At 35.3% G+C, this 144,179-nt stretch overlaps 5 protein-coding genes, 2 long non-coding RNA genes and 4 pseudogenes across 10 annotated transcripts; 6 read left to right on the top strand and 5 right to left on the bottom strand.

Moving 5' to 3' along the window:
* Window positions 1–38,664: 38,664 nt before the first annotated feature.
* Window positions 38,665–42,237, top strand: LOC146938254 (uncharacterized). The gene is made up of 4 exons (XM_085757830.1): window positions 38,665–40,224; window positions 40,318–40,988; window positions 41,091–41,382; window positions 41,467–42,237. Exons 1-4 carry the CDS (start codon window positions 39,547–39,549, stop codon window positions 42,007–42,009), a joined length of 2,184 nt encoding a protein of 727 aa, XP_085613956.1. The 5' UTR covers window positions 38,665–39,546; the 3' UTR covers window positions 42,010–42,237.
* Window positions 42,238–42,512: 275 nt separating this feature from the next.
* Window positions 42,513–42,863, bottom strand: LOC146938253 (uncharacterized). The gene has a single exon (XM_085749603.1). The coding sequence runs from the start codon at window positions 42,861–42,863 to the stop codon at window positions 42,513–42,515; it is 351 nt and encodes a 116-aa protein (XP_085605729.1).
* A 2,713-nt stretch (window positions 42,864–45,576) lies between these two features.
* LOC146938252 (GDP-L-galactose phosphorylase 1-like) lies at window positions 45,577–49,182 on the top strand. Its single transcript, XM_085752233.1, has 7 exons — window positions 45,577–46,237; window positions 46,351–46,460; window positions 46,842–46,901; window positions 47,031–47,273; window positions 47,542–47,727; window positions 47,864–48,112; window positions 48,566–49,182. Exons 1-7 carry the CDS (start codon window positions 46,129–46,131, stop codon window positions 48,893–48,895), a joined length of 1,287 nt encoding a protein of 428 aa, XP_085608359.1. The 5' UTR covers window positions 45,577–46,128; the 3' UTR covers window positions 48,896–49,182.
* A 9,534-nt stretch (window positions 49,183–58,716) lies between these two features.
* On the top strand, window positions 58,717–62,630 carry LOC146938251 (uncharacterized). The gene is made up of 3 exons (XR_015033358.1): window positions 58,717–59,103; window positions 59,704–59,844; window positions 62,277–62,630. It is a non-coding gene; the product is annotated as an uncharacterized LOC146938251 (long non-coding RNA).
* Window positions 62,631–64,148: 1,518 nt separating this feature from the next.
* Window positions 64,149–75,390, bottom strand: LOC146938250 (uncharacterized; annotated as a pseudogene).
* A 2,872-nt stretch (window positions 75,391–78,262) lies between these two features.
* On the top strand, window positions 78,263–83,616 carry LOC146938249 (Pentatricopeptide repeat (PPR) superfamily protein). Of its 2 annotated transcripts, none has more exons than XM_085752229.1 (2): window positions 78,263–82,460; window positions 83,184–83,616. In XM_085752229.1, the coding sequence occupies exon 1, from the start codon at window positions 78,472–78,474 to the stop codon at window positions 82,066–82,068; it is 3,597 nt and encodes a 1,198-aa protein (XP_085608355.1). In that variant the 5' UTR covers window positions 78,263–78,471; the 3' UTR covers window positions 82,069–82,460; window positions 83,184–83,616. The 2 variants fall into 2 exon arrangements, with proteins under 2 accessions (XP_085608355.1, XP_085608356.1); XM_085752230.1 differs by having other exon boundaries at window positions 78,277–82,829; window positions 83,184–83,540.
* A 1,848-nt stretch (window positions 83,617–85,464) lies between these two features.
* Window positions 85,465–93,311, top strand: LOC146938248 (putative F-box/FBD/LRR-repeat protein At1g78760). 2 transcript variants are annotated; one of them, XM_085752232.1, is made up of 4 exons: window positions 85,465–85,645; window positions 86,203–87,225; window positions 87,505–87,807; window positions 92,907–93,311. In XM_085752232.1, the coding sequence occupies exons 2-3, from the start codon at window positions 86,215–86,217 to the stop codon at window positions 87,802–87,804; spliced, it is 1,311 nt and encodes a 436-aa protein (XP_085608358.1). In that variant the 5' UTR covers window positions 85,465–85,645; window positions 86,203–86,214; the 3' UTR covers window positions 87,805–87,807; window positions 92,907–93,311. The 2 variants fall into 2 exon arrangements, with proteins under 2 accessions (XP_085608358.1, XP_085608357.1); XM_085752231.1 differs by lacking the exon at window positions 92,907–93,311 and having other exon boundaries at window positions 87,505–88,095.
* LOC146938247 (uncharacterized) lies at window positions 89,904–93,311 on the top strand (annotated as a pseudogene). Its single transcript, XR_015031222.1, has 4 exons — window positions 89,904–90,069; window positions 90,722–91,826; window positions 92,099–92,404; window positions 92,907–93,311. The product of XR_015031222.1 is annotated as an uncharacterized LOC146938247 (transcript).
* A 7,693-nt stretch (window positions 93,312–101,004) lies between these two features.
* Window positions 101,005–102,030, bottom strand: LOC146938246 (agamous-like MADS-box protein AGL62 pseudogene; annotated as a pseudogene).
* Window positions 102,031–104,784: 2,754 nt separating this feature from the next.
* LOC146938245 (uncharacterized) lies at window positions 104,785–114,280 on the bottom strand. The gene is made up of 2 exons (XR_015031218.1): window positions 113,582–114,280; window positions 104,785–105,069 (listed from the first exon to the last, which is right to left on the bottom strand). It is a non-coding gene; the product is annotated as an uncharacterized LOC146938245 (long non-coding RNA).
* A 25,326-nt stretch (window positions 114,281–139,606) lies between these two features.
* Window positions 139,607–140,569, bottom strand: LOC146938244 (agamous-like MADS-box protein AGL62 pseudogene; annotated as a pseudogene).
* Window positions 140,570–144,179: the final 3,610 nt, after the last annotated feature.

Here is a 144,179-nt window from a genome sequence, read left to right as displayed (position 1 = left end):
GAACGAGGTATGGACACTATGAGTATTTTGTGATGCCATTTGGAGTGCCTAATGCGCCAGGTGTTTTCATGGAATATATGAATAGAATATTTCATCCTTTTCTGGACCGTTTTGTGGTGGTGTTTATAGATGATATTTTGGTGTATTCGAAGTCTGAAGAGGAGCATGCCGAGCATTTGAGGATTGTGTTGGGATTTTGGAAGGAGAAGAAGTTGTTTGCTAAGTTGTCGAAGTGTGAGTTTTGGTTGCGGGAAGTGAGTTTCCTTGGTCATGTGATTTCTAAAGGTGGTATTGTGGTGGATCCGTCGAAGATTGATGCAGTGTTGCAGTGGGAATCACCTAAGTCTGTTTTTCAAGTTAGAAGTTTTCTTGGATTGGCAGGTTATTATCGGAGGTTCATTGAGGGATTCTCTAAGTTGGCGTTGCCCTTGACGCAGTTGACTCGGAAAGGACAAGCTTATGTTTGGGATACTAGGTGTGAGAAGAGTTTCCAAGAGTTGAAGAAGAGGTTGACTTCAGCTCCAGTGTTGATTTACCGAATCTGAAGGAACCGTTTGTTGTGTATTGTGATGCTTCTAAGATGGGTCTTGGTGGTGTGCTTATGCAGAATCGTCAGGTTGAGGCTTATGCTTCGAGGCAGTTGAAAGTGCATGAGAAGAATTATCCGACTCACGATTTGGAATTAGCAGCTGTTGTGTATGTGTTGAAGATTTGGAGGCATTATCTGTATGGTTCTAAGTTTGAGTTGTTCAGTGATCATAAGAGTTTAAAGTACTTGTTTGACCAGAAGGAGTTGAATATGAGGCAGAGGAGATGGTTAGAGTATCTTAAGGATTTTGATTTTCAGTTGAGTTACCATCCTGGGAAGGCGAATGTTGTTGCTGATGCTTTGAGTAGGAAGTCGTTGCATATGTCTGCTTTAATGGTGAAAGAGTTGGAGTTGATTGAGCAGTTTCGAGATTTGAGTTTGGTTAGTGAGTTGACACCGGATGGTGTGAGGTTGGGAATGTTGAAGCTGACGAGTAATATATTGGAAGAAATTAAGAATGGTCAGAAGGAAGATTTGGAACTTGTAGATCGTGTGGTGTTGGTTAACCAAGGTAAAGGTAGGGATTTCAGGTTGGATGAGAACGGTGTTTTGATATTTCGTGATCGTGTTTGTGTACCAAGTGTTCTTGAGCTTAAGAGAAAGATTTTGGAAGAAGGTCACAGAAGTAGTTTGAGTATTCACCCAGGAGCGACTAAGATGTATCAAGATTTGAAGAGGTTGTTTTAGTGGCCTGGAATGAAGAAGGATATTGCAGAGTTTGTGTATGCTTGTTTGGTTTGTCAGAAGTCTAAGATTGAACATCAGAAGCCGTCAGGTTTGATGCAACCGTTGTTTATGCCAGAGTGGAAGTGGGATAGTATATCGATGGACTTTGTTAGAGCGTTGCCGAAGACTGTTAAGGGTTTTGACTCTATTTGGGTGATTGTTGATCGGTTGACAAAGTCGGCACATTTTGTTCCTATTAAGACCGGTATGTCTGTGGCGAAGTTGGCTGAGATCTACATTGAGCAGATTGTCAGATTGCATGGTATTCCTTCTAGTATTGTGTCGGATCGGGATCCGAGGTTTACTTCTAAGTTTTGGGAAAGTTTGCAAGATGCTTTGGGAACTAAGTTGAGGTTGAGTTCCGCTTATCATCCTCAGACTGATGGTCAGACGGAGAGGACTATTCAGAGTTTGGAAGATCTGTTGAGAGCTTGTGTGTTAGAGCAAGGTGTCAGTTGGATTGAATGTTTATCGTTGATTGAGTTTACTTACAACAACAGTTTTCATTCTAGTATCGGAATGGCACCGTATGAAGCTTTGTATGGTAGGAGGTGTAGGACTCCTTTGTGTTGGTATGAGTCAGGAGAAAGTGCTTTGTTAGGACCGGATGTTGTGCAAGAGACGACCGAAAAGGTTAAGATGATTCAAGAGAAGGTGAGAGCATCTCAGAGTAGGCAGAAGAGTTATCATGATAAGAGGAGGAAAGACCTTGAGTTTCAGGTTGGTGATCATGTGTTTCTAAGAGTGAATCCTGTAACCGGAGTTGGTCGTGCTTTGAAGTGTCGGAAGTTGACTCCTCGTTTTGTTGGACCCTTTGAGATTGTTGAGAAGGTAGGGGTTGTAGCGTATCGGATTGCGTTACCGCCATCTTTGTCGAATCTTCATGATGTGTTTCATGTGTCTCAGTTGAGGAAGTATGTGTATGATGCGTCTCATGTGATTCAAGTGGATGATTTGGAAGTAAGGGATAATCTGACCGTTGAGACTTGGCCGGTTAGGATTGAGGATGGTGAAGTGAAACGCTTGCGTGGCAAGGAGATCGTTTTGGTTAAACTGATTTGGGTTGGACCGACCGGTGAAAGTGCCACTTGGGAATCGGAGAGTAGGATGAGGGTTGCGTACCCGGAGTTGTTTCCTTCAGGTAATTTTCGAGGGCGAAAATTCTCTTTAGTGGGGGAGAGTTGTAACAGCCCGATTTTCGCTAGTTTTATTTTATTATTTATTGATGTGTGTTATATGTGCTCTTATGTGATTGTTTGCCTCCGTGTGTTTTTGGTTGGGAATTGTAGAATTCGGTGTAGAAGGGTATTTTAGTCATTTTGGACTTAGGGGCATTTTGGTCATATTGAGTGTAGGGGTAATTTTGTAATTTTGGATGAGGATTAATTTTAGTGTTTATTAAGAGTATTATTTTACCAAGTTACTAGAGAGGGTGTAGTAATTATTTTAATTACCATTAAGTGACCGTTAGTGTTATAATTCACCATTAAGTGAGTAGTGACATTTTGGGTGTTAGAATAGAAATGGGTTAGGCCCATTAAGGTTTGAGAGATAAGCCTAATTGAGTAGAGCATGTATATAAACTCTAGTTGTTGGTGAAACTAGGTTTTACAAACATTATTCATTTCATTTCATTTGGGAAGAGAAGAGATAGAGACTAGAGACAACAACAACAAGGGTTAGAAGGCAAAGAGGGGATTCATCATCTAGGAGCTAAATTGAAGCTTGGGTTAGAGAATCTTGGTGTTAGAGGTAAGAGGGTTAGATTTCAACCATAATTCACATCTTTTCTCTTTACCCATTTTTGTGAAATTGTTGAATTGAACCTAATTGCTTTCAAATTCGTGTTCATGTTTTGATGCAATGTTTGAGTATGTAATTTAAATGTTAATTGAGTTGTTAGTGATGAAATTACATGCTTAAGTGGTGGTTATATGTATACCTTGCATTTTTGTCCAAAAATGGTGATATGAGATGTTGTTGTGATGAATTGTTGGTGAATTCATGATGTTTAGCTGATGTTGTTGTTGATGATTAAAACCTTGGGTAATCATAATTGTGGAGTTTGATATGAACCTGTGTTGTTTTTGAAGTTTGATGAAAAATGGGTCAAATGATGATTTTTGTTGTAAGGATGTTTTGATGCAAGTTTCACATGATTTTGAGTGTCTTTTCATGTTTAGAAATGTTTAAACAAACTTTGGGATCAAATTTGAGCTTTGGGAAGTCAAAATTGGGGTTTTGGGGTGAAAAAGTGAGTTTTTCTCGTAACAGGACTGTCCCAACTCGCCACAGCGAGTGGGAGGCGAGTTGGAGGCGAGCAGGAGGTGCTTTCGGTGAGCTTACTCGCCTCGCGAGTAGATTTACTCGCCACGGCGATCTGCACAGTGGCAGCATCCCCTGTTTCGCGTTCTTGCGCCTTTTTCCCTCGTTTCTGTTTTGAATTGGCTTTCGGTGTAAACATGAAAGCTGTAGATAATTTTGTTAGCTTTCCAATGGCTTTGGTTTGACTTGAAAATGATTCTTGGTTTTTGAGTTATGAGGAAAATACTCCGAGGAGGTCTTCGAGAAAATTTTACGAAAAATCCGCATAACTATTTCTAAATCGACCCAAACCCTTTGGATTGTTTCCAAACTTCAAACGTATGTTTTATGAGTTCAATTAAGGTGTTTAGTAGTATTTAAACTATGAGGTGAGGGATTTAACTTGTTTTGCTTAGAAAATGGAAAATTTCTTGAAAAGTGTTTCGGTGAGACGAACGTTGTGATTTTTATGAATTCATCGTATTTGGCCGATGAAATGCTTATGTAACCTCTACTGCACATATGTGTGACTTGTGAGGATACATGGCATAGGCAATTGAGCTCGTTTACTTGGTTTTGGCTTAGGTGCTCAATTATTTTCAATGTTGTGATTTTTGGAGACGAACTTGGTATAAAATGATTTTTTGAGAGCCAATTGCTTATGAACCCTTTATGAATAGATTAATATGATTATGAGATGATGTATGAATGGTTTTTGAGTGACGAATATGATTTTTGTGATCATATATTGTATTTGTTCCTTTATTTGGATTGTAAGGAATTATGTGGAAATGTGACAACTATATGTTGATTTATGTGGAGATGATTAATGATGTATGTATATGTCAAGTGGTGGTTAATTGTTGTCGGTGCATATATACTAATTGAATGGTGATGAACATGTTTATGTTATGTTATTTGTTGAACATGTTAAATGTTGATTGTTGGTGGTGTATATATGTGACAACTATATGTTGCTTGAATTATGGATGTTGTGGTGATTGTATATATGTTAACTTGGTGGTGAATTGTTGATGATTGCATATATACAAATATTTGTGATGGTGAGGTGATTATTGTTTTTGTGAACATTTGCATTTGTAGTTGAGTCATATGTTCATGCATTCATGACTGATGGTGGTGGATTTTATATCCAAGACTGATGGTGGTGGATTTTATTGTTGGAACAAAATGTGTTTAACAATGAACCTTAAAGAGTTTTGATGATAACAAGGTATTAAAAATTGTAAATTGGACTAGCTAATATTTGTTCAAGTGTACAGGACCATAATTATAAAGTTACATCATCATTGGTTCTGAATGAGCAAATAAAGAGCAAAGGAAACAACAAAAATTTGAAGCTTGGACGCTCCTGAAGGCAACTTGTTACTGAAGAGAAAAAGCGCTCCTGAAGTTAAGTCGCTTCTGAAGTAAGGATAGTGCTCCTGAAGACAAGAAGTCCAGAAGTCATATCATCAGAAGCTGCATCATCAGAAGCTGCAGAAGTCATATCATCAGAAGCTGCATCATCAGAAGCTGCCTCATCAGAAGCTATTTCGCCAGAAGCTGAATCTCAACTGGATTTGCAAAAGATTCAAGAATTGAAGAATTATCAATGCAAAAGCTGTCTATTGGATTCGAAAACACAAACAAAGGATTAGTGGAATTTTGCAACGGTCATTTCAAAGGTGTTTGAAGGCTTGTGCTTGCAATTTGGACGAAAGCGTTGACATTGTACTTTGTACGAATTGTACAACCACGTTCTCCACTACTCTGTTTTGTGTCCACGCTACAAGACAAGAAAACAGCTCCAGAATACGGTTACGCCTGCATAGATGTTCCTTTGGATAAGGAATGGATTTCAAATTTGTTCTTCATAGGACAACAACCAAATCAGGCAAAAGATCATTGGTGAAAGATCAAGCTTCAACAACGACTCTTTGGTGTGCTGGCAATTTCACAACGTCTCTTTCACACCTCTATATAAAGGAGTGAAGACCTAGAGATTTGGTAATGCATGAACGCTGAACGAAAGACTCATAACATTTTTACAAGTATCAAACCTCTGCTGAAATTGTTCTGCATTCACTTAGAATTTCTTTGTCTTATAGTCATATCTTAGAAATTCTTAAGTCCATTGAGTCTGTATCTGATTTGTAATGTGAGCACCTCTGGTTGTATATCAAGTGTTCAACCTTAAACAATTTTCTGTGTAATTTTGTTTAGTTAGGAAGTCTCTTGCTTGTGTGCTTGAGCTAAGGAAGTCTCTTGCTTGTGTGCTTGAGCAAAGGAAGTATCTTGCTTGTGTGCTTGAGCAATTGTAATCAGATATTACTCTTAGTGAAATCTCCTTGGAAGTGCAAGGGGGACTGGACTACTTCCGGATTGTGGAAGGAACCAGTATAATTGCTTTGTGTCGTTCTTCTTCTCTCTCTCTGTTTTTTCCGCTGCATTTAGATTCTGATCATCACTTCAGAAGCTGTCTCACTTAGCTTCTGATCAGTGTATTCAGTTGTTTAGGAGAAACGAAGAATTTTTCAAAACACAATTCAACCCCCCCTTCTTGTGTTTTTCTCACCTTCAATTGGTATCTAGAGCCTTGGTCTGTTGTGTAACACTTAACCATGCAACAGTCAAAGATCTGAGAAAAACATGACTACTCCTCCTCCTAATGGTTCTGGTTCTAGTGATACTAGCTATAAAAATGTCTCACATGATTATAGTGATAGTAAGAAAACCAGTGTTGGAAAAGTTCCAAAGTTCAATGGAGATGCTGAAGAGTTCTCTTGGTGGAAGACCAATTTTTACAGTTACATCATGAGCCTAGATGAAGAATTATGGGATATTCTGGAAGATGGTGTTGGTGATTTAGTCCTTGATGAAGAAGGAGCTGCTGTGGATAGAAAGAAACATACTCCAGAACTGAGGAAACTCTACAAGAAGCATCATATTATCAGAGGAGCTCTTGTCACTGCCATACCCAAAGCGGAGTACATGAAAATGAGTGACAAATCCACTGCTAAAGCTATGTTTGCTTCTCTCTGTTCAAATTATGAAGGGAGCAAGAAGGTCAAAGAAGCAAAGGCTCTTCTGCTTGTACATCAGTATGAGTTATTCAAGATGAAGGATGATGAAACTATTGAGGAGATGTACTCAAGGTTTCAAACCTTAGTTTCTGGGCTACAGATTCTAAAGAAGAGCTATGTTGCTTCTGATCATGTAAGCAAGATTCTCAGAAGCTTACCTGCCAGATGGAGACCGAAGGTGACTGCCATTGAGGAAGCTAAAGATTTAAACACTTTAAGTGTCGAAGATCTTGTTAGTTCTCTCAAAGTTCATGAGTTAAGTCTTAATGAACATGAGTCTACTAAGAAGATTAAATCAATAGCTCTTCCATCCAAAGGCAAGTCATCAAAAGCTCTCAGAGTGGTTGAATCTGAAGAGGAAGAACAGTCAAGTTCAGATTCTGAACCAGATGCTGCTGAAATGGCCATGCTCTCAAACAGACTTCAATATCTGGCCAAGAAGAACAGAAAGTTTCTCGCCAAAAGGGGTAACTCCAGAAGCTCAAGGAAAGAAGATCAAAAGGGATGCTTCAACTGTAAGAAGCCTGGACACTTCATTGCTGAATGCCCTGATCTTCAAAGAGAAAAGTCAAAGGACAAATCAAAGAGGTCTACATTCAAACCAAGCAAATTCAAGAAGCAGATTAAGCAGAGTTTAATGGCAACCTGGGATGATTTGGGTAGTGAATCTGGATCTGATAAAGAGGAAGCTGATGAAGATGCAAAGGTAGCTGTTGGGTTGGTAGCAACAGCAACTTCAGAAGCTGGATCAGATTCAGACTCAGAAGATGAAAACGAGGTATATTCCAAAATTCCCAGAGATGAACTTGTTGAGTCACTTAAAGAACTTCTTACACATTTTGAAGTAAGAACCAATGAGTTGAAGGATTTAAAAGAAAAATATGCTGATTTGGTACAACAGCAAAAATCAACTCTATTGGATCTGAAAGCTTCTGAACAAGGACTTAGGGGTTTTGACTTCATGTGTAAAACATATGAAGATCAGCTCAGGTTCTTATGTCAGAAGCTACAAGAAAAGTGTAATGAAAAACCTTTAAGTAATCATGAAATTGCTCTTGAAGATTTCATTATATCTGGCATTGACAGAAGCAGAGTAGCTTCTATGATTTATAGCATTTACAAGAACAATGGCAGAGGAATTGGTTTTCCAGAGGTGAAACTTGAGAAAACCAATCTAAAGTCTTGTTGTGAATGCATCAAGGAAGGTCTGAAAACATTCTTTGTACCAGAAGGGGCTGAGTTGGAAACTGTTGTTCAATCAGAACCTGAAGCTTCTAGTTCTAAGGCTAAGGTTATTTCAAAGCCAAAGAACTCTAAGTCAAAGGCTATGGTCAAATCTGATTCCAAGACTTCAAAGGTTAGGATCCTCAAAAGATCAGAACCTATTCCTCAGAGTCTGGTGAAACCAAAATCTGGGGTTCTGAAGTCTAAGTTTCAGAAGAAGACAGTTACTGCTTCTGAAGTACCAAAACCTAAGGTGATGGTTAATCAGAAGCAACCCAACTCACAGCACAAGGTACAAGAAGTGAAGAGTAAAGCCTTAAGTACTAACCTTCCAGGACCCATAGAACAATGGGTACCTAAAACTAAAAATGTCAATGATGCAGGTATGTCTAAGAGCAGTGCCAAAGCAAAGATCATGGTACCTAGACAGCGGTTGCTCAAGACACATGACAGGAGACAAGTCCATGTTCCTCAGCCTAACAATGAAAGAGGGAGGAAATGTGAAATTTGGAGGCAACCAGTCAGGCAAGATCATAGGTACAGGAACTATTGGTAATTCCTCTACCTCAATTAATAATGTATGGTTGGTAGATGGTCTTGAACATAACCTTTTGAGCATTAGTCAATTTTGTGATAATGGTTATGATGTGCTTTTTGAAAAACCCAACTGTACAGTAATCAACAAGGAAGACAAATCCATTGTGTTCAAGGGAAAGAGAGTTGACAATGTCTATAAAATCAATTTTTCTGAACTGGCTGATCAGAAGGTGATTTGCCTACTATCAGTGAATGATAAGAAATGGATGTGGCACAGAAGGTTGGGACATGCTAACTGGAGGTTAATCTCTAAGCTTAGTAAGTTACAACTTGTGAAAGGGCTACCAGACATTGACTATCATTCAGATGCACTCTGTGGTGCATGTCAGAGAGGGAAAATTGTGAAATCATCTTTTAAAACCAAAGACATTGTTTCAACCTCAAGACCTTTAGAATTACTCCATATTGATTTATTTGGACCAGTGAGTACTGCATCCTTATATGGAAGTAGATATGGATTAGTCATTGTTGATGATTACAGCAGATGGACTTGGGTGAAATTCATAAAGAGTAAAGATGTTGCGTGTGATGTATTCAGTAGCTTCTGCACTCAAATTCAATCTGAAAAAGAATCAAAAATTTTGAAAATCAGAAGTGATCATGGTGGAGAATTTGAAAATGAGCCATTTGAAGCTTTTTGTGAAAAACATGGAATTTTCCATGAATTCTCTTCTCCTAGAACACCACAACAAAATGGGGTTGTAGAGAGAAAGAATAGAACTTTACAAGAAATGGCCAGAACCATGATTCATGAAAACAATTTACCAAAACATTTTTGGGCAGAAGCAGTGAATACAGCATGCTATGTTCAAAACAGGATCTATATTAGACCTATTTTGGAGAAAACAGCATATGAACTCTTTAAAGGAAGAAAACCCAATATCTCTTACTTTCATCAATTTGGATGTACATGTTACATTCTGAACAACAAGCTCTACCTAAAGAAATTTGATGCCAAGGCCCAAAGAGGAATCTTTTTAGGTTACTCTGAAAGGTCAAAGGCATACAGAGTGTATAATTCAGAAACACTTTGTGTTGAAGAATCTATGCACGTTAAATTTGATGACAAGGAGCTTGAAGTTAAAACTTCAAAGCAAGGTGAAAGTTCTGCAGAGATACAGGTTCCTGAAGATACTCCAGAACCTGATCAGATAGCTGAATCTGAAGATAGTCCAGAAGCTGAACCCACATCAGAAGCGCAAGATGAAACAGCTTCTGATGAAGCACAAGATGGCTCACATCAAGAAGATCCTCCCAGAAACACTTTCAAACACAAGTCTTCACATCCTGAGGAGCTAATCATTGGAAACAAAGATAGTCCAAGAAGAACAAGATCACATTTCAGACAAGAAGAGTCAATGATTGGACTAATCTCAATGATTGAACCTACAACAGTTGATGAAGCACTTTCAGATGATGGATGGATCCTAGCTATGCAAGAAGAGTTGAATCAATTTCAAAGAAATGATGTGTGGGATCTGGTACCCAAACCTCAGCACAAGAACATTATTGGAACAAAATGGGTATTCAGAAACAAGCTGAATGAGCAAGGTGAAGTAACAAGAAACAAAGCCAGGCTTGTTGCACAAGGGTATAGTCAACAAGAAGGCATTGATTACACTGAAACGTTTGCTCCAGTTGCAAGATTGGAAGCAATCAGGTTACTTCTTTCCTATGCAGTTAATCATGGCATAATATTATATCAAATGGATGTCAAGAGTGCATTTCTAAATGGTGTCATAGAAGAAGAAGTGTATGTCAAACAACCTCCTGGATTTGAGGATATTAAATATCCTGACCATGTTTTTAAACTGAAGAAATCATTATATGGCTTGAAACAAGCTCCCAGAGCTTGGTATGATAGACTAAGTAATTTCTTAATCAAAAATGATTTTAAAATAGGACAGGTTAATACTACACTCTTCAGAAGGACCCTTGAGAAAGATATTCTTGTTGTGCAAATATATGTTGATGATATAATATTTGGTTCTACTAATGCATCTCTTTGCAAGGAATTTTCTGAGTTAATGCAGGATGAATTTGAAATGAGCATGATGGGAGAGCTGAAGTTCTTCCTGGGCATTCAAATCAATCAATGCAAAGATGGAGTCTATGTTCATCAATCAAAGTACACAAAGGAGCTTCTGAAGAAGTTCAAACTTGAAGATTGTAAAGTGATGAACACTCCAATGCACCCTACGTGCAACTTAAGCAAAGAAGATGAAGGAGCTAAAGTAGATCAGAAGCTGTATAGAGGTATGATTGGTTCTTTGTTATACCTCACTGCATCTAGGCCAGATATTTTATTCAGTGTATGCTTGTGTGCAAGATTCCAATCAGATCCTAGAGAATCTCATATGACTGCTGTCAAGAGAATCTTCAGGTATTTGAAGGGAACAACTAATCTTGGACTCCTTTATAGGAAATCCTTAGATTATAAGCTAATTGGATTCTGTGATGCTGATTATGCTGGTGATAGGATTGAAAGAAAGTCAACCAGTGGCAACTGTCAATTTCTGGGTGATAATCTTATATCCTGGGCTAGCAAAAGACAAACAACTATTGCTATGTCTACAGCAGAAGCAGAATACATTTCAGCTGCAAGTTGTTGTACACAACTACTTTGGATGAAACATCAGTTGGAAGATTATCAGATAACTGCTAACAGTATTCCCATTTATTGTGATAATACTGCTGCTATTTGTTTGTCTAAAAATCCAATTTTGCATTCAAGAGCTAAGCACATTGAAATCAAACACCATTTTATCAGAGATTATGTTCAAAAAGGAATTTTAGATATACAATTCATTGATACTGAAAATCAATGGGCTGATATATTTACTAAGCCTTTAACTGTTGAAAGATTTGATTTTATAAAGAAAAATTTGAACATGCACTTTGTATCTGATTAAATGCTTGCTTGCTCCTGAATAGGGTTTTAGGTTCTGAAGTTAGTTCAGAAGCGGTAGTCCATCAGAAGCTCTTTATTGAGGTTCTGAGGAAAACTCGCTTCTGATGATGATGTCAGCATCTGAAGTCCAGAAGCTGGATTTGTTGCTTCTGAATAGTTGAATTAGTGGAAACGTTGGAAGTTACCTTTTAAAAAGTAACTTCTGGCGCACTAACTTGGTAGTTACTCTGTGAACTTCTTATGTGGCCTGTATGTGTTGGTGTATAACTAAAAGGGCAATGATGATTTAATAGCTTTGAAAGTACTTTTCACGCGCCCCCAATTTTGTCATTAATGTTATGTTTGTTTGTCTCTTTTGAATTGCAATCGTTTTACTTTTAACACTTTGACAATTCACACACTACTCACTCACAACAAACACATTTGCTCTCAAACCTCTTGCGAAGTAAGCGCATTCTCTCAACCTTAGAACCCTAAAATCTTCATCTTCTTCAAATCTTCGTCAATCATCAAATGGCATCATCAAGCTCAAAAGTTTCAGAATCTACATCAAACAAGCAAAGCGTATCAGAATCTGGGTCCATCTACAAAGAAAAGACCATGGATATTCCATGGAAATCCTTAATCGTCCAAGTAGAATCGCCAGTGGACTTCACTTCACTCAAGAAGTACGAAGTGGACATGGAAGGCTATGTAGAAACTCAGAAACTGTCTGGATACTTCAACATGCTAAATGGGCCAACGTATGTGAACTTGGTCAAAGATTTCTGGTTAAGGGCTGAAATCGTCAATAGAAAGCCTGTGAAGGCAGCAGATAAACCAGCTGGGTCGAAGAAAGGAAAGAAGGAGATTGAGTTGAATCCCACTTCCTTCAGTAGCCTTGAGATAAGGTCTGAAGTGATGGGTATTCCCGTAATCATCACAGAGGAGATAATTGCTAAAGCTTGTAGAATGGATGCAGAAGGAAGATTTCAAGAAATAGTTAAAAAGGATGATGTCCTGCTGCAAAACTACTACAACACTCTTCTGGGTGGTAACAAAGATGCTAAGCCTTCTGAAATGGAGATTCACAACAGAATGTTGGTGAAATTCAGTAACGATTGCTTCTTTCAAAGAGCAGGTGGGTCTGATCAACCCAACAACCAACAGAAGCTAGCAATCTATTTCATGACCAATCTGGAAAAGATAAACTTCCCAAGATATGTATTGGATCATCTCTGCTGGGCTATTAATGAAGGCACAGTCAAAGGAAGGAAACAAGTGCCCTATGGAAGATTGCTCTCTGAGATCTTTTATCAAGGGAGAGTGCTGGATTTATTGAGAAGAACAAGGGATGCTTCTGATAAATGCTTCGAAGTTTCTACTGCAGAAAAGACTATCAGTAGCAAGACTTTGCATTCAATGCACTTTTTCAAGACAGCTCCTAAAGATGAGAAGTGGTTGGAGATGACCACAGAAGAATCTGAGATTATCAGGGACTTTCCTTCCTTAGTTAAGGAAAGTAATCCTGAACACTTAGCTAGATTAGTAGCTAAGTACGTCTTGGAGGATGATGCAAGTTCTCAGGAGGAAGCTGCTCTTGCTAAAGGGAAAGGCAAGAAGGCCAAGGCAGTTGATGTGTCAGAAGCTGCTGTTTCTGATGCACCTAAAGGGAAGAGGGCCAGAACTAGTTCAGAATCTGATGCTGCTCCTACTAAAGGAAAGAGGGCCAGAACTAGTACTGAGTCAGAAGCTGCTATTGCTAAATCTGAAAAGCAAAAAGTTGCTAAGTATGAAGCTAAACCTGTTTCTATCAAGGATAAAGGAAAGATGCAGAAGGTTGGTGCTGCTTCTATTCCTCAGAAAAGAAGAAAAGGTAAGGCAGATTTAGTAATCACTGAAGAGCAGCTGCAGGAAGCTCTTGAAGAAATAGAGAAAGAAGAGGCTGATCCCAAGCTAAAGAAGAAGAAGGCTCCCCTTCAACTTGTGAGTCCTATGGTTGAGATGACTCCAATAAGGAAAAGGATGGCAGATGAACGTGTTTCTGATCTTATATCAGATAAAAAGGAACTAAAAGCACAATACATTCATCAAAGAGATGAAAAGCTCAAGGCTCTGGGTATGGAAGATTGTGATAGGTACTTCAAAGAGAAATTGGCTGAAGTAAGAGCCATTGCTGGTAAGTCTACTGAAGACAACGAGGAAGAAGAAATGATGATTATGATGGAGGATGCTCCAGAAGATGGAACTTCAGAAGTAGTTCCTCAAGCTGCTGGTCCACAGAAGATCACTTCTGAAGCTGGCCCTGCAGTTGAGGTAATCCAGATTCCAGTCACCTCTACCCCCATTTCACCCCTTTCACCACAAGCAACTGAGCAAGAAGAAGACACTTCTGTCTTAGACAATCTTGCTCTCCACTACTCAGGTGAGTTACCTATAGACAAATCTACCTCAGAAAAAGCCTCTGAAACAACTCCAGAAGCAGCTGCTTCTGAAAATGTTGTTTCAGAAAACCCCCATCAACACACACCTGAACCACATAAACCCACAACACCCCCACAATCACCAATAGCTACCATTGACCCCCAACTCAACACTCAAACATCAACTTCACCACAACAACCACCAACTGAAATTGAACACTCCCCAGAACCAACTCCTATGGATGTTGACATCTCTCAAGTCAATGTTCAAGCCTCAACCTCTACCACACACATTGCTTCTGACCAGCCTTCATCTTCAAACATACAAACACACTTTACCATTCCAGTTCCTAACCCTGTTCAAGATTTGGAAATCAGTGATTCTGATCTTGAAACCCTTGAACAACCACCCACAAACATCCTGGAATCTGGATATATTAATTCTGAGCTTCTGACAATCCTTAGTCAATTGCATAATCTGGTGGATCAAAGAAGGACAATTGATCTCACAAGTGCATATGAAGACTCCTGGGCATCTCTGCAGAACCGGGCAACCTAAATGCATCAGAGTCAAGCAGGCTTCAGTCAGAAGGCTAATGGAGCATTTGAATCAGAGTCTCAGAGTAAGAAGTTCTACACTGCTCCTGGCAAACCAGGCTTTCTTCTTAGAAACGGATTACTTAACCAGAGAATCAAGGTTGTGTAAGCTTCTGAAGAAACAGATGGCACAGCAGCAGCAAGAAGCTAGAGAAAGGGAACAAGCTCTTCTCCAGAGGCAACAACAGCTTGAAGAACTGTTGCAAAAGAAAATTGAAGAAATGGAGGAGATGAAGAAACAACAACAAACCAACCCTTAGTTGCACACCTTTGTGTTATTTTTGTTTGTTGTTTGTTTTCAAATTCTTAGTCCTTGCTTCTGAAACCATCTTGTTTTATTTTTATGCTTCTGAATGCTTACTGCTTCTGACTGCTTAGCTGCTTCTGATAATTGGATATTCATGTTCATATATTTTGGTCTGTTTTATTTAATTTCTTGTATACTCTCTTTTGTTTGAGTTTTTCTCAAATCTTTTTGTCTTTTATGTTTTTTTATCTTTTTTTGATAATGACAAAAGGGGTATATGTGACAAGTATTTAAAGGCTCTGAGCCCCATTAATGGCATTTGAAATTTTTGAAAAACTTCTATCATTTTTTTTACCTTATTGGTATAAGCTATGAACGAACGAAGAAGTATCAAAATTCAAGTAAAATTAATTGAACCATTCTTCTTATCTATAAGTTAATTCTTTCAATGATTCATTTTTTTTTAAAAGCTCTGATAATTTTTTTTGTGCGAAAAATGAATTTAATTAACCTGGATAGAACTTAGGGGGAGCTTACAAACCTCACCTTAAAGACTATCAGACTCAGGGGGAGTTTGAGCTTACAAACCTCAGACTCTGAGCTTACAAACCTCAGAACCCCAAAGTCAACTTGTTAATTAGATTAACAACAATTGATCAATTTTAAATACTTTTGTTTGTCATCATCAAAAAGGGGGAGATTGTTGGAACAAAATGTGTTTAACAATGAACCTTAAAGAGTTTTGATGATAACAAGGTATTAAAAATTGTAAATTGGACTAGCTAATATTTGTTCAAGTGTACAGGACCATAATTATAAAGTTACATCATCATTGGTTCTGAATGAGCAAATAAAGAGCAAAGGAAACAACAAAAATTTGAAGCTTGGACGCTCCTGAAGGCAACTTGTTACTGAAGAGAAAAATCGCTCCTGAAGTTAAGTCGCTTCTGAAGTAAGGATAGTGCTCCTGAAGACAAGAAGTCCAGAAGCCATATCATCAGAAGCTGCATCATCAGAAGCTGCAGAAGTCATATCATCAGAAGCTGCATCATCAGAAGCTGCCTCATCAGAAGCTATTTCGCCAGAAGCTGAATCTCAACTGGATTTGCAAAAGATTCAAGAATTGAAGAATTATCAATGCAAAAGCTGTCTATTGGATTCGAAAACACAAACAAAGGATTAGTGGAATTTTGCAACGGTCATTTCAAAGGTGTTTGAAGGCTTGTGCTTGCAATTTGGACGAAAGCGTTGACATTGTACTTTGTACGAATTGTACAACCACGTTCTCCACTACTCTGTTTTGTGTCCACGCTACAAGACAAGAAAACAGCTCCAGAATACGGTTACGCCTGCATAGATGTTCCTTTGGATAAGGAATGGATTTCAAATTTGTTCTTCATAGGACAACAACCAAATCAGGCAAAAGATCATTGGTGAAAGATCAAGCTTCAACAACGACTCTTTGGTGTGCTGGCAATTTCACAACGTCTCTTTCACACCTCTATATAAAGGAGTGAAGACCTAGAGATTTGGTAATGCATGAACGCTGAACGAAAGACTCATAACATTTTTACAAGTACCAAACCTCTGCTGAAATTGTTCTGCATTCACTTAGAATTTCTTTGTCTTATAGTCATATCTTAGAAATTCTTAAGTCCATTGAGTCTGTATCTGATTTGTATTGTGAGCACCTCTGATTGTATATCAAGTGTTCAACCTTAAACAATTTTCTGTGTAATTTTGTTTAGTTAGGAAGTCTCTTGCTTGTGTGCTTGAGCTAAGGAAGTCTCTTGCTTGTGTGCTTGAGCAAAGGAAGTCTCTTGCTTGTGTGCTTAAGCAATTGTAATCAGATATTACTCTTAGTGAAATCTCCTTGGAAGTGCAAGGGGGACTGGACTACTTCCGGATTGTGGAAGGAACCAGTATAATTGCTTTGTGTCGTTCTTCTTCTCTCTCTCTGTTTTTTCCGCTGCATTTAGATTCTGATCATCACTTCAGAAGCTGTCTCACTTAGCTTCTGATCAGTGTATTCAGTTGTTTAGGAGAAACGAAGAATTTTTCAAAACACAATTCAACCCCCCCCTTCTTGTGTTTTTCTCACCTTCATTTATATCCAAGACTGATGGTGGCGGATTTTATATCCAATTGAGGTGAGTACGATGTTTTTGTTGCATCGAAGGTGACGACCTTGAGGTGTTTTGGTACCACATGCATCTAGAGAAGAGTCTAGAACATTGCATGCATTTGAATAGTTGATGATTTGTGTCATAATTGAATATATGACTTGGTGAATTGTGTGTTGGTGAAATTTGGTGAATGTTGTGATTGTGTGGATTGATGTATAAGTACATTGGTGGATTTTGTGGATGGTTGTGAATAATTGATTTATGCTCTAATTGCATGTCTTATTTGTTTGTACTTATACACTTGGTGAATCTATTTGATGATAATTGATTGGATGATAATGATGAGGTGGGAATTGTATATGTATATACATAAGATGTGGTGATTTCTTTGATGATGATGATTGATTGCTTGTAACTTGAAATGATGAATTGTACTTATTAAATTAAGCATGTTGAATTGAGTAATGAGGTAAGTGATGTGATCATTGATTGATGTTGATAAATGATGAGCTTTTGTTGATGACTTGATTAGAGGTTGAATATGCATGTTATGCTATGATAATAATGTGATAGCTTGAAACGTAAGTGATGGGCGATAATAATAATCATGTGATGCTAGTATTCTAGGAGGGAGGGTTATGTATATGTGATACGTGTATGATACACTTGTGGAGATGAACTTGGAATGATAATATGCATGTGTTGTGATTACTTATGAATATATGTATGGATTGTTATTCTTGAATATATTCTTTCATTTCCAATGTTCATGATAAATGTTTTTCGTGGATTATCATGATGTAATGCTAACCCTCAGTGGTCTGTGGTGGACCGCCTACCTTTCTGTATGGACGGGTAGACGGCGTGCAGGATGCTTAGTTGTTTGCTTGATGATGTCGAGGAGTGGAGTTCCTCTTTTATATGCAAGCGTCTAGATTAGGGCTCTGATCTAGGGTAGTTCTTGCATGTTGATTTTTTTATTTTTGGACCATGTATTTTGGAGTTGAGATGTTATTTGTTATTTGAGATTTGGAGAATACAATTGTATTTGAGATTTGGAGATGTTTTATGATTTTTAAGTATGTCCGCTGCTATGTTGTGTAACATGATCTTTATGCATGTATGTATTGTGGTTTATTCGGAGACGTAGCATCTATTTCTAGAATATGTCTGATGTATTCGCGTGTTTTACCGCTTATTAGAAAAAGGGTGTTACATCTCCAGCATGAAAGAAGTAGAAGTTAATAGAGATCATGAGAAGCACAGACTTTACATATCAGACTCCCTTTTCTATTTGGATGCTTCATCAATTATCACTGCAAATGACGTGAAGATTTGAATCTGAATTAGTTAACAAAGTTGCAAGTGCACACTGATGCTCCAATTCTTGAGAAGCTGAAACATGATTCTGAACAAGAGCAGAAAATTAAGAAGCTTGAGAAGGAACTCTTTGAGCAGAAGCTAATGTATGAGAATCTCAAGAGGAATATGGCTATTCAGAAAGAAGAATTTTTAGCCAGATAAGAAGCTCAAGCCAGAGGTTATAATGAGCTAAAGGAAGCTATGCAGAAGCAATCAGAAGATATGACAAATATGATGAGAGAAATGATGGAGATGATTATGAACCAAGCCAACCCTTAGAATGCACACATTTTATCTTGTTTCTAATTCACTTTTGATGTTTCTTATATTTTGCTTCTGAACAATGTTTCTTTCCTTGACTGCTCTGTTATATTGCGATGTGCTTCTAACAATCTTTGGAATATTCTTGTTTATCCATATTACTGCACTTTAGAATTATCTCATGTTTTTCTTACTTCCCTATTTTGATCTTTATTTTTATACTTTTTGTTGATGACAAAAGGGGGAGTAGATATAGTATTTATTTAGGCTCTGAGCCCCACTAATTTAATTCAAAATAAAATTGAATTAGGAGAACCTACTTTTCATCTCTTAGTCTTTAACTTCATGTGAGATTATTCCGAGTGTTATTATGTTTTTAAAGATGAATTTAATTAACTTGAATAGAACTCAGGGGGAGCTTACAACCCTCATCTTAAGAGCCATTGGACTTATGAGGAGCTTACAAACCTCAGACCCTAAAAGTCAACTTGTTAATTAGATTAACAACAATTAAACTTTTTAATACAAGTGTTTGTCATCATCAAAAAGGGGGAGATTGTTGGAACAAAATGTGTTTGACAATACCACTTGGAGTTTTGATGATAACAAGTTATTACAAAATATCAATTGGATATGCTAATATTTGTTCAAGTGTGCAGGACCATAGACAAAAATTTAAGTGTCTTTATATCAAGAATAGGTTTTGAAAGAACAAATGAGTGCAATGGAATCTACAAAAAGGAAGCTTGTGTTACAAGATAGAGTCTGAAGAAAATAGCATCTGAAGACATCATAAGCAGTTCATCTGAAGCTGCTCATTAGAAGCTGTTTACCAGAAGCTGAAGATCATTAGAACCTGAAGACTGGAATATTCAAAGTTGTTAAATGTTGTTATTCTCAAGCATATGATTGCAGAAGGAATGGAAGCCTGGAGCAACGGCTAATTCAGAGGAATTTGAAGGCATTGGATGCTTATCCACGGAAGAACGCAAGAAAAGGACAATAGTACAATTGTACAACCACTAATTCACTACTCCACTCTCCATGTCTGCTATAGTACAACATAACAACTATATCAACGTTGGTTTCTCTCTATTCTTGGAAGGGATTTGAAATTGTCCCTTCACATGACAATAACCAAATCAAACAACAAATTATTGGTGATTTGATCAAGTTTCAGCAACGACTCTTTAGTGATGTCCTGGAAATTTCCAACATATCTTTCACACCTCTATATAAAGAAGTGAAGACCTGCTGTTTGGACACTAAAGACTCTTACAACAATTTACTTGTGCCAAACCTTTGCTAAAATTGTTTTCACATCATAGTTCACTTAGAATTTCTTAACAACTTCCATATCTTAGAAATTCTAAAGTCTTAAGAGTATGTATCTGATTTGTATTGTGAACACCACTGATTGTATATCAAGTGTTCAACCTCAAACAATTTTCTTTGTAATTCTGTTTGAATAGAAGTATCTTGCTTTTGTGCTTGAGCATAGGAAGTCTCTTGCCGTTGTGCTTAAGCATAGGAAACCTCTGGCAGTTGTGCTTGAGTAGTTTGAAGTCTCTTGCTTTGGTGCTTGAGCAATTGTATTCAGATATTGATTTTACTGAACTCTCCTTGGAAGTGCAAGGAGGAGTGGACTACTTCCGAATTGTGGAAGGAACCACTATAATTGTTTTGTGTCTTTCATCTCTCTCTCTCTCTCTCTCTCTTAACTTAACCGCTGCACTTAGATTCTGAACATTGCATCAGAACCTGAACTCTATCAACTTCAGATCAGTGAATTCAGTTTTAGGACAAGAAAAAGAAAACACAATTCAACCCCCCCCCCCCCCCCCCCCCCTTTGTGTTTTTCTAACCTTCACTAGCTTCCATAGGATCGAAACCAGAAAGAACGAAGGTACAAAATGCTAGTGTGAGTTGGGTTTTCGTAACTGTGTTTTGGAAGTACGTAAAAACAAAGCAGCCCAAGGGTTCTATTTATATACCACTTTTGCGCACAGTAACTTATGATGCACTGTGTTTTTGAATTACGTGTACCATACAGTGTACCAAATTATAAATGAATCTCATCCATTTACTATTCTCTCATCTAGTGGTCCTTATATGTGTGACCATATAAGTTTTCGTAATGTTGACAATCATTTTAAATCATTCATTTAATATTATAAATAATGAGCAGTATTAATCAACACATCATGACTACCTAATTGATGAGAGTGTCATGCGATCAGACATAATATTCTTTTATAATTATTCTTTTACCCTTATATCTAGAATAGATAATGTTTGAACAACAACTAAGCACTCAACTCCACATCTAAGGCCTAAAGTGGGTTCAGGTCAAAGAGTGATATACATCACTAACACTTTGGGAATAACTTATGACACATACATAACACACTATGTAATATTTTTATGGAGGATCCATCTAATATAATATTACTCCTAATATTTATATCTATGTGAAAACTTGACTTCTCATATCCATGATCCGTGAAATATGGTCATCAGTCTACTCACATATTAAATCTTGACTACACATACTTTAAGAATAGTATCCTTGTGCTTAACGGGGTCTCATGGTTAAGTCATACTTAATGTTCAATTAAACGTCCTAGATATTCTATTAAGCTTATTACTTGAAAAACAAAGATAATGAAGAAATGCCTTAGGCTTAATTGGTCCAATGGTCCCCTAACTTATTTCCCGTTTTCATTTTGGTCCCATAACTTGAAAAATCAACACTTTCGTCCCTCAACTTTCTCTCCGTTATTCAAAGAAGTCTTTGGCTGTTAACTTTAACCCTAAATGTCTACGGTGGACCAACCTTAAGAGTGGTCCACCATAGATCCTACTAATTTTTTTGATTTAAACTGTTTGATCTTTTTGTTTTTAAAGAGGATCATTAGATTACGCATGTCTATTATATCTTACGATGTACCACCAACACCTAATTTTTTTTCCCTTTCTTCATCTTCTTCCCTCCACCTTTTCTTCACCATCATCATCATATATTCATACATTCATCAAAACAACCCAGGAAAAAAACTCAAAGATACACATCTCTCAATTTCACTATACAATAAAATTTCCAATTCGACTTTCCAATTTTTTACTTTCCATTAGATTCATAACCACTACCACAAGATTACACCACCGCCACCCTCAACGGCACCATCACACCGAATCATAACCTAGAACCACCGCCACCATCATCCTCCTCATCACCACCACAACCACCAGCAAATGGATCCAAAACCTAACCCTCTCCTTTGATTGATCTTCTAAGAATCTCCCTGCTTTCGAATTTAAATCCATTCTTTCCGTTCATGTTTTTAATTCTCTCATCCTCATCACTTCCAAAATGCATCACAGGGAACCTAATTGTGTCCATGTTCAACCATTTCGTCCCGAACCCGATTCTTCCTCTTTTGTTACGGCTGTTGGTGATGTTCATGGATAATTGCATGCTGGTGGTGGCGATGAGACAGTGGTGGTGGTTATGGCGCTGATACGGCGTATCGATGATGTGGTGGCAAACGGGTTTGACAGAAGAGGGAGTTGGGTGCTGCGACGGTCTGGTCGGAGATGGCGGCGACAGATACGTGGTGTTGGGGTAGTAGTAGAGGCAGAAATGGTGCTGGTTGTAAGTTTTGATGTACCGTCGATAGTTGGTGGTGCACGTAGTGGTGAGAGGGGGATGGGTTTGACGGAAGAGGGACGCGGTTGCTGGGTTTCCCTTTCTTTTTGCTTTTCATTTGTTTTTGTGATGTTGATTAGTGAAGGTGATGATGGTTTGAAGATTGTGCGAATGAAAATGGTGGTGAATATGTGTGGTGTAGGTGGTTGCTACTGATTTTCGGATAAAATCTGTATGATTTTTAAGAAATAGGAATAAATGATTGAATAAGAGTAGTAGAAGAAGAAGGATTTGAGTTTATTATTTATTAAAAAAATGAATTTGTGTTTTTTAATTTGGATTTTTTGGATTTAAAGATGAAAATATGAAGATAATGATGAAAATGAAGAGGGAATAAGATGAAGAAAAGGAAAGAAAAATTAGGTGTTAGTGGTACATCGTAAGATATAATAGACATGCGTAATATAATGGTTCACTTTAAAAACAAAAAGATCAAACAGTTTAAATCTAAAAATTTAATAGGATCTATGGTTGACCATTTTTAAGATTGGTTCATCAATGACGTTTGGGGTTAAAGTTAACAGCCAAGGACTTTTTTTAATAACTGGGCAAAAGTTGAGGGACAAAAGTGTTGATTTTTCGAGTTATGGGACCAAAATGAAAACTGGAAATTAGTTAGGGGACCATTGGATCAATTAAGTCAATGCCTTATTATTATTATTATTATTATTATTATTATTATTATTATTATTAAATAATTCGATACAAGCACCAAGTTCCAATAAAATTATTGACATCTATGGTTCACAGCAACATAATCATAAATAGATAATCTACGATCATATATTTGTTAGATGTGATTTTTTTAATACCCCTATTTAACGCGGCCCCAACACCCCTATTTATAACAAAATGTGGTAGCTTCAATGGCCATGCATGTTTGCCACATGTCATGAGTTAGTAAACGTCTTTGACACTACATGGATTTCTGGCTTTGTTTCAATGTGTGTAAGTTTTAATTATAACAGTTCTTATCATCGATAACATCTCTTGTTCTTCAAGGCTTGCTGTTTTTATTAGGCTTATTTGATCCATTGATCCTCTAAATAATTTCAAGTTTTCATTTGGTCCCAATTAATAAAACTCACATTTTAGTCCCTCATTTTTTCCTATGTTTGCCAAATAAATCCCCGACTGTTAAGTTTAACCCCCAAATGTCTATAGTGGACCGACATTATAGATAGTCCATGATAGACCTTATTAATTTTTTCAATTTTAACCCTTTGATCTTTTTTTGAGAAAGATGACCATTGGATTATGCATGTCTATTTTATCTTACGGTGAGTCAACAACAACTAATTAATTTTTTCTTTATTCATCTTCTTCCATCAACTTCATCATCTTCATATCATCTTCACCAACATTCTTACAAAAATCCTTAAAAAAAAATTTAAAAAAAAATCATAATCAATTAAACACCATCAACAAAAACATTCATCATTATATCTTATAAAACTCAGAAAATTAGCAACTTCAAAATCTTAAATAAAAATTAATTGGACTTTAATCTCCTAGGTATCATTTTTTTTAATCCAGCCATCCTCTTTCTAATGCAACAAAATAAACATGTGCATTAAATGGGATTTTAACTGAGACACTGGCAATGGTGGCAGTTGATGCTTCCATTGATGAAGTACCACTCAACTTTCTCATTTTAGCAACAGCTTCTTCCTCATAAGGAAAGCTTATCCGTGAGAAGACACTAGCCTCCGATCCGCAGCTGCGACGGCCGCTGCTTCCGCTGTTGTAGCATGTGCTGTCTTAGACAAGGATTTTGTCACTGGTTCTGATGATTTTCTGTTTGGTGGTGATGACGGCGGTGATGGTGGCGTTTGTGCTCGTAGTCGCGATCCTGGTGACAGTCGTGGTGGTCATACTCACGATCTCTGTCATCGCGTTCAGGTTCAGAGTGGTGATCTGATTTTCTTTTGGCTGGACGCGGTGGTTCAACTTCACGGTGAGTTGAATCCGAGGACAGCCGTTCTGAACGGTGACGGTGTTGATGATGATCACTTCCTGAAGACGGCAGAATTGATTTCTGCAACAAAATAGAAAAGCCCATTTAATTTGAAAAATGATTAAAAAAATGATATGTGGATTAATTAGAAAATCCCATCTAATGCAACAAAATAGACATGGTTTGTTATTCTTTCAAGTTGAAGAAAGAAATTGGAATGAACCATTAAAAAGACTTGCATAATTTAATGGTAGTATTCCCTTTAAAAAGATCAAACGGTTTAAATTAAAAAGTTTAAAAAGATCTACGGTGGACCACTCTTAAGGTTGGTCCACCATAGATATTTGGGGTTAAACTTAACCGATAGGACTTAGTTGGCAAACGGAGAAAAAAGTGAGGGACTAAAACGTGAGTTTTCTTAATTGTATGACCAAAATAAAAACTTGAAATTATTTAGAGGACAATGGATCAAATAAGTCTTTTTTTATGTGCTAAATCCACAAATCTTATCCTACACCTCACATGCACTTAACTACTCCTTTTATTTTTATTTATTAATGAAAATATAACTATATTTATCACGCCATCATCCCTAAAGTGGTGTGATTATCAATGCAAATCACCAAATCGTTTCTGCAAAGAAATTGTTAAATTATTTATCTATCAAATGAAAGATAATGTGATATTATGATGCTAAGATAATATTATGCTAACCTGCATAATGTCTCGCTCCTCATGAAATGGATATTTACATGTCACTTTGAGCAAGGTTGTAATCTGCTTGTTGTTTTAGTCTTGGAAACCTGCATCCCATATATGCTCTTAGCTTTATTAACAGAAGCATGAAAGACCATTAAATATTGATTTCGGCATATGACACAAAAATCAATTCATATTTATTTATATAATGAATATTTTTTTTTGAAAGAGAAGATTTTTCTAACCTGATTAATCAAAGAAATCACACTTGTTGAGATAAAATGATATTTTTGGAGAGTAACCCAAAAAACACATTGTAGATGACAAAATAAATAAAAATTGATCCTTAACATGTTAGATCGAGCTGATATTTTGATCATCAATCTAGATGAGAGTAATCACATGTTGTAAATCACAACATAGATTGCAGATCAAAATATCACTATCACAATGACAAAGAAAATATGTAGACACAAAAAATGAATTGTGATGAGAAGTGAGTTGTAAATTTAAACCAAACTAAGGGTCGTAATTGGGTAGTTATATATGTAATGAACTTAAAGGATAAAAAAAAAGTTTCATCCAGATTTGACAGTAGAATTTCAAAACACAAGAATAGAGTGGGTGTTGTGTGTGTGTGTGTAAATAGAGAGAGAGAGAGAGAGAGAGAGAGAGAGAGAGAGAGAGGGAGAGAGAGAGAGAGAGAAGTGGGTTATGAAAAATGGTTGGTGACTTGATATGATGCTGATATCGATCAATAAATTGATACTTCAAAAAGAATCATATTAAATGGTAAGAATATGCCTTTGTAACCTTAAGGGACCGTTTGATCGTCATGATAGGATAGAAGCAGGATATGATATAAAGCTGGATAGAGATAGGATATGATAATGACATGATAAATATTAATCCTATCATGTGCTTGATGCGCACATGATAACAAACATGATATCATTATAATTAAATGAAAAATTGCTCTCATAATTAATTAAATATTATAAAAATGGAATGTTATTAATTATAATAGAAAATACATGCTATCATTATTTTAAAAATGACAATATTTTAAAAATGGAAGAATATCAGGATAATAAATAAGAAATGATCTTCTAATCCCATTAGAATAATTTCTAACTCAGCATATACTTAGGATAGAAATTACAAAGGAAAGTCAGGATAGGATAGGAAAATGGTTTATTTTATCCTATCCCTTTGATGCATCAAACATGAGATTTAAGCAGGATATGATTAATGTATCATATCATGTCTCCCTATCCTGACCATCAAACACACCTTAAGAGATAAAGATCAAATATCACAAAAAAAAAATTGTAAAATTGTTTGACTTTATACCCTCAAGGGAAAGAGTTCAAACTTCATATGAGGCAACTAAAAAATGTTGTTAATGCCATTTTTTTTTTTACAAAGTTAATGACATTGATATTATAGTAATTTTTCTTTCCACAGTAGTTAAATTTAAAATTATTTATTATTTTAGCATTGTTGACTAGTTAGTTGAATACATTAATTATTATAGGATTGTGTAATCGTATTTTTAACAATTAAAATTCTTTACTATTTTATTATTTCAACTTTTTACTATTATAATATTTTTGAATAATTAAATTTTTTCAACCTAACTTCTTTTTAAATCAAAATAGTATTGTTCGTGCATTTTTTTATTGATTTTTTTAATATTGATTGTAGAAAAAGTTCATTTTTTTTCAAATGTAGAAAAAGTATCTTTTTTTTTACAACAGAAAAAGTACAAGTCTCAAAACATTCAGATAAAACACCGAAAAACCACCCCTCAAAAAAATGGTGAACTGGAATTTATCAATCAATTGTTCAACATTTATTTCCCTACCAATGAACACCACGTGCTATTTTGACCCTCTATCTATATGGAAATACGTTCTTTTAACCCTCTGACTTTAAGGAAATATGTTCGTTAGCCCCCATATCTTTACAAAATATTGTGATTATGGCCTCTTGGTTTGGGACACGTGATGTCCACTAAGCAGTTTTGCAACGTTTTGTAAATTTGTGGGGTAAAATTGTTATTCTTTGTTAGGGGACCAAAATCACAACTTTTTAAAAGTTAAAGGGTTAAAAATACATTTAATCCTTTTTTTTTTGTACAACATTTAAGCCTTTTTCTTTTCAATTTAAAAAATACAAAAAATTATTATCGATTTTTAAGGCTTTGATTATCACTTTTTTTTAAGGAGAATGTGGAGTCCATTTCTTTTACTATCAAATTAAGAAAAATGAGAAGTTGTATATGGGCTTATATTTAGGGGCAATATTTTCTTTCAAAGAGTGCTTATCATTATGGATGGATAGTGTATTATAATATTGTTGACTAATTGGTAAATGATATGCAACATTTAACGAAGGAGTTTCGAGAATTTGGGCATGCAATTAATGAATAACATAGGAAACATACTTAGGTTTTAATGCAACATTGGTAATACACAAATACATTAATGTCATTGCATTGGTAAAGTATAATCTGTATTTAAGAGAGAAGTATAGGTCGTACACAATTACTGCATAACCAGCCATTAATGTATAACTTTAAGAGAGAAAAAAAAACTTAGTTTCAATTAAACATTGGTGATCTATATTGACATTTAAGCGATGTTAATAAGTCGTGCGCACATTAACTACACAACATTGAAAAATACATTCCTTCAAAAAAAGCGTTGAAAAATACATTAATTTTAATGCAATCTTAATAATAGAGAGATACATTAATGTCATTTCATTGATAATTGATAAATTAAGAGAAAGGTCTCACCTGCACATGCAACTAATGCATAACATTGAAAAACTCGTAGACTTTTATGCAACCCTGATAACATACACATACATAAATGTCATTGCATTGATAAATGACAAACAATATTTAAGAGAGATTTATAGGGAATCAACACACTTATTTAATGTAATTTATGGCAGATGACCATTCACCTAAGCGATGAATAGAGAGAAAATGATATTTTAGTGGGATTAGGATTTATGAACACTCATAGGTGTTTGGGCCTTAAAATTGTAGGGTTTGGGCCTTATCTGCAGGATCCAGAATAACGCGTATAACAAAAAGGCCATAAAAAATTTGTATACTTTTTTATAAAAAAAATGCTCTAGATATTTCTTGACTCGGTAAAAGCTGACATGTCGCGTTTTTTGTTTGTTTTTTTCCATGGTGGATATTATTAAAATTAAAATGTTGCAAGCAATTATTATTGGAATTAAAATTAAAAGAAAATTACAAAAATGGGATACTCCTCGCGTGACTCATTCCATTCCAGAATATAAACCCAAATCAAATTGGGATTAGCGTTAAGTCCTTACACCAAAACTCACTCTCATCTCAATTGAACTGATAATGTTAACTGAAGAATACGAAACGTTCTCCAAAGGGAAAATCGAAAGAAAAAATTAAGAAGACGGATGCGAAGATGGGGGTTGCAAAGAGTTTCGATTCAAAGAAGTTGCTGAGTGACACAATGCAGGAAAGTAATGGAGGGAAGAGCATAATGGGTGATGGAACAATGCTGAATCAAGGACAGAACATGGGTACAGTGAAGATGCTTGACAAGTTTGTCTCAAAGTAAGTTTTTTTTAGGGTTTTGAAATAAATATAGTTGTTGGCACTGTTAAATGTTGTATTTATGGTTTAAGGTTATTTCTTTATTCTTTTTGTCTTTGTCTTTTAGGGTATCCATGGACCACATGCTACAAATTAGATTCCACCACAAAGGTTACTTCACATGTGACCCTATAATTGAGTGTAAAAGAGGTGAAGTGTATGAGTTGGAAGGTGGTGTAAACATAGATTAGATTACACTAATTGATTTTTATAAACTTGTCCAAAAGCGACCAGGGTACTCAGCTGACTATAAACTTTGGTATAGATTTCCTGAGAAAGAGTTGATGGATCGTCTTAAGTTGCTCAAGACTGATAAGGATGTCATTAGGTTCATTAATGAATTCACAGGATTAGAGTAGGTTGATATATACATAGAGAATACATCATCAAGTTATTCGATACCTATTGAAGATCTAGAAGTAAATGGTGAGGTTGGTGTTGAGTTAGATGAAGAGGTTGCATCTGATGATGATTATGAATGTTTTGATGATGGATGTGTTGGAGGGATAGACGAAGGACTTGTTGGAGGGATAGATGAAGAAACTGCATTTGATAATGTTTCAATTGATGACAGTGATTATGATGAGGAATGGCGATGGACTAATATTTTGCCTGATGAAACTGTGAATCCTATTGTTGAGAAAATTAACAATACTGCTAAAGTTTTAGGTATTATGGATGCTCCCCAAAGCTCAAAAAATCCTAATCCCACAACAATATCTGACTTTGAAGATGAAGATGATGATTCTTCAGATCTAGATAACCAGGTTTCAAGTGAATAGGAAGGTGGTAAGAAGATTTATCCAAAGTTCAAGTTAGATTATACTAGTGTTAGGTTTAAGTTAACCTAAACTTTTAGCACTGCTGATTTATTTAAGGTTGTTGTTAAGGAGTATGCTTTGCACTACAGGAAAAAAAATTCAAGAAGAATGAAAGTAAAAGAATTGTTGTGAACTGTACGAAAGAATGTCCTTTCCATTTGAGGGCTAGTAAGTATTCAAGGAAAAAGTATTGGCAAGTTGTGAGTTACAATGTTGCGCAAGAATGTTATAGTACTGGAAAAAATAGACAATGCAAGAAAAAGTTGGTTGATGTAAAGTTTGTAACAATCATGATGCATACACCTAATATGAAATTAAGATATGAAATTAAGTGCTTTGCAAGAGGAGTGCAGAACTAGGTGGGGTGTTATGTTATGAAAATTTCAGGTTTATAGGGTTAAAGTGAAGGCTTTGTAGATGATATGTGGTGTTTCTATTGAGCAGTACAAACACTTTAAGATTTATGCAGCTGAACTGCAGAGAAGTAATCCAAATAGTACAGTGGTTATTAAGAGTAAGGTTGGAGTTGATGGACCTGCCTTTGAGAGGATGTATGTGTGCTTCTATGCTTGCAAAAGAGCTTTTTCCACTACTTGCAGCCCTTTAATGGGTCTGGATGGTTGTTTTTTTGAAACATACTTTTGTAAAAAAATTGTTGAAATTGTACATTAATACTTACATACCTCTAATGTTTATTATGACAATGCGTATTCTAATATACATGTTTTTTGAAAGGTACTTATGGAGGACAACTACTTTCAGTTGTGGGAAAGGATGGCAACAACAGATGATGATATAGCATTTGCTATTGTTTAAGCAGAAACAAAAGAATCATGGGTCTGGTTCACTAATATCTCAATGGATGATTTAAACAGCATTCAGTATAGGAAATGGTATTTCCTATCAGACCAACAAAAGGTAATTTTACATGACTCTAGTTATGTTAAGTGACTGTGCTATTGGCTTGTGTTATGTTGAGTAACTGTTGAGGTAATTTATGACTATTGTTGAGTGACCTTTTTAGGGATTAGTTACTACAATTGATGGTCTGTATGAAAATGTTTAGCATAGGTTTTGTGTCAAACATCTATATGGAAACTGGAGAAAAAGGTACCCGTGTGATGACTTGACGGAAGCATTTTGGTGTGCAGCCAGGGCAAATACAGTGACTGAGTTCACCAAGGCAATGAACAAACTGAAGAAGATGAGTGAACCTGAATGGAAAGAATTATCTGAGTATCCACCTGGTATGTGGTCTAGGGAAGGTTATAGCACTCACACATATTGTGATTTACAAGTGAAAAACATGTGTGAGACATTCAATAGTACAATTTTAGAATATATGGACAAACCAATTATTTCACAAGTTGAGGGACTGAAATTTTACATGACAAATAGGATTGTGAAGCTTAGAGATTACATGGTTAGGTACGAAGGTGATATATGTCCTATGATTGAAAAGAGATTGAATTTCGATAAAAAAATATGGTGACGGTTGGTATCCAACTTAGTCTGGTGATAAGGACCATTCCATATTTGGAGTCTCTAATGGAACATATGCTAATGTTGTTAACCTGAAAAGAGAAAAAAAAAACATGTGCTTATAGGAAGTGGGAACTTACTGGTATACCATGTTGTCATGCAATTTCATGTATGTGGCTTAACAACCAAAATCCAAATGAGTATGTTGTGAATTAGTACATATTAGTAACATTTAATTGATAACATTTAATTGATAGCTGATAACATTTTATGTCTATGTTAAATTATAGGATTGTGTAACATTTAATTGATAGATGATTGCATTATAACAATGCGCATTGATACTTGTAGGAAAACAACTTTTCTTGATACATATAACAATCTCATACTGCCTAACAATGGACCTAAGTTGTGGCCTATAGTGGATTCTGAACCACTTGTCCCACCAAATGTTAAAAGAGCACCTAGGAGACCTAAAAAACTGAGGAAAAAGAGTAATGATGAACCCAAATCATCAACAAGGATGAAAAGAGACCAACATACTGTGAGGTGCAGTAGGTGTGGTATCGTGGGTCACAACCTAACAAGTTGTAAGGGGAAGACTGCAGCAGATAGGATGCTTGCAAAAGGTGGAAATAAGGTAATGAACTAACTTTTTTGTTGTATGTTTATTTCAACATTGTTAAATGTATGGTGATCTGATTTTGTGTTTAATAAGATAACACACAAATGAAGCATCCTGGTTAGACAACTGGCACCTAAGCAGACACCAAAACTGGCACCAAAGCAAGCACCAAAACTGTCACCAAAGCTGGCACAAAATCTAGCACCAAATCAAGCACCAAAGCAAGCTCTAAAACTGTGCAAGTCGGAAATGCTTGATTTGTCCAACCTGTGCAATCTCAGACTACTCAACCTGTGCAATCAAATCTAACTAATGTTGTGAATGCTGGAACACCCCCCCCCCCCCCCCCGGTGCAAGTTGTGTCTGTTATTGCTCAATCACCAATGAGAACTGGTAGAAAGAGGAAAATGGACTCAACAATCTGTCAACAAGCCTTAGTAACCTAGGATATGCTTATGCTTATGTAATCAGCCATCTTTTTTGTTGAATTTCAAAGCACATATAATACTTAAGACTCCTTATTTTGTGTTGTGTTAAGTTGGTTGCAAAATGCTTATGCTGCAAGCAATTATAGCTACAAGCACTTATTTTATTTTGTGTTAATATGGTTGTAATATACTTTAGCTGCAAGCACTTTAGCTGCAAGCCTTTAATTTGTGGTGTCTTAATCTGATTGTAAAACAGTCATGTTGCAATCACTTATTTGGGAAGCACTTATTATGCAACCAACTTTATTACTCTATTTTGAATTGTCTTTATAGTTGTAAGCACTTATTTGTGTTGTCTTTCAAAGATTTAGATTGCAACACATATATGATTTGTATTGCAAAACATAGTTAGGAATCAACACAAATAGATTTTCATTTATTTGTTGGTCTAATGCCATACAATACATAAATGAGTTGATATTACAACAAATATAATGACAATGAATCAACACAAACTAAACCTCAAACTACTTGAATAATATCACAAGAAGACATAAAATAACAATAATCCCTGACACATACAACCTGCTGGAACAAAATGTGTTTAACATTACATTTTTGAGTTTTGATGATAACAAGGTATTAAAAATTGTCAATTGGATATGCTAATATTTTTTCAAGTGTGCAGGACCATAAACAAAAATTTGAGTGTCTTTAATTCAAGCATAGGTTCTGGAAGAACAAATGAGAGCAATGAATTCTACAAAAAGGAATCTTGTGTTGCAAGGAAGCATCTGAAGAAAAGAGGTTATGAAGACAAGAGGTTCTGAAGATCACCAGAAGATGACATCATCAGAGGTTCTGAAGATCATCAGAAGCTGCAAAACTGGAAGCTTCAGATTTTGTCAAATGTTGTTACTATCATGCCTATGTACGCAGAAGGAATGGAAGCCTGGAGCAACGGCTAATTCAAAGGAATATGAAGGCATTAGATGCTTATCCACTGAAGAGCGCAGGAAAAAGGAAAATAGTACAATTGTACAACCACTATCTCCACTACTCTGTTTTGTGTCTGTAATAGTACAAGACAACAGTTGTGACTACGCTGGTATTCCTCTATACTTGGAATGGGTTTGAAATTGTTCCTTCATAAGACAATAACCAAATCAAGCAATAGATCATTGGTGATTTGATCAACCTTCTACAACGACTCTAATTTGATGTGATGGCATATTTCCAACGTCTTTTTCATACCTCTATATAAAGGAGTGAAGACCTGAAGAATGGCAAGACTCTTACAACAATTTTACAAGTGTCAAAACTTTGCTGAAATTGTTTCAAATCAAAGTTCACTTAGAATTTCTTTTCAACTTTCATATCTTAGAAATTCTAGAGTTTTAAGAGTCTGTATCTGATTTGTATTGTGAACAACACTGATTGTATATCAATTGTTCAATCTCAAACATTTTCTTTGTAATTCTGTTTGATTAGAAGTCTCTTGCAGTTGTGCTTGAGCATAGGAAATCTCTTGCACTTGTGCTTGAGTAGTTTGAAGTCTCTTGCTATTTTGAGAAGTGAGCAGTTGTAATCAGATATTGATTTTAGTGAACTCTCCTTGGAAGTGCAAGGGGGACAGGACTACTTCCGGTTTGTAGAAGGAACCTGTATAATTGCTCTGTGTCTTTCTTCTCTCTCTTTCTCTTTACTTATCCGCTGCAACTAGACTCTGATTATCACTTCAGAAGCTGCTATCAGGTTCTGAACAGTGAATTCAGTTTTAGGAGAAAGAAAAAGAAACCACAATTCAACCCCCCTTCTTGTGTTTTCTCACCTTCACAACCTTGGGACTAAAAATTTTTCCCTCTTAATCAACTCATCATTTTTCTTCAACATGGCCCAAATAATTTTTTTTGCCTTTCTAGAAGTTCGGGATCATACCAGTTAAAAAATTTACATTTTCTTGAGTACCCATTGTATTTTCCACACCCGAAAAATCTTCTCCTACTTATCATATGTCCATGAAGTAACCAATGGAGAATCAACTACACTGTAGCATACAATGTTACCTTTCCAATTTTCAGAAGAAGATGAAGCTCTATAATCACTGGGTCGAGCCATCAGTCACGAAATAGTGAGAAAACGGTTTGAATCGAGTAAAAACAGGAAAATCGAGTGAAAAGGAGGATGAATCCATAAGAATGGAGGAATCCGTGAAAAGGAGAAAAATCAATTGAATCTAGTGAAGGAAGATGAATGAAGATTTGTGTGTCAAGAAGAAAAATGGTGTTTGAGAAGAAGAAGGATGAACCAGATTTATGAGTGAAGAAGGAGGATGCAGATTTGTGTGGGAAGAAGAATGATGAAGGAGAAATGGTTATGGAGTGGGAAGAGGGATTGATTTATGGGGAAGAAGAAAAGAAGTGTTGTACAACGGTCAAGTGAGGGAGATATTTTTAATTTTTTTCATTCTAAAATCCATGTGGGTAGTCTATGTGCCAAAAAAAAACGCGACATGTCAGTTTTGACGGAGTCAAAATCAAGGACTTTGGAGGTTAAGGTGGGATATATTTGGGAAAGTAAGCTAACAAACACTTTGGAGTTAGTTCCTAAGAATTCCTTATTTGAAATGCTTTAAAAAACTTTGTCATCCAAACCTATAACTTCATTCACAAATTGTGTCACAACCATTGTTATGAGGTACTAGCATTATTGGAGCCAGTTCAAAGAACTGCTTATTTTCTTTTTTTAAGAGACTAACTTTTGTTTTTGTCTTTTTTTTTTGTAGACCATCATTTTGATGTTTATCTACATATTTTCATTCATTTTTTTATTGATAACCAAGTGTTACTAGTATCCCACCCCAAACTTAAGATGTTGTAAATTCCAAAGAGCAACCTCAAACTTAATTTCTAACCATGACAAGCATTTCACGAACCTTTCTAACTCCAAAAAGAAAATCAAACAGATATAATATATAAGGTTCATAACTTGTGACATGATGTAAAGTCACATAAAAGTAACCAATAAAAAATTAATGCATGGAGGCTCAAAGTGGTTTCACAAAGGATGTATAATGACAATCAGTGTGACTTGAAAAAGGCTCTAATTACCAAAATTAATGCCTCGTGTGTATGACAATACAATCCAATATGGAACACTCATTATGAAAGAAAAAAGTAGAAACAAATTGGAATATATATTTGGCTCAAAATCTCGCCGGTTATGCTATACAAGATTGTAGTGGTGACTTTTCCTGAGTATCTTCCGCAACAAGCTCCAAAAGTTATCATGCTCTTAAACTTCACAAGTAAGCTAGCCCTCTGCTGCTGACATAGTTTGGAACAATTCTCCAATACTAAAACAATTTTTTTTGGTTTTTGAAAGGGGAATTCTATGCAATTCATGTAAAAAAAACAACGCACCTAGTCGTGAGTTAGCAACAGTAAAAGAAAACAAATTATGAGATGGAGTGGCTATGTAAAATAAATGACTGAAATTAAAATTACTGAAAATAAAAATATGGGTTGCCTCCCATTCAGCACTTGTTTAGCGTCTCGAGCTTGACGTGTTTGTCTAAGTTGAGCTTGGGAACCCCAAACCTTCAAGTTCCATGTCTCCCTCTCTTCCTCTTCTGGCTCTTCCTTGTAATCTGACCATCCATAGTCTTCTTCTTCTTGGAATATTCTACTAGAGCTTTGAATTTCTCCCAATTGTTAGAAACCTTCACAACCTTGCTGTAACCATATGATGGTGGAGTCAACCTTGTAGCATTTGATAGTAACCATTGGATCTTATGAACACCTCCTTCTTCTCCAAGTCAACCAAAGTTTTAGCAGTTTCCTTGAATGACATTCCTAGAATCAGTGGACAGTCTTTCTATCCTTTATCATGTGCAACAATAACATCGATTTCGAATTGAAATCCATCAATGTCAATCATCATGTTTCTAACTATACCAACAAGTTTTATTTTCCTGTCATCTACAAGACCAACATTCATAAAACAAATGTTAGTCCTCCGATCCGGTTAAAGGTGGATAGCGGCATCAGATTGCCACTTGCCCCCGGATCACACAAAGCTTCTTCCACAAAAATGCCCCCTACAGTAACAAGGACATTAAAACATCCAGTATCAGTAGCAGGGACATTAAAAATGTCCCCTGCATTTAAAGGTTGTTTATTTTATAAATTTTAATTAAATTACTTTAAGAAATTTTGTCTAAGTTTCTGTTATGAATTATTATTAGCATAAAAAATAGTCTTATTTTTCTAAAAGAAAAATAAAAATAGACGTAATGTCTTCGATCAAAAACCGGGGCGTTATAGAAAACAATCAGTAATGTGTGTCATAATTTAAGAAACTAAATGAGAAACCCTATTTATCCCTAATGATAACATGTGCGGAAAGATAACATGGTTATAATTTGACCTAGTTATAATTACGGCGTTACCGAAAGGAAGATTTAGAAATTACAAAGTTTCATACCTGAGTTCATTAGCTATAAATGATAAATAGGCAATTGGAATTGTCATGAACAAAGTAAATTTGGGTTGGCATGCCTACTAATACCCTACAGGCCAATCTTCAAGATTACCGATACATTTTCTCAGTTGAAAAAGCATTAAGAACAGGCAAGGACGGATTAAATCGGACACAATAAAAAAATCATAACTGAATATAAACTTTTAATTGAATACATAAGACATTTTCCTTGCTTTTCTACACTCTTCACAAATTTTTCATCTTTGATGCGTCCTTGGAAGTTGGGACATAATTTTTCCAAGTTGTCTGGACTTCAATATCTTCAATGTGCTCCACCTTCATGCTTTCCTAACTTCCATAAGGTATCTTCTAATCGGATTTACCCAATGACCTACACCAAAAGGACGAAGACACCTTATATAGCTATTTGGTTAAGGAATTACAAGACACACAATGGCTTTCAGAAAATATTACAGACTTCTTCCCAAAACCATGAATAACCCACTCTAAATCTTTTAGAAAATCCTAAAATAAACGATAAAATAAAAGACTCAATAAAACACTAAAATACATGTTATGACGAGGAGTTATCAGTTAAGCCATGAGAATAGGAGTATCCGTTGATTTAAAAAATGTTTATGATTCCCAAAAGGGGTCATAGGTTATATTAGTTTAGCTTGCCTTTATAGTCTTGATTTGCATAGCAACATCAAAGGACCTGGGATTGAAATTTCTATCTATAGTGATGGAAACCACAAGCATATGTTTTGATCATTGTTAAAACCTTTTTCTTTTTCTTTCTGAAATGAAACCAAATCTAAAACTCCAATTTTTTTAAGTGATAAAATTGTGTAATTGTGAGCTTATCATCCACTATCGAAGACAATGTGGGTGAACATCTATAAATTTGTGTGTTCCTCTTTCTCTTCCATTATATCCTTGATTTTCAGATTAATTGATTCAAATCCAAGATTTACGAAAATTGTTAAGAAAACATATTTTCTTTGAAGAAGGTTCATAAACCAATTGAATCTTTATCAAAGGTTCAATATTTTTTAAAGGGGTTCCGAAATTCTTTGTTCACAAATATATCTTTGAATCAACTTTACAATTTGATTAGTTTCATTGTTTTTGACAAAGTTTGGTAATTTAATTTATCTAGTTCAAAGTTAATTTTGGTGTATTAATTAAATCTAGCAATTAATTTGTTGATTATTTCATTCAAACAAGTTAGTTGAATATTTGTGTTCCTCATTATCTCAACTATTATATTTTGCAATCCTTTACGGTAATTTTATATGATATCTCTATACGCATATTCTTACAAATGACTTTCATAATTATTATTTTTTAGGCTAAAGTGTACTTTTAGCCCCCTAACTTTCAAAACCTTGCGATTTTGGCCCCCCAAGAAAAAAAATATCAATTTTGGCCATCTATGTTTTCCCCCTTTTGCACTATTCGTCCAAATGTCCAATTTTGACCGGGTCAACGCTGATTTGTCACCTCATTAATCGCGCTGGCAGTCCACATGTGTATATACAGGTTTTTTATTTATTTTAATTGCCACGCGTGTATTAGCTGAATTAAAAAAAAAAGAAAAAGCGAAAATATAAAAGGCTTGGCACGTGAGAGATTAAGACAGATTTTCAGATTCTAGGGTTAACTTTGGGCTGCGATTTTAACCCCCTAAAATCCCTAAAATCAATCTCTCTTCCTTAACCCATTTTTCTTCCAAATCGAACCTTTAATCTCATTCAAAACGTTACCAAGTTTGCATTTGTTACAAAAGTAGAAATCCAGAAAGGAAGGGCTTCTATTTTCTGCGAAAATGCGGTGGGCTGAAGGTGAAAACGCGAATAGAAATGGAAAGCGAGTGAGTTCGGAGAAGACAACAGCAACGAGGGCGATGACTTGTACTCCTGCAACAACACGAGTAGGAAACGTGGGAAATGGGATGAATGGTGATAGCTCTGCATCAAAGTAAGTGACCCTTTGTATGTTTGTGTTTGTTTTTGTTTGTTTTATGTCTGAAAAGCACATGGCTGTTGTTTTGTTGTGAATAAAATAGGGTTGGTGGGTGTATTGAATATTGTGTTTAATTTTGAAAAACGAAAACCCCTAAAATGGAAAAAGTTAAAGTTAAAATCCTTTGTATGTGTCAAACCGTATAAGAATCTTGTTTATGGGGATGTTTAACTGTATATCCCGTATTTATACTGTATATAAATACCGTAGTTGTACAGTATTAATATACAGTATAAATACAGTATGATTATTGTATGAAAATTCAGTATTTTATAACAGTTGTAATACGAGTTTTTTACTGATTTGCTAAGAATTATGCAATTATTATAGGACTAGGGAGGACCACTACTTGAAGATAAGGTTTCACTACAAGGGTTACTTCACTTGTGACCCTTTGATAGAGTATAAGAGGGGTGAAATACATGAATTTGGGGGTGAGTTGAACACTGATGTGGTGAACTTAAAGGATCTTGACAATCTGATCAAAGAAATTGGGGTGGTAGGAGAGTACAAGTTGTGGTATGTCTGTCCAGGGTTTAATGTATGTGATGGTCTTAGGTTGTTGAAAACTGATAGGGATATCATTAGGTTCATAAATGACCATGAGAATGCAGTAGAAGCTGATTTCTATGTTGAGGCAAAAGATGTGGAAGTTATTGATGACAGGTATGATAGTGATGTGGAAGTGGTGGGTGTAGTTGACAAAGGTAAGCAACCAGCTGAGTCTGAAGGGAATGAATCAGATCCTGATTATAGTGGCGATGAGGATGGAGAAATTCCAGATTATGAGTTAGAAGATGAAAAAGGAGGGAGTAGTGATGATTGTGCATCTGTTGATGATAGTGACTATGATGAAGACTGGGAATGGACAAGTGTTCTGCCTAATGAAACTGTGAACCCAACCCCTGCTGCACAGTCAATTAATCAAGCTTTAGTTGGTGTTGAGGCATCTAGGAACTCTGAAGGGACTGGGTTGGAAGACTTTGAAGATGAAGACTCTGATGTTCTAGAGAGTCCTGATTCATCTGATGAAAAAGAGAGATCCAGAAGGAAGAAAGTGAATAGGTTTAAATTGGGAACAAACAATGAACCTGTTGTGTTTGAAGAGGGTCAGATATTTGCAAATGCTGAGTTAATCAAAACTGCTGTGAGGGAGTATGCTTTGCAGAACAAGAACAATGTGTACCTCAAAAGAAATGAGCCAAAAAGAATTATAGTAAAGTGCATGAAAGATTGTCCATACCATATCAGATTCAGTAGGGTACCTCCTCAAACTCATTATGTGTTGTCTAGTTTAAATTCTGCTCACAATTGCTTTCCCACTTCCAAGATCAGACTTTTAACCACAACCTTGTTGGCAAAAAAGTTTGTTCCTGTACTAAAGCATACACCTTCTATGACCCTTAAGGCTCTGAAAGAGGAGTGTAAGACTAGGTGGAATGTGATCAAGAGTTCTTTCCAGGTTTACAGGGCTAAGATAAAGGCTTTAGAGATGATTCATGGTGCTAGTGACTTGCAATATGCACATCTAAGGAACTATGCTGAGGAGTTGCTCAGAAGCAATCCTGGGAGTAGTGTCAAGATCAAAACCAAACCTGGAGCTGGGGGGTTGATTTTCCAGAGGATGTATGTGTGTTTCAATGCTTGCAAGAGGGCCTTTGTTACTAGTTGTAGGCCATTGATAGGACTTGATGGATGTTTCCTTAAAGGGAGGTATGGTGGACATTTGTTATCAGCTGTTGGTAAGGATGGTAACAATCAAATGATCCCCATAGCTTTTGCTGTTGTGGAAGCTGAAACCAAGGAAGTCTGGGATTGGTTTATGGATCTGTTGCTTTCAGACTTGAATGGAGTACAACCCAACTTCCACCACAGATGGTCTTTCATATCAGACCAACAAAAGGTATTATTTTGCTTTTTTATTACAGATTTATTATGTTTTTTTAATTTACATATTTACATATTTACATGTTTGATTTTTATTTGCTTTTTGAAGGGACTGGTGAATACCATAGCTGCTATCAGTGAGCATGTTGAACACAGGCTATGTGTCAGGCACCTATATGGAAACTGGAGGAAGAGGCATGCTGGAGAACACTTGAAAGCAGCTTTGTGGAAAGCAGCTAGGTCCAACACTATGCCAGAGTTTAACAAAGCAATGGAGCAACTGAAGTTGTTAAGTGTGGCAGCATGGGAGGAAATGAGCCAGTATGCTCCAGGTATGTGGTCTAGGGCTGGGTATAGCACTCATACTAACTGTGATTTGCAAGTTAACAATATGTGTGAGGCTTTTAACTTTGCAATCATAGAATTAAGAGATCTCCCAATTATATCACTTGTTGAGGGGTTGAAGTTTTATATCTCAAATAGGATAGTTAAGTTGAGGGATTATATGTTAAGATATCAAGGGGATATCTGTCCAATGATCAAGAAAATTGTGGAAAAGGCTAAGAAAGATGCAGTTGGGTGGAGTCCACACTGGTGTGGTGATAGGGATTATTCCCTATTTTCTGTCACTGATGGCATTGACACTTATGTTGTCAATCTCATTGAAAGAACATGTGCATGTAGAAAGTGGGATTTGACTGGGATACCTTGTTGTCATGTGATTGCTGCAATTTACTACAATCAAGCTAATCCTGAGGATTATGTGGCACACTGGTATAGGTTAGTGATCATTAACTAATCTCTGATTTTATATTTCCATTTTAAATTTAGATGTAAATTTAATGGTTTGTTTGTTTGTTTATTTGTTTCTGGACATGATAGAAAACAAACATTTCTAGACACTTATAACAATATCATCCTTCCATCTAATGGCCCAAAACTTTGGCCACAAGTAGACACTCCTCCAATACTGCCACCTTACATGAGGAGGGCACCAGGGAGGCCTAAGAAGGCTAGAAGGAAGGAGAATGATGAACCTAAATCAACTAGTAGGAAAGGCAAGAGAAATCAAGAAACTGTGAGGTGCAAAAGGTGCAAAAAACTTGGTCATAATATAAGGACATGTGGGGGAAAGACAGGTGCTGATAGAAGTATTCCACCTGGAGGGAACAAGGTACTGTTATATAATGTAAATATATATACTTAACTATTATGTCATTCAAATTTTTGATTAACACTGTTATGTCATTTAATGTAGGATAACCATGAAATGCAACACCCTGAGTCATCAACTGCACTGGCTACAACAACCAATGCTGCACCAACTGCTGAGGCTACTAACACAACTGATGCACAGGCTACCATAATCAATGTTGCATCAACTGCTGAAGCAACAAACACAACTGGTGCACAGGCTACTACTCAACAAGCTCCCACAACCACTGTGACAAAGAAAACAAGCAAACCAAGAAAGAAAAAGGCAAAGACTGCTGCTGTCAATGTTACACCAACAACTGCACTAGCTGCTACAAATGGTACACCAACAAATGCACCAGCTGCTACAAATGGTACACCAACAAATGCACCACCTGCTACAACTTCTGCTCTCAATGCATCAAATGCTGGACCTTCTGCTTCTGTCAGCAATGCAACAAATACATCTGGAACTATGAGAGGTGGCAAACATATTGTTGGTGAGGCTGCTTTGTTTGTGCCTACGAAGTCTAGAACCACTGGTGTGAAGAGGTCAACTGATGAAGTTGGAAATGTTGGAACTCAACAGTCAGTGAACAAGACTTGAGCTAGGAGGATATTGCTGAGACATGATGTTACCTATTTGATGTTTGGATTGTGTTATTTTGTTTGCTTATTGTAATGTCAAGTACTCTTAACATTTTGTTGCTTATGTTAGGTTAAGTGCTCTTAAAGTACTCTTAATTAACTTTTGGATATGCACTCTTAATTTTCTTTTGGATATGTACTCTTGATTTAAGTACTCTAAAGAGTATCTTTTGGTAATGTACTATGAATTAAGCACAATTATTCCTATGTAATGCTAAGTACTTGTTTGCCAATTATTCCTATCTTTTGGTAATCTTTTGATCTTATGTCATTATCTTTTGGTAACTCTTTTCTTTTAATCTTTTGGTACTTGTTTCACAATGAACTATGACAAGATTCTATCAAAATATCAAATCAAACTCATGCTAATTTCATTTAATTTCTTAATCCATACATTACATAAACCATTCCAGTGAAGCTTAAAACACAACTAAACCTTACATTACAGAACTTATCCATAACTTAACAAAGCTTCATGAAAATCACAAAGAGACTAAGCAACAACAACACCCCTAAAATCACAACCATCAAAACAAGCATTTTCTCCTTATTCTTCAGTGCATCATTCTTCTTTAACAAGCCTCTAATAATCTTCTTCTGCCTCTCAGGAACTTCTGGATCGTACCATCTAAAAAAACTACACTTCCTTCTTTGAAAATACTTTCCACATCCATGGAACCTCCTCCCTGGGTTTTCATCAGTCCAAGCTGTTACTAGAGGGGAGTCAACGCCACAGTAACAGACCAAATTCGATTTTCGCAACCTTGATGACCCACTCACGGTTGAAGATGATGAATAGTATCCTCCACCCATTTTTGTTTCTGCAGAAACACGAAAAAGAAACAAAACGAATGGAGAAGAAGAAGAAACGAAATGAAGAAGAAAGTGTGAGGAACAAAATCCAGGGACTGGATCGAAAGAAGAAAGGAAGAAGAAAGTGTGAAGAACAATGGAGATTGGGATAAAAATTGGGGGTTTTTAAACCCTAATTTGTTACCGTTGCAAATTCTCACGTGCCAACGTTTTTCCTTTTTTTTTTTTTTTTAATTCAAGAAAATCTGGCGTGGCATTTAAAAAAAAAAAAATTGTAAATACACACATGGCGTGCCACTCAGCGTTGACCCGGTCAAAATTGGACATTTGGACGAATAGTGCAAAAGGGGGAAAACATAGATGGCCAAAATTGATATTTTTTTTCTTGGGGGGCCAAAATCGCAAGGTTTTGAAAGTTAGGGGGCTAAAAGTACACTTTAGCCTATTTTTTACAAGAATTTTCATAAAAACTTATTCTTTTGAATTCTAATTAACGTGGAGTATATATCCACCCCTTCTAGATATGATTCATGCCTTCTAAGTGATCAACCACAAACTCTAAACTCGTTCTGTGTAGGGATTGAATGGATCGCATAAACATTTGAATAAATCATACATGAACATGAATATAGAAATATCAAAATTTGATTCCTTATATACACCATCTTATAAACAAAAATACAGTAATATTTATAATTGTTTGATAGATGAGTAAAGTTTAACCAATAACTGTTTCTTCCAATAATCAATTTGAGTTCTTCCAAACAATTAGTTGTAGCAACCCATAATAGAAATATTTAAATATTTTCTTTGTTAGTTTTCTCCAACCGTTCTAAATTCTATTTTCCCTAATAAAATAAATATTATTTTTTTACTAATTAACACTTAAAATTTAAATTAAAAAATAAATAAGAAAATGTAAGGGTGGTCCTAAAAAGGAAAGGCTTTCCAAGATCCACATATTCCTTCATATGCGATCCTATGAAAAAAGACACATACCAAGTTTTTTCTGAACAAAAAGACACACAACAAGTTAACAAACAACAAAGACTAAATCAATTCCTTAAAAAAAAAAAAAAAGACTAAATCAATCATCTTTATGAAGGAAAAAAAAAACTCAATCACTTTCTTCTAAAAGAAGAAACAAACTTTCTTCAAATAGAAGAAACAAACGCTCAATCACAACCACAATCACATTCAAATCCAAATATCCACCCTTTAGTGCCACAAATCAAAAACACCCTCTCTCTGACACGTATTTTATTTTGGGATTTACCTTTTCTATTTCTCACCAACCCTAATTTATTTCGAAAATGTCATTAAAGTTTTTTGGATTATAGATTTCAAAACGTGTTTTCTCCCTATTTTTAGGTGGAGAATGAGTTTTTCACTTATTTAAATTATACAATCCGAGCACAATCAGTAGTTTAGATTTGGTAATCCAAAACATTATATGGATAGGGCGCGTTCATTGTTTTTTACGAATTATAAAATCCAAATACCTCATATATCAGAATTGCAATAGCATAAAAACTGAGTCTATTTGCAACCGTGATAGCCAATTTAAAAATCATATTAACCATCATAACCCTTATTCTTACGTCATTGTTAGTTGTTTATGAGTCTGTTCATTGCTACTTGATCGAATTGCTCCAAAACTTGCACAAAAGATCATACAAAAAAAATTAAGGACCAAGACTGTCGTAGAAGGAACTTCTTACGGAGATGTCACCCCTCAAAATTCAAAATTATATCGTATAGACCTATTTCATATTCTCACAAAAATTCGAAAAAACTTGCATTGCCTTTATTTAATTTTTAGATTTTTTTCGTTATATTTTTTATTTTACTTGGCAGGTTATATATTTTTACTTTATTTTTATTGTTCTTAAAAGCAAAATTTATAAATATTGAAATGAGAGAATATAAAACTTACTTTTTTCTTCTAGTTTAGTGAATGCATATTGTTACTTATTTTATTTTATAAATTTAGATCAATCATAGCATTTAAGGTTTAATATGTTTTTTATCCCTATAAATATATTAATTTTTCGTTTTAGTCCTTTTAAAATATTCTTCAACTTTTAGTTCCTATAAAATTTTCAATCATCACTGTTAGTCTATATTTTTAAGCCAACTCATGTGTAACCTTTGTATTTTTTTAATGATATTGTGCAGAAATGTGTAGAATATTGTAAAAATATCCGAAAAAATAATTTTTTTTTTTAACAAAATATGATTTTTAACCGCCAAAGATATAAAAATTCATATTTGATTCATTTTTTTGTTAAAATGTTCAAAAAAAATTAGAAGAGATTCTTATTTGTTAAAATGTTCAAAAAAATTTAGAAGAGATTCTTATAATAATATACATTTTTCAGCAACATTTTATTTAAAAATATTTTTAATCAATGTTAAAAGTTGATTTATTTATAACAACTCTGGTTGTCCGGTCTCAAACCGATTTCTCAAGGTTAAAGAGAGAAACTCTCAACTAAGTGACTTCTTGCACACCGACATTAATTTTTTTTTGTTGAAGGGATGACATTCATTTATAACAAGTATAACGACTACAATCTACAAACATATTTAATCCTAAAATTTATAGAATTATAAAATTATAAAATAAAAAGTTTGTTCCTTCAAAAAAAAATTATAAAATAAAACCCCTATTCTCCTCCTCATATATATCCTCCACCAAAACAAAACAAACATCACCAACCCTTCACTCCAAAAAATCATCCCTTCTCTCACACCCAATTCCCAATCTTGCTTCTCTTCTCCACAAAGCTCCCAAATTTCCTCTCTTTTCACCGTTTCTTGAACTGGGTCGAACCCCTTTTCGTGTGTAGAACATTCTTGTGGGGTGTTTCAAACCCGAAAGGGTGTTGAAGAATTGTAAATCATCACGGCTATTCAAAGGGTTTCACGGTTTCTTTCTCATGCCCGTCGTTGTTCACGACGTAAGGGTTGTGTGATTGAGACCAACCCTTCACCACACGGCGGGCGTGGTGCTCTTCCTTCTGAAGGTGGTAGCCCTTCTGATCTCCTCTTTCTTGCTGGTGGTGGTGTTCTTCTTTTTCTCTTTTAGGTTTTAGTTCTTTAGGTTTTTAGATTAACTCGATTAAATTAAGATCTCGTAAAAAAAATTAGTTTTTGTTCTTGTTTCTCAATTGTTTCTCAAGTGGGTTGGTAGCTTTTGTTTTTAGTAGTTTTTGTTGTTGTTTTGATTTTGGTGAGAGTTTTATTGTGAGAGAGTGAGAAGATGTTGAGTATTAAGAGGGTTCCTACGGTTGTTTCGAATTATCAAAAGGATGAGGATGCTCCTGTTAATGGTTGTGGACGAAATTGTCTCAAGAGTTGTTGTATTCAAGGTAGTGTTTTTTTGTTTGTGATTTGATTTTTAAGGTTTTGTGTTTGTTTTTGTTTTTGAATTATGGATGATGATGATGTTTTTTTGTTGTTGTTGTGTTTTTTTGGTTAATAGAGGCGAAGCTTCCTTTGTATGGTTACAAAAGGGGTGAGGCAAAGGACTTGTCTCCCATTGCATGCAAGGAACGCCCTGTGGCTTTCTTGGACTCGATTATTCTTGGACAGGTAGTTATCGAATTTTTATGGTCACCTATGAAGTATAGACGGCAAACACGACACTGACACTGACACGTATACATCAGTCATAATTTAAGAAAATAGAGATGATTAAATTTAATTATTTATGTATCTTTGTCATGTACGTTTTAGAAACTTGAGTATGGACACCGAACATAACACTGACGTTGACACATACAGCTATGGTATTTTAAGAAAATAGAGATGATTGAATGTACTTATATTTATCTTTGTCATGTTGGCGTTAGAAACTGGCATATTCAATTTGAAGTGCCGATATATCATTGATGGTTATGAACAAGTTTTGATTATTTATTTATTGGTGTCTGTTATGTTATGTTTTTGAGTTTTGAATTTTTTATGGTGTAGTGGGAGGATCGCATGCAGAGAGGACTGTTCCGTTACGATGTTACTGCCTGTGAAACCAAGGTCTGAATCTCTCTCTATTTGAAATTATTGTTATTGTTGTTATATTTTCTTCTGATTTTGTTTTCGTTTATATTATAATTACTAGTGGACTTGGTCTCATGTATGTGTGGTTTTTTTTGTTGGTGGTAGGTGATTCCGGGTGAGTATGGTTTCATTGCTCAGCTGAACGAGGGTCGTCACCTCAAGAAGAGACCAACTGAATTCCAAGTTGACAAGGTTCTCCAGCCCTTTGATGAAACCAAATTCAATTTCACTAAAGTTGGACAAGAAGAGATCCTATTCCAATTTGAGGCTAGCTGTGATGGGGAAGCCCAATTCTTTCCCGACGCGCCAATTGATGTTGAGAATTCTCCAAGCTTTGTTGCCATCAATGTATGTTTATCGGATTTTTTTTCTTTGTATGATCTTTTTGTCGTTTAGTGCATGGTTTTAAATTGCAGTATTTATTCGGTTATATTCTGATACTTCATATTGGGGCAAATGCGACCATAGTTTATGTCGCGATGCGGTTGTAAGACCTCCAAAACCCTTACATTGCGGCTGCAATTTGCGGTTGCGTACTGTAATTTAAAACAATGCTTGATGGTTCAGTTGAATAGGTTTTTATATGATGCTTTTTGTTTATTTACTCGATTAACAGGTTAGTCCTATCGAATATGGGCATGTGCTTCTGATTCCTCGAATTTTCGAGTGTTTGCCCCAAAGGATCGATCACGCGAATTTTTCGCTTGCACTTCACATGGCAGCTGAAGCAGGAAATCCATATTTCCGATTGGGTTACAACAGCTTGGGGGCTTTCGCCACTATTAATCATCTTCACTTCCAGGTATCTTAACCAAACAAATTAAGAATCAATTAAATGACCACCTTATTGTTTACATTGATTATTGGTTTATTGCATTCCTTATCTAGTGTTCCAACAATGAATGAAAACGTGATTTTCTGATTTTTGACAAATTCAGGCATATTATTTGGCTCTGCCTTTTCCAATTGAGAAGGCTTCTACTAAGAAGATTGCCAAATTAAATGGTGGTGTGAAAATATCTAAATTGTTGAACTATCCCGTCAGAGGTCTTGTCTTTGAGGGTGGTCATGCACTGGATGATTTAGCAAACACCGTTTCTGAAGCCTGTATCTGCCTTCAACACAACAACATACCTTACAATGTTCTTATTTCTGACTGCGGGAGGCGAGTTTTTCTCTTACCACAGGTAAATTAGTTTTTCAGTCTATCATAAGCAAAATTTTAATATTTGGCCGCCTCTTACAATCCTTGATAATCCGAAATTTTTTAATTTGTGGGGCCTCTTAAATCGTAATCCTTGATAATCTAGTCAAATGCGGCCTCAAACACAACCTTAGTGGCACTAGTGTTATCAATATTCGCGGAAAATAGCGGTTTGTTCAAACTCTGCCACACAATAGTACTATAACCGTTATTTGACAACCATTTGTACTACATAGTTTATTGTAGAACAATAGTGATTTATTTAAATTCCACCATGATATAGCACTTTCCTGCTTCTATATCCAGTATTTAACAACACTGGATGTCATGGTTCATATTGCCTCAGACTATCTTATAACCCTCTTTAGTTGCTTGAAATCTTATTCCTTGATTGCACAATCAATATTTTTGCTAACCAATACAAATTGAAAAACAGTGCTACGCAGAGAAACAAGCTCTTGGAGAAGTGCGTGCTGAGCTTCTGGACACGCAAGTTAATCCAGCTGTGTGGGAAATCAGTGGACACATGGTGTTAAAGAGGAAGAAGGACTTTGATGAGGCATCTGAAGCCAATGCTCGGGAGCTTCTTGCCGAGGTTTCTCTCTCTAAAGAGAGGTTTGAAGAAGTCAATGCTCTTATTTTTCAAGCCATTACATCTGAAAAAATCGATGTCACACCTCAATGTCTAGAGGAAGTTGATGCAGTAAGCTCAAACACTAAGCCTGCTATGGTGGCTGGTTCGCATGAATGCCTTGTTCTTCAGTAACAAACAAGGCTGTGATGAATAAATGCATAGTGATTTTAATTTACTGTGGTTCTTTCTGTTATGAACTTCAAGTCTGAAGTTTTAGTATTATGATTGCTTCAAGAACTTGATAGAATAAGTGGCTTGTATTTGATATCTAGTGGCTCTCTATGATGATGCTTGAATATTATTGCTTCATGGTCTATTGAAACATATTGATGTAATAATTGCTCTTTGGAGCTTTAGGTTGAACATTGTTACCACCCTTTTGAATTGTATAATATAATTTTATTAGAACACCAGTAAAAGACTTTTTATTTGAGTAGAAAATTTCAATTTTGCTACATAATCTCAAACTAGCTATATAATAACAATATTTGTGTGGAAGGGGGCAAGATACATTATTGGGGTAATAGTCACTTTAGTCCCTGAATATGTAATGATTAGTCATTTTAGTCATTCATTGTATCAAAATTTCAAAATAGTCCCTGATTGTGCATTATGTTAGTCAAAATAGTCCTTGACACTAAAATAACCTCTCAATGTTTTCAATAACTCTTTTCGTATAGGGCCTAAAATGACAATAAACATGTGCTTATAAGTACTAATATGACAATAAGTAAGTATATTGGAGGACTAATCTGACAATATTAATGAAATATTTTAACGTTAAGGACTATTTTGACTAACAAAATGCACAATCAGGGACTACTTTGAAGTTTTGATATATTGAAGGATTATTTTGACTACTCATTACAATTTCAGGGACCAAAGTCACTATTACCCCTACATTATTAAGAAAACCAAATTTACGATTTCTCTGTTGTCTTTTGGACCACTTTTTTGTGGCAAAAGAATGGGTATTTAAATGTATCATATAGACTTTTGTCAAAAAAAAAAAAAAATGTATCATATAGACTGTTATATTATATTATTTAGCAGCAAAAAGAAAGAATCTCGTGGTTTAAACTAATAATGTGTTTGATATAGATGCAAGTTGGGCGGCCTTTGAATCTTATATTATTATTATGATATATCGTTGAAATTGGATTACATGAGTCACTTTTTTCAGACATTCATGCTCACATGATTTTAGTGGCCGTTTGTTCTTAAATCTTGATTTGATGGTTCAGAAAATTGTAATTATATTATAGTTTTTGAAGCCAAAAGGAAAATATATAAATACCTACCATTCGAGCGTGAGGCTTTCATGGAAAAATAAATAAAGTTGAACTAAGGAACTACAGAGTCAAACCGGCGAAACAAAATAGAAGAAAGACTAAGCAAGCATCTCAAGATAAACCAAATGATTTACCCATCAACAATGTAAATCAAAAAATAAATTATATGATGAATCGAAGCCTCCAAATCACGAAAGACACAAGCTTTCTTTCCTTTAAAACACTTCGAACACAAGCAAGCCAAATAAGATGAAGATAAGATTGAATCTTTTTTAGTTAACAAGCTTTTAACCTAACAAGATTTTGGTTATGTTTATCCAACAAAGTTTTTCTACACGCAAATGCATCCTTTGTTAAAAAAAATCATGTGAATTAGCGTGTGAATGTTTATCCAACAAGATACATTTCATCAATTGCCTAAAACAAAAACAAACACGTCTACAACGTGATACCCCAAGGGTCCAATGATGATGATGAAGAGCATCACCCAAAGTTTATTCAAGGAGACTCAAAAACATGATATGTAAGCAACACTAATCACTAAATTTTGATGAATAAAACCCACGTTAAACGTAAAAAACTAGCCAATTTTCTTGAGTAAACAACACTAATCACTCAATTTTCTTGAGTGAAAACCCACGTTAAACCTAAAGCATTTGTTAAAAAGCCAATTGGTGCTAGCTTTCACAATACAAGCATGATAACAATTTTAACTCCCCATAGCATGAGCCCACATAGTGGTCATTCATGTAAGAAAAACATGATTCATATTCCAAATCCAATGATTATCCTTTTGATTGTAGGAAAATCAAACGTTTATTGGCATAATCTCTCTCTCTATATAGCTTGGCCATTTATATTAAGTTGTCTTTGTAACTATGTAGTATTGGGTTGGAATACTTAAACTATCTTATTAATATTATTACATCTGCTATTAAAAAATAAACTCATGCCATTAATTTTCCCCATGTTCATCATGAATATAACTCAAGTGCATGGTTTAGCATTTGTGACATATCTAATGTTGGTTTTGATCTATATAGAGGGAAATTCAACACCAAATGCTAATTTGTCCCAAAATGTCACTAGTGTTTCATCATCAAATTCACCATGGCTAAAAAATGCTATGAAACTAAGGCCTTTAGGGTGCCGCCGAAGACCATGGATGTGCAGCAGAGGAGAATTTCCACCTAGGAGTATGTGTTGTCGAAACCGTTGTGTGAATGTGACATCTGATAGAAACAATTGTGGGTTGTGTGGTATTAGATGTCCTTTTAATTGGAAATGTTGTAGAGGTTTATGCAGGGATATAAACTTAAGTATTTTTAATTGTGGTAAGTGTGGACATAGATGCCCGTTTGGCAAACTCTGCTTCTTTGGTATGTGTGGTTACGGGATGAGATCTTCTCCATTTCTTGTGAAACCGTCGAAGCGGACGCGACCTAAGCCGCCACAAATACCATGGATACCATCTTATCATTATCTCCCACCACCTACTGATAAAAAGGAGGAATTTTAAATGGTTAAGTGTTTAAGTTGAATATATACAATTCATATGTGGATTGTGGAGAATCAGAATTTCATTTGTTTATTTAAAGTGATATTCAATTGGTAAGGAGTGTTATGGTGGTTAAATTTCCCTCAAAAACCTATTTCATTTGTTCCCAATGATATAGTTTGTGGGGGGTAAATGTGACTAGAGAGAGTTGGTTATTCTAAAATGTAGAAAAGTTAAAAATTAGTGAATTGGTGTATTTTTCTTCAAAAATGTGTCTAGTTTGTTGCTTGTGATGTAAGACATTAAATTATTGTCTTAGACATTGTTCTTAGCTAGGTCAAAGTGTAATATATGTGTACTTTATGAATAAAATGTGAACCCGTATTTTTTTTTGAGGTAAAAATTTGAATCTGTTTAAAGATATATCATGAGGTAATCATTTTCATTGTGTTGATTGTGTGTGGAGAAGTTCTCTTATCTTTGCAATGGTTTTACCTTTCTTAATTATTGGGTTACTTTGAGCTATAAGCTTTGAAAATCTTTTTGTATCTCTTTTTTAGTGTATGTTTGGTTTCACTTTTGGAGGAGCCAAAATTGATTTTAATATAATTGATTTTTATATATTTAGTTGCTTTTGAGTAAAATTGATTATGCTTCAAGAATTGATTTTTATAATCAAATTTATTGTTCAAACATGTATTTAATTATTTCTATCTATGTCAACGAGAATTGATTCGAGAACCAAAACCTTGAAAATATTTTTGTCAAAAAAAAAAAAAAAAACTTGAAAATATTTGAAGAATTTGTTAGATCTGAACTTTCTAAAACAAAGAAGAAAATAGTGAAGGTTGACGATATTAAACAAGTAAAACAACTGTTTGTAAAATAAATGAAGAAACAGACAACACCTTCAAAACAAAATGAAAATTGTTGTTGACACATATGCAAAGGCTGAGAAACACGAGTAATTTACCTAAATACCCTTCGACAGTTAACTGCCGAGTTTCTTCAAAACCGGCTGCAGTTAACTACTGAGGAAAACCTCGGCAGTTAACTGTCGATGATCTTCTGCTACAAATCTGGCAGAAGCTCTCTCATCCATTATTCATCTCATCTTACAAAATTTTTTCCAAATCTCTCTCAAAAATCTCTCTAAAAAACCCAACCAAATCCAACCAAATTAATTCAACAAAATCACAAGTAAGTAATTATAATGCTATTAACTTACATTTTAGTTGTTATAAATGTTTTTATTATTTAGGTTTTGAGTAGATTTATTTTATTTTAGTTTTTGAGTAGATTTACATGTTATAATTTATTTTTAGAGTAGATGTTAGTTGATTAATGTTGTTAAAATGTTTGCATGATGTTTATATTATAATTTAGAATTTTAGGGTTATTTTTTTATTTTGGTGTTTTATATTTATTTTTTTTATTTTAGTTTTTAAGTATATTTACATGGAAGAGTATATGATTTATTTTAAGATTAGATATAAGTTGAATAATTTTGTTATATTTTACATTATTTTTATGTTTTTTTTAGGGTAAAACATTTTAGGGTTATTTTTATGATTTTTAGGGTTTATGAAAAATTTACACTTCAAGTGTTTGATGAAATATTTGAATGAGTTTTTCATTGATTGTTTTCAATTTCTTATTGTGCAGATTTAAAACAATTGCCGGGTGGATCGACGTTCATGCACAATTCAACGGCGAAGAACCTCATAGGTTGAAGGTTCGGTGCCTTGGTGTAACGTTAAGAGGTCTCAAGGATGAACTGGATGAATTCAACCAAGGAGTCAACCCTGGAGACACAAGGAGGGTGCAAAACGTTCGGTATAAACGTCCAACGCTCGACGAGGGGAGAGTATCATTCACTTGGGTGGAGTTAATGAACGACAAAAACGTGACGAGCATGTTTTGGGAGCACAACATGTTCCAGTGGAACGATATGCGGGTAACGTTGCTGAGATCAACTGAAGATATCATCAAGAGTCTGATTCCACCAGAAGATCGTGATTAGGTAGGGAATGCACCTTCCAACTACATCAATTGTCTTCCTTTAAATGGGGTAATTCAAACTTGGCAAACGGCGGGACTCCAACATTCGACCGACATTCCCATTGTTCCTTTCAAAAGATTAAATTCTTGTTAGGCTGGTTTAGATAAAGGTATTGAAGTGTAAAGGAATGGACCTCATTCTTTTGACACTTCAATACCATTATTTAAACCAAGCCTAACAATAATTTAACCATGGGTATGCCGAACAAACGTTGGAGTCCTGCTGTTTGGCAAGTTTGAATTTACCCCATTGAAAGGTAAGACAATTGTTGTAATTGGAATGCACATTCCAACTACAACAATTGTCTTCCTCTGAATGGGGTAATTCAAACTCGTTAAACGGCAGGACTCCAACATCCGACCGGCATTCCCATTATTCCTTTCAAAAGATTAAATTCTTGTTAGGCTGGTTTAAATGAAGGTATTGAAATGTCAAGGACTGGACCTCATTCTTTTGACACTTCAATACCGTCATTTAAACAAAACCTAACAAGAATTTAATCTTTTGAATGGAATGATGGGGCTGCCGGTCGGACGTTGGAGTCCTGCTGCTTAGCGAGTTTGAATTTACCCCATTAAGGGGTAATATAATTGTTGTAGTTTGAAGGTGCAACCCGAATGTAATGTAATATAATGTAATGCAATGTACCTTTTTATTCGAATTTATTCAATACGCAATTTGACTAAGAATTCACGCTGTCGCAATTTTAATTAATCGAATTCACGCTGTCGCAATTTTAATTAATCGAATTCACGTTAGATTTAATTAGTTTTTATTCGAATACGCAATTATTCAAAACGCGATTTTTATTCAAAAGCACCATAATGTTAAGGAAAATGTAGCAAAATGTGTGCGACCTATTAAAAAAACATAAAAAAGATCCAAAACAATTAGGCATTACATGCCATTACATTCATTCATCTTCATCATCACACAAGTCAATCGGGTTGCCCGCTACAGTCCCAGCGGCACCTGCTTTTGGTTGAGGACCAAAGTAGCATGTCCTCCCGCTCCTCCTCAACCTCGACTGATTGTACACCGGTACCTTCGAATCCTTCTTTTTGACGGAACAATCACATGTGATTCCGTGCCATGTCATAGGAGAATTTTCATTCTTCTTCTCATCACCCTGAACGTTACCCTGATTCTGATTCTGAGACATGTCTACATAAGAAAAATTGACGATCAAAACCTAAACTAAACAACAATGAAATAAAATCATAAAATCAAAAAATCAAAACCTAAACTATCACGAAAACCTACACCTAAACCTAAACAATTCTAACAATTCTACAACATTTCCTAAACTATCATCAAAACCTACACCTAACCCTAAACAATTTTGACAATTCTACAACAATTCATCAAAACCTAAACCTAACAATTCTAACAATTCTAACCTAAACTATCCTAAAATCATAAAACATAAACCTAACAATTCTAACAATTCTAACCTAAACTATCCTAAAATCATAAAACATAAACCTAACAATTCTAACAATTTTAACAATTCTACAACAAATCGTCAAAACAATAAAACCTAAACATAAATCTAACATATCATAAAATCAATAAAACCTATATAATCAAAATTTAATATAAAAAAACAAACAATTCAACAACAAAACGATAATGCAATAAGATTCAAACAACGTACTTGTTTTTGTGATTGAAATTGGCTTGGAATGGCTTGAAATGGCTGAAAATCGCACCTTGGAGAATCAAAAACATAACAATGGAGTTTTGGAAACTCCTATGCCAGTTCTGTTCTTATAAAAAAAACTTCGGCAGTTAACTACTGAGTTTTTCCTCAGCAGTTAACTGCAGCCGGTTCCAGTAAACTTCGGTAGTTAACTGTCGAGGGGCATATAAGTAATTTACTCATGTTTCTCAGCCAAACCAAATGTGTCAACAACAATTTTCAAACAAAATACTCCTTTCCTAGTCAATTATAAGCAAATTTTTGTTTTTTAAGTTTATTCAATTAATGATGTATCTGATCTATATTATGGACCACATACATCATTAATTAAATGAACCTGAAAAATCAAAATTTGCTTATAATTGACAATGGATTATAAGGGAACTGATTCATCACATAAAAATATTTCTAAGATTCATTAGTTGTATTAGAAAAAGAAATTTCTTTTGAACTATTGACTTAACTCAGTTGTGAAGGACAATGCATAATATATGCAAGATCTGGGGTTCGAACCCTAGACACCAAAAAAAAAAAAACTAAAAAAACAAATGATTAAATGATTTAAGTTTAACGATGATGCCTCATTGAGGTAAATTAGTTTTACATTGACGGTAAATAAAAAAAACTAAAAAAACAAATGATTAAATGATTTGAGTTTAACGATGATGCCTCATTGAGGTAAATTAGTTTTATATTGACGTTAAAAACCCATCAAATAGCCTAATTCAATGTGACGTGAGATATGAAGCTTGAGGGTCACTGTGGATGTGTTGAGGGGTGTTATACATGTAAACTAGTGTGCTGCCCGTGCGACGCACGGGTGGAAAACGGTCAACATTTGACTGCATGTCGTCCATACGCTACATGACACATGATCACAAATTAATGTTACATGTGTTGCAGGCGACGACATACCACATACTGAACGATGTGCACACCACACGAATACAAAGCGAATGACACCAAAACTTGAAAAACAGTCGCCCAAATATTCTTGCATTAATTCTCATATTTTAAATGTGCAATCCACAATAATTCTTCTCCCATTGCATGTTCATTCACCTGAGTTAAACAAATGTTTGGTTCCAAAAAATATAGGTAATTTCTCTTTTAGTATTCATAAAAAAGTAAAATAATGTGGTCCCTAAATTTTTTCTTTCAACACGCAACTTTAGTCTGTATTAAAGTAACTTTGTTTAAATGTGCAAAAACTTCCAACCCTTCTAATGAATTTTTACACACCTGTTTAAAATATTATGAGAGGTTCCTCCATAATAAGTTAGTTTAAAATTTCGTTTGCAAGTTCATTATTTTATGGAATTAAGCCTCGTTTGGATTGACCATAATTTTTAGTGTGTGGCCCGTACGACGCACGGGTGGAATCACAGTCGGCCACAGATGGGTGGAAGAATTTACAGTCGCCCTCGGACGGGTGGGTGGATTTACAATCGACCGCATACTACACGATGACTTACGGGTGGAATTACTGACGTCCACAGACCATACGATACCACCACAACACATGGACTAAAAACTGAAACTACGAAAGTTGTAATTGTCTTCGATAAATTAATGGCTTAATTAAACCTTTGGTCCCTTAACTTATTTTTGGATTTCAATTTGGTCCCCTAACTTTAAACTGTCTCAAAGTGGTCCCTTAAGTATACCTCCGTTTACTATAGTGGTCCCTTCTGTTAGTTTTTGTCAAAAAATTGTTAACCTTTGCCACATGTCAGTTTTGATTGGAGATCAATGGTTGGATTTGAAAAGCACGCATGGCATACAGTGGACTCACAACATATGATAATTCTTATTATTATTATTATTATTATTATTATTATTATTATTATTATTATTATTATTATTATTATTATTATTCCTCTTCATCTTTCAGTTTCATAGCAATAAAAAAAATCCAGTGGCACAAAAATTATACCCAAAACTCAAATTGAAACAACAATAAAATTCATCATCCAACAACATATTAAAAATCTTTAAGTGAATCCTCTTCTTTTTTTATCATAACCATCAACAACAACAACAATAATTTCTTCATAATCATCAATAATTTCTTCATCATCTTCAATAATGATTCCTTCATCATCGTCTTATCATCCTTCTTGCTTAATTCTAGGTTCAATTCTAATATTTTCTCCATGAACTAGCTACGGCGCACAAGTTTTTTTTTTAAAAGTAACAGAGGGTTAATCATGCTAATAAGAGTGATGGCTTCTTATCCTGATTGTTAAATTGCCTCATTCATCCAAATCGATTTTGTCACGTTTCTTCATCAATTTCAACCGCAACTCTATCAGCAACATCTTCTACAGCAACAGCAACAACAACCTTAACAGTGAATCTTCATCAATCACTTGCTTATCACTTACATATTCATCGATCTGAGAAATAAAAAACCCATAAATAAAAATCAAGAAATAATAAAAAACAAAACCCCCTCTTTATCAATCTCTATTCTCCTAACCAAAATCAAAATCCACAAATTATTAATAAAAATCCACACTTAAGGTTAGAGAGAATATGTGAAGGGAATCGTGTGAAATCAATAATTGGTTGAGTGTTTTTGCAGATACAGGTGACTATTGAGGAAGAGAGAGTGAGCAAGAAGAGAAGAAAAGAGAGACCCAGAAATCAAAAATAAGTTAATCAACCCAGAAATCATCTTTCTCGAACCTAATTTGATGAAATCGAACCCAGAAATCAAAAGCTTCGATTTATTGTTTGAGATCGAATTTTTCCGTGTTCTTTAAATTTGCAATCCATCAAAGCTTCAATTTTGTGTTCGAATTGTATTTGAAATGGTTGGGATTTGATTTCAGAAATGTTTTACTGATTCAATTCGATAGCATCGGTTTTGTAATGGAGGAGGCAATGGTGGTTGGGTGGGGGCGGTGGTGGGAGAGAAGAGAGAAGGACGAAGACGGTAATGGTGGAGGAGCGTAGAAGAGAAGAGGAAAAGAAAATGATAGCAGGGGTATTTTAGTCATTTCGTATAAATCTGATGAAAATAGGAGTTATCATATGTTGTGAGTCCACGGTATGCCAGATGTGCTTTTCAAATCCAACCATTGATCACAAATCAAAACTGACATGTGGCAAAGGTTAACTGTTTTTTGACAAAAACTAACATAAGGGACCACTATAGTAAACGGAGGTATACTTAAGGGACCACTTTGAGACAGTTTAAAGTTAGGGGACCAAATTGAAATCCAAAAATAAGTTAAGGGACCAAAGGTTTAATTAAGCCATAAATTAATTGAGTAGTTCTTCTAGAATAACAATTATATTCTCTTGAAATCATATATGAAAATTACAAACTTCTTCAATATTTTCTAATCCTAATTATTTTGTAATATACATTTTATTTAGAACATAGAAGAAAACAAATAAGTAAGAACTATTCATCAAAAAAAAAGGAAGAAGAAAATTACATACAAGCTATATTTTTACGCATCTGTCATTCACCCCATCTCAAACGCTAAAACGGAAGGCTCTCCCTTGCCGCCGCCGCCGCTGCCACCACCCTTTTCTCCCCCGCATCATCGCCAAATCGCCCTTGTTTAGCCAAACAAACCACAATTTCTTCATCTGCTTAACCTTCTCTATCATTTTATCTCAACAAATCACAAAAAGAGCATATCTGAAAAATGGGTCATATCGTTTAATGGAGTTTTTTGAGCAATCCACGATTGTTGCATCAATCGAGTTCATTGTCCTTCATTATCTACCTCTCCTTAACACTTTCTTTGAAGAATCGCATTAACATAGGTATTCAATTTTTTTTTCGATCTTTCTTTCAATACAGTTTTGCATGTCTTATATTGTTTGCTTTATTCATATTATTTTTTTGCAAAATCCCGTGTTCCATACTTCTTCTTAATTTTCAAAATTAAATAATTTACTTTATCAAAAAAAATTAAATAATTTATTTTTGTGTGTGTGTTAGGTTTCTATTCCTTTTGATTGTGTTACATTTGAATTTGAAACTGATATATTGAAATTGGAAAATACATGATAAGCAGAACATGATACGCAGATCCTGTAAACTTGAGGGTTCTATTCATAGAATAGAAGTATATCGAAATTGAAAAAACATGATAAGCAGAACCAGTAAATGAATAGAAATGATATTATTTTGTAACTTACATGAATCTTGAAATGAGTAAATAAAGTAGTTTTTTTATTGCAATTCGGGTAGATGTCCATGTCCTTGCCATGCCCAAGAGTTTTTTGACTTGGACAATCTAACTCAAGTACTTTCATAATACAACAATCACATTGTATCATTTTCAATCATGTTGAGCTACAAATATTTACAAATTTTAAATAAAAGCATTTGTAAATTAGTTTTTGTGAAACTGTTGGCAGGTACGCAGGGATCATATATAATGGAGACAAATAGTGAGGTAAGACCATCAAAAGTTCAAGCAGGTGCGTGTTTTTTGTGGAAGTAGTCATGGCCCGAAAAGTAACTATTAAGGAGCTGCCACTAAACCTGGAAAATAATTGGTATGTGCTGATTATTAATAAGTTATGCTTATCTTGTTGATCTATTAAGTAGCTAAATTATATATAATGATCATATTCTTCATTGTTGTTTTTTAGTGTAGTGATCATGTACTTTTGCATAACAAAAGATGAATTGAGGAATAATACTATGACAATAATAATCAACACATATCATGGCTGACATAGATGGTTAGCCTACATGATTAAAATATATAAATGACAATAAAGCAAGCCATATAGGAAGCTGCCCCAAGCATTGCAGTGTTTATATGGATCACGTGCTTGGTTATCAAGTCAATGTACAAACACAAGATAAGATTCAAACCACCCAAATCCAATAAAAACAACTTAGCTAATGTCTAACGACCTCAAACAGAACAATACTCAAATAAAAAAGGAAATGGTATTCATGCGCATACGCACCGGTTAAAGTCAAAGATTGTTTGATTACATTATTACTGGTACAACATATTGAAAAATCATTGTCTTGTAATTTCTTCAAACATTAAATACTCGAAATATAGATCGTCGACCAACGTACACGTATCGAAACCTTAGCATGTCACCCTCTCTGAAGTTGTTGCATTCGCAAAATTCTTTCCAACGAACACCTATCTTTGTTGAATTACTTGGGCTTTCCTTGCAATAAACGCCGAACAACGTAAAATAAAGATTGTCACTGCACAGTGTCATCTGTCCCATTCCATGCCCTCTAACATAGTCTTCAAATCTACCACTCAGCTTCTACAAAAGTTATAACATCCAATGTCATTGGTGAGGTCATTAACATAAACATTGACAAATCAAATTATACTTTACATGACAGAATAATGAAATAGTTAAACGAAACTTAACCAATTTGCTCTTTTGAGCAGATATGCCTCTTAGCTTCAAATCAAAACATATGGTTGTTCTTTTGTTGTTACATCTGCTATGGAAAGTTGGATATTCATCGAAATTGTCCTTGTATTCTGTCGCTAGCAATTCAAACACGCCTTCCCCATAATATCCAATACGCATGGTCTCGTAAAATTCTCTTAGTTCAGGCCAACCCAAAGTTAGAATTGGATATGGACTGTGTCCTTCAAAGTCAACCATCTTATAATTTCCATCTGGTCGTTTGAACTTCCATTTGTTTCCTAGACCATTCCCATAAGATTTCAAAAAATCTAGATCCACTTCGCCGTAAGACTGGAAAACTCAGCGCAACAAAATACAAAGTTAATTACATGTCATTCATACACTACCCATTTTCCTTCATTAAGGAAAACTATTATATCATTAGGTTTAGAGACAGGCACGATCTTTACCTGTTTTGCCATGTGAACTGTTGTAAAACCTCCTACCGGGTACTGCTCGTCTCCACCCTCCATTGGATTCGGTAATGTTGTTGTTAATTCAAGAGTGCCTGATATTCAGGCTAACATGAGCTTTATAAATATAAATATCCCTTGGATTGGGATCTCTTGTTCTTGTTTGTTTATGGGGTGTATTACTGTGAGCAGAAATTGTAGTTAGGGACAAAATAGATGTAGTTGTCAATGTATAGTATGTTTATGTAAATTTATCAAACATCATGAAAATGTATTGCAGTACAACATTAAGGAAAAAGAAGCATAAACTTAATTGGCTAGCAAAATGTATGAAGGCTTTTTGGCATGATGGAGATGAGTGAATGAGATTGGAAGGCAGTGGTTTAAATACAGGGGAGAGGAGCGTGAGAGAGAGAAAGAGGGAGGAAGAGAAAAAAAATAAAGAAATAAGGAGCTTGGTGTGCAAGAAAGTTTAATTGCTGCGACGGATTATTCAATGGCTGTAGTATCCTATTTGTGATTGTGGTTGGAATGCATTATTGCAATGATATTATGATGTTACTGTGGCCATGTGAACTGACTTAATGTCAAGTCCTATCAAGTTGCATGTAGTCTCGGCCATATTGTTCAGTAAATAGATTGCAATTTCTAGTTTTACTTTCTATTTTCAGTAATGATGCTCCTGAAATGGTTTGGTGGCCTACCTGTTTAATACAACTGGACCTTTTTTATAAACTGACATACATTTTTGAATCCAATGGCCTTGAGTGGATTAACAAAAAACAATTCTACCGTGTCATTGACCTTAGGCCTTCACCATGATTCTTGTGAGAAATCAACCAATTCTAATGCCATGTATCAAACACGTATTATCGTTATGAATGTCAATCACGTAAATTTAATTGTTGTGAAGCCACTTTTTTTTTCTTTCAAAATCAATCAAGTATATGACTACAATACTTTCAATCTCCATTTTGCTACCAGTACTCATATTCAATAGTTACGTTATCTCTTTTCGGTTGGTGTTGTATGGCCTAATGGTCTCTTTTATGCATATATTAATGTTCATAAAAGGTACTCACAATTTTAATTAACTGTGCATTATTACATTTATCGCAGGATTTGGGATCTGATAGAAACATGGAATTTAGCGAAAAACCAAAGTACATGTCAATTTCAATATAGATGAGTTAGACGTTGTACATACCTCATTAAACTTGCTGGAGAAAATTCATGGTTTGGGTTTAAAAGAGGACATGCCAAACCCGGAAGAGGTGATTGTCCAAGAAGGGGATGACGTCAAACATAAACTGGAAAAGTAACTACAAAGTTATTTTGTTTTCTTCTGATTTATTAATTAGTGGACTGTGAAGGTTTTACTCGTAGTGTTCACTTCATACGAACATTTAATGTATTCGCCTCAATTCTCATACCTCAAACGTGGAATCCAGGAGTAATGTTGCTCGACAATAATCTAGTTTATAACATCATTTGTCTATCCTTTGTCCAAAAAAAAAATCATTTGTCTATCTATTTTTTCACTAAATAAATACGTAACACCAGGCCTTAAAAAAATTTAACAAATAATTCGAACATACAAAATAATGCATGTTTATGGTCTAAACAAAATAAAATAAAATTCGGACATACAAAAGCTTATAAGAAGGATTTGATACATATTTATGGTCTAAACTCGTAAGACCCCTGCATTAAAATTTTAATAACATCTGACTCTCATTCCTAAAATATAATAAAACACCAAAAGAATAAAACACCAGAAGAAGACTTTGCAAAGAGACAATTCACTGAAATACTCGCAATAAAACCAATGAGGCTATTCTCATAAACCACACACCAAAATTAGCTAACATGGTGCTGCTTTACATTATTTTTTCCAAATAGGCAACGGATAGCCACACAAAAGTAGTAAAGCCTGCAAACTTACTGCCAACACAACAATTGCTTTTGACTAAGTGGCCAACAACAGTAGCCAGTAGCCCATCCAATTAGGAAAAAGGGTAACATTGCCAACAGTACCAATGAAAAATAGTGATAAATACTATTCAGATCAGATTCTATAAATACACTACATAATGCAATAATACTCACACCATTCCCAAAAAAAAACTACATATTCATTAACCCAGTAATATTACAAAATGGGTAAAGCTTTCTTAATCTACATCACCATATTTATAGTCATCTACATCATTGTTAGCATCATCAATATCGAAGAAATAGGAGCGGATTTAGCGGGTATTATTATAATTATCATCCTCCCACTCTTAGTTATTGCATGGATCGTTACCATCTGCCTTGACAGATATCTGGATTAGGTCAGTAACCTCCATTACGTACTACTTACTATTAAATAAGATGTAGTTTCGATGGTTGTGATCGAAGATCATCAGCCCATGCAAGGTGGGGAACTTTTGTTGTTTCGGTGGTACATGTTACATGTAAGCATCTTCCATAATAGAGGTCCGGGGTTCAACTGCCTGTCAAGGAAGATAATCTGAAGTAGTATGTAGTAAACTTTATATTTACCCTTTACACTTTATCTAATTTAATGTCAACTGTTGTGCGTGGATTACCACTATGTGTAATTGTAATTGCTACCCTTATATGATATTATGCATCTTGTATCGCCTAATATATAAATGCAGTGTTTTAGTTGACCCCAAAATATCGTATATATCAAAAACCATTCAGGCAATTTAACACCCAGATAATTCCATTAAATGCATTCAGATATAGATACAACAACATAGATATCCAAAGACCACATTAATATACAAGGAATCCGGGATTATCCCAAGAACATACAAATAACATCGCGGAAAACACGTTCAACCCACACCTAAACACTAACAGTAAGTATTCAACAACAAAATAGACGAACTACATTATTGGTAATAAAGTATGATAAAGTAGGATGAAACGCACACCAGAGAAAACTTCTGTCATCAACCTCACAGATGAAATCCAAAGCAGCCTATATCTTCTGAAAGACCTCGTGGTAGACAACATTCATCGTCGAATTCGAAGGTTGGCCACTGTCATCAGTTATCAACATCTTCAACCCCCGCCTAGATTTTACTCTTGACAACGCAACATACAACTGACTATCCATAAAAACAGGCCTCGGAAGATAAAGCCCAACATTCGACAGAGTTTGTCCTTGGCTTTATTGATTGTCATGGAAAAACACAATCAAAGGAAATTGGTGCCGCTGGAAGGTGATTGAAACATTGGCATCAGATGGAATTAGGTTCATTCGAGTGATATACACCAATTCTCCGCTATGTGGACCAGTAACAATTTGAGCATCAATCACATTCTTCCCCAATGATTGTATAATCAGTCGGGTGCCATTACAAAGACCAGAAGAGACATCAATGTTCCTAAGCAACATGACTGAAACACCCACCTTTAAGCGCAATACGTGGTTGGGCAACCCCGAATATTTAATATCATTAAAAAATTCAGTCGTGACCCACTGTTTGTCAATACCTACATCCTCATCACACTTACAAATTGTATCGCAACTCAAGTACTATTTGCATTCCCCAGGCATCAAGTCAATTACATAGTCGTTAACTTTTTCAACCAGCTCTAGAGTTGGGGCCAATATGGCACGATCTTTGAAAAATCCCTCGTTTTGCATGTTTATCAACAAATTTGGACAAGTTGACTCAACAATGTCCCTTATACCATTGCCTGAATTTCTAGCCTGAAGATCCTCAGGGATTTCAACCATTCCTTCACCGTCACTCATATCACCAACCATACCGTCCCCAATGTCAAGAATCCACTTGCAAACTGTCTCATCGAATCCTTCTCGGTAGGATCTATCGGTGATTCCAACCTCATATTTTTTGTCAGCTTCAATACTTTGCAACCACGCAACAAATGTGAAGAATTGATTGTTGCATGAACCACGTCGGCACGTCCGCCCTTTGGGACAACCGGCAGAATCTGACGAAAATCACCACCTAAGACCAGTGTTTTCCCCCAAACGGCATACCAAGCGAATTTTCAACGACATTGTTCATGATATCTTGCATAGTTCTACTAAAAGCCTCGATCGCTAGCCTATTAACCATTGGGGCTTAATCCCAAATAATCAAACTTGCCATGACCAATAATTCGGCCTTCTTGCTTCCTTTCTCAATCATACAGCTCGACTTCTCCGTCAATACCATAGGGATAGCAAACTGAGAATGAGCTATCTTCCCACCCGGAAGTAATATGGATGCAATCCCGCTAGATGCAACATTTAAGACAATCTTACCCTCCGAACGAAACCGAAACGACAATGCATTCCAGAGATATGTTTTACCAGTACCGCCAAAACCATCAACAAAGAACATACGACCCAAATCCCTCTCAACGATATCCACAATCTGATTATACGCAAATAACTGCTCGGGAGTCAATGTAGCATACAATTCATTATGCTTGGATAACATGTCACCTGTGTCATATGACAATTCATTCGCCAACAACACATTATTGAAGGCCTCAACAACAGGCGAATCTATCTACGACATACAATCATAATCCTCCAAACTTTTTCCATTCTGTCTCAAGAGCGTGTCTATCTCGACCAAGCAAAGTTGTTTCAGCTCATCATTTGATATGATCAGATCTTCAAGTAATCCACATCCATGAGGCCATTTAGTTTTCATCTAAACCCATTATACAATAAACTAATTAATTCAATAAATATAGTTAAACAAAATTGATGTACTTAAAATCAAACATATATACCTGGAGAATTAAGAATTCATCGTCTATTGTATAAAATCCCCTCTGATAGTGTTTCCCATGTTTGTTCCCATACATGCAAGGGATCACTAAGAGATGAACTGATCAAGTAATTCGTTAACACTTTACGGATGTAGGCTCCAGAAGCGAGAACAGAAATCTCATGTATAACGCCCACAAACTTCCGACATTGGCCAGCAATCCCAATGCACCGCAAGCCCCACGATAACAATCGTACACAATGCCATCAACAGTCCGTATATCTTCAAAACTGGCACAACCAACTTGAACTTTTAATAGTTACCGCATATAGTATAGCTCACGATTGCTTGGTGGGACAAATGTCAGTCTGCCAATGGAATGGCCACTTTTACGTGGATGCCACGCACGCTTGCCCGAATCATATGCGAACAACGTTGGAAAAAAGGATATGTGAGCCCACGACCAGATGGGTACTCTTTATTTGCCTCCATCCATGCAAGGAACATTGTGTTTTTACCCTTATTTCGTGCTAACACACCACCCAAATCAGATGTATCATTGAATAAGACCATTTGTTGATCACATAAATGAAAAGTCAACCTTTGCACAGGGGGCCACCTATCATGAATATCGAAGGCAAAAATCCTCCATATAGACTCAGAGGGGGATAAATATCTACAATCATAGTATTGCTGAATGTCATAAATGCATTCGTCATCACCAACCTATAAACTGGCAGTCTCCCTGTCAATACCTTTGGTGATATATTTGAAGAGATGATTTATGCAATTTGACCTATTGCACAATTCAATGTTGACATGGGCCTAATACTTCATAATCAGTGTCGGGTTATACGGAACGACATTCCGATTGTCCAATACAATATCTTTCTTGGAGACAGTAACCCCTAGATCTCGACGCCGATACATAGGATATCCACTTTCATCGAATGTAGTCCTGGGACAGAATTTTTTTGGATAAAACTGTGTACAGCGACGGTCCTTCATGTATGGTGAACTAAGACTGACAAATCCACACGGTCCATGAATCATGACATTGGTCACTGCAGCATACAATTTCAAAAATTTCCTCTCGTCGGGCAACTCAGCACAAATAACCGAATCAATTGCTTCGGGGGTCTCGAGTTTATCACGCTAGTCAAGCCATAGCAAAATATGAGCATGGGGCAAACCCCTCTTCTGAAACTCGATAGTGTACAAACCTGAGGCAAATAACACATACGGATGTCAACCTCCTCACGTTATCACAAGAAGGCAAGAGTGTTAATTGGAAACAAAATAAAAAAATAAATAATCAATAAATAAAAGGCTTAATTACACTTTTGGCCCCCTAAGTATCCAAAAGTTGCGATTCAGGCCCCCTAAAAAAAATAACTCTTTTCAGGCCCCTTAAGTTCACTTTTGGTTGCAATTTTGGCCCCCTAGCCCAATTTTGACCCAGTCAACAGACACGTCAGCGCCACGTGTGTAAATTTTTTTATTTTATTTTTTTAATTTATAAAAGATATAAAAAAATTTGTAATTAAAAAAATGTTTTTTTATTACAGAAATAAAAATGTTTTTTTTAATTACAAAAAAAATTGAAAAAAAAATCTGAAAATTAATAAAAAATTGGAAAAAAATATTATAAAATTCTGGAAAATTGAAAAATAAATAAAAAATTTAAAAAAATAAAACAATTCTGGAAAATTGAAAAATTAATAAAAAATGATTAAAAAAATAAAATAATCTAAAAAATTCTGAAAAAAATCTGGAAAAAAATTTTCTGAAAAAAATTAAAATTCTGGAAAAATGAAATTTTCGAAATTTTAATGAAAAATAAAAATTCTGGAAAATATTTAAAAAAAATTCGAAATTTTCGAAAAAATTAAAAAGATTAATAATTTTTAAAAAAATGAAATTTTTGAAATTTTCATTAGTATTTCTCGAAATTTTGAAATTTTCATTAGTATATATGTCGAGCTTAGGTTTTTTCAGTGTATTTTTCGAAACTTCTAAATTTTCGTTAGTATTTTTTCCGGAAAAATTTTCATTAGTATTTTTTCCGGGAAATTTCCATTATGTGTATTCCGGTTTACAAAAAATTATGTGTATTCCGGTTTATAAATACACAAAAATTCCCGGAAAAAATACTAATAAAAATTTCGAAAATTTTTAAATATTTTCCGTATTTTCCAGAATTTTCAATTTTTTCAATTTTCCAGAATTCCGTTTTCAAATTTTCCAGATATTTTCGAAATTTTTAAATTTTTTAAATTTTTTTCAATTTTTAAATTTTTTAATACTAATGAATTTTCAATTTTTTTAATCATTTTTTTTTATTAATTTTTCCTAAATTTTTAAATTTTTCCGTATTTTTTCAATTATTTTTCATTTTTATTAATTTTTCAATTTTCCAGAATTTTTTAATATTTATTTTCAATTTCTTTATTAATTTTTCAATTTTCCAGAATTGTTTTCAATTTTTTTTATTAATTTTTCAATTTTTCAGAATTTTTAATATTTTTTTCCAATTTTTTATTAATTTTTCAGAATTTTTAAACAAAAAATTCAATTTTTTATTAATTTTTCATTTTTTAATTACAAAATTAAAAAAAAATATTAAAAAATTCAAATATGCGTCCACGTCAGCGTTGACTGGGTCAAAATTGGGCTAGGGGGCCAAAATTGCAACCAAAAGTGAACTTAAGGGGCCTGAAAAGAGTTATTTTTTTTAGGGGGCCTGAATCGCAACTTTTGGATACTTAGGGGGCCAAAAGTGTAATTAAGCCTAAATAAAAACATAAACGATGAACTTACTGGCTATTACTCTCCCAAAAAACTGTCCCTTCCTGAAGTCAGCCATCATTTCCTGGAGTTTAACATGAAACACCCTGCAACATAGGCAAAGGCTACGGTGGGAGACCTCTTTAGGTCTCCTACCGTAGGAGACTTGAACTTTTTTTTTTGTTTTGTTTCCAAAATAGATGTCAACCATTGGATGTAGTTGAAAACTTTTGAATGGCTGAGATTCACATGTTAAATGATCCACTAGGATTTTATTATTTAAACATCTATATTCATTTTGAAAAGGGTGTTTTTGGCATTGTTGGTAAAACTGGAAAAATTCCCAGCAAGCTCATAGAAGCTCATGATCTTGGAAATTATCACAAAATAAAAGCACCAGATCAATATATGTAACTTCTGGGTTCTACGTGTAGCAGTGTTGGTTTTTGTTTTTAAAAGAAAAAAGGTTGGTGTTATATACATCATACATGGAACGCATATCCTAGCTTTAATTCACAAAATCAAAATCATATATATCCTAACAATTTATAAGATAGCAAAAGTATTTACAACAAATAATTATTAATAATCAACACTAATTTGCAGCTGATTTGATTCTCAAAAAAAAAAATTTGGAAAGAGGCAAAGTTGGGAATTAGGCAAAATAATCTCACAACTGTGATTTATTTTATCATAGAAAGTTCTAATTTACTGAGTTTCAATTTTCTGGGTTTGATATTTGTAAAAAAAAAAATTATGGGTTTGATAATTGAAATGGCTTTATCTTTCCTAAACCCAGAAACTCATCCACAAACAAAATATTCATTCTCAAATTCATCCCTAAACCCATAGTCCATCTTCAAATCTAATCTTCAAACCCAGAAATCCCTAAATCATGAAATTCTCAATCATTTCATCTCCTCAGTTTATCTAAATCACGAATTGCTCAGACCCATAAACTTTGAAGTTGGAAACGACTTTGGGAAGTGAAGAAGAAGAGCAAAAGGGTGATGAATTTCGAATGGAAGAAGAAGGGGGTTTATAGTACACTACCAGATCTAAAAATCTGATACACATCTTGGTTTGCAGTTTCACGTCTACCACAGTGAATTCAAGCAATACTGAAAGGAGATGTATGATGTTGTTGGATCCAAACTATGAAGAATGAATGTTTCTGCAAGCAATGTTTTTGTTGTAATGGTGTTAATCCAGATATAAGATCTAAGTGAGATAACAACATTTTAATTAATTGGAATTTCCAATATTGACCCTGTGGTTAAATGAAAATATTTAAATACAATTTACTTCCAATATTAGGTAACATGGTAAAAAAAAAAAAAAAAGTCTTCATTATGGTCTCCTATGGTGAGAGACCTATTAAGGTCATGCACCCTAAATGGAGCCCTGCAACATATATCTAGCCTGAATGCAGCATAATTACCAGACTTTGATAAATGACGCTGGATCTCGACCCATTTGGGATTGCATGTCACAATAAGGAATAGGTCAGGATATCCATACTTCTTGCAAATAGCCATTGCATCCTGGCAATTATTGAACATAATCTTCCTTCCACCTGTAAACCAAGACGGCAAGACCACCCTTGTCCCAACAGAAGAGGCCTAAAATCACCTCTGCCAATAACCTCCTCAACAGCTCTTAAAAAACCAGAACGGATTGAATCCTGATTATTTCTAACATAAGATAGCCGTTGAGACTCAATTATTGAATACAAATCCACGACAAATTGTTGAAAAAGTCTTCTACCCTACAGAAGAATAGAATCTTCTGTCGCCCTCTCTTGTATTCGAAATGCGACGAACTCACGCAAACTAATGCGCACACGCTTCTTTACCGATCATGTTTGAGTCATCTTGTTCAACTCAATATGCTCTTCATACTGATCCTCCTCATATGGAAACAATAACGGATATTGCAATGGAATATACTTGGAATGAGTCTCATGGATACATTGAAGACAAACATCCTTTTCTCGAACAACGATATCACGACCATCTTCGGAACTATCAAAGTCACCCACAATCAAGGTTGTAACCTCCCCAATCTCAGGGACATTGTAAGTCCGAGAATCATGCGACCTATGGCGAAACAACCGCAACCGAACCGGTACATCTTCGTTCGATCGTTTAAAGTCACGCACCATTCGGAAGCTCTTCACCAACACATTATGCTCGTCCATTACATTCAAATATCAGCTACCAGAGATGAATCAAGACCACATCCATCCGAATGCTCACTGAAAATTACAATTGAGAAATAATAGTAGTGTCCGTAATAAGTGGCGTAAAACAACAAACCAGATACAATTATTTAATACAATACCTGAAATGTGAAAGCCTATTCGCTAATTCATTTTCAGTATCATATATATATAGTTGACAGAACTTAGGTCGATGACCCTCTGGTGGAAGCAAACTTCCAATGCGATGATAATTTTGTCCTGAAATAACAAACTGAGGTGGACCACGTCCATCATTCCCCCTAGACTCGACACGACCACCCATGGAAGTAAAGGAGAACATATTGTTATAGGACTGAATATTGGATATAAATGCAGAACTTCGAGGATCAATCCTATTAAATAAATTTCGAAGCAATCGAGGGGGCACTATCATTAAAGGAATAAATATTTTTCCCTTCATACAACATATCGAAACCTTCGGCAGAAGAGCATTCCGAAACTTTTCAGTACGTTCCCCATACCAGACCAAAGCCCCACAATCCTGACAAACCGTAGTCATGCCACCAATATCCAGGTATTCTGCAGCAAATATGATTCAAAAAAGCAATATATCACTAAAAATCTCACCATGATTAATAAACAGTTACTCCTCACAATCCTAATTACCTTGATTCTCACTCAATAGGAGTAATTCGGCCATGGGTTCGTGTACGTCGACAATATCAGTTCCATTGTGATCTTCAGGAGGCAATGTAGCATTACATACAGTAATCAAGGTAAAATGATATAGTGTCAAATTATAAATGAATTCTAAACAACGAAAATTTACGAAATAAACCACACAATATAACCTAATGAAGGATTCTGTGTAGACTGTCTATTAAAGTCAAGGGTAAAACCAATACGCTGTCCTTGGCTCACATCTGCATACGAAAACAACACAAAACTCATAAATAAATAAATAAATAAACTCTGCACAGCATACAACACAAACAAATAAGTGCATTAAACTAACAGCTTCGTTCAGACCAACGGCGCGGTTGTGATCATCTCCTAGCCGCATTTAATTTTTGTCTTCTCTCGAGCCTCTGTTGTCTATATGTTTCAGCCCGATCGGGACCATAACCACCCTCCATTAACGCAACTGCACAAAAACACGATGAATATATGGAGGTAAGAACTACATAAAAGCAAAGTCTCAATCAATTTATCCACCCCAGTACGCATACAACAACCCAAAGAACCACTAAATGCATCACGTACCTTCAATTACAACATGTTGTGCCGCAAAGAAAAAACACAGGCGTGAACTTGAATATATCAGTGGCAGCCATGCAATCTTCCCAATTTATAGCTAACGATCCTAGAGTAGTGCACATCAGCAATGCCAAGTAGGCGAATTAAATTACAAAAAAACACCAATAGTCGTCGCTTACCGGGGGAGGCTAAATCAATACAAACCACTGTCTAATTCAATCACACTTTATTTCTGAAACCATTAAAAAAAACACCTGCTAGCGAAGCATAGGTCAGTGAACAAAATATATGCAAGTGGGGGCCATAATGGAATTGTCACAAACACCAGCCATATGTACTAACACACGAAAGCCTCAGATAATGAAGGACCATAAAAAACAAAAGAAACATGTAACTCATGTATAAAGGATAAAGGATAAATATAAAGAAAGAAAGGTATACATGTATACACATGCATATCTCAGGCGATGTACAACACATTTAAAGTGTATATATATATATATATAATATAGTTAAAGTAGAAGTATAAAGCGCACATATATAAGTCGTAGGAAGCAAGTATTGACATGCCCAGAGCGACATATATATCGTAATAGACAATTAGGCCAAAGCTGAGTGATTGTGACACAATATAATAAAATATTGTATGTAAACCAACATATTGGATGACAACGACTAATCACAGACAACTTAAAATAAACATAATCAAACAACAATGGCACACAGTTTATACGGAAGGGTGGACGATCAAATAGGAGAATTAAAAAAATGCTGAGATTGATAACCATGTATTATTGTAAATAAAATTATTAAACGGCGTCGAAGGCCACTTACACATACAATTACACCGCGATAGATCTATATCGAACGGATTGACACCACGAATATGGTTGTCGAATTTTGAGGGACTCATCGATGTATTAGATTCATATAATACAGTACATAACCACCAGAACCATCGAAGCTAATCCAACCATCGTACACAGATTCTCCGCACCAATCAAACTAAGTGTACATTCGTCCAAGATGTGTAAGCAACACCCCAATTACGGTGCGTACACTACCATCATCGCGACGAGAGCAAGGAACGATCATCCCACTCCCACCACACGTTCGCCATAATGTGAAATCTAACTCATGTCTATCACAACAAAACATAATTAGACATACCTTATTACGTTGACATTGATCATGCTCTATATCCCTTTACATCGATAAAATGCAGGCTCTTAATTGCATTTCGATTTTTTTTAGCGAAAAAAAGAAGAACTGGTTTCTATAAATTTATACAAATATATTAATACATTGTACCTGTAATATGAAGTTACTTAAGTCTCAGAGTCATTTTTTTCTGAATACAACTAAGTTCCTAGAAATTCAAACCTCAAGCACAAAGATCTATTCTAATTAATATTAAGTATTAATATTGAGTAATATATACACTATATTGAAGCTAATTATTTACTAATTAGGTAGGCTTGTTTGATCAAGATCACCATCTAATGACATAAAAACTTCATCAAGCCATGACACATATGTTCCATTATCATCAAAATCCTCATCGCTATAACAACAGCTTGCACCTTGTTGTGACATCTTCTTTTCCTTTTCATAAATTTCCATTAAAATCAAGCCAAGACCAACAACGGTAAATCCTTCATTGGTTGCATGCTGTGGGGGTGACAATTATAGTTAGACACAATAGCATCAAAACGTTTATTGCACCGTAGTCATCAAAATCACACATCCACCATGTCTTTTAATTGAATATAATATAGTATTAAAAAATTCTAGCCACAAAAATTAACTTGACACTAGAGATTAATACAATTGGTCATGCTTGGTACAAATATCATTCGATTCACGTATTGAAATGACACAATACGTTAATAGCATATACTTCAAGATGAGCATCATAACACAGGCATAACATCTAGCTCAGATGTTATAACTGCATATGAAAAAGCAGGTACTGATGTAATCAAACAATATAGGTAGTGAATAGCTACAACATATTAATGATGACACACAATTCTATACAGGAAATCCCAAAAATAAAACATGCAGAGGCAACACCACATGACTTCTACGCTCCAATACCCAACAGAATTGATCAACGCCTCCACCTACTTTGACATAGCCATCACCACAATCCACACTAAACCTAATTATACGAATGGATGCATTGCGGCGACTCAATGGGCCGTATCATATACATGAGAATAACGTACAGAATATATGTATTGCGAACTCACCAGACTAAATCGAGATCTATCACCAATCGTACGCAGGACCGATGTCCAAATTTACGACTAGAACAACGTAACATTCAGACCGATGTCCAAATTTTTTCTGTATACAGCATCAGATGCGTGCAAAGGAAATTGCGTCAGGACCATTAACTCAGATACACACCAGGCAACCGAAACCTGACTGCGTAACATATGCATTTTCGCTGGAATAGACCAAGCCAAAATCCAATCACCTTGAAAATTGTAATCTACCTACGACAGAAAACATTCATAGAACCAGCTTACAACTGCTCCATAGAACGTGATGCAGCCAAACAAATGAGCGCTTACAAAATATATCACATTACAATCCTAAAAATCAACATACATTTTGGAATTAACACACCAGCACAACATACATTATTCATTACAACAACATAACATGGTAACACAAATGTTACACATTGGAGCTGATAGTCTCCCACACATTGACCAAGCCACATTACAACCAATAATTTGCTGCAGACATAACAACCAACAACACATCAACTATTATTTATGGACCACAACACATGCATACAGTGGTCATGCTTACCAGCATTTTAAATCTTAAACATAAAAAAAGATAAAACAGTACAACGTACACCACACCAACAATCCATAGCAGCAAAATACAAACACTAAGAACACCTACGGCCAAGCTAACAGCCACATATATCACACAATTAGTTCAACATCAACATCCAACACAAGATTGGGAGTCTAAACGGGAGGCACACCAACACCACCCCCCCCCCCCCCCCCCCTTCTGCCATAGGTTCAATGGAAGTGGTTGGCACATCCATTCCATCATCCTCAGAAGCACTTCCTGATCCCAAGTTAACAGCAGTCTTGCCCTTCTTATGAGTAGTGGCATTTAGTTTGTGGAAGTCATTGCGCATTTGATGAGAAGGTTCACCATCGTCAAATGCAGGTTTAAACACCAAGTGAAACATATAACACATATAAATCCAAAATACATAAACAACACAAACACATATAAACCAATTGAGATAATATCACACCTTAGCAACACAAACACATATAAACCAAGTTTGAATTTACCCCATTGAAAGGTAAGACAATTGTTGTAGTTGGAATGCACATTCCAACTACAACAATTGTCTTCCTCTGAATGGAGTAATTCAAACTCGTTAAACGGCAGGACTCCAACATCCGACCGACATTCCCATTATTCCTTTCAAAAGATTAAATTCTTGTTAGGCTGGTTTAAATGAAGGTATTGAATTGTCAAGGACTGGACCTCATTCTTTTGACACTTCAATATCGTCATTTAAACCAAACCTATCAAGAATTTAATCTTTTGAATGGAACGATGGGACTGTCGGTCGGACGTTGGAGTCCTGCTGCTTAACGAGTTTGAATTTACCCCATTAAGGGGTAAGATAATTGTTGTAGTTTGAAGGTGCAACCCGAATGTAATATAATGTAATGCAATGTACCTTTTTATTCGAATTTATTCAATACGCAATTTGACTATGAATTCACACTGTCGCAATTTTAATTAATCGAATTCACGTTAGATTTAATTAGTTTTTATTCGAATACGCAATTATTCAAAACACAATTTTTATTCAAAAGCACCATAATGTTAAGGAAAATGTAGCAAAATGTGTGCGACATATTAAAAAAAACATAAAGATCCAAAACAATTAGGCATTACAGGCCATTACATTCATTCATCTGCATTGTCACACAAGTCAATCAGGTTGCCCGCTACAGTCCCTTCGGCACCTGCTTTTGGTTGATGACCAAAGTAGCATGTCCTCCCGCTCGTCCTCAACCTCGACTGATTGTACACCGGAACCTTGGAATCCTTCTTTTTGACGGAACCATCACATGTGATTCCGTGCCATGTCATAGACGATTTTTCTTTCTTCTTCTCATCACCCTGAACGTCACCCTGATTCTGATTTTAAGACATGTCTACATAAGAAAAATTGACGATCAAAACCTAAACGAAACAACAATGAAATAAAATCATAAAATCAAAAAATCAAAACCTAAACCTAAACCTAAACTATCACCAAAACCTACACCTAAACCTAAACAATTCTAACAATTCTACAACAATTCCTAAATTATCATCAAAATCTACACCTAAACCTAAACAATTCTAACAATTCTACAACAATTCATCAAAACCTAAACCTAACAATTCTAACAATTCTAACCTAAACTATCCTAAAATCATAAAACATAAACCTAACAATTCTAACAATTCTAACTTAAACTATCCTAAAATCATAAAACACAAACCTAGCAATTCTAACAATTTTAACAATTCTACAACAAATCGTCAAAACAATAAAACCTAAACATAAATCTAACATATCATAAAATCATAAAATCAATAAAACCTATATAATCGAAATTTAACATAAAAAACAAACAATTCAACAAAAAAACAGCAATGCAATAAGATTCAAACAACGTACTTGTTTTTGTGATTGAAATTGGCTTGGAATGACTTGAAATGGCTGGAAATCGCACCTTAGAGAATCAAAAACGTAACAATGGAGTTTTGGAAACTCCTATGCCAGTTCTGTTCTTATAACAAAACTTCCTCAACAGTTAACTGCAGCCGATTCCAGTAAACTTCGGCAGTTAACTGTCGAGGGGCATTTGAGTAATTTACTCGTGTTTCTCAGCCAAACCAAATGTGTCAACAACAATTTTCAAACAAAATACTCTTTTCTTAGTCAATTATAAGCAAATTTTTGTTTTTTAAGTTTATTCAATTAATGATGTATCTGATCTATATTATGAACCACATACATCATTAATTAAATGAACCTGAAAAATCAAAATTTGCTTATAATTGACAATGGAGTATAAGGGAACTGATTCATCACATAAAAAATATTTCTAAGATTCATTAGTTGTATAAGAAAAAGAAATTTCTTTTGAACTATTGAGCTTAGCTCAGTTGTTAAGGACAATGCATAATATATGTAAGATCCGGAGTTCGAACCCTAGACGCCACAAAAAAAACTAAAAAAACAAATGATTAAATGATTTGAGTTTAACGATGATGCCTCATTGAGGTAAATTAGTTTTAAATTGACGGTAAAAACCCATCAAATAGCCTAATTCAATGTGACATGAGATATGAAGCTTGAGAGTCACTGTGGATGTGTTGAGGGTGTTGTACATGTAAATGTTACGACAATCAAGTAAAAATGTGTCGAATATGTGAGATTTTTAAGGTTGAATAATGTGCATCTGGATAGAATTTGTAAGGTAGTCTTTATAGTGGTGGATTAGATCCCTCCCAAACTTTATTCCATGCAACTATCTTTAATGGACATATGTGAGTAGATTATAAAAAGTTGGTTTTGGATCTGGAATGGACGGTGCAGATTAATCTTTGTGACCCTGATCCAATGCTTTTAGAGCAAGTACATATGATAGCAATGTGACTGAACTTGTGACTTGGGAGGAATCAGTCCGGTTGAGGAAATGAGTTTTTGAACCGAAAACATCACACATATGTTCATTTTATAACCCTGATCCATTACGCTTGCGCTTTCTTCGTGATAAAATTGCAGTTGATTTTTTTAGGATAAATTGTGTCACTCTTTTTAGAAATAAGTTATTGAATGTAGGTTTAAAACTATCACTAATTTGATTCTTACTTGAAGCCAATGTAAAAGACATTTACAAATGTATTTAAATATCCTCCACAAAAAACATTTCACACTAACAGTGAGAGTTGAACTCATATATTAGAGGTGAGTCAATGAAAAATTATTTTTTTAATTATATTTTTTCATAATTTTTATTATAAAAAAAATGATTATAACAAAATCTAAGTCCCCCCTCTAAGAAAAAAACCAAAATCTAAAGTAGTTCAGTTTTTCCGACCAAACAAACCTTTCTGAATGAAACTTCGTTACAGTTCTAACTCCTAAACTTCCAACACATTCTCTCCGACATCAAACCCACCATTTCCACCACCGTCAACACCGCCACCAACGCCGCCACACCGAATTTCATTTCCACACAATCTTCCATGCCATCGAATGCTCAAACTCAACTCCCTCACCACTCTCCGCCGCCACTCTCCTCACCTTCTCTCTTCCCTCCACCACCTCACCACCAAAACACCACCAACTACACCCCCTAATTCTTCTCTCACACCCCACCTTCTACAACTTTCCACAGTCATCCCTGAAATCACCCGCCAATTTTGGAGAATCCCAGTTTTAAAACCCCAACAAGTCCTCCAAATTTTACTTGGTTTTCAATCTGAGTGTGCTAAAGTTGGTGCTCCTGTCGAAAAGGTGAAATCTTTGTATGAAATTTTCAAATGGGGTGTTGAGAAAAACGAAACCCATTTTTTGAAATCTTATGAGGTTATGATATTGCTTCTTGTTCGTGTTGGGTTGTTTAGGGAAGCTGAGAATTTGATTAGTTCGTTAGAGGGTCAAGGAGTTTCGTTTAATGCAATTGGTGGTGATATTTTTGAGAAACTAATCGAAGGGTATGTTGGTGTGAAGGAATTGGAAAAAGCTGTTTTTGTGTATGAGGGTATGAAGGAAAGAGGAATGGTTCCTTCGAGGTTGTGTTCTCGGGTTTTACTTGATTACTTGGTAAAGATGAAGAGAGTGCAGATTGCATTTCGCGTGGCGTTTGATTTGGTGGAATTGGGGGAACCTTTGAGTTGTGATGAGATGAGAAATGTGGAGGATGTTATGGTTTTGCTCTGTATCGATGGGAGGATTCAGGAAGCAAGAAGCTTGATTAGGAAGGTTTTGCATTTGAAAAACTACGAGTTTACTCAGGTTAGTAGCTTGGTTTTTGATGAAATGGCATTTGGATATTGTGAGAAGAAGGATTTTAAAGATTTGATTAGTTTCTTTGTTGAAGTGTATTGTGCTCCTAGTGTAATAGCTGGTAATAGAGTTATGAATTCTATGTGCAAAAGCTATGGTGTAGAAAGGGCAAGTTTGTTTTTGAACGAACTAGAAAGTGTCGGTTTTTGTCCTGATGAAGTAACCTATGGGATATTAATTGGTTGGAGTTGTCATGAAGGGAAGATGAAAAATGCATTGAGTTATTTATTGGTTATGTCATCGAAAAGCTTAGTTCCGCGTTTATGTACTTATAATGCTCTTATAAGTGGTTTGTTTAAAGTAGGAATGTTAGAGAATGCTAAGGATATTCTTGATGAGATGATTGATAGAGGAACAACACCTGATGTTTCAACTTATAGGGTTCTTATAGCAGGGTATTGTAAGTCTAGACGGTTTGATAAAGTGAAAAGTTTGGTTTGCGAGATGGAGAACCGTGGTTTGGTTAAACTTTCTTCGATGGAGAGTCCACTTTCAAAGGCGTTTCAGATTTTGGGATTGAACCCTTTGAGTGTGAGGTTGAAACGAGACAACAACAAGAAACTTTTCAAAGCGGAGTTCTTTGACGAAATGGGAAATGGACTTTATTTGGATACAGATGTAGACGAGTTTGAGAACCACGTTGCTTCAATTCTTGAAGAGTCCTTGTTACCGAACTTCAGTTCATCTGTCAAGAAAGAATGCAGCGGTAATAACCTAAAAAATGCATTGGTTTTGGTTGAAGAAATGCTTTGTTGGGGCCAAGAATTGCAGTTACCTGAACTCTCGATGTTAGTAAGACAACTTTGTTCGTCTCGCTCACAAATCATGTCAGTGATCAAACTTTTGGAGAAAATGCCGATTTCTGCCCGGGAACTCGATCATGAAACCCTGAATTTGGTTGTACATGCATACAGCAGGAAGGGATTACTGTGCAGAGCAAAAACTATGCTTGATGAAATGCTTCAAAGAAAATGTCACATCGAGAGCGAGACATATACCTCGTTATTCATACCTTTATGTAGAAAAGGAAACACGAAGGACTTCAATTATTACTGGAACATTGCTTGTACAAATAAATGGTTACCAAAGTTGGAGGAATTTAAACTTCTAATTGGTCATATATGCCATCAGAAAATGCTTCCAGAAGCATTGCAGTTGCTTAAAATCATGCTTTTATCATACCCTCACCTAAGGTTAGATATATATCATATATTTCTAGAAGTACTTTCTGCTGAGAGTCTTACAGGTACTGCACTTGTAGTCTTAAAACAGCTGCAAAATTGTTTATTCTTGGATCATGCTTGTTATAATAATCTTATAAGGGGCTTATGCAATGAGGGAAAATTTTCTCTAGCTGTTAGAATATTCGATGATATGATGGATAGAAATTTGGTACCTTGTTTGGATGTTTCAGTCTTGTTAATCCCTCACTTGTGTAAGGCTCATAGATATGACAAAGCTATTGCATTAAAAGATATTGTTTTGAAAGAACAGCCTTCATTTTCTCATGCTGCTCATCATGCGTTTATATGTGGATTTTGTAATATGGGGAATGTCACGAAAGCAGACTCTCTGTTCCGGGATATGTTATCGGAAGGACTAAGTTTAGATGATGAGCTTTGTAACCTGCTTATCCAGGGTCATTGCCAAGCTAATGACTTGAGGAAAGTAGGGGAGCTACTTGGTGTTGCGATAAGAAAGAGTTGGGAGCTCTCCCTCTCAAGTTACAGGAACTTGGTGCAATCAATGTGTATGAAGGGTAGAGTCCCATTTGCACTGAGCTTAAAGAACCTTATGCTTGCACAATGTTCAATTGATGACATTATCATACATAACATTCTTATTTTCTATCTTTTGTCAAGTGGAAATCGGTTGGAGGTTCAGAAGATACTGACTGAAATGGAAGAGAAGAAAGTTGTACTCGACGAAGTTGGTCAAAACTATCTTGTCTATGGTTTCTTGCAATGTAAGGATTTGTCCAGTTCTTTGCATTATCTTACTACCATGATTTCAAAGGGACTCAAACCGAGCGACCGCAGCTTAAGGAAGGTAATAAGCAGTCTGTGTGATGTCGGTGAGGTACAAAAAGCTGTGGAATTGAGTCGAGAAATGGGATTTAGAGAATGGAAACATGATTCTATCATCCAAACAAAAATTGTGGAAAGCTTTCTTTCCCGTGGTTTTGTGGAAAATGCGGAATGTTTTCTGGACAGGATGGAAAAAGAATCTCTAACTCCTGATAATATTGATTACAATTACTTGATTAAGCGTTTTTGTGAGTTTGGAAGATTAAAGAAGGCAGATCATCTTATGAACATAATGCTAAAGAAATCCAACATTCCAATTTCAACGAGCTATGATTTTCTCATTCGTGGATTCTGTGCTCAAAATGAGTTGGACACAGCTTCAAATTTTTATTATGAAATGCTAAACTGGAATTTCAAACCAAGAATCGACACTGTGGAAATGCTTATGTTTAGCTTCTGTGAACGTGGGAGGACAGAACAAGCAGAACAATTCCTAGTGGACATGATCCGCGGAGGCGAAACGCCGACGAGAAAAATGTATTGCACTGTAATTAAAAGTTATCACGTGGAAAAGAATCTTAAGAAAGCGTCAGAGCTCGTGCAAGCCATGCAGGGAAAAGGCTTCCAGCCTGACTTTGATATACATTGGTCTCTCATAAGTAACTTAAGCAATGCCAAAGAAAGAGATACTGATAATGGCAACAAGGGTTTTTTATCAAGGCTTCTTTCTAAAACTGGCTTTCTTCAAAGGAGATGATTCAAAGGCTAGGATGGACTTGCCATTATTTTTGTTGGTTGATTTTATATTTGTAGTACACCGATGTTCCTATTATGTTACAAGGTGAAGCAGCCAAAGGTCACTAGCATTTCATGTTACATTTTTCTTGACTATTATTGCTGATGACTCCCTTTCCGGCTCAAATGGTATCGACTCTAGAATCTTGCACTGCCAGTTTCTGCATTTGATTTGCAAGTGAAAGACAGAATGATTGCCCATTTGATCATCAAAAGTGTAAATAAAAGTGGTTTGGACTTTGCAAAACTACATAAATTTCAATTTCTCTTGGTGTTTAATTCAAGGGAAATGTTGAAGAGGGAGGGGAGAGTGGTTTTTGATGTAAATCCCTTATTTTTGTTCACTCTTACACTGTAAGTTTCAGTTCAATAGTTTATATGAATACAAGTCATATTAATTACACTTCTGTTTTTGTTTTTTTGTTTACCTTACAAAATGATATATAATAATGAGAGGATTATCTTTGATAATATCTAATGTGAAGAACTACTTTAATCTCTTTAATTTGTATTCTTGTATTGTATTGTACTATATTGTTTTGTGTTCCTTTGATGTTGATTTGTATACATTGAATGTGATTTCACCACTCAACTTTGCATGCTTAATCTGGTCTGAGGCATTGTGGATTTGGCATTTCGGAAACTTATGATGGTTGTCAATAGAACACTGATTTCACATGTCCTCCAATGTTCAGTTCCAACATTGCCATTTGTACATATTTTGTATGTTTTACAACAATTTCTTTTTCTTTTTTTCATCGTAAGTCACAACATTGAAAGATTTGTTTTTGTGATTGAGAGTTATTCAGCTATATGAGGCCTTTTATTACTGTAAATTTCATTTCCATTGTTTTATTTGAGACCTTTTGTGAATTTATAGCAAGTTAGTTTATTAATTTCAATGGCCTAGAGCCTTAGTGTGTAACTGTGTAGTAAATGGAATCAAGTTGAAAGTAATCTGGAATTGTGCATGGGTAATGATTGCAATATTAATTTTTGGCGAGATGATTGGATTTATTGTGATGGTTCTCTAAAGAGATATAGTCTGACTCCAATTAATCTCAAGTCTCAACACAGGTTTGCAATCGGTCCAGGATTTCGTGGATCAGCAAGGTGCTTGGAATCTGCAGAGCGATTGTGATGTCCTCTCGCTGAATATTATAAACTCGAACCTCAACCTCACCTGCTCCTGTCTTTCTGTCAAGAGTAATTCTGAAGATGCACGGTGATTTGGAATCTGAGCAGTGATGGTAGATTCTCAAATGTGTTTGCACATACATCACTTCTCAACCAACAGTTTGTGATGAACATGCAGATTTTTTCTCATATTTGGAAAGCTAAAGATACAGAACATATGAGATGTTTGCTATGGCGTTTTGTTAGAGGTGCGATTATGACTAACGCGGAACATGTGAGAAGAGGTTTTACTTTAGATTTGAACTGTCCGATGTGCAGCGGAACGATCTCTCAAAATGTAAAAAAAAAGTTCAAGTATTGGCCAATAATTCAATACATCATTTTTGTTTGAAACAAAACTATTTCATTTTCATGTGTTAATCAAAGTGTTTCTCAACAAACAAACAAACAAACAAAAGAGTTAATAAAGTCTTAGAGTTTGAAAAGACCACCTCTCAAATCCTTGAAAACCGTAGAGTAAGAATTTTGCTCTTCACCAATTTAGCAATAAGATAAATAAGCATCCCTTGTAGAGTAAAATATTTAGGTAAGAGATGATTAAGAAAACGCTTCTCTCTTTTCACGAATTCCATTTAATTTTGTTTATTTGATCCATTTTGTAAAAAAAAAAAAAATTTAAGAATCGTATTAAAGAGATTAATGTTCATTAGATAGATGGAATAATAATAATTATTTAGTGGTGATTCGAACACCATCAGAATGTTTGGTATAGGTTAAATTATACCGGAAATTTTTTAAGTTATTTAATTATATAATATATTGGTTTTTTAAGTTACTTAAAAAATAATTTATTACAATTAAATTTCTTTCAAAAAAAATTATTGTAATTAAATAAATTTTTTTTTTGTCAAGTAGCCTATTGGCTAGAACTAACACATTTTAAACGTGGAGAAGTGAGATGTCTGGAGTTCGAACATCGATCTCTGCATAAAATATGCAATAAATCTTGAGCTAAGTTTTTTAAAGAGTTACAATTAAATAATTTAAAACCTCTAGATTTTTTTGTATGTGGAAAAATGATGTGTCCAAGTGTCAGGACCCTACCAATATCCCTCTATAATATGCAATATCTCTCCCAACTCGTTAAGCTTATCCATGGTTAAAACCTCTTGTTCAATTTAACCTTTAGTATAACAAGTTTGTTTGACATTTTTTATTGCTTGATCTCGGGTTTTAAATTTATTTTATTTTATTTTATCTGGTCGATCACTGGGAAATACTTCAGTGACTTAGCTTAGGTGCCATTGGAGAAATCCTGGCCGTTGATGTGTGTGGGAATGTGTGTGTGATGTGTGTGTGTGGTGGATAGGGGTGTTCATGGTTTGGATTTATTGATATCCAATCCGTAACCACATGAAAACCAATAAAATGGATTGGATCTAAAACTAAATTATCAAAACCGGTTACAAAACAATTAAACCAGTTTAAAACCGGTTATTAACACCAGCCATAAGTCCTTCACAAAAAAAAAAAAAACAGCCATAAAGAAAAAAGTCACAGAAAAATGAAAATCGTGAAACTCGTAAAAAAAGAAGAAATTGATGCTTCAATAGCCGTCGTCGTGCAAGTTGTTAGCACCATCCACATATTTTGCCGCCGTCGTGCAAAGAGGTTATATCACCGCCGTGCGCAAAGCTTCTGTCGTCGCCGTGAGCAAAGTTTCTGTCAACGTCGCTGCAACATAGCTTTTAACATCAAATCTGTGTGTGAAGCTTCTATCATTGTCGCCGTCGTGCACACCTCGTCGGAGTCATCTCTGTGAGCAAAGCTTCTGTCGTCGTCGACGTGTGAATATAGAACAAGATAATTTGTACTGACTAGATCTGCATCTAGATTTTCTCTTCCTCCTCTTGCGTTTTCATCTCCGTCCATGTAACCGCCGTGCCACGTCATCGGAGTGAGTTGAAAGCAGAAAAATTGGTAATAGTTTTTTGGGCTTTTTCTTTTTAGGGATAACCGGTTAACAATGGTTTATAACCGATCCATTTTAAATGGTTTGGTTGATATTTGGTTTTAAAATTTATGGTTATTTTAGAATGGTTACGGGTATGGTTATGGATTTACTACTCAAACCGGTTATTTTGCACAGGCCTAGTGGTGGAGATGTAATGGTATGATGACATTGGTGCCATTAATGGCACCAAAGTGGTTCCCGTCCATCACTACAGCACTGCATTTTCTCCACTAACACCTTTTCTCTCCTTTCTGCTAAAAAAATCTAAAGTATAAACAAACCCTAGAAAACGTGAAGAAGTTAACCATTGAGATCCATCGTCTCTGTTCTTTACTTCCATCGTTCTCGATTCATTCGTTCCACTCTTACTTCAATCACAACTCTTCAGGTATTTCTTATTTCTCCCATTTTTTTTTCTCTGTTCCAAATTTAGCTGAACAAATTCCTCAATTACTTCTATTGCACAAATAATCTCGTTTTGTTTCTGTTAAATGAACTTTGATCTCATCCCAAAAGAGCTAGCACAAAATGAGGATAGTCAAATATATTTACACATTCAACAACCTTAGGAACCCGAGCAATCTGAGACAAATAACAAACTACAAACAACTTCAAAACTAACTTCAAATCCCTCACGCCTGGCGTGGGCCTCGGTCCAATTGCCATAGTGCAATCCTTAACCAGCTCTGATATCATGTTAAATAGGCTTGGAGGAAAATGTTGAAGTTGGTTTTAAAGTTGTTTCATTGTTTGTAGTTTGTTATTTATCTCATATTGCTTGAGTTCTCTGTTGAGTGTATAATTATAAATATGTTCGAGTACCCTCATCTTTTGAGCTAACTTTTGGGATAAGAGTCAAGTTTATTCAGAGCCGGGTTAAAGATTGTAATGTGGGAATTGGACCCAAGCACATTTAACAGTTTCAAACCTTTTTATAATTAATAGGTATATATCCAAATGTCTAATTCAGCGGATGAGATAACGATTCCGCAACAGCCGACGAAGAAACTTAAGCTCAGCAGCGAGTGTGAAAATGAAGACAGACTCAGTGACTTGCCTGAAAGTGTTATCCTTCACATTCTCTCCTTTCTGAACACCAAACACGCTGTTCAAACTTGTGTTTTATCCCCAATATATAAGGATCTTTGGAAACGTCTTCCTGCTCTTACATTGCATCATAGAGACTTTCGTACTTTCAAGATATTCACCAAATTCATGTCTAACATTTTATCTCTTCGCGATTCCTCTATCACATTACAGGCTCTTGATTTTCAGCGTCATAATGGCCGCTTTGAGCCTCAGCTTAAAAAGATTGTGAATTATGCTCTTTCACACAATGTCCAGCGGTTACAACTTGATGTCACTTGTGACATTGCGCAAATTCCTCCTAGCTTATTTTCATTTCAGAGTTTAACACATCTTAAGCTTTCTGTTGACCAAAGGGATAGAAATCGTAAAACACAGTTCCCAAACTCTCTTAGTTTGCCTGCATTAACACATCTAATGCTTTCTGGTTATTCAAATAATGAAAATCTGTTTCCGGATTCTCTTGATTTACCGGCATTAACTAGCTTGCAACTTGGGTATTTTACGTTTTGTGTTGGTGGTAACAATTGTGCGGAACCATTTTCGACCTTTAGTAGGTTGAGTAGTTTGCTCATTTCTCATTGTACCGTGAAAGGTAAAGAAAAACTTTGTATATCAAGTGCGACGCTTGTCAATTTTACTATGTACAATTACTCAGAAGACTTTTACATGATTGAGCTATGCACTCCACGTCTTTGTGTGTTTACTTTTAATGGTACTCCTTATCAGAGAATCATTGTGAGCGATATTTCTTCTCTTAGACATGTAGATATCCATGCAGAAGTACATTCAGATATTAAGGCGCCTCCTCTGATTCTATACAGCTGGCTCCTAGAGTTTGCTGATATAAAATCATTGACACTCACTGCAACTGCTCTTCAGGTACTTTAACCTTGTATACTATAAAGCACTGACACCGACAAAGATGATAACTTGAGAAAATGGATTAATTGAATTGAATGTAGTACTTGTGTCTATGTTGGTGTTTGACACCGGACACACCTTGAATCAAAGGTGTCAGTCTTGCAGAGCTTATATATCATGTTTTGAGGCTATTTTTACTTCTTTCATAAGATACATTTTTATTTTCTTCTAAAACTTAATAAAAAATCCGTTGACTTGTTTTGTATTACTAATCCTCTTGCATCCCTCGTTACTTAGGTTCTCTGCTTATTTCCTGATCTGTTAAAGCGTAAACACCTTTCCTTGGGTAAGTTGAAGTCGATGAAAGTGGAAATTGACGAATTTTTTTATGGATTTCGCTTGACACTATGCGAGGTCAAGTTAAAGACAGTGAAGTCAAAGAAAGAAGCTGCCAGGATAAAAAAAGCATATGAATCAGGATCCGAACCGTCTCCAGTACCTGATGGAATAGTGGACTTCTTGCGTCAAAATTCGCCCTCGGCAGAAGTTGACTTCGTAGATTGCACAAGAAAATCTGTTAGACCAAGACATTTATAATTGGTTTGTTTTATTTTTTATTTTTTTTCCTGTCGTTTTATGTTTCTGTTTATTGAGACCTCTTTGGTTATAACTAATTATTAAAGCATAAATTACAAGTCATAAATAAAGAAATTGTTCATATATACTAACATGATTGTCTGTTATTAGAGATACATAGTTTAGTTACAAGGAGTACTAGTTCTATTAGTATATATAGGTGTAACCTCCCCATAAGTGGGTTAACTTTCTCATTTGTAATATTGCATTTCACTATCAATAGAACAATTCTATAAGCTTTTCTCTCCTTCATCAATGGATGCCATGTTTCCTAACATCTGTAGCCTCAACTTAAGTGAGTGCTCTATAGTAAGACTTATATTGCTTGTTGATACTCTGAAAGTGTGTCTCTTTGCGTCTCTTAATTAGTCACTTGTACTGTAGTACCTATTTGAATTAACTTTAGCTTATAGGAGGTTCACACTTCACAGCCTGAGATTAGCCTTAGCTGCTAACATGTAATAAAAACCATTGGGCATCCTGAGTCAGATAGAGGACCATTTTGATTTATCTAGCTTACAGGAACTTATCAACTGAGAAAAGTAATAGTTTTTCCATAATTCCAACTAACAAAAATTGCCCAATACATTTATTGATATTCATGGACGATTTAATTAAGGGAACTTATGAAATATTTAACGAATATATTCATTTTAATTTGTGACTGAAGTTATATAAATATTTCAATCATTTATAAGATTATCTCAAAAAAAATTCTTTTTTAATAAGTGCTTGTTGAAAGAATTATACAAACTAACTTATAATATTCCATGCTATATTGTTGATCATACGATTGTTGATTATATGCAAGACTTGTCCGTACAATGCATAATATATGCAAGGTTCGAGGTTCGAAACCCGAAAAAAAAAAAAAACTTGTCAGAATTTTTAAAATCCTTTCTAATTCTCAACATTAATTCAATAATTTGTTGCCACACTATTCTCTATTTATATAGCTTACTGTTGATATATGGTGCCAATAAATAATGTCAATCTAAGTCCATATTAGTTACACTACTGTTTTTTCTTTCTTTCTTTTTCCTTTCGTTTATTTGGTATCTTAAGAAGAACACACTCCGAGACCAACCTCTAGGGATTGTTGGGTTGGAGTGTTCCACATATTTACGACACTTTGTGTATTGTTGTTGCTTTGCTTACTCTGTGCATTTTGGGCGGGTATTGTTTAATAAAATTTGCTGTTTTAGAAAGAAAAAAAAAACTAAGTGATGTGGACACTCTAATTTCTTTTAACTTGTTTAGATAGATATAATAAATGGTACTCCCTCCGTCCTAAATTAAGTGAGTCATTTGCTCATTTCACGCGTATTAAGAAAAATGTATAACTGAAATAGAGAAAAAATAGTTTTAAGTGTTTTTGTCAAGTTTTGTTGCATTCTCCACTATCGTAAGTGCAAAATGAAATATATTGAATTGTGAGTGATGAAAGGAATATTAATTAGAGTTATAATTGGAAAAGAAATAATTAATATTGCATTGAAAATTGAAATGAGTCAGTTTTTTTAGGACAATGTTTTTTTTTACAAAAAGTTCACTTATTATGGGTGAGTAATAATTATTGAAAAGAGGAGGTGTTATTTGAATAATCATTCGACAATTTTGAAACAAACCATAAATCTACAAATAAAAGTAGAGTAAAAACATAATATAAGTATGAGAGAGAATGATCGTACAAATGTCATTTATCTATTAAAAATTTACAACACGATTTAACAATTTTGATATTTTTTTACCGCTTGATTTTGGATTTGTGTACTTAATTTTATCTCGTCGATCACACTGCATTTTCTCCGCAAGGAATGTTAGCAACACTCATTTTTCAACATCTCTCTAACATTCACTTTTTTATTAGATGAAATTAATGTATGTCCTACCACTTTGCATGAGTTCAATTTTCAAAGTTTAGACCAATATTTAAACCAATAAAAAAATAATTATTAAAGAGTGTTTAAAAGGGTTATTGGCATTATTTTTTATCTGCTAAAACATTTTCTTTCCTTGTCCTCGTGAGCTTAGCTCACTTGGTATGGAAAATGCATAAAACCTTTTCTCTCCTTTCTGCTCAAAATCTAAAATCTAAAGGATAAACAAACCCTAGAAAACGTAAATAAGTTAACTATTGAGATCCATCGTCTCTGTTCTTTACTCCCATCGCTCTAGATTCATTCATTCATTCATTCCACTCTTACTTCAATCACAACTCTTCAGGTATTTCTTATTTCTACCATTTTTTTCTCTGTTCGAAATTTAGCTGAAGAAATTCCTCAATTACTTCTATTGCACAAAATAATCCCGTTTTGTTTCTGTTAATTGAACTTTGATCTCATCCCAAAAGAGCTAGCTCAAAGGATGAGTGTAGTCAAACATATATTTATACATTTAACAGTTTGGAATCCTGAGCAATGTGAGACAAATAACAACCTACAAACGACTTCAAAACTAAATTCAACACCCACCCTCACTCCTGACATGAGCCTGGGTCTAATTTCCACATTGCAATCCTTAACCGGCTTTGATATCATGTTAAATATGCTTGGAAAATGTTAAAGTTGGTTTTAAAGTTGTTTGTAGTTTGCTATTTATTCCACATTGCTCAAATGGTTCTTGTTGAGTGTATAAATATGTTTGAGTACCCTCATTTTTGAGCTAGCTTTTGGGATAAAATTCAAGTTCATTCAGATCCAGGTTAAAGATTGCACCCAGGCCCACCGTAGGCGTGAGAGTGGGTGTTGAAGTTGGCTTTAAAAATGTTTGTAGTTTGTTATTTGTCCTACCTTGCTTAGGTTTCAGGACTGTTGAGCTAACTTTTGGGATGAAATCCATGCACGTTTAACAGTTTCAACCTTTTTATAATTACTAGGTATATATCCAAATGTCTAATTCAGCGGATGAGATAACGATTCCGCCGCAGCCGACAAAGAAAGTTAAGCTCAGCAGCAAGTGTGAAAATGAAGACAGACTCAGTGACTTACCCGAAAGTGTTATCCTTCACATTCTCTCCTTTCTGAACACCAAACACGCTGTTCAAACTTGCGTTTTATCGCCAATATATAAGGATCTTTGGAAACGTCTTCCTGCTCTTACATTGCATCATAGAGACTTTCGTACTTTCAAGATATTCACCACATTCGTGTCTAAGATTTTATCTCTTCGTGATTCCTCTATCTCACTTCAGGCTCTTGATTTTCAGCGTCATAATGGCCGCTTTGAGCCTCAACTTAAAAAGATTGTGAATTATGCTATTTCACACAATGTCCAGCGGTTACACCTTTGTGTCACTTGTGACATTGCGCAAATTCCTCCTAGCTTATTTTCATTTCAGCCTTTAACACATCTTGAGCTTTCTATTGCGCAACGTGATAGACATAGTAAAACAGAGTTCCCAAACTCATTCAGTTTGCCTGCATTAACACATCTAAAGCTTTCTGTTGCACAAAGGGATAGAAATCTTAAAACACAGTTCCTAAACTCTCTTAGTTTGCCTGCATTAACACATCTAATGCTTTATGGTTATTCAAATCATGAAAATCTGTTTCCGGATTCTCTTGATTTACCGGCATTAACTAGCTTGCAACTAGGGCACTTTACGTTTTGTGTCAGTGGTAACAATTGCGCTGAACCATTTTTCTACCTTTAGTAGGTTGAGTAGTTTGCTCATTTCTGATTGTACCGTGAAAGGTAAAGAAAACTTCCGCATATCAAGTGCGACGCTTGTCAATTTTACTATGTACAATTTCTCAGAAGACTATTACAAGATTGAGCTATGTACTCCAAGTCTTTGTACGTTTACTTTTAATGGTATTCCTTATCAGAGAATCATTGGGAGCAATATTTCTTCTCTTAAACATGTAGATATTCATGCAGAAGTAGATTCAAATACCCAGTGGCCTCCTTTGTTTCTACACAGCTGGCTCCTTGAGTTTGCTGATATAAAGTCATTGACACTCACTGCATCTGCTCTTCAGGTACACTTTAACTTATATACTATGAAGCACTGACACCGAAACAGGTGATAATTTAAGAAAATGAATTTAATACATGTGTCCGTGTTGGTGTTTGACACCGGACACGCCTTCAATCAAAGGTGTCAGTCTTGCAGCGCTTATATATATATAAATCATGTTTTGAGGCTATTTTTACTTCCTTCTTAAGATACATTTTTATTTTCTTCTAAAACTTCATAATTTTTTTTTTTTTGACTTGCATTACTAATCCTCGTGCATCCCTTGTTTCTTAGGTTCTCTACTTATTTCCTGATCTGTTAAAGCATAAACACCATTCCTTGGGAAAGTTGAAGTCAATGAAAGTGGAAATTGATGAAATTTTGTATGGACTTCGTTTGTCACTATGCGAGTTCAAGTTAAAGACAGTGAAGTCAAAGAAAGAAGCTGCCAGGATAAAAAAAGCATATGCATCAGGATCGGAACCGTCTCCACCAGTTCCTGATGGGATAGTGGACTTCTTGTGTCAAAATTCGCCCACGGCAGAAGTTGACATCATAGATTGCACAAGAAAACCTGTTAGACCAAGACATTTATAATTGGTTTGTTTTATTATTTTTTTTCCCTTTCTTTCTATGTTTCTGTTTATCAAGATCTCTTCGGTTATAACTAATTATTAAAGCGTAAATTACAAGTCTCTTGGCTAAATAAAGAAATTGTTCATATATACTAAAATGATTGTGTGCAGTCTCAACTTAAGTGAACGCTCTATAGTAGGAATTATATTTCTTGCTGATACTCTAAAAGTGTGTCTGTTTACATCGCTTAATTAATCATTTGTGGTACCAATTTGAATTTACTTTTGCTTATAGGAGCTTCACAGCCTAAGATAAGCCTTAGCTTCTAACATGTAATAAAAACCTTTGGGCATCCTGAGTCACATAGAGAACCATTTTGATTTATCTAGCTTACCGGAACTTCTTGACCATATCAATTTTGCGTATATTGTTATCTTTTTACTTTTGTAAGAGTCGTGTAGGTACATAATTCTCTATAAGATGCATTCAACTTCTTGATTCTGACATGATTCTATTTGATCTACAGGAACCTGGTTGTTATAATCCTTCAGAGTTCAGATGCAATGCAAGTATGGACATACATACTAGGCAAAGTTTATTAGAAGATATGAAGTGATCCATTGTGTTGGGGGTTATGGACAATGGTCCCTTTGTCAGATATTATTCATGTAGCTCTAGAAGCAATGGTACAAGACAGTTGAGAAAGTTGTGCAACGAGTGGCAGTTCAGGACTATCAGTATTTAGTATTCAAAATTGATGTTGGTGACTTGAAGTGCCGAATTTTGTTTATGTATGCACAGATCAAATTAAGCATGCACAGTTCCATTGACAACTACTTTAATCTCAAATTTTTATTCTTGTATTGTATTATAATGTATTGCATTACTTTGATGTTGATTTGTATTCATTGAATATGACTTCACCTCTGAACTATGTATGCTTAATCTTTTTTTGGTGGTGGCCGGGGTTTGAACCCTGGACGTTGCATATATTATGCATTGCCCTTACCAGCTGAGCTAAGCTCACGAGGACATATCTATGCTTAATCTGATCAGAGGCATTGTGGGCTAGGGAATTTGGCATCTCAGGAACTTATGATGGTATTTATAGTGTCAATGGAACACTGATTTAATGTCCTCTAATGTTTCAGTTCCGAATTCCAATACTGCCATTTGAACGTACTTTATGCTTTACAACTGTTTCTTATATTTTTCATTGTAAGCTACAGTGTTCAAAGATTTGCCTGTGATTGTGAATTATATGAGGCCTTTTGTTACAGTAAATTCGAATTTCATTATCTTATTTGAGGTCTTTTGTGAATTATTGCAAGTTGAATACGAAATAAGCCTAACAAGCTCCACTGGAGGTTGGTGAATTCTATGCAACCCCGGATTCTTTCTAGACTCTAAGAACCCTAGATTCTGAGAGCCATGAGAGACCTTCACAGTCCAATCATACTTCAACCAGAAACCAATCCTCCTGTAGTAAGAGTTGAGCCCCCATTAAGTCCTTATCCATATGGATAGAGTTCACAAGCTAATCAGCAATGTCTATTTCCAGCTTGATATTCCTACAACCCGAATCCCAGGCTAATTTAAGGCCATAAATGACGCCCCAAAGCTCGGCGACAATGGCAGAGGAGTAACCAATATGAGCACCAAAACCAGAAACTCATTGACACAAATGATACCCCTCATAACCACTTTTATAAATAATTTCCTAAGGGAGTTATGAATGAAGCTTACTGAGATTCATTTTCCCTGCTCATCATCAATTCAGTCTCTGACTAAAACATGTTGGTCTTGTATGCTATCACACATTTAATCAGTTCAGGGCAATGGAAATGACAGATAATTTGTATCGAATGACACCGTAGGAACAAAACTAATATTTATTTACAAGCACATGTATAGGACATTTTTTGGAAATTAATTTCTATCACAAGACAAGAATATCACACCCCAAAACTACAAAACTGATATTCAAAATAGATATTCAAATTAGCATCAATCCTTAGTTAGTATGACACAGTTTATCAATCACCAAAGTTTTATCTCTAGAATTCATGCGGCGAAGCTTTGATCTCAATGAACAACCCAAATACTCAAGGAAAATCATCAAATAACCCATACATACATACATACATACATACATACATACATACATAAACAAAATTCAGCACTTCAAATCTTTAACCAGCGTCAATTTGAATACTATTACGCCTGAACTTCCACTCACTGCCCAACTTTTCCAACTGTCTTGTACCATTGTTTCTACAGCTACATGAATAATATCCGACAAAGGGACCATTGTCTATAACCCCCAAAAAATGGATCACTTAACATCTTCTAATCGAAGTTTCCAAGTATGTATGTCCATACTTGTATTGCATTTGAACTCTGAAGACTATAACAATCGGGTTCCTGTCGATCAAATAAGGTCATGTAAGAAGCAAGAAGTCAAATGAATCTTATAGGGAATTATGTTACCTACACAACTCTTACAAATGTACCAGAAGCTCCATTTTAATTTCATAAGTTAAGTTCAAGTGGGAGCAGGCATATTGAACTCAAACTAAGCACCAGTTCAGTGGTGCAAGTTGTGAGTAACAAAGTCGTATAGATAATAATATAACGAAAAATTGTATAATAAACGATAATAATAGAATACTATAAGTTAGTTTGTGTAATTATTTCAATTAGCACTTACTAAAAAAGAAGAAAAACAATGAGATAATTATAAATGGTTGAAATATTTATATAACTTCACTCACAAATTAAAATGAATTTATTCGCCTTAAATATTTCATAAGTTCCCTTCATTAAATTCTCTGTGAATATAAAAAAAAAAAAAAAGTGTATTTGACATTTTTTTTAGATTCAGTTGAGAAGTTCCTGTAACCTAGATAAAAATGCTCCTCTACGTGACTCAGAATGCACAAAGGTTTTTTACATGTTGGCAGCTAATTCTTATCTCAGGTTGGTGAACCTCCTACAAGCTAAAGTTAATTTAAAATGGTAGTACAAATGATTAATTAAGCGATGCAAACAGACACAAATGATTGATTAATTAAGCAACCAATATAATTCTTATTATAGAGCGTTCAGTTAAAGTTGAGACTACACAGAATCATGCTAATATATATGTATAATTTCTTTATGAGCACAGCTATATTACACGAACAAATTTCCACGGGATCCACGAAAATGCTGAGGTGTATGCATATTAGTTAAGGATAATGCAATCACTTGCTTTTTGGTGGAAATCAAGGAGGGAGAGAATTCAAATCAATGGTTCGTTATTGACTCGTGAATAAACTTTTCGTGGTAACAATCATTTCCCTTTCTTTATTTATCCAAGAGACTTGTAATTTATGCTTTAATAATTAGTTATAACCGAAGAGATCTCAATAAACAGAAACATATAATAAAAGAGAAAAAGAATAAAACAAACCAATTATAAATGTCTTGGTCTAATAGTTTTTTTCGTGCAATCTATGAATTCAACATCTGCTGAGGGCGAATTTTGAGCAGAGAGAATGGATTTCAAATCTCAATAGTTAATTTCTTCACGTTGTCTAGGGTTTGAGCGGGAGGATATGTAGTGATGGACAAATCTATAGTAGGTTAAGCATAAATCTCAAGCATTTAATATAATGTATAATTAACTAGATGATACATATGTATTAAAGTTTTTTCCTGATAAAAGTTTAGATTAACGGAGATGCACCTCATAGAAAATCAGAAAAAGAACCACTAGCCTCAAAGAGAATTTACAACAAAGTTTGGCTTAAATATGTCTATAGTTCCTCTAATGGGTCTCGTTTGAATTTTTGTCATTGTATTTACTAATCCTTCCATTTTATCCATGCAATTATTAATCATTTGAGTTTTGGTTCTAATTACATCTAAATGCTTGCTTATGTAGCACGTAATTACTGACGTGTCAATGATGTGGCACAACGTGACTGGGAGAGGACCTTGATGACTCAGCATTTTGTACATGAATGACCATTTTACCCTTAATGCATCCATACACATGAGAAAAGACCAAAACACCCTTGTCTTCTTTCTTCCCCGTTCCCTCTTCTTCTTCCCTCTCTGTGATTTATGTTTCACGATTTGGGAAAAAAAATTCAAATTAATGTTTTACTCATAGAAACCACAAGAAGAAAGTATATTGTTCCTTTCTCTTTGATATCTATCAGCTTGAAAACATGAGGTACTTGGTGGGACCTTTTTTACTTCAATTGCTAACCTTCCAAATCAGGCTCCCTTTGTTGCGGGGGCGGCGTCTCCGTTCGGGATGCGGGTTTCCGTGTTCGTTTCCAGCTTCGGTTGTTCCATGGTGGCGGCGCTTGTGAGGTGTTGTTTTTCATTTAGATTTTTGAAATTCTGGTACGTAGTAATAACAAAACAATGTTATGACCAGTCAGATGTCTTGCACGAAGTCAGAACATCGTGACAACAATAATCACAGATAATCAATATAATTAAAGGACAAAGAAAGTAACTCAGATTATTTGTTGACCCAGTTCGGTGCAACTTCACCTACATCTGGGGCTATCAAACCAGGAAAGAAATCAACTATAGTAGTATCAATTCAAAGCATACATAAAAGATTTCACAAGCCCACTAACTTCTCACTTAATCACTACCCGTGATATTTCTACCTAAGACTCTCACTAGTCCTAAATATGAGAACCCACTCACTTCCTCTTAGTCACAGACCAGTGACCGTCCTTGAAATCCTTATCAAATACGGAGACACTCTCCTATAAAAAGAATCAACCCGTGCTTAAAAGCTCAGAGAGATTCAGAGTATTACAACTCAATTACAAAAGTCCAACTCTAATATCAAAGAGATATAAGGGTGGCTCACAAATAACAACAACAAACTAAAACCTAGATGACTCTTTTCAATTGCGGCTTCAGTAGTGAATTAGGTCTTCTGTCTTTATTTATATAGCCTGAATGTAGAATAGGTGTGATGCGCAAGTCTTGGCTAAAGATTAGCTGAAATCTCGATATTTCAGCACAAGTTATTTGAAGCAGATCGGATGTTTCCTTAAATGTTGCAACAACATTCTTAAGGACTAAGATAAGCACAAACCGACTTTCTCTGCTTCTAGAACCTCGCTAACTTGATCAACTCTTCCCGTGATACAAATCTTTAGATATTATACGAAAATCTTCACGATTAAAAGCAAATCTCCAAGAAGCATATCAAGGCACGTTCAGATGTCGTATGTAACACCCACACTAAACGTATCTAAAAAGTTTAGCGTGTGCATTAGTTTAGTACTGGATACATTAATATTTACAACATTGAAAACTTCGAATGAATATTTTATACAACAATATGAGTTCGTACAATAATAATGCAACTCAACTTTTCTAAAGTATTAACAGTTCATCCTTGAATATCCACATCTTCCTGCAGCGGGTACGAACGAACACTTGCTGAAACATCCATTCGGCTACTAGCTTGCTAAACCATCCTGTTAATCTGAAACAAATAAGGATTGGGATGAGACATAATGTCTCAGTGAGTTTCACCTAATCCTAGGCTATAGGTAACCTCGGGGGAAACCTACGGTCACCACGTGTCTACAATACAACCTGACGGTTGATTATACGTGTGTGGGAACTTGCTTTCCTAAACGGTCGTGCATACTAGACCCGTCATAGGTACTTCTTAACTTGTTATAGGCTTCACTTCTTATACGTGTCATGGCGGTCGAGGGGAGTCTAACACCGCAATGCCAAGAATACGCTCTACGTATCAAGGCCTAAGCATAACATAATCATGACACGATTCTAAACCAGACGATTAGGGGAAACCTAAGATCGTCACCAGCATATCTTTCTTTACTTGCTTCTACTTGCTAGAATACGTTGTATCTAACAACATATCATATCATATCTTATCACAAAAAGTGATTCTTTCTATCTTACTAGTTCTTGACGATCTACGTCAAGGCTCTATGAAATAACATATACATGTCTAATAAATATGCATAGTCAGATTCATTGATTATGTTAGCGTTTAACAAACAAACAATTATCTGAGTTCATTTTACGGATTAATTCCGAGTGGAGTAACCCCGGAAGTTAATCCCGTACTACCGGCGAAAAACCTAGCTAAGGCACACCGGACTCCTTCAGTGACATGCGGCTCCCTTACGGCTTAACCGTTCTCCTCGGAGAACCCCTTGAATCCAACCTCAGAAGGATTACAAGAGACACGACACCTACTCTTACTTGATGGTCTTGACCATATATGATTCTTGTCTTAAAACTTGCTTAAACTTTCTTGTGAATATGATATCTAATCGCATCACATCTTTAACAAAGTCTTGGTCTATAAATGCATGAGTATTATATCTATAAATATGCTAACTCTTTTACCTCGGATCCTTAAACGATCCCACTAGAGGTAAACTATATGCTTGCTTAACTTACTATGTGAAGAGATATCTAATCAATTCACGTCTTGCCATACTCGTATGACACTCTAGCTTCTATGCGAAGAGAAATACTCTATATCACCTCGCGTCTAATCAAGCATACTACTCATGCATAAGATTCTATTTCTTTACTAACTATTCTAGTTCTTGACAAACCATGTCAATACTCTACTTTCATTCCCCTTCTTAGTTCATCACTACCCGAACATATTGCATAACTTATCACTCTAGCGTATCATTTGTCAACAAGCATTGTTAATGATTTATCATGCCTTTCCTTTATTTAAAAACTTGTTTGGAATTGTATTTTAGACTCTTGGAATTGAGGGGTTCATATTTCAATAAAATTTTGCAAGAAACGAGGCTCGAACGGCATTTTTGGACCACCGAAACTTTTTGGAACATTTTCAAAAAGTGCTGTCTAAAGCTGTCAAAAGTGCTGTCTAAAGCTGTTCTGAGGCTGTTCACTTAAAGCGAACCCTAAGCGAACCTGTAAGCGAACAGCTCTGGTGGTTCTGCCATTCCTTCGCTTAAGCGAACGACCGTTCGGTTAAGTGAACATTCATCAGTCCAGACCTGCAGAATTCGTATTTTTGACCCAAAATCCTCAATTCAAGTGTTCTAATGCATTCTAATCATCCAAAACATCATAAAAACAGCTTATATCATGTGCATGGCATCAATTAACAATATTTGATCATAAATGGTACAAAGGGGGTACTAAAACCCTACTTTTCATAAACTAACATAACTTAGCAAAATCCATGTCTTCTCACAAGAATTGCACAACCCATAGGTAGGATAAACTATCTAAGAACTCACCTAAACAAGTTCCTTGCAATTCATCAAGCTTCAAGCTCAAACCCTAGCTTGTGATTTATTCTTGATCCTTAGCTTTCCAATCAACCCATGCTTTTATCCCCTCTACCACTTGTTTCTTGCTTGCTAAGCCACCAATTGCATGAATTTGGAAGAATTTGATGACTTAATGAGGGAGGATGGGGGTGGTCCATATAGAGAGAGAGAGAGAGAAGAGAACTCTTTTCTCTAACCTAGCGAGAGAAAGAAGATGGGAAAATGAGATATTTTGGGACAACACCAAATAAATATCCTTCTTTCAAGCAATTACCAAAATGCCCTTGTCTTAAGCGTGTTAAATTCGACACTGATACTTAACCCATAATTAGCTGGCATCACATACTAAATATTTCCGACAAACTTTCTTTCCGTAATATTAACCCTCTGACATGATCGACTGGTAACATTTCGATACTGACCGGCGGGATATTACATCGTACCAACATGTTAAGAAATTATGTCTGACATCTTGCTATAACTAAAGGTTTAACAAAATGCAGCCAACATATGTCTAAAAATCCAACAATTTTGAAGTATATTGTTGCGCCGAATTTGTGGTTATGTACAGATCCTGGTCGACACTTGTATGTTGGTGGCGGTAGTGGCGGCGGCGGCGGTGGTGGTGGAGAAAGAGAAGAGGACGAGAGATTGAAGAAGAAGGTTAGATAGAAGAGGGCACTTTGGTGATTTTTGATTCTATTGAGGGCCAAAAGGTCAATTCATGTTATATTTGTTGACTCATCATGCTCTTTTACCAGTCAGCTTATACCACATCATTGCCACCTCAATAATCAAATGTCACATCAATAATCAAATGGGTTTAGGGCCAAAACCCCAATGATTAATAATTGCAGGGAAAAATGGGAGGATTAGTAAGTACAGGGACGCAAATTCAACTGAGCTCTATTTGTAGGGACTATAGACATATTTAAGCCATAAAGTTTACATACAGTGAAGCCTTTAACAATGAATTAATTTTTTTAATTAAATACACCATCATAATGCTTAAATTACCAACGAGAGGTTTGGTTTAACGAAAGACATTAAATTAGCACTTTGTGGCAGCTAAAAGATGTATCCACATTTGTGTCTAACATATCTCAAATAGGATTATCTTCAATGGAATAAATTGTGGAAAACCAAAAAAATATGTAAGTTATCAAATAAATTTTAATTGATTTTAGCACAAATATAAATTGTTATCCTCTGATCCATTTTTTTTACACTTGAACATGATTTTAAAACTCACAACTGATGATTAAAAAATGACGAGGGAATGAAACAAATTCATATTGGACATAAAGAGATTAAATAAAATTTTGACGCGATATGGAAATATAGATAAATAAGATGCCCTTTATTCAAATAATAAATAATACAATACAAACAAAACTTCAACTTCTAAGTTGATAACAAAGACAATGAAATGCCCGATAACACTAAGATTATGCCTAACCAAGTCACATACATGAAACTAGGCTAAGCATGCAGACTCCAATCAAAATAAATTTAAAAAACATGAAACAAAAAAAAACATAAAAATAAATTGACACGGGCATCTTAAGGCGGATCTAAGGGCTCGGATCAAAAGAATCCGGAGGGTCCATATCCACCTCCTCCCCCCATATTGTTGAAGCCAAACCAATGAGGTTGCAACATAGGGTTCTGATAAAACTGTGCTGGAAGCATCTGAGCTTGTGGAGGATTTGGTTGATGATGGAGAGGCATGTTTGAGGATGAATTGTTTCCAAGAAAAAATGGAAATGTTTGAGTAGGAGCACCCTGGATTACAAGCCTATCAACATGATGATCAACAATTTTCTTAAGCTCATCCAGAGCCTTCTTGAATAATTCAAGTTGGGCCCGATTCATCCCATCAATGGGACCAGCCCACCAAAATTGAGTCTCGGCCGTCTTGCGCAAGTGGCTCAGCTCTTCAGCACGTTTCTTCTCGATGTCCAGTAGCTGGTTGATCTGAGTCAGGTGAGTATTGAGCTCGCGCACGTTGGCGCTACGGTGAGCCTCAATGAATTGCATGGTACCATTGTTTTGGGGTGGGATCCGAGATAGATAACGATCTATGACCGTATCAACATTGGGGTGGCCAAACGAAAATACCTTCTCTCCAGGTGAGAAAACAACGAGAGCAACATCTGCACCACAGAGGGTGCAAAGCTCACTGGCTTTCTTGAAGAGCCCACTACGGCGCTTCGAGAAAGTCACTTGCAAGTTGCTCTCGTTGCTCATTTTTTTCATCTCAATCTTTTGGCGACCTCGGCTTTTCCTTCCACTTGACATGGTTGAAGCACAAAAAGAGAGAAAAGAAAAGGGTGGGTGAGTATGTTTGTAAATTTGGACTAAGAAATGGTACATTGGAATTGGGAGTGAATGAGTCCTTTTATAGAAAAATTTTGTGAGTATATTTCCGCTCAAATTTTGTGAGTGTATTTTCAAGACGCGGTTCTTTTTCAAACGTCGTGTCTTTTCATTACATTAAAATATTTCCTGGATTGAGAGATTATCATGAAATCTCTTTTTAATGGCTTATATGGAAGATAATTCAATTATTTTAAAAAAATTGTTCTTTTTTTAATTATTTATACTTTACCTTATTCAACAATCGTTAGATAAATTGTACATGGATAATTCCAAGAATTTGAAATTATTATGTTCATATTACTTTATATATTTTAAAACTAAAAAGAAAGTCTAGTACAATGATAAGAACGATGATGTTGTACACAGTTGTAGTATCCATTGCAGTCTGTCTTTTTTTTACTTACATAAAAATAAAAAGGCAATATACTAAGTGATACGATAAATATGAATTGTCGGACATTTAAAATTATTATTTATGTTTATAAAATAAAAATGTTTTGTGAGATGGAAAATATTATATAGCTATTATGAATTTTCTAAAAAATGAATGCAAATTATTTAATTTTTACTATCAAATCAACGGCCAACGGTAACATACAAATTACGATTATTATTTTTTTCTATTTTTTTAAATGAAAAAATTATTATTCATATCGCTAAGATTCGAACCACAAAAGGACTGAAAAAACCCATAAAAAGACAACTCTTAGGTTATTGAATAGAAGAGTAAATATTAATTTGAAAACTTCATGATTTTTAAAAATATATGTTATTTATTGTATGTGTCATTTCTTACCTTGTTTTTAAATCTTTTCATAATTCTTTTGCTTATAATAGTGACCGAATGGTATATAAGTTTGAATTCTAAGTTAAAAATGAAGTTTAATTTGTGTCATAGACGGTGTAAAATGACAATTAGTGTTGGGTTAATTAATAATAATTTCCATCTTCCTCGATTCTTTTTTTTTTGTTTTGTGGTGGCCGGGGTTCGAACCCCAGACCTTCCATATTTTATGCGTTGTCCATACCAATTTGAATCTACTTATCACTTTAAAAAAATATTATTTAAATTACTATGAAATAAATCAAAACTATGACTCACCAAAAAATTATTTTAATTAATTATAATATATTATAATTTAAATGGAAAAGTATAATTTTGAAATAAATTAATTATTTAAAGTACTAATTATCTCTAATTTTATTTATTTTGATAAAAAACCATCTTTAATGGGAGATTAGTCACTTTAGTCCCTGAAAAGGAAAGGAGTCATCACTTTAGTCCCTGAATGCAGATAAATTGTAAAATAGTCCCTGAATGTAGCAGACTCCGATAGTCAATTTAGTCCCTGAATGTAGACTCGATAAGTCACTTTACTCCTTGAAATTGACCATCAGAGTCTACATTTAGGGACTGTTTTGCAATTTCTCTACATTCATGGACTAAAGTGACTACTCCTTTCTCATTCAGGGACCAAAGTGACTAATTCCCCCATCTTTAATTCATTACATTTCGTGTATGGTAATATTTTTTTTTGAAGTAATTGTGTGTATGGTAATTGTTATGTATACTCCGGAAATAATTAAGTACGGCTCATTATTTTTTTTTCTATCACTTAGTACCAAATGCCAGCTAACCCCAGGCTTTGATTTGTTAAGATTCGTGTTTATAATTTACAAACAAATATTTTTTTACATAAATAAATAATTATGCTTAATTCTCTATTGAACCTAGCTAATGGATCCGTTTGTCAAATAAAATTTTTTGGTTCTACCTTTCATAAAAATTTTAGTTCTCATTTTGTTTCGATTTAATAAAGCAGAAAATGAGGTATCTGGTTCTCATAAAATCACATTCTAATTATCTCCCCTAGGGAGAAATTAAGTCCCACATATAATACATCCGAGAAAAAAAATAAATTTCTCATATCCTCAAGATGTGAGAGCATCTGGTAAGACATCAGTTCACCAGAACGCACACACCCGCATGCATTTCAATCAAGCACATAGTAGCAATAATTCTATCATATATTATCGGGCTAGTAACAGATAATGCTCCCTCTCAATGGTAGATCAGAAAAATATTTATGCTCCCCCTCCGGCAATGCTTCCTTAAGATCATGTATAAGATAGTCTACCATAAAGAAGCTCTAACATCCAATCTAAACATGAGAACTACTTCCCCTTGGTTGCAGACCACATGCATATTATCAGAACATATCAGACAGACATACCAGAGCTTCTCTTCCTTTGTTGCAGAGCACATTCAAATCTACAGCCATTGTCAGAACAATCTCATGCTTAACATCTAATCATCTAGCTACAACATGCATGCATATAGTGCTTAAATTCTAGCTCTATCTATCAATCAAGTCCACTAGCCTACGAGACTACTACTACTCCCCCTTTTTAGCCATAAATTTTGACAAAGTATCATATTTATCAGAACCTAGATCCCAAATGTCTAAGGTACCAAAGTATTCAAACTGGAGAAAATAAAAAATGCAGAAAATAAAGTAGAAGGACATATAGAGTAGTTATTACAGACCAGGCACATACAATGCTCAAAATTTAGGGCATAGCCCACAAATAGAAGTATTAATCAAAGAATCAAGCCTCTACCTTGTAACACCCTATTTCTAATAAGCGGTAAAACGAGCAAATATACGTACATATTCTAGAAATAGATGCTACGTCTTCGAATCAAACCACAAAACATACATGCATAAAGATCATGTTACACAACATAGCAGCGGAACATACATATAATTCATAAAACATCTCTGGATCTCAACAAAATACAATTGTATTCTCCAATTCTCAAATAACAAATAACATCTCAACTCCAAATACATAGTCCAAAAATAAAACTAACATGCAAAAACTATCCTAGATCAGAGCCCTAATCTAGACACTTGCATAAACAGAGGAACTCCACTCCTCAACATCATCAAGCAAACAACTATGCATCCTGCACTCCATCTACCCGTCCATACAGAAAGGTAGGTGGTAAACCACTGAGGGTTAGCATTACATCATCATAATCCACGAAAAACATTTATCATGAATATTGGAAATGAAAGAATATATTCAAGAATAATGATAGAGCCAAACCGCAAGTGCACGGTCTATCGAAGTAATAGTAGTAAAAGAGTATCGTTCCGCTAGGGAGTTATGAATTCGATTAACTTTTAGATAATGATTAGGAAAGAGAAAAGTTTATAAAAAAGGGGTTTAATTGCTGAAAGTAAATAACAATAATATAAAAGAGCCTTGGGATCCTTGGTTCATCATAATAACGAATCTTTTCGCAAGCAAGCCTTAAACTTATAATTATGCGTTAATCTTAATTTCTAAGGACAAGTTTCTCTTTAGCATATCACAGCTTCTCTCGAAGTCAGTGAGTGTATCCCTCCAACAACCACACCTATTCTCATGGGTGATTGCCTTTGGGACCCTTGAAGATCGAAACTTTATGTGTCCCAAGGTTTGCTAGACTATTCTCATGTTTCGCAAACCTTGTCTAAATTCACTTGTTCGGATATCAAAGCTCCGCGTTCGCTTTATGAATTGATATCTGTGATGATGAATTAACCATTATCAAACCCTCCGCGTTCGCTTCCACAGTTTGATAATAATTAATTCATGTTAAAACGGTGAATTCAGATTAGGAATTAAGGTAACATATAATTAGGGTTTAAGGCTTGGCTTGATCCGGATTACGTCATTAGACTTATCCAACAATCCCAAGACAAAGAAGTCTACTCACTAACGTTCATTGTAGACATGGGGGAAGAAGAGAGAAAGCAATAAAGTAAAAGAACAATAATATAAAAGTGAACTTTTATTCCAAGAACAAAAGATGATTGTTTATGATGGAGTGTTACTCTATTTATAGCTTTACAATCGACTTAGAAACTAAGCAACTAAAAGGGCAAAATAGTAAAACTACAACAGAGTAACTTGGGCTCGAAGAAAAGCAGCAAAAGAGGCTTCTGGGAGGTGGCACGGCCGTGCCACATGTTGGCACGGGCCGTGCCACATGTTGGCACGGGCCGTGCCAAGCTTCTGGTTAGAAGGGATCATATTTTTGTCCCATATCTTCGTATTCTTGCACCGTATTTGCTCCAGTCCTCTTTCTTTTGCTCCAAGACACCTTCCACCATATATTTGTTCCTAAAATAAAATAAAAGACAATTTAAAGTAAAATATTCTAAAAGGAAATAAAATGCAATAAAATAAAACTAAATCTTAAATAAAACTAAAGTAAATAAAGATATAAATTAGACTATCTATGACTCATCAAACTCCCCCACACTTGAATCTTTGCTTGTCCTCAAGCAAAAGGCAATGGACATAGCAGCAACTAAAAGATTATTATGGCAATATTAAAAACATATGTCTCAAAGAAAGGTTTTGTTCCAAGTACACTAATTACAATCTCAAATATTCCTCATGAACCTTTTCTACCCAACATCAAGTCTTAAGTGAGTGTGTGTGTGCAGTCCAACCCTTTTCTTGCTCCTGTATAAGACAGATATTATGAGGAACATGTTCTATCCTTAAAGCTAAAGTAACCGAGAAAAGTCCTTTCTTCATTTCATATAAGAGTGATGGGAATTTAAGTTAAGATTAAATTAATTTAACAATTAAGCACAAGGGGCTGCAGATGCTTAGGGGCTATCTATCCTCATAGGAAGTCTTCTCGGATGTAATTGTCCTTTCCCCCTAGATTCAAAATCACCCTAAGCAGTGCTGCAAAATTTTCTTTTATTTCATCTCCGCGTAGGAAGTCTTTTTGGATGTAATTGTCCTTTCCCCCTAGCATTGATGAGTTTGTTTCACATTAAGTTCAAATCAGGGAGTCACCACCACAATTAGGAAGTTAGGGATTATCCTTTCCCCCACATGTTGGTGCCATTCTCCCGCCCCATTATCATTAACAATTTAAGAAGAATATAACAATTAAGAACAATTTGATTAATTTCCCACGCAAACTTATACTACTTTTACTCTTAAGACTTTAAAGGGTCTAAGTTAACACTAAAGATAGAACGTGCTCCTTAAAATACCTATTCATACATTTACTCAAGGATTGCAACCGGGTGCTTTTCTCTTTGGAGATTTTTCACAATAAAACATGACATGGGTATAGCAAGAACACAAGAAACACAAGAAACTACTTTCATGTACAAGAAACAACCTTTAAAGAAGAGACAAAACAAAAAATTTATGCCATATTTTACATTAAAAACAAGCTACTTAGTCATGCCTCTTGCTATAAAAACAAAACAAAAGAATAAAGTTCAAGGGAGTTTGGGAACACTACGACTCTAGACACTTTATTAGGCCCCCCCCACACTTAGGAGAAGCATTGTCCTCAATGATTCAAAAGAAAAGAAAAATTAAAATAGAAGAAGAAGAAGAAGAAGGAGTAGAAGAAAGAGTAGGAGAAGGAGAGAAAGAAGAGAGAAGAGATAAGGGAAGAGAGGAAGAGGAAAGCTCACAATTTATTGAGGTCCATATGGAGGACCTTGGAATTGTAGGTGTTGCATCATCCGGCGGAGCATCTCATTGTTTTCTTGTGTTAAGCGGTTGCCCTTTTGAACATTGTTCCTTAGTCCGATGATTTCAACACCTTGCCTTTGTTGCTCGGTGCTCATCCTTTCAACTTCATTGTGAATTCATGCCCATCTTTGATCTTCATTAAGCTCACCGGCTTCATGGCCATGGTATTCTTCCTCGTGGTGCAAGTTAGCACTTCCTCCCACATCATGGTGCAAGTTAGCACCTTCTCCTTCATCATAATCTTTCTCACCAAGAACCTGCACATCATCAACATACAACAAATTTGCTTCCACCTCGATGGTAGTCCGAGATGGATTAGGAAGTAAAAACATGATTGGCACACTTAGCTTGAGTTGGTGATGGAGGGGTGGACGAGGTTTAATGAAATTCATAGCAAGGAGGGTGTCTATGTTAAGCCTATTGTTTCCCTCAATTTGTTTGATCCCCTCATCCTCACTCACACCAAAACACCTAGCTATGTATGTGATGATGCCACCCACCACTATGTCTCCCTTACCGGCTGATCTAGTACCTACAAAGTCTAGGTAATCAATCAAATAGAAACAAGTGTTGATGGGGTGGTTTGTAGAGCATTGCCCCACAACATGAAGAGCTCATCGGTTCTAATGTTTCCTAGCTCGGTTCTACCTCAAATAGTGCAAGTCATTACCCTTTGAAGGTACCTAAGTACGGGGTTGTGAATGTTGCTAGCTTTATTGGCTCTAGTGACAAAGGAGCTAAGGTCGGTGATACGTTCCCAAAAGACAGCGGGTTGATAGTCAACCAGCTTAAGACTAGGATCCCAAGAATCATGGATATACCCCTCGTTTGCAAAACCTAAGGCATCACAAAAGTGCTGAAGAGACATATCATAATCAATATTCATTAGCCTAAAGGAAACTCTATGGTTAGGGTTATCATAATTCAGCCTATCTTTAGTAAAAATAATGGAACTCAAAAATTCATAGGTGAAATTCTCATAATCCCTCATAGGTTCTAACATATCAGTCCAACCTAACCTTCCTATCAACCTATAGACATCATTTATAAGCTCTAGCATATTCAAAGTATGAGAATCAGGATATCGAGAAGGATGCAAGGGTTTAAAGATTAGAATTTTATACCTATCCCTTTGTGAGTTGTCCTTAAACTTGATCCCATGATTCTTGACTTGTGCTTGCTTCTTTGAGGGAGGTCCTCCTTGAGACCTTGCTGGTTCCTTACCACTTCTTCTTGAAGCCATTTGACCTTGGATGTGGATTGGTTAAAGGTTAGGGTTGTGGAAGATTTGTGGTGGAAAGGATTGGTTTAGGGTTGGGGTTGATGTTTGAGTAAGGTTTATGAGTTTGATGATGAAGATTGGTGAAGAAATTGGGTTAGGGTTTAATGGTGTATGAATTTTGTGTTTGGTTGGATGAAGGTTGGCTTTGATTGGAGGGTTTGGTTTAGGATGAAGTTTAGAATTGTTTGGTGAAAGAATTGAGTGGATTGGTGAACTTTTGAGGAAGATATGAAGGTTTAAAGGTGGATGGTTATGGAGGTTTAGAGAGAAGTTTAAGAGATGAAAGAGGGTTGTGGTTTGAGAATGAAGAAGAAGAAAGAAAAAAATTGAGGTTATGGGAGGCTAGTAGTCGGGCACGGCCGTGCCAACCTTGGCACGGGCCGTGCCAACATTCTGGAACTTTGGTCCTTCTTATGTTGTAGAGTCTGGCACGGCCGTGCCAACCTTAGCACGGGCCGTGCCACCATTCTGGTCACGGAGGCTTCAAAATTTTCAGTTTTTCTCGAATCATACTTGGACAATTACCTACAAAACAACTTAAAAAAAACAAACAAAAGCAATTAAATACGTGGGTTGCCTCCCACGAAGCGCTCTTTTATTGTCATTAGCTTGACGGTCAATAGGTTTCTCTATCCTATACCCAATCTCTCACGAAGGGACAATGGCAGCAAACTGACACTATCTCCCAAGTCACACATGGCTCTTTCTATTTTCTCTGATCCTATGACACATGGTATGGAATAACGCTCTGGATCCTTAAGTTTAGATGGCAATTTATCTTGAATTATTTCAATTAGTTTCCTAAATTGCTCATCCAACTTGGACTCATCAAACCCTTGTGGTGAAGGAGTGTTTGGATCATATGGTGGTGGTATGTTAAGCTTTTCACTCTCTACTACAACTTTCTCACTTTTTGGTTTTTCACTCTCTACCCCAACCTCAATTGTCTTGGTTTCTACAACAGGGTCCTCTAATTTCTTATCATCCCTAAGTGTAATAGAATTTATCGGGCCTTTGTGGTTGGTTTCAGTTTGACTCGGGAAGACTCCGGAGGGTTGTGGGGAAGAGGTTACTTGTTGGGCTACTTGAGGGATTTGAGCCTCAAGCTTTTTGTTGTGAGTAAAAAGAGAATCCATTCTATTGAGAGAGTCATTCAAAATTCCAGCTTTGACTTTAAACTCTTGGTTATGCCTGATGTTATCTAATTCAAAATTTTCTATCAAAAGTTCCAAGTCGGATTTTTGAGGGACTCCTTGGTTGTTAAAAACAGGTGGTGTTGTTTGTTGTCCAAAAAAAATTTGAGGGTTTTGAAATTTTTTTTGACTATTCCTAAACCCTTGGTTAAATTGAGCAACTTGCTCAGGATTTCTAACAACACTACCCAGTTGACATTCAACACCGGTATGACCAAATATTCCATAAACTCTTGAAGGAGGTAAAACAGGGGTAGAAGTCCATTGATAGTAGTTTTGAGCCATGCCTGAAATCAAAATAGTTAAAAGATAAAAAATAAATTAAAAGAGAGAGAAAGATTTTTTTTTTTCTTTTTATAAATATATATTTTTTTTAGATGAAAATAAAATAAAATAGAATCAAATAAAGATTTTATTTTTTTTTAGAAAGAAATAAAACAACGAAAAAGATATTTTTTTTTTAGTCTAATCACTATTAAAAAGTTAATCAAATTACAACAACTCCCCGGCAACGGCGCCAAAAACTTGATAGAGCCAAACCGCAAGTGCACGGTCTATCGAAGTAATAGTAGTAAAAGAGTATCGTTCCGCTAGGGAGTTATGAATTCGATTAACTTTTAGATAATGATTAGGAAAGAGAAAAGTTTATAAAGAGCCTTGGGATCCTTGGTTCATCATAATAATGAATCTTTTCGCAAGCAAGCCTTAAACTTATAATTATGCGTTAATCTTAATTTCTAAGGACAAGTTTCTCTTTAGCATATCACAGCTTCTCTCGAAGTCAGTGAGTGTATCCCTCCAACAACCACACCTATTCTCATGGGTGATTGCCTTTGGGACCCTTGAAGATCGAAACTTTATGTGTCCCAAGGTTTGCTAGACTATTCTCATGTTTCGCAAACCTTGTCTAAATTCACTTGTTCGGATATCAAAGCTCCGCGTTCGCTTTATGAATTGATATCTGTGATGATGAATTAACCATTATCAAACCCTCCGCGTTCGCTTCCACAGTTTGATAATAATTAATTCATGTTAAAACGGTGAATTCAGATTAGGAATTAAGGTAACATATAATTAGGGTTTAAGGCTTGGCTTGATCCGGATTACGTCATTAGACTTATCCAACAATCCCAAGACAAAGAAGTCTACTCACTAACGTTCATTGTAGACATGGGGGAAGAAGAGAGAAAGCAATAAAGTAAAAGAACAATAATATAAAAGTGAACTTTTATTCCAAGAACAAAAGATGATTGTTTATGATGGAGTGTTACTCTATTTATAGCTTTACAATCGACTTAGAAACTAAGCAACTAAAAGGGCAAAACAGTAAAACTACAACAGAGTAACTTGGGCTCGAAGAAAAGCAGCAAAAGAGGCTTCTGGGAGGTGGCACGGCCGTGCCACATGTTGGCACGGGCAATGCCAAGCTTCTGGTTAGAAGGGATCATATTTTTGTCCCATATCTTCGTATTCTTGCACCGTATTTGCTCCAGTCCTCTTTCTTTTGCTCCAAGACACCTTCCACCATATATTTGTTCCTAAAATAAAATAAAAGACAATTTAAAGTAAAATATTCTAAAAGGAAATAAAATGCAATAAAATAAAACTAAATCTTAAATAAAACTAAAGTAAATAAAGCAATAAATTAGACTATCTATGACTCATCAAATAACAATTCATACATATATTCACAAGTATCCAGATCACATGCATATTATTCTTTACCATCATTCCAAGTTCATATCAACAAGTGTATGATACACATATCTCAAATTCACCTTGTCAATCAACAATTAACCCTCAATAATTCAATCCACAAATTACAGTTAGCAAATCAATCATCAAACACATTGCAATGCAATTCAATCCACCAACAGTTTATGCAATGATTCTAGACTCATCTAGATGCATGTGGTACCAATCACCTCCAGGTCGTCACCTTCGATGCAACAAAAACATCGTACTCACCTCAATTGGATATAAAATCCGCCACCATCAGTCTTGGATATAAAATCCACCACCATCAGTCATGAATGCATGAACATATGACTCAACTACAAATGCAAATGTTCACACAAACAATAATCACCTCACCATCACCAATACTTGTATATATGCAATCATCAACAATTCACCACCAATTTAACATATATACAATCACCAACAACATCAAAAATCACACAACATGAAGTTGTCACATAAATACACCACCAATCATCTTCACATAACATATAACAATTCACCATAAAGGATTCACAATCAATTGGTTCTTAAAAGTCATCTTTAGTCAAGTTCGTCTCTCAAAATCACTAACATTAAATTAATTGAACATTTAAGTCAAAACCAAGTAAACAAGCTCAATTGCCTATGCCTTGTATTCTCACAACCCACATGTGTGTGCAGTAGAGGTTACATAAGCATTTCATCGGCCAAATACGACGAATTCATAAAAATCACAAAGTTCGTCTCAATTATCATTTTTCAAAGAATTTCCCAATTTCTAAGTAAAAACAAGTAGGTTCACTACATCACAGTTTAGCCACCTTAGTTGCACTCTTAAAAATCAAGTTTCAAGGATTAAAATCATTCCACAAGGATTGGGTCGACTTAGAACTAGTTATGCGGGATTTTCGACAAAACGTTTCAAGAGTATTTTCCCCATAACTTGCAAACCAAAAATCGTATTCAAGTCAAACCAACACCCTTAGAAAGATAAAAATATTATCTACAATTTTCATGTTTGTACCAAAAACCAGTTCACGACTGAAACGAGCGAAAAAGATGCGAGAGTGCAAAACAGGAATCCTGTCCTGTGACAACTCGCCACTGCGATTAGATCTACTCGCCACTGCGAGTCACCAGTTACTCGCCGCTACGAGTAAGCTTGCTCGCAGCTGCGAGTTATGACAGTCCAGTCTCGGGAAAAGAGCCATTTTCACCCCAAAACCCCAATTTTGACTCCCCAATGCCCAAATTTGATCCCAAGGTTCATCCGAACATTTCTAAACATGAAAAGACACACAAATGCATATCAAATTTGTCCCAAAACATTCTCTAAACAAAAATCATCATTTGACCCATTTTTCATCAAAACTTCAAAAACAACACAAGTTCATAGCAACTTCATCAATTATGATTACCCAAGGTTTCAATCATCAATAACAACATCTATCAACAACAACAGCAACTAAACATCATGAATTCATCAACAATTCATCACAACAACACTTCATTTCATCATTTTTGGACAAAAATGCAAAACATACTTATTACCACAACTTAAGCATGTAATTTCATCATCAACAACTCAATTAACATTTAATTTACATACCCAAACATTGCATCAAAACATGTACACGAATTTACAATCAATTAGGCTCAATTCAACAATTTCACAAAATGGGTAAAATAAAAAAAAATGTGAATTATGGTTGAAATCTAACTCTCTTACCTCTAACACCAAGATTTTCTAACCCAAGCTTCAATTTAGCTCCTAGGTGATGAATCCCCTCTTTGCCTTCTAACCCTTGTTGTTGTTCTTCTCTCTAGCCTCTATCTCTTCTCTTCTCCAATGAAATGAAATGTGAAATGTTTGTAAAACCTAATTTCACCAACAACTAGAGTTTATATACATGTTCTACTCAATTGGGCTTATCTCTCAAACCTTAATGGGCCTAACCCATTTCTATTCTAACACCCAAAATGTCACTACTCACTTAATGGTAAATTATAACACTAACGGTCACTTAATGGTAATTAAAATAATTACTACACCCTCTCTAGTAACTTGGTAAAATAATACTCTTACTAAGCACTAAAAATATCCTCCAACAAAATTACAAAATTACCCATGCTCTCAAAATGACCAAAATGCCCCTAAGTCCAAAATGACTAAAATACCCTTCTACACCAAATTCTACAATTCCCAACCAAAAATACACACAGAGGCAAATAATCACATAAGAGCACATATAACACACATAAATAAATAATAAAATAAAACTAGCGAAAATCGGGCTGTTACATACCTCAGCTTCATAGTCCTCCTGGCCTTCATTTCCTTCCTCATCATTAGTGCTTCCATCTATTTCTCCATCATCACCATCAGTACTTCATGCGACTTCCTCTTCAATGTTGCTTGCAGCATCACCATTTTCATCTGCCATTCCCTCATCTTCATTGTCTGTGGCATTCCCTTCAGTGTTGCCTCCAACACCATCATTCCCATCTGCCACGGCCTCATCCTTGTTTAGTTCACCCTCTTTGTTTAACAGGGCCAGAATCATATTATCCACATTTATCTTTCTCTCAGTGCTAATTAAGATGGTTTCCTCCAAATTCTTGGATATTGCTTTCAGCTCCTCAACAATCCCTTCCTTTGATGTTGCACCAGTAGTCTCTTTCCCTGATGTCATGACAATGTCTGGGACATGTGTCCCTTGGAACAATTTATAGTGAAGAGAAAGAGGGGATTTCCTCTTACATACCACATCAGAGCTAACCAAAATATTCGGGTTTTGACTGAGAATGTTCTCACAAATTAAAGATGGAAAAGCTATGGGCATTTTAACAGCGAAGGAATGAGCATGTTTCTTAGTTTGGTCAAAGATATAGGTTCGAAAGTCAAAACTGGTCTTTGTGCCAACAACAACGATGAACTTACCTAATCTAATAGCAATGGTTGAGGTATGATTTGTAGGGACCCAATTTGCAGCTTCTATCATGTGGAGTAGAGCATACTTTCCACTTAGCTTGCTTGCAATTATCTTCCTTTTCATAGGCCATTTCCTCACATGTTGAGCAGTAATTTCTTGACAAATTTGATCATCTGTTACTTTCAGCTCCGTGTAGATACCTTCATTTCTTCCTAGAACCTTGTTAATCACTTCTGGAGAAAATTCTACACAACAACCTCTCACAAAGATTTTTTTTGAACTCCTTGCTTAATGAGTTGTCACAATCTTCAGGTATATTGACTATGAACTCTTTAATGAGCTTTTCATAACAACTCCTAAATCCACTGACACTTTTCTTTAATCTTGCTTCATCAATAAGGTTCATGACCTGCTTGCACTTAAGAGCATCCTTGCCTAATTCCCTTTCCAAAGCTAGTATCCTCTAACATATGAACTTCCATTTTTCAACACTAGACACATGATGGAATGAGATGTTGTCTATAGGAGTCTCATGAATATTAGCAGGAACTTTCTTACCTCCAACAGTCCTTTTCTTAGCAAGTGGAAGGTTGTCAAGGACATCTTGCTCAGCTTTATAATCAGAGTCACTATTAGGGACTTCCTTCCTTTTGAGATATTTTTTCTTGTTAACAGGAATACTCACCTTGCTCCAACCTTTAGTAGGTCCCACAACTTTTCTCTTTTTGGTGGCCTTGAAAGATTGACATTTAGTGAGAATGCTCATATCTTTCCTCTTCTTTAACCTATTTGCTATCCTTTTCCCACTAGCTTCATCATCATATTTGAGTTCTTCCATATCCACAACATCAGCGACTTGATTTTCTTCAACAGACTAACTCTCCTTGTTATCTTCATTTTCAGATTCCTCAGTATTCTCTTCTCCCTTTTCAGTAACGTTACCATCATCCTCTTCTTCCTCAGATGCACCTTCCTTATCTACCTTCTCAGTACTATCCTCTTCAATACTGGTTGCATCATCATCCTGACTTCTTGTTTTCTCGTTAGTCACAGTCTTTTTACTATAATCAGAACCCTTATGTTCTTTATCAGTACTCACCTCATGTTGAGAACTACTACTTTCAGAGACTAACTTAGGCTCAGACTCTTGGTAGGATTCATCTTGAGTGGTTTCATTATGGTTATCATATTGAATCAAATATATCATGACTTTTGGTGCAACATTTGACAGAGTTAGGTTTTCTTTAGGAGAATAAACCAAGAGAATGTCAGGAGTTTTGGACATAACAGATTCATGGTTAATTACTAAGTTTCCAGAGGGTGACTCTTCAGCGTTAGTAGCAACCAGTTTATCAACCATATTTGTTTGAACAGATTTCTCAACAGTTCTACGGTTTTCTTGATTCATAGAATCAGAGATGAGTCTTTTAGAAGTTTTGATAGAACTGACAAATTTAGACATCTTAGGATCAAGATCAGAACTAGTAACATTATGATTGACATTATCAGTACCTAAAAAATCATCATGCTGACTAGGCATGTCATTTACGGAGCTATTAGCTTTGGTCTTGCTAGTTGGAATATCAGAAGACACAGAGGGAGTTGTTGAGTATCTTATAGGGATCAACCCTTTTTACAACAGGATCCTTGTCTTCTTTTTAATAGGAACACGACCGAGAACAGATGAGACAACAATATTTTTGGCAACTTCAGAAGAAGCATCATTAGTATTTAAGAGAGTACCCTGATCCTTTTGAGAGGTTTGTGTTGTGTTTTTGAGACTAGGAGTTGACTCAGAGGCTCCTGACATCTTGAATTTTTGAGCTTTTACAAAAATCATGTTGATGTTTGATGGGTAGGAATGATTTACTAGAGATTGATGTGAGAAGAAGTTATGAGGAATGTCAATCAGTCTGTAAGGAGAGAGAATGTATAAGAGCTGAATGAGAGATTGATGAAGTGTTGGTAGAAGATTATGAGATGTTTCTAATAGTTTTTCTAAAACTGCGTGCACCAGTAAATTGAGGGAAGATAAAATGTCAGTTGCACGCTTAAACTGTAATTGCTACAGTTTAAATATATAAATTTCCCAAACTATCCCTAATTTCTTGACTCGATCAGTACTTATCGTCTTCAAGAATATGCTTCTAGCTTGCTCCCTTGGAGTTTTCTTCTTATGAGTAGTGATCCTCACCTCAGTTGTCTTTCTAATAGAGCGAGGAAGAATGTGAGATAGTGTTTTCTTACTGATTTTAAAGGAATCCTCAGTTATAATAATAACCATCAGTTTCTTGTAATATAAAGTCACAACATCCTGCTTGACATTGTTATATCCCTGAATGCTTCTACAGTCAGTTTTATAGGACCAAAAAGTGGTGGTCTATAGAGTATTTGTGTTCTTGGGATGAGAGCTCACGTTCCTCAGGTTTTCAATTATTTTTTGACGTATCTGATAGATATTTTCAAGAATGAGCATATTTCTGTCAAAGTCTCTTGATTCACGAAGCACTTGAGAACCTGCTCCCTTTTCAGCATGCATATTCTGATGCTCTTTATCATGGTTTGGACAATGTTTGCCAATTATTGAGATGATCTGATTTTCTTTCCTTAATGCTGACATGAATTCACAAGCCTTACAGACTTGAAATTCTTCTCTAGGTTTCCATAAGTAGCAATCATCTTTTGATCTTTCTCCTCTCATTTTAACACTATTTTCAGCATTAATGACTAAACATTCTAACTTGTTGAATATGACTTTTGCTCCTTGATCACACAGTTGACTGATGCTGATCAGATTAGATGTGAGTCCTTTCACATACAAGACTTGATCAAGATTAGGATACTTTGAACATCTTAACTTTCCAATCCCTTTGATTTGACCTCTACCTCCATAACCAAAAGTTACAAAGCCAGTTGGGCAAGGACCAACGTCTTCCAGGTAGTGTTTGTTCCCAGTCATGTGTCTGGAACATCCACTGTCAAAGTACCACTTTTCAGACATTTTTGAGTTACGGTGAACAACATGGCAGGTCTTGTTGTCTTTTGGCTTCATATGTTTGGTATTCAGGTGATAAGACTTAGGTGACTGATATTGTTTCGGATGACCATGCAGATCATAGTAGTAGGGTCTAGTGTGACCATTTCTGCCACAGTGGTGACACCTTCAGGGCCGAAGTTTTGCTTTGCCTTGTTTTTTGTTAGAATGATATGGATGTTTGAACATTATGTCTGACGTAGTGTTCTTACTTTGAGAAGAATTATGTTTGTTTGAGGACTTGCCTTGTTCAATGACAGGTTTAGGGATATGTCATGTTTTTGTAAAAATCTCAACCTCCTTTTTAACAAGATGGATGCCACTTTCTGCGTTATTGTTGGTCCTTTTGGCAGGTATATCCAAGTTTTCTAATTGATAGGTTAAGGATGTTGCCTGATTCTTTAATTCAGATATAGTTGATAGAAGTCTTTTATTCTCCCTTTCTAGCCAGAGAATTGTATTCTTCTGCTTCAACACTTCATGACATGTGTCTTCATAAGAATCAAACAACTCATTATAAGTTATGTCATCACCATAAAGGTCCTTGTCAGAGTCGCATCTTCCAGTGAGAGATGTAACAAAATTTGCATGTTCTTCATTTGGCTCCTCTTCATCATCATACCAGGACACATAGTGACCTTTTTGCTGCTTCTTGAGATGAGTAGGACATTCTGACTTGAAATTTCCATACCCTTCACATCCAAAGCACTGAGGTCCTTTTCCTTGAATAGGTAGTTCCTTTATTTTAGCCTTTTCTCTGAGATTCATTGATTTTTTTCGATGTCAGGAGAGATGTCTTTGACATTTTTTCGTCTACCTTTATCAAACTATTTCAGGATGTTGTTGAACTGTTTACTGAGTAGCACCACTACCTCTGCTATTTCTTCATCAGTCTCTAGTTCATAATCATTTTGACCACTACTCGCGCTTGACAGAAAGGTATTGCCTTTGCTTTTATTTTCAGAATGATCACTGATAGCCATTTCAAAGGTTTAAAGTGACCCAATTAGCTTTTCTACTCTCATATTTGCAATATCTTGAGCTTCTTAAATGGCAGTTACCTTCATATCAAACCTTTTTGGAAGGGACCTGAGAATTTTTCTCACTAGTTTCTCCTCAACCATTTTCTCTCCAAGAGCATTAGAGGCATTTGCAAGTTCAAGGATGTTCATATGAAAGTCTTGAATTGATTCATCATCTTTCATTTTCAGAGCTTAAAACTTTGTGGTGATCAGCTACAACTTTGACATCTTGACTTTTGACATTCCTTCATGTGTAGTTCTTAAAATATTCCAGGTATCTTTAGCCACAGTGCAGTTGTTGATCAACGTGAACATATTTTTGTCAACCTCATTAAACAAGACATTCAAGGCTTTGTTGTTACCAAGAGCCTGATCATCTTCCTCTTTTGACCATTCTTCTTCAGGTTTTAGTTCGGTGGTGTCTTTCCCATCCCTGCCTTGGACACGTGGGTGATTGTAACGCCCTATTTATCTATTTAATTATTTTATTGGGTTTAGAGTCTAATTATATGACTTAATTGATTATGTGGTATGTTGTTATTTTGTTAAATGACTTTATTTTATTATCTAGTAGAATATGATTAAAAATAGAATAATTAGAATTGAAGGGCTAAATTAGAATTTAGAGGAGTTTATTGGAATTAAATAGAATTAAGAGAATTGGTTAAGAACATAAGAATAGGAAAAACTAAGAGTCAGGGAGTTTTTCACGTAAAACAAGTTTTTGGGAGAAAAGGGAGAAATCAAGAGAAGAGAAGAGTTAGAGAAGAGAAAGCTTGTAGAACCTTGTAATCAACCAATCTAAGTTAAGGGTGGGATTAACTTTCTCTAATTTTAGGTTGTATAATTCTGAAATTGAGTTTAGCATGTTGTTGTTTGTGAATTTGGGAATTAGGTTTTGAAGTCGTAATTGGTTGTTAATAGAGTAGAAAATCCATTGAATTTGTATATAATTGATGTTCAGGTTGTAGAATAATCATAGGTTAAGTTTCCTATCAAATTTGGGGTTTGGGTAGATAGAATTTGGGTTTTTGGGTGAAAAAAAAAGGTGTAGAAATCGTAACAGCGGGAGAAAACTCGCTAAGAAGTTCGCTATTGGCGAAATCCTCTGTAACAATTTCGCTAATAGCCAGAAATTCGCTATCAGCAAAATATTGCACAGTGACAACATTCTCTATTTCGCGTTCTTGCATCTTTTTCACACATTTCTGTTTTGAATTGGCCTTTGGTGTATACATGAAAGTTTTAGATAATTGTGTTAGCTTTCCAATGGTCTTGGTTTGGCTCAAAAATGATTTTTAGATTTTGAGTTATGATGAAAATACTCCAAGTGTGTCTTAGTAAAACTTTATGAAAATTTAGCATAACTATTTCTAAGTTAAACCAAAACTTATGGATTGTCTCCAGACTTCAAAGCTTGTGTACTATGAGTTCAATTAAGGTGTTTTAGAGTATTCAACCTATGTTGTGATGAATCTAACTTGGTTTGACGTGAATATCTTTGATTGATGAATTATTATATGAATGTATATGTTGATGAATATGATGTTACATGTTGTTGTTCATAATTGATGAATTATAAAATTATGATGTGAAGTCGTTGTTGTTGTCGTTGCCGCTGTTGTCGCCAATGTCGTTAAAGTTGTAAGTTGTTGTCGATGTCGTTGAAGTTGTTGGTTGTTGTTGCATTTTTTGCTGAGTCCATGCATAATCGTTCATATAAAGTTAGGGGCTTGATGCCCTGTTGAATGTATAATCATTCATATAAAGTTGGGGGCTTGATGCCCTGTTGAATGCTTAATCATTGATACCACGTTGAGAGCCTATGCTCTATAAGTTAGGGGCTTGATGCCCTAATTGGTACCACATGCATAGTGCATTGTCGTTGATGTCGTTGTCGTTGCATTGACGTTGATGTTGAGTTGTCGGTGTTGTCGTTATGTTGTCAAGTTGTCGAAATAATTAATGAGTTGTTATTGAGAAATTATGTGAAGCATTAACATTGTTTAATTGTTGTTGGTTATGTTGTTAAATTCTGTTGATGAATTATATGCTTATTATTATTGAATGCGAATCTCACCCCTTCTATTTGAATGTTGCCTCTACGTGGGTAACGTGCAGATAACCAGGATTAGCTGCTGATGTGAGTTGACTCTCTCACGCGTCGTCTTATGGTCCCTCTGATACGTAACGGGATGGGGATATTCGCATTGTTTTCCATTTGTTACGTATTACTATGAATTATGTTGATGAACCATTTGAAATGGAATTTTTAAGAAGTTGTTTATGTTGAGGCCGTAGTGTCATTTTGTTGAATAATGAAATGTTTTTCCGCTGCGATGTAATTTGAATTATTGATAAGAGATGTTTAAATAAATAGTTATTTTACTCTATTTATCTTTTAAAGAAGTGTGACATCCTGTTTAAGTTGAATACTCTGATTTTTAAGTATTATTTTACATGTTGGGAAAACGGGGTGTTACAGTGATCACATCCCTTGATAACAGCCTTCCAAGTCTTGTTGTCAATAGACTTGAGGAATGCTATCATGCGTACTTTCCAATAGTCATAGTTAGATCCATCCAGAATAGGTGGTCTATTGACTTGACCTCCTTCCTTTTCCATGGTACCAGAAGATATCTGATGACACTAGGTCATATATCACTGTTGTTATAGTTTTTATGTAATTTTAGTCGAGTTCAGGTGATAATGCATGAGTTATGAGCTACAGAAAGTGTATTCAAGTGCACAAGCAAAGGAAGCGTCGTACTACAATTTTATGCATCATAGTACGATTTTGGAACGTCCTGAAGAATTTTTGTTACTGGAAAAATCGTAGTACGATCTTCAACAATCGTACTACGATATGAAGGAGCGTCTGAGGGAGATATACAATTAATGAGGCATCGTACTACGATTTTAAGCATCGTAGTACGATTTTTGCGAATCAGAATTTTTCTTACAAAAGCCCAGCTGCACTGTGAGCCAAGGTGTGGAGATTTTGGGAAAGAAACTGACTTTTGGAGCAGGAGATCTGGAGAGAAGGTTGGAGACCATCAAAACTCATATCCGGTTACCAATTTCATGTAATGAATCCTTCTTTCATATTAGTTATTTATGCTTTAGCCATGAGTAGCTAGATCCTTTGTGATTAGTGAAGGTGAGAAAAACACAAGAAGGGGGGGGGGGGGGGTTGAATTGTGTTTTGGAAAATTCTTCGTTTCTCCTAAAAACTGAACACACTGGTCAGAAGCTAAGTGAGACAGCTTCTGAAGTGATAATCAGAATCTAAATGCAGCGGAATAAAACAGAGAGAGAGAAGAAGAACGACACAAAGCAATTATACTGGTTCCTTCCACAATCCGGAAGTAGTCCAGTCCCCCTTGCACTTCCAAGGAGATTTCACTATGAGTAATATCTGATTACAAAAGCTCAAGCACACAAGCAAGAGACTTCCTTTGCTCAAGCACACAAGCTAGAGACTTCCTTTGCTCAAGAACACAATCAAGAGACTTCCTGCTCAAGCACAACTGCAAAAGACTTCCTAACTAAACAAAATTACACAGAAAATTGTTTAAGGTTGAACACTTGATATACAATCAGAGGTGCTCACAATACAAATCAGATACAGACTCAATGGACTTAAGAATTTCTAAGATATGACTTTGAGACACAGAAATTCTAAGTGAATGCAGAACAATTTCAGCAGAGGTTTGGCACTAGTAAAAATATTGAGAGTCTGTCGTTCAGCATTACCAAATCTCTAGGTCTTCACTCCTTTATATAGAGGTGTGAAAGAGACGTTGTGAAATTGCCAGCACACCAAAGAGTCGTTGTTTGAAGCTTGATCTTTCACCAATGATCTTTTGCCTGATTTGGTTGTTGTCCTATGAAGAACCAATTTGAAATCCATTCCTTATCCAAAGGAACATCTATGCAGGCGAAGCCGTATTCTGGAGCTGTTTTCTTGTCTTGTAGCGTGGACACAAAACAGAGTAGTAGAGAAGGTGGTTGTACAGTTCGTACAATAGTACAATGTCAACGCTTTCGTCCAAATTGCAAGCACATGCCTTCAAACACCTTTGAAATGACCGTTGCAATGTTCCACTAATTTTCTGCTATGTTTTCGAATCCAATAGACAGCTTTTGCAATGTAGATTCTTCAATCTTTGAATCTTTTGCAAATCCAGTTGATCTTCAGCTTCTGGTGAAATAACTTCTGATGAGGCAGCTTCTGATGATGCAGCTTCTGCAGCTTCTGTTGATGCAGCTTCTGCAGCTTCTGATGATGCAGCTTCTGCAGCTTCTGATGATGCAGCTTCTGATGATGTGGCTTCTGAACCTCTTGTCTTCAGGAGCACTATTCTTCAGGAGCGCTTTTACTATCTTCAGGAGCAGCTTGACTTCAGGAGCGCTTTCCACTTTCAGGAGCGTATTGCCTTCAGAATCGTCTAAGCTTCATCTTCTTTTGCTCTTTATTTGCTCATTCAGAACCAATTAATGATGTAACTTTTTAACTGTGGTCCTGTACACTTGAACAAATATTAGCTAGTCCAATTTACAATTTTTAATACCTTGTTATCATCAAAACTCTTTAAGGTTCATTGTTAAACACATTTTGTTCCAGCAATCTCCCCCTTTTTGATGATGACAAACAATAGTATTTAAAATTTGTCAATTGTTGTTAATCTAATTAACGAGTTGACTTTGGGGTTTCTGAGGTTTGTAAGCTCAGAGTCTGAGGTTTGTAAGCTCTAACTCCCCCTGAGTCTGATAGTCTTTAAGGTGAGGTTTGTAAGCTCCCCCTATGTTCTATCCAGGTTAATTAAATTCATTATTCGCACAATAATATCAGAGCTTATCAAAAAAATTGAAAGAATTGACTTATAGATAAGAAGAATGGTTCAATTAATTTTTATTTGAAATTTGATACTCCCCCTTTTTGATACACCGATAAAAAGGATAGAAATTTTCAAAACTTTCAAATATTAATTAATGGGGCTCAGAGCCTTTAAATACTATCACATATACTCCCCCTTTTGTCATTAGCAAAAAGACATAAACAAAAAGAAGAGATGAGAAAAACGTAAGATTAAAGGTTCAGAGCATAATTCAAATAAGTTTAAAGCATTTTAACCATCTTCAAAAATTAAATAAACAGTCATAGCAAGCATTATTATCAAAGCAAATAATAACACACAAGGTATAAACAGTTAATGATATTCAGAAGCAAGAAGAATTCAGAATCATATAATATCAGAAGCGAAAGACTAAATCAGAAGCAGAAATGAACATAGAATATCAAAAGCCTAAAAAGACAGAAAAATAAGCTAAAAGTGTGCAACTATGGGTTTGGCTTATTTTTCTAAAATCTTCTTCAGAAGTTCTTGAACATCAGCATATTTCTTGTCCATCTCTGTTCTGTAGGTGTCTTCTCTGATCTTGGCTTCTTGCATCTCAGTTTCCAATTTAGATATCTTCAGCTTCTGCTCTAGTAGCTCTGTTTCAAGTCTTTCATTTTCTTCTTTGAGCTTCTTGTTCTCCTGAGCTAGAGCCAGGTTAGGTGCATCAATCTTCTCCAGAATCTCAGAAGGAATAATCAGATGCAGCTCCTTAGGCAGGAATTCATCAGGTTCTCTGCCTCTAATACTGAGTGGATTCTTCACCCAAGTACCAAGAACTTCAACATCTCCAGTATTCTCTTCTATTCCATTCAACCAATCTTCCAGCTTCTGCTTGGCTAGCTCTTGAGCCTCAATGCAGGAATCATGCAAAGCTGAAATCAGGTTGACGACCCTTTCTTTTATCCTCTTCCATTGCTTCTGATAGCTTATTGTATGACCCAAGTCATTTCTTCCTGCTATCAGTCTGAGAACTTCAGAAGCAATATCTTCCCACACATCTTTTAGTACTTGAGAATCCAGGTTAATGGTGGGAGGGGAAGGTTGTTTAGAGGGTTTTGGAGGGGCTAAGTGTACAATGGGTAGGTTTGATGATGATTGGTCATTTGTAGTTAAGGATTGGCTAGTTGATGGTTGGTCAGGAGTGGGTTCAACTACCATATCAGAGGCATGATCATCTTGATCATCCTCAGAGTCTGTGTCCATATCACATACACCAGAAGAAGATATGGAAGCATGAGTTGGCTCAGGAACAATGTGTTCAGGAGCGGCAGTTTCAGATGCAGGTTCTGGTATGGATTCAGGTTCAGGAGTGGGTTTAGTAATTGGTTGTTCAGGAACAGTATGTTCAGGAACGGTCTTTTGAGGAGTGACTTGTTCAGGAACAGATGGTTCAGGAACAGTTGGGGGTGATGAAGTTGTAGGGGGTGAAAAGGCTTTTTCTGGTGAAGGTTTTTGTTGTGGGGGGTCTTCTGAAACAACTTTATCAGAAGCAGCTGCTTCTGGAGTTGTCTCAGAGGCTTTTTTTGAGGTTAAGTTAAAGCTAGATAGGGGTAGTTCACCTAGATAATGACTTTCTAGGTGATCTAACAAAGAAGTTCTTCAGAAGGAATAGAGGATGTGGTACAAGATGTGTGAGAAACTTGAGGTACCTTAGATAACATAGCTGAGTTATCTACTGCTTCTGAAGTTTCAAGATTCTGAACTTGCTCTACATTGTCAACATCAGCTTCATCCACGATTAGCATCCTTTCTCCTTCCTCTTCTCTTTCAAGTTCTTTCATGGCTTTCACTTCTCGCCTATTTGCTAAAAAGTCATCAGAATGTTCCTTAGCCATTCTCTTCATGGCTGGAGTCACTTGAACCATGGAGCTTTTCTTGTCAAGTGGAGCCTTCTTTCTTTTTAGCTTAGGCTCTGCCTCTTCTTCCTCTATCTCATCCAAAGCTTCATCCAGTTTTTCCTTGTAGTAAACTGTTTCAGCTTTCCCTCTCTTTCTCTTAGCATCCTTCTTTTGCTTGGGCTTATTATCAGTGGCTTCTGACGCAGTAACTCCTTTAACTTTCTTCCCTTTGGTCTTAATAGGAGTAGTTACTTCCTGAGAGCTTGCATCTTCCTCCAAGACATACTCAACTACATATTTAGCTAACATCTCAGGATTGCTCTTCTTAACGATGGAAGGAAAATCCCTGATAATCTCAGATTCAGCTGTAGTCATTTCCAACCATTTTTCATCTTTAGGGGCTGTCTTAAAATAATGCATGGAATGCAAGGGCCTGCTACTTATAGTCTTCTCAGCAGTAGAGGCCTTGAAGCATTTGTCAGATGCATCCCTTGATTTCTTCAAAACCTTCAGTACTCCTCCTTGGTGGAAGATTTCAGACAATAATCTTCCATAGGGTACTTGTTTTCTTCCTTTGATAGTGCCTTCATTAATTGCCCAACAGAGATGATCTAAGACATATCTTGGGAAGTTGATCTTGTTCTGAGTTGCCATGAAGTAAATAGCTAGCTTCTGTTGGAAATTTGGTTGATCAGATCCTCCACCTCTCTGAAAGAAACAATCAGTGCAGAACTTCACCAACATTCTGTGGTGAATCTTCATTTCTGATATCTTGGCTTTTGGATTCCCACCCAGAAGCAAGTTGCAGTAGCTTTGTAGAAGGATATCTTCCGTCTTTACTATTTCTTGGAATCTTCCTTCTGCATCCACTCTGCATGCTTTAGCAATTACCTCCTCTGTGATGGTTACAGGAATACCCATCACTTCAGACATTATCTCAAGGCTACTGAAGGAAGTGAGATTCAACTCTATCTCCATCTTTTTCTTCTTCGACCCAGGTTGTTTCCCTGCTACCTTCACAGGCTTTCCATTGATCATTTCAGCTCTTAACCAGAAATCTTTGACCAAGTTCACATCTTAGGCAGGATTAGAGGATTTAGGGTTCTAAGGTTTTTGCGCTTACTTCGCAAGAGATTTGAGAGCAAAAGTGTTTGTTGTGAGTGAGTAGTGTGTGAATTGACAAAGTGTTAAAAGTAAAAACGATTGCAATTCAAAAGAGACAAACAAACATAACATTAATGACAAATTGAGGGCGCGTGAAAAGTACTTTCAAAGCTATTAAATCATCATTGCCCTTTTTGTTATACACCAACACATACAGGCCACGTCAGAAGTTTACAGAGTAACTACCAAGTTAGTGGGCCAGAAGTTACTTTAAAAAGTAACTCCCAACGTTTCCACTAATTCAACTATTCAGAAGCACACAATCCAGCTTCTGGACTTCAGATGCTGACGTCATCATCAGAAGCGAGTTTTCCTCAGAACCTCAATAAAGAGCTTCTGATGGACTACTGCTTCTGAACTAACTTCAGAACCTAAAATCCTATTCAGGAGCAAGCAAACTTTAATCAGACACGTAGTGCATGTTCAAATTTTTCTTTATAAAATCAAATCTTTCAACAGTTAAAGGCTTAGTAAATATATCAGCCCATTGATTTTCAGTATCAATGAATTGTATATCTAAAATTCCTTTTTGAACATAATCTCTGATAAAATGGTGTTTGATTTCAATGTGCTTAGCTCTTGAATGCAAAATTGGATTTTTAGACAAACAAATAGCAGCAGTATTATCACAATAAATGGGAATACTGTTAGCAATTATCTGATAGTCTTCCAACTGATGTTTCATCCAGAGTAGTTGTGTACAACAACTTGCAGCTGAAATGTATTCTGCTTCTGCCGTAGACATTGCAATAGTTGTTTGTCTTTTGCTAGCCCAGGATATAAGATTATCACCCAGAAATTGACAATTGCCACTGGTTGACTTTCTTTCAATCCTATCACCAGCATAATCAGCATCACAGAATCCAATTAGCTTATAATCTAAGGATTTCCTATAAAGGAGTCCAAGATTAGTTGTTCCTTTCAAATACCTGAAGATTCTCTTGACAGCAGTCATATGAGATTCTCTAGGATCTGATTGGAATCTTGCACACAAGCATACACTGAATAAAATATCTGGCCTAGATGCAGTAAGGTATAACAAAGAACCAATCATACCTCTATACAGCTTCTGATCTACTTTAGCTCCTTTATCTTCTTTGCTTAAGGTGCACGTAGGGTGCATTGGAGTGTTCATCACTTTACAATCTTCAAGCTTGAACTTCTTCAGAAGCTCCTTTGTGTATTTTGATTGATGAACATAGACTCCATCTTTGCATTGATTGATTTGAATGCCAAGGAAGAACTTCAGCTCTCCCATCATGCTCATTTCAAATTCATCCTGCATCAACTTAGAAAATTCCTTGCAAAGAGATGCATTAGTAGAACCAAATATTATATCATCAACATATATTTGCACAACAAGAATATCTTTTCCAAGGGTCCTTCTGAAGAGTGTTGTATCAACCTGTCCTCTTTTAAAATCATTTTTGATTAAGAAATTACTTAGTCTATCATACCAAGCTCTGGGAGCTTGTTTCAAGCCATATAGTGATTTCTTCAGTTTAAAAACATGGTCAGGATATTTAATATCCTCAAATCCAGGAGGTTGCTTGACATACACTTCTTCTTCTATGACACCATTGAGAAATGCACTCTTGACATCCATCTGATATAATATTATGCCATGATTAACTGCATAGGAAAGAAGTTACCTGATTGCTTCCAATCTTGCAACTGGAGCAAACGTTTCAGTGTAATCAATGCCTTCTTGTTGACTATACCCTTGTGCAACAAGTCTGGCTTTGTTTCTTGTTACTTCTCCTTGCTCATTCAACTTGTTTCTGAATACCCATTTTGTTCCAATAATGTTCTTGTGCTGAGGTTTGGGTACCAGATCCCACACATCATTTCTTTGAAATTGATTCAACTCATCTTGCATAGCTAAGATCCATCCATCATCTGAAAGTGCTGCTTCAACTTTTGTAGGTTCAATCATTGAGATCAGTCCAATCATTGATTCTTCTTGTCTGAAGTATGATCTTGTTCTTCTTGGACTATCTTTGTTTCCAATGATTAGCTCCTCAGGATGTGAAGACTTGTGTTTGAATGTGTTTCTGGGAGGATCTTCTTGATGTGAGCCATCTTGTGCTTCATCAGAAGCAGCTTCATCTTGCGCTTCTGATGTGGATTCTGCTTCTGGACTTTCTTCAGATTCATCTATCTGATCAGGTTCTGGAGTAACTTCAGGAACCTGTATCTCTGCAAAACTTTCACCTTGCTTTGAAGTTTTATCTTCAAGCTCTTTGTCATCAAATCTAACGTGCATAGATTCTTTAACACAGAGTGTCTCTGAATTATACACTCTGTATGCCTTTGACCTATCAGAATAACCTAAGAAGATTCCTCTTTGGGCCTTGGCATCAAATTTCTTTAGGTAGAGCTTGTTGTTCAGAATGTAACATGTACATCCAAATTGATGAAAGTAAGAGATATTGGGTTTTTTTCCTTTAAAGAGTTCATATGCTGTTTTCTCCAAAATAGGTCAAATATAGATCCTGTTTTGAACATAACATGATGTATTCACTGCTTCTGCCCAAAAATGTTTAGCCAAATTGTTTTCATGGATCATGGTTCTGGCCATTTCTTGTAAAGTTCTATTCTTTCTTTCTACAACCCCATTTTGTTGTGGAGTTCTAGGAGAAGAGAATTCATGGATGATTCCATGTTTTTCACAAAAGGCTTCAAATGGCTCATTTTCAAATTCTCCACCATGATCACTTCTGATTTTCAAAATCTTTGACTCTTTTTCAGTTTGAATTTGTGTGCAGAAGTTACTGAATACCTCATATGCATGATCCTTACTTTTCAGGAATTTCACCCAAGTCCATCTGCTGTAATCATCAACAATGACTAATCCATATTTACTTCCATATAAGGATGCAGTACTCACTGGTCCAAATAAATCAATATGAAGTAATTCTAAGGGTCTGGAGGTTGAAACAATGTCTTTGGTTTTAAAAGATGATTTCACAATTTTTCCTCTCTGACATGCACCACAGAGTGCATCTGAATGATAGTCAATGTCTGGTAGCCCTTTGACAAGTTGTAACTTACTAAGCTTAGAGATTAACCTCCAGTTAGCATGTCCCAACCTTCTGTACCACATCCATTTCTTATCATTCACTGATAGTAGGCAAATCACCTTCTGATCAGCCAGTTCAGAAAAATTGATTTTATAGACATTGTCAACTCTCTTTCCCTTGAACACAATGGATTTGTCTTCCTTGTTGATTACTGTACAGTTGGGTTTTTCAAAAAGCACATCATAACCATTATCACAAAATTGACTAATGCTCAAAAGGTTATGTTCAAGACCATCTACCAACCATACATTATTAATTGAGGTAGAGGAATTACCAATAGTTCCTGTACCTATGATCTTGCCTGACTGGTTGCCTCCAAACTTCACATTTCCTCCCTCTTTCATTGTTAGGCTGAGGAACATGGACTTCTCTCCTGTCATGTGTCTTGAGCAACCGCTGTCTACGTACCAAGATCTTTGTTTTGGAACTGCTCTTAGACATACCTGCATTATTGACATTTTTAGATTTAGGTACCCATTGTCCTATGGGTCCTGGAAGGTTAGTGCTTAAGGCTTTACTCTTCACTTCTTGTACCTTGTGCTGTGAGTTGGGTTGCTTCTGATTAACCATCACTTTAGGTTTTGGTACTTCAGAAGCAGTAACTGTCTTCTTCTGAAACTTAGACTTCAGAACCTCAGGTTTTGGTTTCACCAGACTCTGAGGAATAGGTTCTGATCTTTTTAGGATCCTAACCTTTGAGGTCTTGGAATCAGATTTGATCATAGCCTTTGACTTAGAGTTCTTTGGCCTTGAGGTAATCTTAGCCTTAGAACCAGAAGCTTCAGGTTCTGATTGAACAACAGTTTCCAACTCAGCACCTTCTGGTACGAAGAAGGTTTTCAGACCTTCCTTGATGCATTCACAACAAGATTTTAGATTGGTTTTCTCAAGTTTCACTTCTGGAAAACCAATTCCTCTGCGATTGTTCTTGTAAATGCTATAAATCATAGAAGCCACTCTGCTTCTGTCAATGCCAGACATAATAAAATCTTCAAGAGCAATTTCATGGTTACTTAAAGGTTTTTCATTACACTTTTCTTGTAGCTTCTGACATAAGAACCTGAGCTGATCTTCATATGTTTTACACATGAAGTCAAAGCCCCTAAGTCCTTGTTCAGAAGCTTTCAGATCCAATAGAGTTGATTTTTGCTGTTGTACTAAATCAGCATATTTTTCTTTTAAATCCTTCAACTCATTGGTTCTTACTTCAAAATGTGTAAGAAGTTCTTTAAGTGACTCAACAAGTTCATTTCTGGGAATTTTGGAATATACCTCGTTTTCATCTTCTGAGTCTGAATCTGATCCATCTTCTGAAGTTGCTGTTGCTACCAACCCAACAGCTACCTTTGCATCTTCATCAGCTTCCTCTTTATCAGATCCAGATTCACTTTCCAAATCATCCCATGTTGCCATTAAACTCTGCTTAATCTGCTTCTTGTATTTGCTTGGTTTGAACGTTGATTTCTTTGACTTGTCCTTTGATTTCTCTTTCTGAAGATCAGGGCATTCAGCAATGAAGTGTCCAGGCTTTTTACAGTTGAAGCATCCCTTCTGATCTTCTTTCCTAGAGCTTCTGAAGTTACCCCTTTTGGCTTGAAACTTTCTGTTCTTCTTGGCCAGATACTGAAGTCTGCTTGAGAGCATAGCCATCTCAGCAGGATCTGGTTCAGAATCTGAACTTGATTGTTCTTCTTCTTCAGATTCAACCACTTTGAAAGCTTTTGATGACTTGCCTTTGGATGGAAGAGCTATTGATTTACTCTTCTTAGTAAACTCATGTTCATTAAGACTTAACTCATGAACTTTGAGAGAACTAACAAGATCTTCGACACTTAAAGTGTTTAAATCTTTAGCGTCCTCAATGGCAGTCACCTTTGGTCTCCATCTTGCAGGCAAGCTTCTGAGTATCTTGCTCACATGGTCAGAAGCAACATAGCTCTTCTTCAGAATTTGTAGCCCAGAGACTAAGGTTTGAAACCTTGAGTACATCTCCTCAATAGTTTCATCATCCTTCATCTTGAATAACTCGTACTGATGTACAAGCATGAGAGCTTTAGCTTCTTTGACCTTCTTGCTACCTTCGTAGTTTGAACAGAGAGAAGCAAACATAGCTTTAGCAGTGGATTTGTCACTCATCTTCATGTACTCCGCTTTGGGAATGGCAGTGACAAGAGCTCCTCTGATAATATGATGCTTCTTGTAGAGTTTCCTCAGTTCTGGAGTATGTTTCTTTCTATCCACAGCAGCTCCTTCTTCATCAAGGACTAAATCACCAACACCATCTTCCAGAATATCCCATAATTCTTCATCTAGGCTCATGATGTAACTGTAAAAGTTGGTCTTCCACCAGGAGAATTCTTCAGCATCTCCATTGAACTTTGGAACTTTTCCAACACTGGATCTTTTACCATCACTATAATCATGTGATGCATTATTATAGCTAGTTTGACCAGGACCAGTAGGAGGAGGAGTAGACATGTTTTTCTCAGATCTTTGACTGTTGCACGGTTAAGTGTTACACAACAGACCAAGGCTCTAGATACCAATTGAAGGTGAGAAAAACACAAGAAGGGGGGGGGGTTGAATTGTCTTTTGGAAAATTCTCGTTTCTCCTAAAAACTGAACACACTGGTCAGAAGCTAAGTGAGACAGCTTCTGAAGTGATAATCAGAATCTAAATGCAGCGGGATAAAACAGAGAGAGAGAAGAAGAACAACACAAAGCAATTATACTGGTTCCTTCCACAATCCGGAAGTAGTCCAGTCCCCCTTGCACTTCCAAGGAGATTTCACTATGAGTAATATCTGATTACAAATGCTCAAGCACACAAGCAAGAGACTTCCTTTGCTCAAGCACACAAGCTAGAGACTTCCTTTGCTCAAGAACACAATCAAGAGACTTCCTGCTCAAGCACAACTGCAAGAGACTTCCTAACTAAACAAAATTACACAGAAAATTGTTTAAGGTTGAACACTTGATATACAATCAGAGGTGCTCACAATACAAATCAGATACAGACTCAATGGACTTAAGAATTTCTAAGATATGACTTTGAGACACAGAAATTCTAAGTGAATGCAGAACAATTTCAGCAGAGGTTTGGCACTAGTAAAAATATTGAGAGTCTGTCGTTCAGCATTACCAAATCTCTAGGTCTTCACTCCTTTATATAGAGGTGTGAAAGAGACGTTGTGAAATTGCCAGCACACCAAAGAGTCGTTGTTTGAAGCTTGATCTTTCACCAATGATCTTTTGCCTGATTTGGTTGTTGTCCTATGAAGAACCAATTTGAAATCCATTCCTTATCCAAAGGAACATCTATGCAGGCGAAGCCGTATTCTGGAGCTGTTTTCTTGTCTTGTAGCGTGGACACAAAACAGAGTAGTAGAGAAGGTGGTTGTACAGTTCGTACAATAGTACAATGTCAACGCTTTCGTCCAAATTGCAAGCACATGCCTTCAAACACCTTTGAAATGACCGTTGCAATGTTCCACTAATTTTCTGCTATGTTTTCGAATCCAATAGACAGCTTTTGCAATGTAGATTCTTCAATCTTTGAATCTTTTGCAAATCCAGTTGATCTTTAGCTTCTGGTGAAATGACTTCTGATGAGGCAGCTTCTGATGATGTAGCTTCTGCAGCTTCTGTTGATGCAGCTTCTGCAGCTTCTGATGATGCAGCTTCTGCAACTTCTGATGATGCAGCTTCTGATGATGTGGCTTCTGGACATCTTGTCTTCAGGAGCACTATTCTTCAGGAGCGCTTTTACTATCTTCAGGAGCAGCTTGACTTCAGGAGCGCTTTCCACTTTCAGGAGCGTATTGCCTTCAGAATCGTCTAAGCTTCATCTTCTTTTGCTCTTTATTTGCTCATTCAGAACCAATTAATGATGTAACTTTTTAACTGTGGTCTTGTACACTTGAACAAATATTAGCTAGTCCAATTTACAATTTTTAATACCTTGTCATCATCAAAACTCTTTAAGGTTCATTGTTAAACACATTTTGTTCCAACAATTAGGTCAAGAGATGATTCTGTTCTAGCTCATGTTTATATAACCTGCAACTCTTAATCTTTATGAATGCCATTCTAGTTTATTCAGTATAAATTGTTCTTAATGCTTTTATGATTCTGACCCAATATAACTGATTTTAGAGTTTGTATGACTACTGACACTAGCGTGTAACTCTGACATATTTATACTGTTCAATCTAACGGACAATCTAGAGATGGAGCGTTGTTAGGTTGTGATAATTGAATTAACGGACTCAAAACCTTTGATGATTATAGGTTCACCTAAGGAATTAGGGAATTATAATTAGAAAATAGGGTTTAGGATCAAGGGATTGACCTAAGCTATTTTGTTAATTTGTCGTTAACTTTATATCGTTCATAGACTTAAGAAACAGGTTGCTAATATGAACGATGAGCAGATGAATCGAATGACCTAGTCACCTCTCCATATCATTTCTCAAACCAATTTTACTTGAACCATTTTATTTTAACTTGCAAATCAAACCAATTGCCTCAGTGCACCCCCCCATTTTACAAACATCCTTAATAATAACGTTACTACCGAGTAGAAGTTGAAACAGTCCCTGTGGATACGAATCTTATAAATTTTATTACTTCGATATAAGTTAGTACACTTGCTAATTATGTATCAAGTTTTTGGCGCCGTTGCCGGGGACTGTTGAATCATTTCAGCTTGGAAATTTCGTTATTGTTTAGGATTTCTGTCATTTACATTTTTTGTCTATATATTTAAAAAAAAATGGAAAAAAAATATATCATGATTTATGCTCTTCATGTTTATCTCATTGTACTTTGCTGCTAAAAAGTTTATCCAAGTTTTGCAGCTATGATAGACAGGTTACACCTTTATGACACGGAGGAGATTGTTACATTGGAGTATGAAAATCATCTGCTTTCTTGGAAGATAAAACAATGGGACAATCAAATCTCAAGATTAAATGCGAGATGTGATCTTCATGAGGCGAATGATCAGGGGACAGATTGTGAAGGGCTGAAAGAGCTTATCAACATCGATTACAATACTCAGCTTCAAAATATTTTAGATGATTTCTTGATATTAAATCAAGTTTCAAATGAGAAATTTGAGGTTCAGTGTGGTGATCTTGTTGGGAAAGCGAGTGAATGTGAGAAGAAGCTGGTTGAGATGGAGGCCGAGTGTAATGTTGTGGTAGAAGAAAATGCACAAGTGAGGAGTGTTGGTCTCTGCCTAAAGTCTCAACCAATGGGGTTGAAAGAAATAATTCCTTTGCAAAGGTATATCTATTCCTCTTTATGGTCGGAGAGCTCAAATGATGAAAGTCTAGCAGTTGGATCATGGGAGCATATGCTTCTTTGTATGAAGTTCATGGAATTCCTACCAAACAAGAGGAAAAAAAAAGATGATATATTCTTTCTTTCATATTTGCCACCCTAACAGTGGCTGAGGCGTCAAGCTTAATGACGTAAAAGAAAGCGCTTGATGGGAGGCAACCCATCATATTTTCTAATTTCGTTTATTTGGTTGGTATTTCTTTTCAAAAAAAAATGTGTGTGACTGCTGCTAGTGTTATGAATTATGTATTCCCCTATGTTTGTAGTTGCATCTGCACTTGTTTATTATTAATGAATTTGCTTTTTTCTTGAATTTTACCAGTATAGTAGCATTTGTTCTTCAATGGTTTCTCAAAAGTTCAAGGAGGTAGAGCTTGTATGAGGTTCCTTTGTTGAACTGTACGACAATGTGAATTTTGACAACTTCCATAAACCTCAGCCAGTAAGTTCCAAAGCCAAATCTTTGTTTTTCAATTTTCACAAAATATGAGTGTTCCATGCTAATACTATTTCTGGGACTTGCGAATTTTCTTTATGTCAATTGGTTACGTTACTTACAAACTAAGGTAAAGTGCTTGTACCTTGAGCCTTTGAAGCCTACCTGTTGCATTGAATTTTTTTCCCATTTTTAAGCCAATTTTGAGCCAATAGGTTAGACCCCGTTGTTTCGGTGACAAACCATATTACAAGCCTAGAGACCTTAGGATTTTAACCCAATTTTTGGAGTTAGGCAATTATTATGTGTTTGCAAAAGTCTAAGTTTGGGGTTGCTCATGGGATAGCAACATTTTAAGTTTGGGGTGAGGGATATAGAGAACATGAGTAAATAGATCACATTGTCTCAATTCAAAAATGAAAATATATATATATATATATATATATATATAAAGAAAAAAAAATTTCAATCATGTTGATACAAAAAAAAAAATCAACTCAAAATAATGTGTGTATATAGTTATGAAATAAATTTAGACAAAGACTTGTAAATTGAGTGATCCGGAACTTCTGTTGTGTTCTCTAGTTCTCAAATTTAAGCAAATTATTTCAGCTTGTGGTGTTCCAAATTGCCAAAGTAAGTAGGAAATGCTTAACTCCAATTTGTTATTTTAAGCCTACTTCCCAAATAATCCCACCTGTGACCTTAGCCCCGTTACACCCTGAAAGTCCTTAAAAGTGTGTATTGTAATGTAACTTTGATTGATGTTTAGAAGCTTTTCAAGTTTTGGTAATATAGTGATTAGTATGTCGACTGTGTGAACCTTTTCAATGATGTTGCGTGAAGTTGTGGAATGAATGTTATGGCAAGCAAGTTAGCTCACTAATGCTAACTCTAGAAGATGAACTTTTGATTTACCATTGATGAGGTAGGTGCTATTTTACTGTTAAAGTCCATTTTTAAAGTAAGTTCCTTTAGGACAAGTAACGATGCAAGTTTGGGGTTGTGATGACACTAGGTCATATATCACTATTGTTATAGTTTTTATGTAATTATATTCGAGTTCAGGTGATAATGCATGAGTTATGAGCTACAACAAGTGTATTCAAGTGCACAAGCAAAGGAAGCATCGTACTACGATTTTATGCATCATAGTACGATTTTGGAACGTCCTGAAGAACTTTTGTTACTGGAAAAATCGTAGTACGATCTTCAAGAATCGTACTACGATATGAAGGAGCGTCTAAGGGAGATCTGCAATTAATGAGGCATCGTACTACGATTTTAAGCATTGTAGTACGATTTTTGCGAATCAGAATTTTTCTTAGAAAAGCCCAGCTGCACTCTGAGCCAAGGTGTGGAGATTTTAGGAAAGAAACTGACTTTTGGAGCAGGAGATCTGGAGAGAAGGTTGGAGACCATCAAAACTCATATCCGATTACCAATTTCATGTAATGAATCCTTCTTTCATATTAGTTATTTATGCTTTAGCCATGAGTAGCTAGATCCTTTGTGATTAGGTCAAGAGATGATTCTGTTCTAGCTCATGTTTATGTAACCTGCAACTCTTAATCTTTATGAATGCCATTCTAGTTTATTCAGTATAAATTTTTCTTAATGCTTTTATGATTCTGACCCAATATAACTGATTTTAGAGTATATATGACTACTGACACTAGCATGTAACTCTGACATATTTATACTATTCAATCTAACGGACAATCTAGGGATGGAGCGTTGTTAGGTTGTGATAATTGAATTAACGGACTCAAAACCTTTGATGATTATAGGTTCACCTAAGGGATTAGGGAATTATAATCAGAAAAGAGGGTTTAGGATCAAAGGATTGACCTAAGCTATTTTGTTAATTTGTTTTTAACTTTATACGTTCGTAGACTTAAGAAACAGGTTGCTAATATGAGCGATGAGCAGATGAATCGAATGACCTAGTCACCTCTCCACATCATTTCTCAAACCAATTTTACTTGAACCATTTTATTTTAACTTGCAAATCAAACCAATTGCCTCAGTGCACCCCCCCCCCCCCCCCCCCCCCCATTTTACAAACATCCTTAATAATAACGTTACTACCGAGTAGAAGTTGAAACAGTCCATGTGGATACGAATCTTATAAATTTTATTACTTCGATATAAGTTAGTACACTTGCTAATTATGTATCAATATCTTCCCTAGATCTCACCTAGAAACGGAACAGGGTGCCTGCTCTGATGCCAATTGAAATTCCGACACGTAGTAATAACAAATTATGTACACAATGTTATGACCAATCAGATTTCTTGCAAGAAGTCAGATTCGTGACAACAGTAATCACAGATAAGCAATATAAATAAAGGACAAAACGAAAATAACTCAGATTATTTGTTAACCCAGTTCGGTGCAACTTCACCTACATTTGGGGGCTACCAAGCCAGGAAGTAAATCCACTATAGTAGTATCAATTCGAAGCATACATAAAAGGTTTCACCAGCCTACTAACTTCTCACTTAATCACTACTCGTGGTATTTCTACCCAAGACACTCACTAGTCCTAAATATGAGAACCCATTCACTTCCGCTTAGTCACAGACCAATGATCGTCCTTGAAATCCTTATCAAATATAGAGACACTCTCCTAGGAAAAGAATCAACTCGTGCTTAAAAGCTTAGAGAGATTCAGAGTATTACAACTCAATTACAAAAGTCTAACTCTAATATCAAAGAGATATAAGAGTGGCTCACAAATAAAAACGACAAACTAAAACCCTAGATGACTCTTTTCAATTGCGGCTTCAGTAGTGAATTGTCTTATGTCTTTGTTTATATAGCCTGAATGCAGAATAGGTGTGATGCTCAAGTCTTGGCTAATGATTAGCTGAAATCTCGATATTTCAGCACAACTTATTTGAAGCAGATCAGATGTTTCCTTAAATGTTGCAATAACATTCTTAAGGACTAAGATAAGCACAAACCACCTTCCTCTTCTTCTAGAACCTCGCTAACTTAGTCAACTTTTCCCATGATACAAATCTTTAGATATTATATGAAAATCTTCACGATTAAAAGTGAATCTCCAATAAGCGGATCAAGGAAGGTTCTGATGTCGTACCAACATGTTAAGACATTATGTCTGACATCTTGCTATAACTAAAGGTTTAACAAAATGCAACCAACATATGTCTAAAAACCCAACAATTTTGAAGTATATTGTTGCGCCGAATTTGTGGTTATGTACAGATCCTGGTCGACGCTTGTATGTTGGTGGCGGCGGCGGCGGTGGTGGTGGAGAAAGAGAAGAGGACGAGAGATTGAAGAAGAAGGTTAGATAGAAGAGGGCACTTTGGTGATTTCTGATTCTATTAAGGGCAAAAAGGTCAATTCATGTGATATTTGTTAACCCATCATGGTCTTTTACCAGTCAGCTTATGCCACGTCATTGCCACCTCAATAATCAAATGTCACATCAATAATCAGATGGGTTTAGGACCAAAACCCCAATGATTAATAATTGCAGGGAAAAATGGGAGGATTAGTAAGTACAGGGAGGCAAATTCAACTGAGCCCTAGTTGTAGGGACTATAGACATATTTAAGCCATAAAGTTTACATACAGTGAAGCCTTTAACAATGAATTAATTTTTTTAATTACATCCACCATCATAATACTTAAATTACCAACAAGAGGTTTGGTCTAACGAAAGACATTAAATTAGCACATTGTGGCAGCTGAAAGATGTATCCACATTTGTGTCTAACATATCTCAAATAGGATTATCTTCAATGGAAAAAATTGTGGAAAACCAAAAAAATATGTAAATTATCCAATAAATTTTAATTGATTTTAGCACAAATATAAATTGTTATCCTCTGATCCACTTATTTTACACTTGATCATGATTTTAAAACTCACAACTAATGATTAAAAAATGACGAGGGAATGAAACAAATTCATATTGGACTTAAAGAGATTAAATAAAATTTTAACGCGATATGGAAATATAGATAAATAAGATGCCCTTTATTCAAATAATAAATAATACAATACAAACAAAACTTCAACTTCTAAGTTGATAACAAAGACAATGAAAGGCCTGATAACACTAAGATTATGCCTAACCAAGTCACATACATGAAACTAGGTTAAGCATGCGGGCTCCAATCGAAATTAATTTAAAACAACATGAAACAAAAAAAAACATAAAAATAAATTGACACGGGCATCTTAAGGTGGATCTAAGGGCTCGGATCAAAAGAATCTGGAGGGTCCATATCCACCTCCTCCCCCCATATTGTTGAAGCCAAACCAATGAGGTTGCAACATAGGGTTCTGATAAAACTGTGCTGGAAGCATCTGAGCTTGTGGAGGATTTGGTTGATGATGGAGAGGCATGTTAGAGGATGAATTGTTTCCAAGAAAAAATGGAAAGGTTTGAGTAGGAGCACCCTGGATTACAAGCCTATCAACATGATGATCAACAATTTTCTTAAGCTCATCCAGAGCCTTCTTGAATAATTCAAGTTGGGCCCGATTCATCCCATCAATGGGACCAGCCCACCAAAATTGAGTCCCGGCCATCTTGCACAAGTGGCTCAGCTCTTCAGCACGTTTCTTCTCGATGTCCAGTAGCTGGTTGATTTGAGTCAGCTGAGTATTGAGCTCACGCACGTTGGCGCTACGGTGAGCCTCAATGAATTGCATGGTACCATTGTTTTGGGGTGGGATCCGAGATAGATAACGATCTATGACCGTATCCACATTGGGGTGGCCAAACGAAAATACCTTCTCTCCAGGTGAGAAAACAACGAGAGCAACATCTGCACCACAGAGGGTGCAAAGCTCACTGGCTTTCTTGAAGAGCCCAGTACGGCGCTTCGAGAAAGTCACTTGCAAGTTGCTCTCGTTGCTCATTTTTTTCATCTCAATCTTTTGGCGACCTCGGCTTTTCCTTCCACTTGACATGGTTGAAGCACAAAAAGAGAGAAAAGAAAAGGGTGGGTGAGTGTGTTTGTAAATTTTGACTAAGAAATGGTACATTGGAATTGGGTGTGAATGAGTCCTTTTATAGAAAAATTTTGTGAGTATATTTCCGTTCAAATTTTGTGAGTGTATTTTCAAGACGCGGTTCTTTTTCAAACGTCGTGTCTTTTCATTACATTAAAATATTTGCTGGATTGAGAGATTATCATGAAATCTCTTTTTAATGGCTTATATGGAAGATAATTCAATTATTTTAAAAAAATTGTTCTTTTTCCGATTATATATACTTTACCTTATTCAACAATCGTTAGATAAATTGTACCTGGATAATTCCAAGAATTTGAAATAATTATGTTCATATTACTTTATATATTTTAAAATTAAAAAGAAAGTCTAGTACAATGATAAGAATGATGATGTTGTACATAGTTGTAGTATCCATTGCAGTCTGTCTTTTTTTACTTGACGTAAAAATAAAAAGGCAATATACTAAGTGATACGATAAATATGAATTGTCGGACATTTAAAATTATTATTTACGTTTATAAAATAAAAATGTTTCGTGAGATGGAAAATATTATATAGCTATTATGAATTTTCTAAAAAATGAATGCAAATCATTTAATTTTTAATATCAAATCAAAAAAAAATCAAATCAACGGCCAACGGTAACATACGAATTGCGATTATTATTTTTTTGTTCTATTTTTTAAAATGAAAAAATTATTATTGATATCTCATGAGATTCGAATCACAAAAGGACTGAAAAAACCCATAAAAAAGACCACTATTAGGTTATTGAATAGAAGAGTAAATATTAATTTGAAAACTCCATGATTTTTTTTATTTATATTTTGTATTAAATGATGTTATTTACTAATTAATATTATATTTTTTAAAAATATATGTTATTTATTTTTGTCAAAAAAATATATATGTTATTTACTGTATGTGTCATTTCTTACTTCGTTTCCAAATCTTTTCATAATTTTTTTGCTTATAATAGTGACCAAATGGTATATAAGTTTGAATTCTAAGTTAAAAGTGATGTTTAATTTGTCTCATAGACGGGTGTAAAATGACAATTAGTGTTGGGTTAATTAATAATAATTTCCATCTTCCTCGATTCTTTTAAGAACAATTTGAATCTACTTATCACTTTTAAAAAATATTATTTAAATTACTATGAAATAAATCAAAACTATGACACACCAAAAAATTATTTTAATTAATTATAATATATTATAATTTAAAAGGAAAAGTATAATTTTGAAATAAATAAATTATTTAAAGTACTAATTATCTCTAATTTTATTTATTTTGATAAAAATCATCTTTAATTCATTACATTTTGTGTATGGTAATATTTTTTTTTGAAGGAATTGTGTGTATGGTAATTGGTATGTATACTCTGAAAATAATTAAATACGGCTCATTATTGATTTTCTATCACTTAGTACCAAATGCCAGCTAACCCCAGACTTTGATTTGTTAAGATTCTTGTATACAATTTCCAAACAATTTTTTTTACATAACTAAATAATTATCCTTAATTCTCAATTGAACCTAGCTAGTGGATCCGTTTGTCAAATAAAAATTTCTGGTTCTACCTTTCATAAAATTTTTGGTTCTCATTTTGTTTTGATTTAATAAAGTAGAAAATGAGGTATCTTGTTCTCATAAAATCACATTCTAATTATCTAAGTAACTATAATGAGTAGACAATATCGTGGGGAAAATATTAAATAAATAGAAAATAAGCCTGTTTTTGGAGGAGTTAACTAAATTAATAGACCTCCAATAATACATACGTCAAATTTTACATTTATTTTCTAAGTTTTATGTTATCCTCCCTTATATCAGAAATTTTTGAGTTTTAACTATCTAGAATATAGGAAAAGTTTGCTTCAATTCTTAGAATATATATATGGATAGATTTATATAGACACACACTACAGACAACTTAGTAGGCCCTCGTGATTTTTTATATATATATATATGGTTGGAGTATTCATGATACTTATTGTCATATTATTCTTTACTTGGCGCAAAAATCAACATACAATATACAGAGAGATAGGATAAATATTAGTAATTATCAAACCTTTAAGATAATTATTTGATCAGTTTATAAAATAAAAAATTAAGTTAATCGATGATAGAAAATATTAGTTTTTAAATGTTTATTCTTATTCTTATTAAGTTAATCAGTTTTATAAAATATATTATTTATATTCTTAATATTATATTATTATAATTAAACTCGGATACATAGTACAGGTGGTGCAGATGTGATATACTGATAGGATGATTGTTTTGTCTCTCTTACTTCAACTATACAATTAGTTTAAATATCTACATAATGTGTTAGATCAATAGTATTAAAGAGTTTGACCTTGTAATTTCAAGGACGAAGTTCAAGTCTTTTAAATGACAATTGTAAAATGACTATATTATGACTATATTTAATAATAATTTTCCTCTTCCTAAATTCTTTAATAAACAGTTTGAATATTGTTGTCACTTTTATAAAATAGTATTATTTTTATGCAACAAATTAAAATTATGACATGCCTAAAAATATATTACCTTGGTTAATTAAATAAAATATGATTTAATTTAAATGGTAAAAGTATAAATTTTTAAATAAATTAATTTTTTAAAGTAATAGGTGTCCTTAATTTAATTTATTATGATAAAAAATTACATTTAACTTATTACATTACATGTATGGAAATTGGTTTATAGAAAAATTGGTTTATTTATTGTGAAAATAATTAAATACAGCTCATTATTGTTTATTTATCACTTAAGGGCCAGCTAACCCTAGACCTTGATTTATTAAGATTAAAGATTCATGTATGTAATTTTCTATACAAATGATTTTTTGTATAAATAAATAATTATTCCTAATTTGTTTTTGAACCTTACCTAATAGTTAATCAGTTTTTCAAATAAAAAAAAATGCACCAATCTAATATTTACTAGTCAAATGATACTCATCCCTAAAAAAAAAATAATAATGATACTCCATAATTCACTTTTTTTTTTTGTTAAAAATTGAGAATACGCAAATCCAAATTTGATTGGGCTACAATGGAATCATTTTTTTTTTGACAAGATGGAATCATTATAATGACTAGAATTAAGACGAGTATTATTTTGACTATCATTATGCTTTTCTATTATTCTTAACATGTAAATTTATTTTATCATATTTGATTATAATTGTTTTTTAATATACCACAATTTAATAAATATTTAATTAATTTTATTAAATGTTTGAAGTAAAGTTTCACAAAGCAACTTTTGTTGCATAGATTTGATTCAATCAAAATTATAAAATTAAGAATCAAATTATTTATGCGACCTGTTATAGCCGGTCAAAAAACAAACACAGATCGTCTAGATAATTACATGTTATGATAAATATGTGTTAATTATTAAGTTTTTTCATGTGGGTAGTAACGATATTAAAAGACATTCATTCTTTGACAGACTTATTTTTTTAAGGAATTATTTGACAGACTTATTAGCAATGTTTAATCATTACAGTGAAAACACCATATGCAGTTAATTCATCCAATCAGAA

This window comes from Medicago sativa, chromosome 3 (assembly GCF_051527215.1).
Source record: "Medicago sativa cultivar Bolivia chromosome 3, Bolivia_mono, whole genome shotgun sequence".
NCBI lineage: Eukaryota > Viridiplantae > Streptophyta > Magnoliopsida > Fabales > Fabaceae > Medicago > Medicago sativa.
The sequence above is the reverse complement of the archived record's forward strand: the minus strand, read 5'-3'. Positions and strand labels throughout refer to the sequence as shown.

What these genes read in the sequence shown, in the direction of transcription:
- LOC146938254 (XM_085757830.1), top strand. Translation starts at nt 39,547, where the DNA reads ATGAAAGATTGTCCATACCATATCAGATTCAGTAGGGTACCTCCTCAA. An exon ending in TATGTGGCACACTGGTATAG is followed by an intron (nt 40,989 to 41,090) that starts GTTAGTGATCAT and finishes TGGACATGATAG; the next exon opens with AAAACAAACATTTCTAGACA. An exon ending in TTCCACCTGGAGGGAACAAG is followed by an intron (nt 41,383 to 41,466) that starts GTACTGTTATAT and finishes CATTTAATGTAG; the next exon opens with GATAACCATGAAATGCAACA.
- LOC146938253 (XM_085749603.1), bottom strand. Translation starts at nt 42,863, where the DNA reads ATGGGTGGAGGATACTATTCATCATCTTCAACCGTGAGTGGGTCATCA.
- LOC146938252 (XM_085752233.1), top strand. Translation starts at nt 46,129, where the DNA reads ATGTTGAGTATTAAGAGGGTTCCTACGGTTGTTTCGAATTATCAAAAG. An exon ending in TTACTGCCTGTGAAACCAAG is followed by an intron (nt 46,902 to 47,030) that starts GTCTGAATCTCT and finishes TGTTGGTGGTAG; the next exon opens with GTGATTCCGGGTGAGTATGG. An exon ending in CAAGCTTTGTTGCCATCAAT is followed by an intron (nt 47,274 to 47,541) that starts GTATGTTTATCG and finishes CTCGATTAACAG; the next exon opens with GTTAGTCCTATCGAATATGG.
- LOC146938249 (XM_085752229.1), top strand. Translation starts at nt 78,472, where the DNA reads ATGCTCAAACTCAACTCCCTCACCACTCTCCGCCGCCACTCTCCTCAC.
- LOC146938248 (XM_085752232.1), top strand. Translation starts at nt 86,215, where the DNA reads ATGTCTAATTCAGCGGATGAGATAACGATTCCGCAACAGCCGACGAAG. An exon ending in TCACTGCAACTGCTCTTCAG is followed by an intron (nt 87,226 to 87,504) that starts GTACTTTAACCT and finishes CTCGTTACTTAG; the next exon opens with GTTCTCTGCTTATTTCCTGA.